At 44.9% G+C, this 143,425-nt stretch overlaps 6 protein-coding genes across 17 annotated transcripts; 2 read left to right on the forward strand and 4 right to left on the reverse strand.

Annotated features, from left to right (window-relative positions):
* Window positions 1-305: 305 nt before the first annotated feature.
* On the reverse strand, window positions 306-11,092 carry LOC146196025 (RUS family member 1-like). 8 transcript variants are annotated; one of them, XM_084598030.1, is made up of 8 exons: window positions 10,482-10,618; window positions 9,805-9,882; window positions 9,583-9,697; window positions 8,748-8,793; window positions 8,632-8,664; window positions 8,295-8,400; window positions 4,575-4,747; window positions 306-3,015 (listed from the first exon to the last, which is right to left on the reverse strand). In XM_084598030.1, exons 1-8 carry the CDS (start codon window positions 10,512-10,514, stop codon window positions 2,304-2,306), a joined length of 1,296 nt encoding a protein of 431 aa, XP_084454156.1. In that variant the 5' UTR covers window positions 10,515-10,618; the 3' UTR covers window positions 306-2,303. The 8 variants fall into 8 exon arrangements, with proteins under 8 accessions (XP_084454156.1, XP_084454154.1, XP_084454155.1 ...); XM_084598028.1 differs by having other exon boundaries at window positions 10,471-10,612; XM_084598029.1 differs by having other exon boundaries at window positions 10,369-10,508.
* Window positions 11,093-29,112: 18,020 nt separating this feature from the next.
* LOC146196026 (uncharacterized) lies at window positions 29,113-32,432 on the forward strand. 2 transcript variants are annotated; one of them, XM_084598038.1, is made up of 8 exons: window positions 29,113-29,539; window positions 29,684-29,818; window positions 29,896-29,997; window positions 30,145-30,409; window positions 30,894-30,935; window positions 31,082-31,223; window positions 31,354-31,425; window positions 31,954-32,432. In XM_084598038.1, exons 1-7 carry the CDS (start codon window positions 29,302-29,304, stop codon window positions 31,405-31,407), a joined length of 978 nt encoding a protein of 325 aa, XP_084454164.1. In that variant the 5' UTR covers window positions 29,113-29,301; the 3' UTR covers window positions 31,408-31,425; window positions 31,954-32,432. The 2 variants fall into 2 exon arrangements, with proteins under 2 accessions (XP_084454164.1, XP_084454165.1); XM_084598039.1 differs by lacking the exon at window positions 30,894-30,935.
* Window positions 32,433-39,012: 6,580 nt separating this feature from the next.
* LOC146196027 (RUS family member 1-like) lies at window positions 39,013-49,840 on the reverse strand. Of its 4 annotated transcripts, none has more exons than XM_084598040.1 (8): window positions 49,378-49,840; window positions 48,545-48,622; window positions 48,335-48,449; window positions 47,510-47,555; window positions 47,394-47,426; window positions 47,054-47,159; window positions 43,333-43,505; window positions 39,013-41,758 (listed from the first exon to the last, which is right to left on the reverse strand). In XM_084598040.1, exons 1-8 carry the CDS (start codon window positions 49,513-49,515, stop codon window positions 41,047-41,049), a joined length of 1,401 nt encoding a protein of 466 aa, XP_084454166.1. In that variant the 5' UTR covers window positions 49,516-49,840; the 3' UTR covers window positions 39,013-41,046. The 4 variants fall into 4 exon arrangements, with proteins under 4 accessions (XP_084454166.1, XP_084454169.1, XP_084454168.1 ...); XM_084598043.1 differs by lacking the exon at window positions 49,378-49,840 and adding an exon at window positions 49,235-49,373; XM_084598042.1 differs by lacking the exon at window positions 49,378-49,840 and adding an exon at window positions 49,122-49,227.
* Window positions 49,841-53,200: 3,360 nt separating this feature from the next.
* On the reverse strand, window positions 53,201-77,328 carry CCT6 (chaperonin containing TCP1 subunit 6). The gene is made up of 10 exons (XM_084598045.1): window positions 76,962-77,328; window positions 75,904-75,967; window positions 73,113-73,247; window positions 71,356-71,747; window positions 67,311-67,470; window positions 67,059-67,141; window positions 63,832-64,076; window positions 61,218-61,454; window positions 57,567-57,639; window positions 53,201-53,356 (listed from the first exon to the last, which is right to left on the reverse strand). The coding sequence occupies exons 1-10, from the start codon at window positions 77,096-77,098 to the stop codon at window positions 53,287-53,289; spliced, it is 1,596 nt and encodes a 531-aa protein (XP_084454171.1). The 5' UTR covers window positions 77,099-77,328; the 3' UTR covers window positions 53,201-53,286.
* Window positions 77,329-77,461: 133 nt separating this feature from the next.
* LOC146196029 (voltage-gated hydrogen channel 1-like) lies at window positions 77,462-86,161 on the forward strand. The gene is made up of 5 exons (XM_084598046.1): window positions 77,462-77,719; window positions 78,009-78,183; window positions 78,422-78,529; window positions 82,477-82,708; window positions 84,334-86,161. Exons 1-5 carry the CDS (start codon window positions 77,706-77,708, stop codon window positions 84,576-84,578), a joined length of 774 nt encoding a protein of 257 aa, XP_084454172.1. The 5' UTR covers window positions 77,462-77,705; the 3' UTR covers window positions 84,579-86,161.
* A 322-nt stretch (window positions 86,162-86,483) lies between these two features.
* On the reverse strand, window positions 86,484-121,013 carry LOC146196030 (ribosomal protein S6 kinase-like 1). Its single transcript, XM_084598044.1, has 15 exons — window positions 120,612-121,013; window positions 120,443-120,478; window positions 120,237-120,354; window positions 119,312-119,427; window positions 117,398-117,501; window positions 115,038-115,266; window positions 113,393-113,579; window positions 109,170-109,394; window positions 108,321-108,628; window positions 106,169-106,448; window positions 99,754-100,488; window positions 98,608-98,697; window positions 95,777-95,859; window positions 93,901-93,996; window positions 86,484-92,114 (listed from the first exon to the last, which is right to left on the reverse strand). Exons 1-15 carry the CDS (start codon window positions 120,726-120,728, stop codon window positions 91,998-92,000), a joined length of 2,841 nt encoding a protein of 946 aa, XP_084454170.1. The 5' UTR covers window positions 120,729-121,013; the 3' UTR covers window positions 86,484-91,997.
* Between the last annotated feature and the right edge of the window lie 22,412 nt (window positions 121,014-143,425).

Consider the following 143,425-nt stretch of genomic DNA (forward strand, 5'->3'; position numbering starts at 1 on the left):
CCAGAAGTAGTGTCTCTCTCTGGATTCTGAAGGATTCTATTCTCATCTCAAAAAAGAAGCCAGAATTGGCAGCTCCTATCACACATTCCGCCACGTCACAAACCTGTCGCTCAATTAGCGCTCATCTGCGTCGCCTGCGAACTACCACTTGCAAGTGGCATGCTCATAATTTTCCCCTCGTTGCACCAAAATGGGGGATTTTCTGGAGAATGAGGCTTTTAAATGCTATCATGTTCAAAATATCAAGGCTGAGTGAGTGTTGCCCACTACAGTTAAGAGAAATTAAGACCACACATTTTTGCAGAGGTATGTTTTATTGTCGCAATGCTTTGACATGATCAGGGTAATGTGGGCATTTTGAAAAATCGCAGGAAAATTTAAGTATGGCTACCAAAGTACAGTCCTTGTCAAAAGTTTAAAGGCCAGGAGGTTTGCTTCTGAGCTACATTGTATGGCTCGTAATGTTCGCCATCGTATCGCGGATGCTCTGCCACAAGAGCACCGAAGCAGTGGCCTTGTGGTGGAGTATCCACCTCGCATTTGGGAGGTACCAGGTTTGATCCCTTGTGCCAATGTATACCCAGCGGTTTTTCCCAATGGGTACAAGATTTTCCCTGGCCTGATGCTCGGATTTTCTGAGGGTTATATGACTGGGAAGGGGTCGTTAACCAAAATGCTGGTTTAATGTGTCAGTGATTTGTTCCGCCATCAGACAACCTTAAGTCTTGCGGCAGAAGCCTGTATGTGGCCCTTTCGGTTTTTTGGACAGACTAAAAGCAGTGTATTTTATTAATTTGCAGACGCTGCTAATGTCTAGAACTCTGCCTGCGGTCGCACAGTTGTAAACCGGGAGGAGTGGAAGTTTCCGCTGATGCTCGACGGCAGCACAAACTTCAGTTTGCAGTCGTGGAACTGCTTGACAAGAGGCCTGCGGCATTTGGCAGCAGGGATATCTCCTCAACATGGATAATTTGAACTGAAGAAGTCTGCGCACTGCGTCAAGCAACCATGCCACGACAGCATTGTGTGACAGCAGCTGGCGTGGTCATGTCAATGTCTCGGTACTGCAGGTATATGCGGGTGCCACTGGAGGAGTTCTAATGCAGCCACATGCCAAAGTTCTTCACCTGAATTGGAGTCGTCACTGATCCTGGCATGAGCATGGCATGGAATGAGCATTCCTTACCCAATGGGTAAGGAATCCTTGAATCACCTGAAGTCCATTGCGTTAGAATGTCAAGCTGTACATTTATGTTTTCATTCCGTAGTCGGCAATGGCTCCAGCATCTTCACTGACAAAGAGGCACATACGATATATCTCTGACACAATACCGTCACTCAAAAACACCCCAGTGCAGTAAAAAGTCACTGTGCAACACTTTTTGACAAAAATATACTTACATTAACTAGCTGTTAACAGTCGGTTATATGGCTTATAAGCAGACCCCCTGGGCTCTTATGACACTGCATTTTCAATGCAATGCGCAGCAAGAAGTTTTGTGGTCTGTCCTTAACAACCTCACAATTTCAAGCAGCGGGCTGCTTTCACTCACCTCAGTGTTAACGTGCACACTATCATATGCTGCAACTTTCACGGGACATGCCACCTAAGCAAACTTTACAGTGAGGACTTGCAGACATGGGTAACCACAATACAGAGCTCACGTGTCCATGCTGACAAGGCAAATACACGTGGCACCAACCCTTTGCCAGCACGCAATAAAAAAGAATGGTGACAGCCATACATGAGCCATCTGCGGACAAAAACATTAAATCAGTGTTTGGGCTATGCATTAATTTGGGCCAGAACAAGAGCTAGGCAAGAATTTCAGCAGAATTTAAAGTTGCACATCAATGGCATTGTGACAGGTTTTCTTTGCAGTAAGCACCTTCGTCACTGACATGGCATGTTGCAAACAAACTCGCATTCCACCTCTCGACAAAAACAACATTTCCAAACTGGACAGAAGCTGTAAGGGACGAGCACTCTAAACTGTGCCTCTTGGTCCTGCAGTTAGGCAAGCTAGAGAATGAGGATGCTTGCTGAGGAGATGGGCAAAAGGTGAATACAGCAGTTGTCACTAATCTTCGCTCCAGTGAAGAGTGAAAAGTCCGCTGGACAATTTTCACTACTCAAATAGTGGAGTTTGTAAATAGTGCTTGCCATTTATAATGGCTGTCAGAATATAAAAAAGCACATGGTCTGCACGCCACCTTCGGCATCTTGATAATCGCAGTAAAAAAATAAAGTAAAAGTGCAAGGCATGTGTTCCGCCACTAGTGCACAAAAAAGTCTAAGTCACTTACACATCCTTGGAAGCTAATGTATCACCTGCTGAAACAGCTTCACCTTCGTAGTCCAACCAAGTGACTCTCCATTCTGTGGCCCCGAACAGAACATAGTCAGTTTTCCACTCTGAGTCCTCAAGAGCTTTCCACAGAAGTGGAAAGCACTTCTTCACCATAGCCCTTGAAGACTGGACTAATCGATGGTCATCACTGGAAAGATCCTCTGCAGCATTTTCCACATTAGAGATGTCCGCTGCCCAAGGGTGGTCAGCATCGACTTTCAGTTTCAGCAGAACGGTCTCGAGCAGGAATGCGTGAAACATGGCCTCCATTTGGTCCTTGGCCGTGCTTTCGCTTGAAAGCACAATGTTGATGTCATAATGCCGCGACGAGTCACGCACGACTGCAAGCAGGTATGCCGGTGTGGCTTTCTTTCCCCCTGGAATGTTCTCCATCCGGCACAGCAGTTCCTCAGATGTTGGTGCTATTGCTGACAGTGGCACCCCGAAATTGATGCTGACAAACGGTCGGCCACACTGAACCCACACTGACTCATGAGCGTTGACCCACCCAACAGGCGCAGTGCCACCCCCCTTTTGCAAGAAGTGCCTCACCACAACAGAGTATTGAGATCGGTTGAAGGTTTCCATGACGACGCATGACACAGCACAGTAGTTTGCAAAGATGTGCAGCAGGGTGAAAAGAATGAAGATGGTGCCGACAAGCCTGCGAAACAGAACCGAGCAAAATAGAAAGGTCAAAATAAAGTCTGGTTTCACAGCAGGCTGTACTTGCAACACTCAAACAGGTGAAGAAATAACATTTCATAAGCAATATGGTTATTGCATTGCGCAAAATTTATCAAACGGTATATTTTAATGCCAAATCAGTAATGATACTGCTCATCAGCAGATGCACCATTTCCCTCGTAGAAATGCACTCGCACAAGAAAATTAAGATATAAGTAAAACCTCGTTACAAGGGACACTCAATGGACCCGAAAGAGATGTCTGTTGTAACCAAGGTCTCTTGTAACCAAAATTTTTTAACAATTCGTATGTGCGGCAATTCAGATTCCTTTATCTAAATTCTGTTCCATATCAGTTTCCTGTTTTGTTGCAATATGTCAGGAGCCAAGAAGCAGTTCCTTCTTTTGACTGGGAAGTTAAAATGTCCCTTTGTTTCAGCCACTGGCATCACATTCAAATTTTGTGTGTATTTGAAAGAGTGTACAAACAGCTGCATTTTAGAAGTGGAGACCCAAGCAGACAAATTTTTTTCAGTACTTTTTATAGTCACCAATTTTATTCTATGGTCCCGGAAGAGTTAACAAAAATGAAGCTTACACATATGCCAGGCATATTTTCAAAAGTAAGTAAACAGAAACTGTACGACCTTTTTTGAGTATTCTGAAATTTTTATTACAGCTCTTGTTTTTATATTCATGCTTTTCAACATTTTGTAGATTGTTTTTAAGAAAGTTCGCACTAAAAATGATTTTTGTGCTATTTATAGGACTGAAGCAGATATTATTTGCGTGAATGGAAGAGCACGTAAATAGTTACATTTTACTAGATGTTAAACTACGGCTGTTTAAATATTGCATTCATAAAAGTTTTCTTTCAAGATCCCTTGAAATGCCCGTTTTTTTCAGAGAGCTAATTCCTATGGAAGCTTTGTGCCCATACCAGTACGTTGCTGTAACCTTTTTTGTTTGTGGAGTACTAGATTAAACAAGAACTAGTGATGAGGCCAGCATTGAAGAATGAAAGCAAAACCTTCTTGTCATGGTTTTCGCACTTCGTCTTCACAAGAATAGAGTAGTTTGCTGCACTGCACAGCAGGACCGAAAGCCTAAATAACTGCAAAGGTGAATGTTAACTACTGCACACTCTTACTACAAGCATGCCTAAACAAATCCTTTATGAATGTTACTAATACAAGAGGCTGACCAGTTAGTGCATGAATGCAGAAGACATGCAAGGATGTGACACTTTTTCACACACTTTCTCAATAAAAAATTTTGGCTAAGACTGTCCGCCTCCTTGTGAAATCTTCCTTGTAGCACTCAAAAGCTCCTCTGCAATTTTATAGCTGGTCAGATGTAGCTTCTTGTTTTCACTGATTATTGCAATGCCATAACTACCTGAGCAAAAAAGTTGTACACCAGGACAAAGTTTGTGTCATACTCAAAGCGAACACAGACCCATTTTGTGGCACAAGGCAACAGTAATAAAAATAAAAACTCTGGGTAGAGCAGGCCCTTGCTCAAAAGCAGTACCCACCATGTGTTGCCAGCCACTAGCTGGAGCAGCAACAAGCTGAAGAGGAATGCAGCCAAGCTGACAAGGGTCTCTTGGCTTCCATCCTTGGCACTCACGTCAGCCATGTTGTTACTGCGGGCCTGATGCTGAGTCAGAGCAGCCCTTGTTGCTCCCCCAGCAACGCCTACAATGGACTGGGGCGCAAAGAAATCTTTTGACATGCTTTCAAGTTCCCCCCTCTGCACTAGTACTCTATATATATTTGACAAAGCACTTAAAGGAGCCCTGAAATGCTTCTTTAATACGAGTATTGTATATCAAAACCAACATATACGCTAGAGCAAGTGCTTGCACAAATAGAGTTACTCTAAGCACATATTAGCCAAACTACAGTAGAATCTCATTGATATGTTCCTGGTTCCAACGTCTCAAAGAATTACAATGCTTTCATTTGATCATACATTCCTGGATAACACGATTTCCCAGCCACTATGTTCAAAACTGAAATAAATCGTGGTGTGTAATACGTTCAATCATAAATTGCACATGTGCTTACATACGAGCGGGCTGCACCACGGAGGCACATGGCGTGAAGAGCTAGAGAACAGTAGCACCCAATGCACCTAGGCGCAATAGGGTGAAAGAAGAAAAACAAAAATATCAGCCAATATAAAGAGGGCTATCCCTATGTATAATTGACATTAATAGGAAAAATGCAGTGCCTAGGGCCACGAGACGCCTCTTTGCACGAAGAGCAAGAATGCAACAGTTGGTTGTCACAATGGCTTCTCCACAGCACAATGGTGTAATAATTGCAAAGCATTCCAAAACAGTGAGCAAACAACACCTGTTTGCCATTGCCATCAATGGATTGAATGTGTTATAAAACCTCTTTGTGCTAATGACAACACAAGCCCGAGCACAATTCTGCGGGCACTAAATGAGGAGCTGCTCGAAGCTCGTGCCAAGAAATGCTAATCAACATTTTTATGAAGTGAAAGTATCAGCAAATGCCTCTGTACCCCACATATCAGTGACACTGTCCATATTTAGATGGTCTGGATCATACGTTTTTCCTGAATATGCTTTTGTCCATATTTTAAAAACGTATCAGTGAGGTTTTATCGCAACAGGGAACATGCTTGGGCATTCTCACTATTCTCACATGCCGCATAAAGGAACTGGGATGTTCATTCTGCCCATACACAAGTGCATCAACAGCCTTCAACACAATATATGAATTAACAGGAAAGCGACACCAATTTCTTCTCAATGTATTTATGCTGTGGAATTAAACATAAGGCATTAGTGTACATACAGATCACTAGATGAAATTCAGCTTCACTTGGCAAATAACTTATGGCTGAACTCGTTTTATTATGCAGTTTCGGTTCCAGAAGACAAAAAATGGTTGTGATGTCAGTATCAGATCATATGAGGCACATATAAGTAGCTCTTTGTTTAGTTGCTGTTGTTTTGTCTCCTGGAGTAGCTGAGCCTTGTATAACTTAAAATGACAAAGCAGTAATAAAAGGAATTTTTTCAATGCTCCATGTGATTTCATGCTAACTTGTAATGCAGGGACCTTTGTTTGACAACCAGAAACCAAAACAAACTGCAGATTAAAAAACATCCAATTACAAATCATTTGTTGGGCACCGATGAATTACATGCAGTGATTTGTTTGTCACATGCATTATTCCAAATCAAGAACACATTTCATAAAGTTTAATGTCTCTGCCCCTTCAATGTCACCTAATTTTGGCTAGAACAGGAGAGGGGAGCTTAAATCTCCAACTTGTGCCTTGTACTGTCAAGGTTACAACTGTAAAACAGCCAGATATTAAATCTTTCTGATCACTGCCACCACACACTAGCTGGTTCCCTTAAGTATCACAAACAGCAAGTGCCGATGGCAAGGGCAACAGTGAGAGAAGTGTTATTTGAGTGCAGCATGAGGGTTATTTTGTGAACCTACTTAGAGCACTGTTCAATTAGCCCTTTTTATTTTTTACTGTAGGGGAGACCTACAGTAAACTCTCATTAATTTAACCTTTCTTAATTTGAGTTCAACTAATCTGAACGAACGGCATGGTCCCAGCCAATGCCCATGTAAGTATATGGTGTCAGACGCTCCACACACATCAGGCACACACATCAGGCACACACATCAGGCATGTGTGCTATGGCAGGCACAATGGCCACTATGAAGTCTTTCTTGAAAGAGTACAGCCCAGCATCATAGTTTCAGTTTTGCTTCTCCTAAATTTATGCCATCCTGCCACTGCCACTGGGCAAGTGCGCCAGTCATTCCATTTAGGACACTAGTTTTGAGCACCATTGGTTTTTTAGTTTTATACTGGGAAAGTGCCAAGCAGTTCCAACACCTACGCATATTACTTTTATCCACGCAATACTAATTATGCTGTTCGAGTACGCTGGACAGTCACATTTTACAGGTGTTTCACAGCATAGTCATTGCATTAAAGAACCCTCGAAATGCTATTGAGCCGTTCGTGAAGAGGCATCACTGCTACTGTGTCGCATTAATAGAACAGCCACAAAGGCAGTTGTGATACTACAGCAATTTTTCAAGTCTCCTGACGGAATTTCATGAAACCGCGAAAAATCTTCACAGTCACTTTTCATCTCAGGTGTACAGACAACCATAATTCCAGACAAAACTGCTGTGAATCAATCGGTTTTCGGGAGTTTTTTAGGACTATTCGATAATTCAGACATTCAGATAATTCAAACATTTTTTCCTGGTCCCACAAACTTCAAGTAACATTTTACAGAATGTACATGCTACTATGCTGGCATAATAAAAAGGCCAATTGCAACCAAGTTCCGTCAACGAGTGCTTTGTAGTAGCATGACATGAGAAAGTACTACAATCAAAATATTGCATTCGCAACTGAAGCAAGTGTTCCAGAAATCACTCGCAAAAACCACTGTTTTATTTTTAACCAAAACTGGAAGAAGGGCAGCCATTACTGAAAGCCGGAAATCACTCGGAAAGGGGTATAATCGGACACTCAGGCGCGGTAGCTGTGACATTTCGGCCAGCTAGCTGCTAGCTGTAGAAAGTTCAGCTAGTGGCCATGCATTATATTCGGGTATCCTGCAGGGGGCAAATGCCGATAGCATGAATTTACAGCACTGCGACCAAACTTCAACCACCAACATGTAGTACAGTTTCTTTTGCCCAATGTTTTCCATACTTCTGAGATATTTTACGTGTATGTTAGTGCTTTTGATGATACACTGTTTCTGCACGACAACCGCGGCAGAAATTATAAAATTTTCACCACTGCAACAAACCTAGGGCTTCCATAACATTTCAGCATACAACCTTTTACTGCCATGCCGCCTGTAGTCCATTCACCCACAATGAACCCTGCTTGGGATAGTTCTCGTATGCCCGTTCCTACACCATATCTCCTAGGCTGCCCAACTCTGTAACACGCTTCCAGGTGCACGTCGTCTGCTACACAGGTTTTAAAACACTTGTAACTGCACAACCACTTTCCTAGCAAGCATGAAACTTTGCTAGGATTAGGTTTAGGGACCCGTTGCTCACATTAACAGGAATTGTAGCCAAAAATAAAATTTTATTGCAGCTAGCTTTTAACAGTGCTGAGAAACGAGACAAAACAAAAACAAGTGCTTGTTCTATGTGGTCTTTGGTGAGTCACTTTGTAGTACGAGTCTGTGCCACTGCTAACTGTTTGGACATACCTTTGCAACACTGGAAATGCAGAGGATAGGGGTCACATATCCTTTAAAATACTGGCATATAAGTTCCAGGAATATGGCTGCATCATTCAGTATGTCAGCAAAAAGCCTACAAACAGGAAGAAATGACAGAACTTCAGTTTCTAATGCACCCTGCACAATTCACGAGAAAAAAAGAATAGTAGTCAGAGCTTAATTTCAGCTGTGGAAGAAGTTTATAGTGGTCTCAAGTATAACTCTTTATCAAGGTTTTAAAAGAACATGCACATGAGAAAAATTTGTCAGAAATACCAGAAAAAGGTTAGTCTCATAACCACATGAACAGCGCGAGGAAACTTACCTCCACTTTTTGGAGTCGTAATCAAGATTTGATCTGGAGCAAAAATGTGCACAGCACCAATTAGAGGCTCCTAAAAAGTGCTCATCAAATGCTCAATTTAATTTACACCAACTTACCCCTGAAACCAGGCAAATAGGATGCGCCCTGTCATGCCTGCACCATCTAAGAATAAGGTAGACAGACATGTCTGTGAATTACACATGTCACTGGATGCAGTTAGACATGAACATGACAAACCCAAGCTGTTTTGAGATGACAAGAACTTTCCTTTGTCTAGCACAAAAATGACGTGATTTAACTTTCTCATCTTCATGAACACAGCAATAACATGACCACAGGAGATACCCACATCAACAGCCAACTTGAAAAACTGAGCCTTAATTCAAACTTCATTACTAGCATGTTCTGAATGATTATAAAATACCGTCAAAGCCTAGTCTAGCCAGTCTTCATAAATCAGTATTGTTAACAAGGTATAAGCAAATTTCACATAGTTGAACAGCACATGTAGCCAGAATATTTGGTATTGAGAGCTATGCAGCCACTGGAACAAGGAAGAGTCCATAACTGTCTAAGCATTGACAATCACTTACATGCAACATTAATCTTCCGTCCAGGCAAGACTACTGACAATTCACCATGCTGGCCATAATAATAATAATAATAATAAAAAAAAAGGAAGTTAGGGCTTTGTTTTAATCTGTACCACATGGAATAACACTGGTACAGACATATATTTGCAGTTACTTCACTTCGGACTAAAATCATTTCAAGCCAGAAATACTACACCAACATCCCCCGAGTCGCATATATGACTGCACGAGTTCTGCAGTATCTGGTAAAGTGACTAGCATTTATCTCAATGCACTACGAAAGAAACCACCTTTTATAACTGCGAAATCTATTCACTTAAACTGACAGCAAAGCTGCATTGAACAGGTGTGTTCGCACCTCTGAGAATCCAGGTCGTCGTCGCAGCCAACACAGAGGCACCCTGATCTCCAACTCCAACGCCTGTAAGTACTGACTGGGTGGCCAATGTTCCCGTGATGCTGCTGGCAAATGCCTGTACGCCAAAGGCAATGTCACCCATTAAACATGCAAGGCCGTGAAAAGTCCCTAATACTGACAGTGAAATGTTCCGATCGAGATTTCTACAAACACAGAACCTACCTGAATGCTGTCCCATATCTGGTACTCTGTGTAATCACTGCTGACACTGCCTGGGTAGCCGACAGGCAAGAATATCTCCTGCAATCGATATATATAAACTCAGAGTTGTTGCTCGGTCTAGCATGTACTGCTGTCATCGCTGTCAATGATGAGCTGTCATCAACGCTAGTGGTAGTACAGAATTCTATCGTTTGTAGATCTTCACCGTAACATTATGAATAACCTGCAGAACATTCCCACAGACTACCTTCAAGGGAGAAAATAGTACAATAGGTTCAGTATTCATGCCCATGCATGTGACCCTTAGCCATTGCCTACAAGAAAATACCATTTGAGCACCAGTTCGAGCAAGTGCCAACCGAGTTTACGCCATTTACCCCGCCGAAAATAAAAGTTTTCATCATACATATTCATAAAAGCACTTGCCAAAAACCTCTCGTCACCAATCATGATCGGACACGGCATTAATAAAAGCGATAGGCACTTATAGCACCTCATCAACCATGATGAACTGAGCCCCCATTCCGAGCAGCCCAATATAAATTTTGCACGAAATTTACTTACTAATGCACGTACAAGTTTAGCTGATATAATTCTACAGATTGTTATGCAGCTGGTGCGTATCATTTGAAGTTATTAAAAAAATTAACGAGATAATCTATGCACCGATAACTTGCCGATAACGTGAGCTGCATTTGGTTTCCGTCCATCAACGCCGACTTGTAATTCGTTCAACCAACGCCAAACCGCTTCGGCCACGCACATACAAACTTCGCAAGATTATATGACAAACAGGCGCTCAAGAACAAGCCACTCACGCTGAAAAATGTTCTCAGTGTCGATCACCTGCGGGGCCATCTCCTCACGACGAACAGCTTATCGCTGTTTTCGAATCTGACATAAGATTGCTGAACTTCTGATCCACATGTCTCGCGTGCTATCACTGTCCCAGTCATCGCGAAAGAAGAGCCGGTGACAGTGCACTTCACCTACTCAAACACACACAACGCCACGTTAGCGGCGGCGGGAACCGCTTTGTTTTCAACAGCTGTCACGCGCTGCTATCAAACCAATCGAACTGCAAGAGATTGTTCTCTCAAGTCTCGCACAGCTCATGCGCACAGGCAGCACTGCAGTCTTTAACGTTAATTTTGTTTCAGTTGAAGTTGCCACTGAAGAAAGCGAAACCATGAGACACAAAATATTAGATAAAACATGAGATAAAATAACACAGAGATTCAGAAACAAAAAGATTAGTGCGCCACCAACGCGCTTTAGAAATGATGACTGTGTTGAGTACATGCCGCTTTGGGGCAGCACCTGCACAAAAACTGAGAACATGAGACGCTGGATTGCACTCTGACAGGACTGCAAAAGAATGCGCTTTGCTCCGACCTTCCTCCAGCAACAGATTAGATAGATAGATAGATAGATAGATAGATAGATAGATAGATAGATAGATAGATAGATAGATAGATAGATAGATAGATAGATAGATAGATAGATAGATAGATAGATAGATAGATAGATAGATAGATAGATAGATAGATAGATAGATAGATAGATAGATAGATAGATAGATAGATAGATAGATAGATAGATAGATAGATAGATAGATAGATAGATAGATAGATAGATAGATAGATAGATAGATAGATAGATAGATAGATAGATAGATTAGATAGATAGATAGATAGATAGATAGATAGATAGATAGATAGATAGATAGATAGATAGATAGATAGATAGATAGATAGATAGATAGATAGATAGATAGATAGATAGATAGATAGATAGATAGATAGATAGATAGATAGATAGATAGATAGATAGATTGCTGATCCGCTGTATCCACTGCGTGCAAAATATTAAATTGACGTGCAATTAAAACTTGTCGACGAGTGTTTTTCTTTTCTTTTTTACGCATTTCCACGTTTAGTTTTGATGACTGCATAACCTGTTAGCACCATTAGTACGCAGTTTGAGCAGGTTTGTTACTGCAGCCTCGGCCAACGGGACCCTGGACTGGTGGTCCCAAAGTTGTTTTGTCCTCCTTCAGCGTCAGCTGTTAAAGAACCCCAGGTGGTCGAAATTTCCGGAGTCCTCCACTACGGCGTCTCTTATAGCCCGAGTTGCTTTGGGACGTTAAACCCCACAAACAAAAACAAACCAACCATCCTCCTTCAGCTTTGCTTTTCTTTTTTTAGGGCACTTGGTAAATTCCGATTTCCGGCAGAAGTTCAAGGGAGCAGCTAGCCTTTACGGATTCCTAGACTGCCTGAACAGCAAATTTTACGCCTTCCTCCGTTCCCTTCGACACGGTTTCAAATCTCAGTAATCATGACCTGGTTAATAAACGATGTCCAAAAGCAATTTAGACTACGAGGAACGCCGCATAATTTTGACCATTGTAGTTCAAATAAAGACATATCCTGCTCTTTAAAACGCACATACACTGCACATCACACGAGTGCCTAGTCTCGCAGCAGTTTAAATGTGACCGCCACTATCGAGGGAGAATTCAGATCGCCCGGCTCAATAATCTGCACCCTCCTCCAGATTAATTTAAATTTCGACCACCTGAAGTTTAATGCCAGTTACGTGCCACAGCTCGAATGATTATGCGAAATGCGGCCAGTCACTGGTGTGACGTACAAAACAGAATATGCTCTTCGTACCTCAACTATAGGTAGTTTCAGGTACAACAAGCAATCAATTTGCTTCTCATTTGGGTGTAAAAGACTTCTAGTGGTAGAGCAATGACTCTCTCTGGGGTGCACTTGGTTGCGTCTCTTGGTCACTTCCGGCTTCGTGTTCTCTTGGTCTTTTGGAGCAATGCTTTTCTCCTTGGATTAAAGAAACTCCCTTATTCATTTTGAGCTGCAGCATATCGAGCATTTCCTTCTTTGGAATCGTGCTTTGCACACATAACCTCTTTTTGTATTCAATCCAACTATTGCAGCAGGTCATATCAAGAAACTGCGCGAACACGCGGACCGTCCACTTTTTTTGTTCGCATAGATATCCGATAGTAAGAAATGAAGTGGTCAATCGAGTCCACTCCGCCCATGAATTGATTGCATTTTGCTACTGCATCCGGTTGTTTCAATTTTTTTCTCATCCCTGGACCATCTTTAACAACTTCCCGCGCGCGGTGACAAAATGCAGTGTATAAAACTAGGACGGATTTGTTGTCCTTCCACAATTGACTAGGCGCATTTTACTGTCGCTGCGTACCTCGCAGGCTGCCATCTTGATGCATATCCCGGTCCTGCAGCATTGTAGCCGCAACTCCTCCAGTCCGATTCCCCATCGCCATTCTAGTGAGAAACACATTTTGGTCTACTAGATGCTCGGCAATCTTGAGGCCTGTAAAATACCGACCTGTGAAGACGAAAGTGTCTTGATTCCGCTGTAACGTTTCAGACGAAAGTGGCTTGATTCCGCTTTAACGTTTCGACAAGTTTCTTGATAACGCTGCCACCAAGACCGAATGCCAGCATGTCTTCATCACAGACTGTGCCCTTTCCAACGTAAATAGTAAAGTTCGAAATAGGCCATCTGGTGATGCCATCACAACGCTCTTAAGGCCAACAGAATTGACTTCAACGGAACACATTTCCGCACAGGGCACCTTCCTGAAACCGGAATAATTTGTTCATCAGTAGATACCTCACGAGCTCGAGGTAGCTCCAAGCAGGCATTTCTGATTGAAGTGATGATTGGCTTCACTAGGAACAGCCCGTTTTCCTCTTGCTCTTTCGTGGTTATTGGCAGCTTGTAAACGAAGTGCACGTAGCCCCTGAGCTCAAAAAATCAGTTTCAGGTTATTGTCTGTGCAATTAGCTCGACTCTGAACATATTCTAGACCACTAAAGCATCACCCTTGGAAGCTTCAGGATTCCCGTGGCAATGTGGATGCCCGAAAAATTTTGAGTTTCTTACGTTGGAATCTGTGTGAATATTCACCAAAATCTTGAGTTTCTTAGAATTCGTTTGAACAGACTTTCCTCTATAGCCTGGAAGGAGTACAGATTTGTCTGGAACGCGCATCCTTCCCAGAACTCTTCAGTGTAGTATTTGCAAAAATATTTCAGTGGCGTGTCAATTGTGTCAATGTCTTGACACCCCTGACTCCTCAGCACTTCCTCTTCCACTATGGTTAAAGCACGAATTCTGGTTGAAAAGAAAACAAAGATCAACATTTAGCTCCACACCTGTAATTTCAATCAACTTCAAATTGCTCTTTAATCTACATATTGCGAGTTAGGAGCTCGAAAATACGTACGTTCCGCTGCTCAATTTGAGTGCAGCCTGTGCTGTTTGCCGCTGGTCGTTCATATCGCCCAGGCTGTCTTCGAGTTCTGATTCTGTGTCGCCATCTTCGCCCGGATCATTAGCACAATGTCGATGTCCTCTGAATCTGACAGATCAGCGTCTTTCTTGCAGGAGGGCCTGGATCTCATCGTCGGTCGAGTACCTCGCTGAAAGTCATACAGGCATATATAGTTGAGGCCCACAGTCCTCGTTCGGGGTACGATGCCTTGGTGCCTTCGCCCCGTAACGACAAACTACAGGGAAATACGCACACAAAACTTGACTCGAACTGTGCGCATACCTTTAAAAAGAGTTGACACTCTCAAATTAAAGGTGTCAGTGAACATTACGTGACTTAAAAAAGTACTCCCGTCGAGGAGGGCAGCGCGCGTTCTTCCCGGGAAATGCCATCTTGAAAGGCGCTTTTGCCCCGCCGGGGTGGTGAAGTGGTAAGACGCCCGACTACTGTCCGGAGTTCCCGGGTTCAAACCCGACCACGGCGGCTGCGTTTCGATGGAGGCGAAACGAAGTGGCGTCCGTGTGCTGTGCGATGTCAGCGCACGTTAAAGATCCCCAGGTAGTCGAAATTACTCCGTAGCACTCCACTACAGCTCCCCTTTCTCTCTTTCCACTTTTACTCCCATCTTCATCCCTTCCCTTACGGCGCGGTTCAGGTGTCCACATACGTAGCAAGTGTGACAGATACTGCGCCTTTCCCTTCCTGTGAACTAATTATTATTATTATTATTATTATTATTATTAAAGGCGTTTTTTGTTACGACTTTTCTCCCGCCAACTTAAGCCGGACTGAGAGTGCCTTCTTCCGGACGATCGAGAAAGTAGGACTTCCCGAAGCGGGAAACTTGAATTTCGAATTGAAACGCGTTCGGGGGATGACTACACACACTCAAGAAAGTGTCCCCGACCAAGGAGGTTATTCCCGCACTTATGGCGCATTCGGTTGTGGGGACGAGAGCAGAGGCGCCGAGCAGTACAGAGCAGTACAGGAGCACGCCGAGCGAGGGTGTAACTGTCTCCCCACGGGAACGCTCTCTGCGTGTCGACAACAGAGCGCCACGACCATGTGACCGCATAATCTCCTTGTCCCCGACCAGGGACCTGGGTATATCAGCTAACCAGACAGGCAGGCAAGACAAGACAAGGCAAGACAGACAGACAGACAGACGGGCAGGCAGACAGACAGGGCAGGGCAGGGCAGGGATCCTGCTATAGCGTGGGTGATAGCGACCTCTTCCTCCATGTTCGTATGAGTTGTGGCACGGCCGCTCAATGGAGGCGCACTTGGGTGCGGCCCGTCGCTTCGCCCAGAAGAGCCGTATTGCGCCTAGTTCTCATCGCCACCGCTGCGGCGCCACCGCTCCGGGACGAGTCCGGGCGGAGAGCTGCGCGCAGCGGCCGTGGCTGTGCTTTCGTTTCGGCGTCCGCGTGGTCGGCGCTTGCTCAATTTAGGATTATGAGCGGCATTTCACACAGTATGTGATGCTATGTGCATGTTTGCTATTGATAAGGTGATAGCGGCAAGTCATCATCACTAGGCTTTTCCAAGTCATTCGTGGTCTTCCGTTTACAACGAGAACGAGGCAGTCGTGTGCTTCGCTGAGTGCGCACCCATTTAGTTGCGTTTCAACCACTGTAGTAACTATTATATATTGCAATCTTGAAATCGAGACATGGTTTGGGGCCATTTATTCAGCGTGCACTTTTCTGGAAACTTACAATTCAGGACGTAGCGTTCAACATTATTGTTCAGCCTGTTCCTCCGTTTTCACTGGAAATAATATTCAAGTGGGTACCACCCCCAAAACATACCAGCTAACACAAACTGTTGCAAAAGAAACAACACAAGACAGCCAGTTCAACGACACGCTCGCAGGCTCAGGCAATTTTTTTCTCGTTTGATTATGAAGCCGCGTGATGCACAGAAGACACGCAAGCTTGTTTTACAAGCGAATACCTTTTCTCGAAAAAGGTTTATGTGCAAGCGTGATTTTTTACACTGTCTGATTGATGTTGCCTGTCCAGTTGGTCAGCAGTGGTCGCATTAGTTTGGTCAGGTCCTTAGTGTGGCGGCGGTCTTCTCTCTCGCAAATCAACTCCGGAAATTGCACAAAATAGGGAAGAAGGGATGAAATTAACATTTTGCATAGCTTGCTGCTTCTTATGACCTGCGGGCACTTCATCACCTTGCTAACAAAGGTGCATGGTGATTTTCAGATACCTTAGGCGTCCATCATCAAGAATTTTGATAAGTCCAGGGTTTTGCGGGAATCACAAGGCACAAAGTTAATAAATGGATGGGGACTAATAAAATAGAACTATTGACACTCTAAAGTAAGCTCTAGAAGTTATTTAAACTTTGGTAATATATAAATAATGAAAACATGGGCAGGCACTGAAAACAGAATAAATAAAAATGTTTCATGAGATTTTGTAAAACTATTCATACTCTCTCTTCAAATGGACGTGCAAGGTAACCAGCCAAGAATGCAACCGGTGCTAACTCTATCCCAGCTGCTGGTTCACACCACACATGAATGAATCCAAGGTGACTCGAAAACTCTCTCGCAGTAGACGTGATATGGCTGTTGGCAAGGTACGACTTTCATAATCACAAATTCCAAGTTTTATAGCTGCCTATTGTTGATAGGTGCATTTGCAGACCGATGCTTGCAAGATGCCAACCTGCACAAAGCATGGCAAAATGTGTATAACAGCAGTCGATATATATATTTTTTTCGCTAGTGGTACCTTCAATATTTTCTCCGAGGTGAAAACTGCAGCCCTTGCGTCAACTTTGTCGTTCCCGCCTTTGAATTGCCTTAGGCTGCTGAAAAGCGATACTATATACCCGCTTTCAGAGCCTGCTTTAGGGCCTATCGGAAGCTGAAAATAAGATTCGGTTAAATGCAATGCACTATAGTAAGACACACGGAAGACATTGTTGTAAGATACTTGATGTGATCAAGGAGGTCCTTAATTTGCGCCACTGTGGATCTGGTTGTCATGATTGTTGATTGCTTCGTACGCCTGCTTGGTTAGCCTTTGCTTCGACGTGCCTCCTTGGACCTGAATGTCTTCGATATGGCAAAGTCCAACTCTAACCAAGAGAGTCGCTCGTCATCTGACAAATAGAGCGGCTCCTCTTGGTGTCTCCATGGCTTCACTTATGCGATGTTGGGCAAGGCATACCATTTTGATATCGTTGTCATAAAAGTGATCGTGGCGCAGCTATCTTGAAACACACATGCTTCAGAATGACACGGGGGGGGGGGGGGGGGTTGTCCAGGAGGAAATGAAGTGTAGCTATAACAAGTGGGGAAAATAAAGCTATTGACCTGCGCACATTAATTTTTCCAAGGTTGTTTGGCTCAACATGAGCCCGCGTGAGTAACTTAACTTGCAATGTGGGCAGTTCGGGAACACGGAGGGGACAGCTGAAGGAAGCAGGATCTTCAGTTTTATGTTTTTCCTGTAATCGTCATCTGTGAAGTGTAGTGAGTATACCAGTGACTTGTCACTCGGCTCCCACCGGCTTCCTTTTCCGTCCTAGCCCTCCCGAGATATGTTTTTCAGCTATGCTGCTCGACGTTGTGAATCGCACGGGAACTCATGGTAACCGATCTTTTCTTGCTTTCGTGGTGCACAGCGGCACACAGCAGTTGCCTGGCATGGTGCTGCATACGCTTAGGACGCTGTTATGCTGAGTAGTCAAAACGATAACACGCGCCAACCCAGCCAGCGCGCTCCTTCCGCGTCGTCTGCTCGTTCGTGCCGGCGGCGCCTTGTCCTGGAGTGGTAGCGCCCCCGCGGAGAATGACGGCGGAAACTGTAACTTCTCCAAATACGCGCTTCCCCAGCCATTGAGGCGCGACGCGACGGGCCGCACCAAGTGCGCCTCCATTGAGCGGCCGTGGTTGTGGAAACCAGCAGGTTACCCTGTTCGTCAGTAGCGGCTGCTACCATTGTGTCTTCGTCATAGTCTGCTGCGTCAACGAACAACACCGATTTGTCATTATGAAAACATTTTTGGCTCTATCTGCTCTACGTTCCGTATGGCGTTCGCGATGCATGTTCTTCGGAATGAGTGGAATAATTAGCTTGCAGCGGATCTCATTTGGCAGATCCACTCTGGTTCCACCCTGACCCCCATAGCTGACGTTTAGATTGGAAGGAATGAATCGGACAGCTGGTGCGACAGAGAGGCGTTCATATTGCGAGATTGTAACTGTCTCTATGATATCTCCTAACGTATTGTATACGCCTAAACCTACAAGTCGCTCATTTGACGTGCGAACAGGCAGCCATATTGCTTGTTTAATGAACTTTTTGATGATGATGTCGATTTTATCTTTATAAGCTGCCTTGAGTCGGAGATATGGACAAATGTAGGCTATGCGGCTAATCGCGAAAGCCTGCACTAACCCGAGGAGATTTGCTTCTCTCATACCGGAGTGTCTGTTACTAATTATTCGAATGAGTCTCATCACTTTCTGGGCTGTACCTTGAAGAGTGTTAATTTTGTCTCCATTGAAAACATTTTCTTGGAGTATTGGACCTAAAATCCGGATTTTTGGGGGCCTGAGCTACGGACACTCCTCCGACAGACAGCGTTATGTTGTGCTCAGCCTGATTTCTTGACCGTGTTTGCCGGTAGATAAGAAATTCTGACTTTTTCGGCGAGAATCTTAGTCGTTGAGGGCGATGTATGCTTCAATTGCGTCTATGGCTCCTTGTAGTCTCTCCTCTATCTGCGCATCACTTCTTACTTTGGTCATAGAGTGATGTCGTCTGCATACAAACTAAAGTTTATGCCTCTATAATGCGTCCGAGGTTCTGTGGTAGCCGAGCCACATTAGAGAGAAATTGAGAGAGAATTGAGCCTTGTGGCGTGCCCCTCCTTCCTAGTCGGATTTCTTCAAAATCACGCTCTCCAATGCGAGGTTTATTTATCCTACCAGTAAGAAAGTCCCCAATGTAGCCGTATATTCGCATTCCGACCCCGAGATGTTGAAAGTTTGCTAAAATAGCCTCCAATTCAAGTCCAATCTTACGATCATTCGCGTGTCCTGTGTTATCGTGTCAAGTAATTGGTGTTTAATTTGTAACATATATGATAGCTTCAAATAGAATAAATTCGCTATTTCTTGCCAATTCATGGGAAAACGCAAGACTTTAATCATCAACACTGACATCAAGCAGACAACTTTATAAGCACTAGGATGTCTTTGTATATTGCATACGAAAAAAATCAACTAAATTCAGCTAATAATAAATCGAATTTCCAACGCCTACTCTTTAAGGAGAAGGCCTTAACAATTCTATATTGATATTTATCTTTATATTTTGGTCTACATAAAAGCAATAACTGATAATTAGTGAGAACTGAGGATTGTTTTTAGGATATTCAACTGAGAATAGAAAATGCTGGTGTTTTTTAAGCTCGAACCAAAGTTGTATGCGCCTCTTATCGGACATTGTGTAAGGGGAAAAAAGCAGAAGTTCTAAGTTTTTAATACTTTTCTTTATACAGAATAAAAAAAACCTTGGCACACAAGAGGTGCCAACGATGAAAACGAAACTAGTTGCCGTGGATGCCGATGTTGCGTTTACTGTTAGAATTCATTTAATAAATTCTAACAGCAAACGCAACATCTTCATACTCGCTGCTGCTAAGTGTGTCGATATCATTAATCGAATTGACTAGGCGGCGACACAATATATGCAACGTTTTCGAGCTGGCAATTCTTGTTTTTCGGCACCACCTCGGTAGTGCAGTAGTTAGGGCCGAATCCTATAGCCACGACGGTCGCTTTTCAAAGGAAGCGAAAAACAAGGCGTCTGTGTGCTGTGCGTTGTCAGTACACGTTAAAGAATCCCAGGTGGTCGAAATTTCCGGAGCCCTCCACTACAGCGTCTCTCATAGCCTGAATCGCTTTGGGACGCTAAACCACATAAACCAAACTTATTCTTGTTTTCGACTTATGGCCGGAGAAGGAGCAAGAGGAAACTTTCTTGAGAAGAAATTAGAGTATTCTTCCTGAGAGGACGCTTCTCCTCAAGTCGCCTCAGGGGGTCGTAGCCCGATGGCGCTCGACGACCTTCTTTGCCCAGGCCGTGATAGCGTGTTGCCGGCCTGGATCAGAGCTAAGCAATGAGGCCTCCCACTGTTCAGAATTGGTAATCTGCATGCCCTGCGGTGGTTGCATGGTTTCACATTTTAACATGATGTGTTCTAGATCTGCCCTCTGATCACCGCAAAGGGAGCATGAATGGCTGTATTCGCCTGGATACCATTGTGCTCATTTATGTGGATTAAAGCACGTATCTATCTGAAGTTTTTTGAGTAGTGTTTGTTGTGGTTTGCTGAGTGTAGGCTAGCGTTCTGGATATTTCAGTCTGTTTTATTGCGGAAGCAATACTACTCTAGGTTTCGAGCCTTCAGCGTAGCGCGGCCGCACCTACGTGACGCTGTGACGTCACACCTCAAGTGGCACTAGGGTGAGAGCTGGGCTACCAACTAAAGCGGTCGGCGTAGCGCAGTCGCAGCCACGGCGCAGCGCGTGACGTCACACCCTACGTGACATAAAAGCGGTCGGCGTGGCGCGCTAGAGGCGCAGCTGGTGCTCACGTAATACGTGACGTCAGGCACGTTCATACGGCTTGGTTAAAGCGGGGCTTTATATTGTCACAATGGGCTGGCAGGAGCTGCCAACTTGGGTCTTTCGTTTCACATGGGACGGTTATGTCAGAATCAACGTGCTAGGACCTTGGCACGTTCGTACGGGTTGATTAAAGCAAGGCTTTATATGTGGGCTGAGAAAGAAGAAAAAGGGAAGAAGAACGCTCGGTCACCCGCAGCTAATGCTTTCGCTCAATATTTGGTTCAGCAGCGTTGAACCCTGTGGGATTCGGGCTTGCTGCGGCTGCCCTCTGCGCGGCCGCCGCCCGCTTCCCAGTTGTTCTCCCCGTTCCCTTTCTCCCGCCTGAGGCGGCGGAGAGGGGCTCGGACGACTTGTCACTGTCGTTCGGGCCACAGCTCCGCCCTGGCGTCCCAGTGGCTGTTCTCATTGGCGCCTTTTGGCGGGAACACGGCACCGCTTCGACAGCCGCGCTCGCGCGACTGTCCGAGCGGAGCCCAGAGAGAGACCCCTCCGAGACATCGCAAGGTGCGTACGCAACTGTTCTTGTCTGCCGGCCTTTGCCCGCGCAGACCATTGTGTACTCGAGTTCGTCTGCTCCGGGTCTTACCTGAGAGTGAAGCTCGAGCCTGTCGATCGTGATCCAACGATCCGCGACAGGCGTACCTTGCGGTGGTTGCCCACCCTCTCTCAAAGGAACCCTCTGGTCACTGCGAGATAAAACCCCTTGATGTTTTGAAAGTAGCGACACTCTCCTCCTTCGCGGCGCATTCCTCCTCGTTTCTCCTCGCCCGCCAGCCGCCCGCGCTGCACACGGCACTCTTTTTCACCCAAGCGCCCGCCGGCCAGCCGCGCCTTTGAACGCTGGCGTGCTTTTTAAGCACCGTTTACAGCTTCGGTAGTGAAAGTAATTCTCATAAACGGTTACCCAAACGATTAGAATGCTGAGAAAAAATTCTGTGGATTTTTTTTTCTTTTTTTAAGGCACTTAATTTCTAAATACTTCCCAGAAGAAAACATTCTTCTGCGGGTGTCATTTACGAAAACCGTCTCTGAAAGGAGATGTGATGTTTTGCGGCGTGTAATCAACTAAGTAGTGCTCCAGGCATAAGTTAATGCGTATTAAGCTTATCAGTGCAAGACATCTAACGGTTTGCTAGTGTTTATGGCGGCGTACAATAAATTAGTTGTAAGTGCTGTGCAAGACGATGTGTTTAGTTTCCTGATGTGAACGCAGGTGCATGCAGTGAGATGTGCGGCGCAGAAGTGATGGACTTAAAAAAACTTACAAAACTGACAGTTCAAAACACAACACAAAAAGCAAGCACAATTGTACAAAAGCAATATCACGCTATGAATGAATCGGTTTAGTGCGGCTGAAAAATGACCAACACGGTACCAAGCATGAACTGCTTACGATTTCCAGACATGTAATGAAGCCGATGCTACGTGGTGCAAGGGCCAGCGCATTATTTGGAGCCGAAACTCTCCAGTAAAAGGAAGTTCAACGCACGGAACGCAGTTTTCTTTAACGTTTATTGTCTCTCCTTCACCCTTTGTGGACGTTCTGAAGTTTTTTTTTTCTTGGTGCACTTTACCATTGAGCCCCTTCAGTTTTATGTTGCAGTAAATTGAAAGCGGATTGAAATAAAAAGTCTTTTCTGTTGTGAACAAAATTTATTTCGACATGAAAAGCGAAATCCTCACGTTAGATATTAAATACACAGTGGCTGTAAAATTTTAAAATTTATCCCAGGCAGTGGCTTGCTGCTTATGAAAGATATTTGTTTTAAAAGTATCACATAAAGGTCCTTTGCATCGCAAGCAATGCAGCGTCTACACATCATTTAACGCTTGAAACAGCAACGCGCATGCCAATGCTTTTACTAGCACATTTGGAACTCTCAATAGAAGATCTTTTAGCCGCTTCACTTTTCACTAAAATTTCCATGCGCAGTTTGCCGAATATTTTAACAATGTCTTCAAATAAGTTATGGCAAGAAGGAAAGCATGTCTGCGAAGTTACGCTTTGGGTAATGGCTTCACCTCCGACTCATGTACAGAATTACGGATTAGCTCTTCCTTATCGATGGAGTGGTCAAAGACTGCTGGTGCTTTGAAAAGTTTTTGAGCTCTATCAGCGTCGTAGAGCTGTCTCGTTCAATCAGAGAATTATAGCAATTCTCACACTGTACTCGCTTCACAAGTTTTGAAGCAACGTAGCCTGCTAGGTATGTTAATGACTGCTCTTTTTCGGGGCTCAGGTCAAGAATATCATCGGGCGCTTGAATAGCATCTGTGTCGCTTCTTGCTTCACTTGTGTCGCGTAAATGTAATAGTAAATAATCTTCCTCCTCGGAGTAGCTTCCTGATTTGCTAGGCTTCAAAAATTGACCTAGTGTTGCGTTCCTTAAGCTACATTTAAACTCATATAGTCTCGGGATGGGGTTTTTGGCGCGTAATGTAGAGAAAAAGTTTTCAAGCCCATCCTGGCCTAACCTGCTCAGGAACACATAATGAAAGTTGTACGTTGTGAGAAGGACGTCTTGTACTTCTAGTGCTGTTATTGTCGCTAGTATAATTCCCGATTGTACAGGCTTGCAGACAGCATTTTTTTCACGTCCAATTTGAATTTTAGAGAAGAGCTCGATTATCATTTCCAAAAATGCTACACTGGAGTCATACTCCTCTTGAACTGCGTGGCTAAAAGCTAGCTTTGTTGTCCGTGACGTGATCAGGCGAAACCACCTGAACACGGTTTCGATAAACCATGCAGTAGTAAGAGCGTTTCTCGGAATTTTTCCTCTGTCTTGAAGCAAGCGCAAGCCTGAAGCTGTGTCATTATGGAAAATGGAAAAGGCTGGGCCTACCTTCATTTTATCGTAGTGGCTTGGATCAAGACAGGAAGCATTTAGGTGCGGGGCAAGTTTTATATCATCCGTTTCATCGTGCCTTACAAGTGCTTTAATGAACTCAAAATTCACGACATTAGTTGCCAAGTTATGTTTTTGCACAACTTCTTCGGGAAGGTAGATGAGGTGCCCTTTAGTCAAATGATTTCTAAGATTTTTTAACAAGTGAGGTACATCGCAAAGAAAAACAACGTGCGCAAGGTCTCCTTTGCTTGAGTGGGTGAAAAATGGCGCGCGAAGAACGAAAAACCATGGCGACCCCGGGGACAGCCAGAGTGACCAATTAGCGCGAAGCGGAACGCGCCGCGCGTCTGCGCGCGGCGTCGCGCAGAGGTGCCCGTCGCGCGGAGATCTGAATCCGAGTAGGTGGCGAGGAGGTGAGGAGAGGAGGTGATGCGGCGGCGGCAAAGTACAAAGCGTGGCGGTACTTTCTCTTCATCGTGGGACTTTACTGCGAGAGAGATCACAGCACGCCCTTGCGTGCTTGCGGCGCGCACTCTGTGTCACTTGTGCGCGCAGGGGAGCCTTGCTCCTCGCGCGCTCCCTTGACACGGTGACTGCGTATGTGTGTGTATGTGCGTTTTATATATATGTGTATGTGTGTGTGTATGTGCGTTTGTAAATATGTGTGTGTGCGTGTGTGTGTGTGTGTGCCGCTGGAGGATGGCGTTTCAATAAACGTCTCCTTTGTGAACTTGGAGGTTTGTGTCCTTGCAGCGAAGTCGCTTGACCTCAAGAATGTGGCTATTGGCAGACAGAAGTGGACGAAAGGGACAGAGAGAAAACAGCGTTCGTCACCCCCGACGGCCTTTATGATTTTAAAGTGCTTCCTTTCGGTCTCTGTTCTGCGCCAGCAACCTTCCAACGAATGATGGACACCGTTCTCTTTGGACTGAAGTGGCAAGCGTGCCTATAGTGTACCTAGACGACGCCGTCATTTTCGCGGCTAGTTTTGAGGAGCACCTCGACCGGCTGCGAATGGTACTACAGGCGCTGCGTTCAGCCCAACTGACGATAAAACCACAGAAATGGCATTTCGGATTCCAGGAGCTCCGCTTTCTTGGCCATGTTATTAGTGCTGAGGGCGTGAAACAGGACAGTCCTCTACTAAGGCACCTACGACATTTCTTTGTTCTTAAACTTTACTGACATCCTTAGTCGTAGTTCTATTGCATTTTTCCCTTCTATTCGGATACCTTGATCTGTAACAATTAATAGACCTCTGCTCTAGGCTAGTCTTATTCCTAAGGGAATTCAGATGTTGCCACAATTTCTTGGCTGCATTTTTATCCTTTTAGTTTACTTCTAACAACCACTGGGACCCATGTCTTCTAATTTTCTTATTGATTAAGTATAGATGCCTCCCTTCTACATTTTATGTATTTATCCCAATTTTTCTTAACGTCTGCTTCCGGTTTTCCTCTACACTTAGAATATCTGTGTTCCCTGGAGGCTTCCTGACGTTTCCCTAGCATGGGCAGGAAAACACACATGGGATGCCGCCGGCTCAGCTCGCTGCTTTCGCGTCGTGTGCCGCGCGCTTTCTCTCGCACGAGAACACGCGCCCTGACGCGCCCCAGCAGGCGCATCGCGACATGCCGTATTGATGATTAGGCAACCTGCCACGTATTTTCATGGAGGAAACTTAATTATAGGCGAGAAACGTTTTAATCCGTATAAGCTAGCACAATGGTATCCAGGCGAATACAGCCCCTCATGTTCACTTTGCGGTGACCAAAGGGCAGATCTCGAACACATCATGTTTAAATGTGAAAGCATGCATCCGCCGGAGGGCCTGCAGATTACCAATTCGGAACAGTGGTAGGCCGCATTGCTTCCCTAGCATGGGCAGAGCCATTTGTGGCAGGAAGACACACATTGGGATCCCCCAGGTGGTCGAAATTACTCCGTAGCCCTCCACTACGGCTCGCCTTTCTTTCTTTCCACTTTCACTCCCACCTGCATCCCTTCCCTTACGGCGCGGTTCAGGTGTCCACATAGCAAGTGTGACAGATACTGCGCCTTTCCCTTCCTGTGAACCAACTACGCCGCCGGCTCAGCTCGCTTCTTTCGCGTCGTGTGCCGCGCGCTTTCTCTCTCACGAGCACACGCGCCCTGACGCGCCCCCACAGGCGCATCGCGACATGCCGTCTTGATGATTGGGCAACCTGCCACGTATTTCCATGGAGGAAACTTATAGGCGAGAAACGTTTTAGTCACGTCTGCACTGTAGAGCACTGACCACAGATGGCGATGGGTAAATATATATTGATTGTGAATGCGTTTCCTACGTTAGCGAAAACGTAGGAAGTGCATCTCGAAGTAAGTCAACTATATAATTATATTTTCGTATATAATGTGTTTATGAACAGCTAAATCATTATAAGCACTGTGAAATAAAGCGGCTCGCTCATTGACCATCGTTTTGGCCTATAGCATGGGATCTATATACGGCTCTGTTTTTATAATTACGACGTTACTAAAGCAAATCTTGCAGTAGAAAAATGAGTATATAGTCCGAAGGAGGTGTTTCTTCGAAGGCACGGACGCTAGCAGTCTCAAAAGCACATGCGTGCTCTGTGCGCTGTACGCCACATAATTAACCGGCTCGCTTCCTCAGAAGACATGTGAAATCCAAGCTTGTACTACAATCGTGTTTTATTTCGGTTCTTATCAAATTGCTGCGCTTCATTTATGATATTTTGTCACTCACGTAACCTAGCTGTGATGTGAATGGGGTGCTCCGTGTGGGTAGCGCCAATCGAGCATAGCTAGAATCGCTTTTGTATTGCATTTCCGACTTATACTTTTGTTACTAATAATAATAGTATTGGTTTATTTATTGGCCAATTTGCGGAAATCTCTAAAAGAGTCTCAGCAAGGGCAACATGTATTGCCGAAACGCTTCCAAAGGAATCTGCAAAGTTTCAGACGAGAGCCTCGTCTTTTGGCGCTTCGCCTACTGTTGTGGCTGCCCATGACACAATACTACTTACTACCGCTTAGTGCCTCCGTTTCGCATCGCATCAGCGGAATCGTTTTTGTATCACCAAATAACCGCCAAGCGCGACTCGGTCGCCGCACGTACGTCTGCGGAGCGTCTGCTCCGGCGGCGCATGGCCTCCGAGATCACAAGGGAGATCTCGGCTCTCGGAGGCCATGGGCGGCGTCCGATTAGTCCGATCGTTTAACATTTCGCCACCGGCGGGTTCCCCCTTGAGGGTTCCCCCCTCCTGAAAGCGCTTACAGAGCGGTGGAGCCTCGAAGTTCGATACCAACGGTCATTTAGGTACACTTTCAACATAGAGTTAATACTACTAAGACTAGAGCAACGTTCTTAGAAAGTACGTTGAACTAGAGCGACAGCGATGGCGGCATTCCCATGTAAACTAACTAGCGCGCGAAGCGAAGAAAAGCGCGCCCTCGCTCGAGACGGTCCTCGCATACTACAGTTGCGTACAGCTAGCGCCCTCAAGCTGTAGGTACAGCAGACTATTGTATACCTAGATAATGTATTATATTCTAGAATATAGAATATACTCGAATATAGTACATCCTAGACACTATACAGCAGACGACACAATACGAAACTATTGCAAGTAAGCTTTTTTATCAACATTCATATCTCTTACAATTTACAGTAAAAAAAATATAACATGAAAACATTTTTATGAACGTTATTATTTTATAAATATGCTTTTTAGAGTCTTTTGTGCGCGTAGAGCTAAAAAAAAGTTATTAGCAGTACCATCATGGCGCTACACAAGTCTAGCGCAACTACACCTAGCCACGCTTTACCCCCCCTCCCCCCCCTCCTGACTTTCACAATTTTGATAAATGCGCTAATACCTGAAGAATAAATTCACTTGAAGTAATTCAATAGATCATCATCATCATCGTCACCCGACCAACGTTAGTAAAGAAACTCGTTTGTTCTAGTAACGTTGCACCGGACAAATGCGATCTAAAACCGGCCATTTCTTAATGCAGAGTTTCCACACTAGTGCGATTAAAGGAGAAAAGAAAGCTCCGATTGCTAGCGTGATTTCGATTTCTGTTTTTGTCGTGCTCTTGAGGCGATACCACATTTCTGATGTTTCTGCTTTGCATTCTTTTCAAGAGGAAAAAAAAAAAACAAGCGCGAAATGTCAAGCGTATGAAACATGAAAAGCATTATGCAAATCTCTAAGTAAAACACAACAAGTCACCTGGCGGCAGCTTCAAACAGACACTTTCTTTAATCCGTACATGTACTCCATATGGTTCCCAGAGCAGTTCAGCCCTGTCTGTTCTCTCTGTGGACATCAAAAGGCAGACACACCACACATCCTATACTCATGTAATCAAGACAAGCCATCACAGAGTCTGCAGCTCTCTACCCAATCTCAGTGGGAGGCCGCGCTGCTCAGCTCCGACCCGGAGGTTCAACTCAACTCCGAGACACGGAGCGGGCCGAAGAGGTCGCCGAACGACATCGTCGGTCGGCCACCTGGCGTCCGGCCTAGAACAGGAGCCCACCGCGGTGACGGGAACGTCAACCCACCCCGCGCCTACGACCTCTTCTTTAAATAAAGTTTATCCTCCTCCTTAGTGATGTAAGCAGAGATAAATGATTTAATTGATCAATTATAGGGTGCCTCGATGTCAGCGCCGCTGACACCGAGGTACCCTAATCAATTAGGTCTTGTGGCGCCGCATGGGGATGGGAAAAAAGTTGCTGGGTAGTACCAGTGCTTATGGTGGTGTGCAACCTACTGGTGCGACCAATCGTCGCGTTGTGCAGTGCTCTGAGCTCATGCTGCGGTGCTAGCTGGAGGGTGGTTTGTGTATCACGCAGCAGTTTCTTTTTGTCAACTTGACCTATCATCACCGGACAAAGAACCTATCGCATAAATGAAATATCTCGCTATGAGCCATCCCCGACCCACTTAATCCACCTTACGTGAAATTATGCCGAAAGCGAGAGGAAGCGATGCCGATGCAAAGCCTGCAAAGCAGCGCACGGCGCCCAAACGCCGTAACCGACGTTATTGCTGCGTTGTTGGCTGCCACGAGCAAGAAGGCCTCGATCCAAATATCCGTTTTTACCAGTTTCCAGCTAAATCATACGAAACGGAGCGACGCAAGCTCTGGATACAAGCAGTTCGTCGAGTAAAGTAAATAGTGCCTGCTGTTCTCGGTTTGTTTGTTTGCTGCCCTAATGTGTAATCACTTCTCCGCTTTTTGTACGTGCAGTCCTGACGGCACACCGTGGCTGCCGACACCTAACAGCAGAATATGCAGTCGCCACTTCGTGGGCAACCGAAAAAGCACCATCCAGTATCACCCTGCTTATCTGCCCACTATATTTCCTTCCTGTTACAATCGGCCCCCACCGCGTGACTATGTGGGCAACTTGGAACGTCTTCTCAGGTACGTGAAATGTACGCGGGGCAAATGATAGCTAGCACCATGGAGGGGCTTGCACGAATGCCAGCGGTGCTATGCATTCTGGGTAGTCCGCCATCTTGTCGCCCTTGGCAGCAGTCGACGCAGACACCGCTAGCAACAGCATGTGTAACGCAGCCGCATTTATATAGCCTATAGTGCGCGCAAACGGTGCTTACGCGATGGTATACTGTGCTGTGGTGGGCTGTAAGAGCCGAACCCAAAGCAAGGCACAGAAACTGAAGACCGGAAAGGCCGACTGCGGGTTCTTCAGGATTCCAAGAATACGTCTGCACGAATGCGAGAAGGCAAAGGAGCTCTCTGAGCGACGCCAACGCGAATGGCTCACGCGAATCAACAGACGCAAGGTCGACGCCAATCCGGAGAAGTACCAAATCTGTTCACGCCACTTCGTGTCAGGTGGGTAAAACGACCCTTCGCGAGGCAGGGCCCCGGCGACGGATCTGCGTAGCTTTTTTCAACACTTGCTCCTCGAATGTGTTTTAAAGCAAAGAATTGCTGCCGAAACTAACCATTCTTTATTTACGCGTGTATATTTTGCAGGTCGGCCGTCGAAACTTTTCGATCATCGCAACCCCGACTGGACCCCATCTCTACACATGTGTTCTGCCGTGAAATCTCCAAATCAGTCGCGCTATCGTCGCACCAAACCACGATCCCATCGCCCATTTAGTTCTAGTAAGAAAGCTCGCATTGTTTATCCGCACTATGATATTATTTTGTGGCGTCATTCTGAATTTTGATTTTTTCTGTAGTTGCGAGTAGATCTCCAGCTCGCGCCGAGCCTACACCGAGCGAAGACATGCACAAGCAAATGTTCGCTGAAGAAACAAAACCGACAGACCACTCTCGAGCTGGTAAGCACATGTAAAAGAAGGTAGACACAAATAATGAGGGAGCGTTTTCTGAAGGCTTTTTCCCTTGCTATTATAGCATGAGAATGTTTATGTAAAGCCAATTTTTTAAATATTCCCATGGTCTTTTTGAAACCTTGTACCAAACAGATGCAGTCTGCCAAACAGACTTGAGTGCTGCAGACATCAAGGGCCTGGAGGACGAAATCTCTAGCCTGAAACAACAACTTGTAACATCTAAGGAGGCATCATGTGCAGCAAGTTTTACCGAAGAGGCTTTGCAAGGCAGCAATGACAGAGTGATTTTCTACACTGGACTGTGCTCGACCGTTCTTGATGTGGGCGCAAACCACACTCCACATAAAATAGCAGAGCAGCAACGTCCAAGCAGGCCTCGCCATTGTCAGCCATGCAGGTACAGTGTTACTTGACGGCCCACACATCCACAGGTAGCCTGTTCAGGCTCTGCAAGTGGTTCACCTGTGTTTTGAGAATCACGGTGTCTGCTGTGATCATTTCGACATGTGCCTCACATACCCATCCACTTCTGAGAAAGTTGTGCCCTTCGAAATCTTTCCTGGCCTTAAGATTGTGCGCGCCACACTGGTTTTCCGTTTATTCATAGCACGTCTGATATTTCGGGCAAAATGTGGATGCGTATACGTTCAGAGGAATCTGCTGACGTCTTGAATGAGTGACTGCATGTTTGCTAGGTGGTACGTTGAAAATGAAAATGCACTCGGTCAATTCACTGAGGCCTGGCTGCGCTACACCAATTACTGCCAAGGACAGCAGAATGGCGGATTACCCATGGTGCATAGCATCACTGGTGTTCGTGCAAGTTCCCTACGTGACTTATCACAAAAGTAATGCATATCTTCCTACCCTTTTTCCTTTAGTTGTACGCCCCTCAGCGCCTTTCGACGAAATGCGAGTTGCAGGTACGAGTTGATTGGCTTATCTGCTACTCAGTGGGTGGAAGTAGTGGCTGCCATTGCACAATTATTACAGCTTTGCATGGCGCTTATTTCTATTCTGTATCATTATTAACCAATTATTATTTTGCACGGGGTTTCTCTACTTGCAGACCACAGAAAATAGCTGCGGAAGCACCATCTCCTGATGTGCAGAAAGGCAGCGAGTACCCAGGTGCCTGCAGCCCACTGCTGACATCTCCAGAATTTTTCTATGCTATATGTGAGCAAAGCATGGAAGTGAAAGATGAAAACGTAAGTTATATGTCTTTCTTAATGTAAATTTTATGCCTAGAAGCATGAGCTGTCATGGGTTTTAAGCTTTGAAATGCTGTATCAAACTGCGAATTTGGTGTAAGCCTAAGTTTCCTTTAATATTTTTTAGGTTACAACTTTGGGAAGCCCGAGCGGTGACAGTCAAGATCAAGGCAGTTCCTGAGCTCTCTGAAAGCCTTATGTAGGTACCAATGTCCTGCAAGTGCCAACTCGGAACAATATTTTGAGCATGAGCGGTTATCGTGTGACCCGGGCGCTTTTTTCTTCTTGGTAGTTGCAAAAGTATACACTAGGGCAGTGTGTTTACTCGCCTTCAATTATGGAACCAGTTTTCAGCCAAAGGAGGAAACAGGCGTGACACCCGAGAATAAATCACTTTTTAAAAATGAAGCTTGCAATACCATACGAAATATGAGGATACATCCACAGATATGTGATAGGTATCTTTCAATAAAGTAGAAAGTTGGGCTAGTTGGTAACAATTCATCTAAAAATCAAAGCACATAAAACACGATAAAACAAAGAACAGCACAGACAAATGTGCTCAGTCCTGTTCTGTATTCTTGTGTTTTATGTAAGCCGCTTTTAGGTGGATAGGTATCTTAACACAAGGACATCTGCAACTTAGATGAAATAAGCTCGAGATTGCCACGTTCCATCTGTTATCTTTGTCACCAGAGTGTGCGATAAAATATTGTCTATTCTGCAGAATTCCTATCCAGTATGAGAGCAACGAAGACAGCACCTGTGTTGGTCCTTGAGGCTTGTTCGGGGAAGTGATGCTGTGCGGTAGCCAATGCTCCCGTTTCATCACGGACTGTGCTATCCTTTGACTGTGTCATCTGATATCAGTGTTGTATGGACTTTCATGCACCGCCCACTCCCAGGAACACACAACTGCAGCTCACGATAATGTGGCTCAGTGGACATCACATTGTTTCATCAAGACATCTACCGACTGCAAAATCCTGAACTATAGTTTGGACTTTCCAACCAAGTAAAATCCACAGCAAACATGTTGGCTGCTCTGGCCCTGATGTTAGTTTCCTTACTGCCACCTGTGGAGCCTTCAACCTTTCTTGTGTTCCATAATGAAGACCTTGGAGACTGGATTAGCTGCTGTGATTTAATCGCAAAATATAATAAACGACATGGCCAAGAGAAGTTTCAGAATTGCTTTTGCCTTCAGAGATGCTACTTGATTTTTGTTTGAGAAGCTGGAGACTTGATTTGGATGTTGCATAACAGAACAGTGCAATTGTGACAGTGCACGCGCCCTAGGCGATGCATGTCATTTTGCTTCAGGCAGCATTACGGCACTACCACTCATTCAGCATAAGCTTTTCTTGAAGCATTGAGCTAGTACTGCTTCACAGGCAGCACCACATTGTGTTTTGTCTACGTCACAGTGTCCAGTGTACTATTAGCCTGACCAATTATCTTCCAAACTGAGACAACAAAAACAGAGCCTATGTTAGATGATGTTATTGGTTGATCCATGCAAGTGGCGATATTGAGCTCTCTGTTGCGTTTTCGTCTTTGTAATAATGCCACAGACACAGTGTAAAATAGATGAACATGCAACATTTACCCCCAGCCACAAAATATGCTATAATCGAATTTTTCTTTTTTGCCTGTTTGGTATCAACAGCCAAGTGATGGCTGTGACGTTCCGAGGTTAAGTATAGGTCAGGTGAGACATGAAAATAATTACTAGTGTCATTTTAGTTGACTAACAATAATAATAATAATAATTGGTTCACAAGAAAGGAAAGGCGCAGTATCTGTCAGGCTTCTTCTGTGGTCGCATCGACCATTCTGTAAGGGAAGGGAGGAAGGCGGGAGTGAAAATGGAAAAAGAAGCCATAGTGGAGGCCTGAGGTGTAATTTCAACCACCAGGGGATCTTTAACACGCACTGACATCGCAAAGCACTCTGACGCCTCTCATTTCACCTTCATCGCCAGCATTCAGGAGCCCTGCCGCGGTGGTGCAGTGGTCGTGCCTTTCCTTTCCTGTGAACCAATTATTATTATAGTGATCAAACCTGGGTGCTCAGGCACAGTAACCAGGCATTGTAACCACTGTACCATCGCGGCCAGGCGTTGACTAGAACGCTAAAGCCAGCCTGTGTCAAGAACTGCGATCACAGCACTTAAATAACTGCAGCTTTCTTATGCCTTCGGTGATCTGTATTTATTGACCTTTGACATCAGCCTCGCCAAGGTGGTGCAGTAGTTAAGGTGCTCGACTACTGCGCCCAAAGATGCGGGATCAAACCCCGGCCGCCAGGGCTGCTTTTTGGTGGAAGCGAAAAGCAAAGTGCCCATGTGCTATGCGGTGTCAGTGCGTGTTTGAACCCCAGGTGGTTGACATTTCTGGAGCGCTCCACTATGACATCTCTCATAACCCGAGTTGCTTTGGGACGTTAAAACTCCATAGACGAAACCAAACCTTTGGTGTTATAGCCATTGCTGGGCTGTTGAAACCAGAACTAAAACAGCTAGAAGTTAATCATAAGGTATTTAGCAATTGTAGGCAAATACTACATACATCATGATCCATATACTGTAGTAGTTTGCACATCATTAACAAGAAGAAATGTGCAACTAAAATTTGGTATCTATACTTCTTTGATAACAGCCGCAACCAAAGCCCTATCAGTAATAGCATCATCCTTTGACCATGCAACGGTATACGTTTAGTGCGATCAAATATTAAGGCTTCTGCCATTTCCTTTGTTTGGCAAAGACACAGTTCCTTTAGCTAAGGAATTTGCCGTTAAGAAAAAATTGAAAAGTTTGTGTCATTTTGGTTGAATCTGAGATATCAAGCCCAGAGTCATGGAACCACACACCATGATCAGGCCTACCACACACTACGCACCACTTACCTTTACATCATCGCATGGCTTTTTTAATGCTTGGCATTGCTTATTTCGCTACTGCAAAGAAACCGCTCTAAACCACAGGGTATCTTATTTCATCATGCGTGGGCCTGTTACAAATGTGTTAATGTTCATAAGAATGCGATCAGTTACCTCACTCATATAAGCTGTCAATCCCGCCCATCCATCATCCCTCGAGTATTTTTTGAAAATGCACATTTCTGTTCATGAGATGCAGCTGGTTCTCATCTTAATGTCACCATTCATAGTACGGAAAAAGGAAAGAATGCCATGTCGACATAAGTGCTCAATGTTTGCACTGCTTTGTTTTTAACAAAACGCAACTTTCTGCAAACCGTAGATAATATCCGTGAAGAATAATTTATTGATCTAGACTATTTAAAAAGGTCTATTTAAAAAGCAGCTAATAGTGTAGTTTCAAGTGCATGATGCTCAGATACAAATTGATGAAGCCTGTTGGTAAACGCAGTATTATCGGCAAAAAAATCTTGTTTCTCATAGTGGTGAGGAAGTGTGGAAAAGCAAAGCCTGGTGATGGCATCATGGACAGCGAAATTTCAAATTCCTGTTGCCTTCGCTGACATCCTGCAGTGCATCACTGGATTCATTATTAATATAAACAGCGTGAACACGAAGACAAGGAACAAGAAAGCCACAGTATTGAATTTCGCAGATGAAGAGATACCTCTAGATATTGATAAGATGCTGAGGCTGGGTCCTAAGCATGCTTTTGAGCCTAGAGTTGATGAGGCTGAACAGGTGACCACGTCACGCTGTATTGCAAATAGATTTGAAGATTCTGATGGGTCGCGGTGCATCCATGAGTGCTTGGAAGTGCTAGAGCACACAAAAGAAGGAATTAACGGGAAACAGTGCCCTATTAACTATATTGCAAAATGGATGGCCTCAAGAGACCTCAGAGTTATACTATCAGACAAAGAAGGGTATTTTACTATTTTTTTCTGAGAATCAGTTTCAAGAAAAAGCCGAGGCTGCTGTTGAGAAGCCTCGGCTGATAAAAGACCATGATAAAAGAGAGGGCTATGGCTCTACTAGATGATCCTGGGCTTGAACGGATACGTGAACAGGTAAAACAATGCAAGCAATTACATTTGCAAGTATTCTTTTCGGCAAAAACCCATAAACGAGATGTTCCGTTCAGAGCCATCGTATCTGAGAAGAGCACGTGGCAGCACCTGGTGTCCAAATATTTGCAGAAACACCTTTCCTCGTTGACTTTATCAGACCCTCTAAGGCTACCTAACTCTGAAGCCCTTGTTGTATTCCTCAAAGAACACAACCCAAGAAAATGGGTCGGCTTCAGCATGGATGTCAAGGATTTGTATTATAGCTTCCTCCATGACTGCCTCCTTAAGCGTGTACAAATGTGCATTACAGAAGACAATAATGAATGTGACTTCATTGACGCCTCAGGTGTAAGTGTTGAAAGTTTCCTTGAACTTTTGAGGTTCTACCTGGAATCCACCTTCATAGGCTGGAAGAACAAGCTGTATACGCAGAAGGCTGGAGTATGCATTGGGTCGAGTGTTGCACCGGTCTTGGGTGACATCTTCTTAATGTACGTGGATAGACACCTGAAGGATAACTTGGAGGGCTTACATTATTCCACCTTCAGGTATGTGGACGACTTTTTAGTATTCACAGACTGTGAAGGATTCAATCAACGAATGAAGGACATTATGGATGTTTTTACTGAGTGTGGATCCGGGCTGGAATTTACTGTTGAAAAACCAGTGGACGATCGGTTACAGTATTTAGATATATTGATTCAATTCGGTGATCATCATGTTTGTTGGGAATACAACCCGAGATCGATGAAGCCGTTGCTAGGCTCCAATTCGGGACATTCCAAATTAGTGAAGAATGGGATGATAAACACATGCTTATTAAATGCGTTGAAGAAATCTTATTACCACGGCATGGGCAAGAGTTTTGAAAGACAAGTGACGAGAATTGCAAAGGCCGGTTATCGGGAGTCAGTTATTATTGAGGCCAGTTGCCGGGTGCTGAAGAGCCTTAAAAGAACGCACAGACTGAAATCCCTGCCCAGCATTGGTGAGAGGAAAAGGAAGATTGCAGTGGTACCGTATGTGCACAGAATTTCGCATGGCCTCAAAAATGTAGGCAAGAGGTATAATGTTGACGTCGCATTGACCGCCCCGCTCAAGATGAAGAGGATCTGCCCGGCTATTCAAAGGGAAAGAGAAGCGAAGAAGCAAGAATGTGGGGTGAACATAGAAACCCATATGTTGGATGCAAGACAGGTGTTGTGTATAGGCTTCCACTCCCTTGTGGAGCCAGTTATATAGGACAAACAGGACGGTGTATTAATAAGAGACTACAGGAACACTGGAACAACTTGGAAAGTGGAAATGACAAAACTTTTCTGGTATCACATTGCCAGTCATGTGAAATAATGAAGAAGAAGAAGTGTACTCCTAAGTTTGACAGTGTTAAAATTTATATCGCAACAAAGAGAAGATAACGAGAGATATAGTTGAATCGTATTTTATTTCAACGGACAATAAGTGTGTCAGCAAGACTTCTCTTGCTCTTTCAAGCAAAGAGGTGTCTTTTTTAAGTGATTTTTTAAAGTAATTTTTTATGCAGCAGGTGAACCTAGGGGTTGTTTCATGTGACTGTTTCGTTTTCTTCATGTTTGTTTTTTCTGGGCCTTGGAGCAAAGGGCTTAGGCTTAGTTGTGAGTCAGCGCTTGTACACAGGCTTTCTTGTTCCTTGTCCCTTGTCTTTGTGTTTGCGCTGTTTCTATTAATAATGAATAAGTACCAACTCACCCAACAAAGTATCTTGGCATCACTGGATGCCACCCAAATGCTATGTGGGCTGCTTCTGTGGTAGAATTGGTTTACTTCTATCAAATCAAATATTTTTGCATTCGAAATGTACCACCGCCTTATGTGACATATGTATCTTTGCACAGTGCTGTGAAGAAGCCTGAAAATCATCGCAGTTTTAAATGGTGATTGTCACCATTTTAAATAGTAGCCTAAAGAGACTACTGCATGCTTCACGTGCGAGTTTCAGTCATGCACCCCTTTAAACTCTATGAATTACAAAAAATCATAAATTGCCCTATAAGCAGCAGCTATCATTAGCTAGGTGCTCAAGAATGCAGGATCGAATCTCGGCCTCGGCCCCTGCTTTTCGATGAAGGTGAAAAGCAAGCCGCCCGTGTGCTGTGCGATGTCGGTACATGTTGAAGAACCCCAGGTAGTCGAAATTTACGGAGTTCTCCTTTACGGCGTCTCTCAAACCCCAAGTTGCATGTTTAGCCCCACAAACCAAACCAAGCCATTAGCTACTTCAGCATGCAAGTGACTCATTACCTTAGCATCCCAATCTCATCCATGTATATAAATCAGCAGTGGGTTTCATGACAAGCCAACATGAAAACTAACATGAGACAGGGAAGATGGAAAAGAGAAACTCACTGACAACACATTTTCAATATTACACCAAGGGCATGTCATGAAAAACAAGTCTCACTTCTGGCTTCCTTCCAGGAGTTGAATTTTTTCCTTTCAGTTCCACATAAGTTATCTCAAGTGAAGCAAATTCCCTTGCATTTCTTAAAGATGGTACCTAGAAGCTACGAGAGAAGCATGGTTTTCAGCAATGTTTCTGGCTGCGTGTGTGGGTGCGGTTCCAAGTATTATTTGCAATGCGATAGACAATGCAAGGGTTGTACTGTGTCGCTATAACCAGTTTACTGCCATGTTAGTCCATTACACCACAGCACTGATGCATAGGGTTCATTCTAATCAATGTGTTGTCCATTGCCAGTAAGTGCCTTATTGTCGCTGGGTGGCACTGCTTAGCAGGCTATCATTAGCCAGAAAATGATAAACTAACCTTGGACTCTTTTAGACAGTTGCAGATAACCTATTTTAAAGGAAACCTTTTTTTGACAAGGGAACCACTTCTCTTCCGAGGCTAATGCTAGTTATTTTACGATATGCTACGCAGATAAGTGTTGCTGCACGCAAGATTGAAATGCAGTACATGCTCACCCAATGCAAAGCATTCCCCTTCCCCCCAGTGCATAGCGCTGTGGAGTTTAAAAATTAATTTAAAAACCGAGGCTCTTGCTGTAAATTATTGCTACTAGAATATAAATAAGGTACATTTGATTGTTTAATTTGCGGCGCACTTTCGAGAAGAATGGTATGGCATCAAGCCACAACATATGGATTCAACTGTCCTGCCCAGTGTGTGATTTCCCCGATGATTGCCATTTTAAGCACTGCTTAACTTTGAACACAACAGCACACATACTTTTAAATATGGAAACCAGGAAAATAGAAGGGTTGGTGGAGGGGAAGGAGGGGAGGCACATAAAGATTTACCTTTGAGGGCATGCACTCCGCTACGCACTCAATCATTAATGCCTTAATTTGTACCTCTATTATCTCACACATGCTTATTAGCATATAGTCAGAAGCTAGCACATTATCTTATCTGGCAAAGATTCCACATCTATGCCAAATCTTTATGCCTGCTGTAACCAAGCTGTACGAACTGTCTGCTTGGCCCAGAAGTAGTGTCTCTCTCTGGATTCTAAGGTTCTGAAGGATTCTATTCTCATCTCAAAAAAAGAAGCCAGAATTGGCAGCTCCTATCACACATTCCGCCACGTCACAAACCTGTCGCTCAATTAGTGCTCATCTGCGTCGCCTGCGAACGCCACTTGCAAGTGGCATGCTCATAATTTTTCCCTCGCTGCACCAAAATGGGGGATTTTCTGGAGAATGAGGCTTTTAAATGCTATCATGTTCAAAATATCAAGGCTGAGTGAGTGTTGCCCACTACAGTTAAGAGAAATTAAGACCACACATTTCTGCAAAGGTATGTTTTATTGTCGCAATGCTTTGAGATGATCAGGGTAATGTGGGAATTTTGAAAAATCGCAGGAAAATTTAAGTATGGCTACCAAAGTACGGTCCTTGTTAAAAGTTTAAACAGGGGGTTTGCTTCTGAACTACATCGTATGGCTCGTAATGTTCGCCATCGTATGGCGCATGCTCTGCCACAAGGGCACCGAAGCAGTGGCCTTGTGGTGGGGTATCCACCTCACATTTGGGAGGTACCAGGTTTGATCCCTTGTGCCACCGTATACCCAGCGGTTTTTCCCAATGGGTACAAGATTTTCCGTGGCCTGATGCTCGGATTTTCTGAGGGTTATATGTCTGGAAAAGGGTCGTTAACCAAAACGCTGGTTTGATGTGTCAGTGATTCATTCCACCATCAGACAACCTTAAGTATGCCTCTTGCGGCAGAAGCCTGTATGTGGCCCTTTCGTTTTTTGGACAGACTAAAAGCAGTGTATTTTATTAATTTGCAGACGCTGCCAATGTCTAGAACTCTCCCTGCAGTCGCACAGTTGTAAACCGGGAAGAGTGGAAGCTTACGCTGATGCTCGATGGCAGCACGAACTTCAGTTTGCTGTCGTGGAACTGCTTGACAAGAGGCCTGCGGCATTTGGCCGCAGGGATATCTCTGCAATGTGGATAATTTGAACTGAAGAAGTCTGCGCACTGTGTCGAGCAACCATGCCACAATAGCATTGTGTGACAGCAGCTGGAATGGTCATGTCAATGTCTCGGTACTCAATGTCAATGTCTCGGTACTGCCGGTATATGCGGGTGCCACTGGAAGAGTTCTAGTGCAGCCACATGCAAAATTCTTCACCTGAGTTGGAGTCGTCACTGATCCTGGCATGAGCATTACTTACCCAATGGGTAAGGAATCCTTGAATCACCTGAAGTCCATTGCATTAGAATGTCAAGCTGGACATTTATGTTTTCATTCTGTAGTCGGCAATGGCTCCGGCATCTTCACTGACAAAGAGGCACATACGATATATCTCTGACACAATACCGTCACTCAAAGACACCCCAGTGCAGTAAAAAGTCAACTGTGCAACACTTTTTGACAAAAATATACTTACATTAACTAGCCGTTAACAGTCGTTTATACGGCTTATAAGCAGACCCCCTGGGCTCTTATGACACTGTATTTTCAATGCAATGCGCAGCAAGAAGTCCTGTGGTCTGTCCATAACAACCTCACAATTTCAAGCAGCGGGCTGCTTTCACTCACCTCAGTGTTAACGTGCACACTATCATATGCTGCAACTTTCACGGGACATGCCACCTAAGCAAACTTTACAGTGAGGACTTGCAGACATGGGTAACCACAATACAGAGCTCCCGTGTCCATGCTGACAAGGCAAACACACGTGGCGCCAACCCTTTGCCAGCACGCAATAAAAAAGAATGGTGACAGCCATACATGAGCCATCTGCGGACAAAAACATTAAATCAGTGTTTGGGCTGTGCATTAATTTGGGCCAGAACAAGAGCTAGGCAAGAATTTCAGCAGAATTTAAAGTTGCACATCGATGGCATTTTGACAGGTTTTCTTTGCAGTAAGCACCTTTGTCACTGACATGGCATGTTGCAAGCAAACTGGCATTCCACCTCTCGACAAAAACAACATTTCCCAACTGGACAGAAGCTGTAAGAGACGAGCACTTTAAACTGTGCCACTCTTGGTCCTGCAGTTAGGCAAGCTAGAGAATGAGGATGCTTGCTGAGGAGATGGGCAAAAGGTGAATACAGCAGTTGTCACTAATCTTCTCTCATGTCCAGTGAAGAGTGAAAAGTCCGCTGGACAATTTTCACTACTTAAATAGTGGAGTTTGTAAACAGTGCTTGCCATTTATAATGGCTGTCAGAATATAAAAAAGCACACGGTCTGCACGCCACCTTCGGCATCTTGTTAATCACAGTAAAAAAGAAAGTAAAAGTGCAAGGCATGTGTTTCGTCACTAGTGCACAAAAAAGTCTGTCACTTACACATCCTTGGAACCTAAGGTATCACCTGCTGAAACAGCTTCACCTTCGTAGTCCAACCAAGTGACTCTCCATTCTGTGGCCCCGAAGAGAACATAGTCAGTTTTCCACTCTGAGTCCTCGAGAGCTTTCCACAGAAGTGGAAAGCACTTTTTCACCATAGCCCTTGAAGACTGGACTAATCGATGGTCATCACTGGAAAGATCCTCTGCAGCATTTTCCACATTAGAGATGTCCGCTGCCCAAGGGTGGTCAGCATCGACTTTCAGTTTCAGCAGAATGGCCTCGAGCAGGAATGCGTGAAACATGGCCTCCATTTGGTCCTTGGCCGTGCTCTCGCTTGAAAGCACAATGTTGATGTCATAATGCCGCGACGAATCACGCACGACTGCAAGCAGGTATGCCGGTGTGGCTTTCTTTCCCCCAGGAATGTTCTCCATCCGGCACAGCAGTTCCTCAGAAGTTGGTGCTATTGCTGACAGTGGCACCCCGAGGTTGATGCTGACAAACGGTCGGCCACACTGAACCCATACTGACTCACGAGCGTTGACCCACCCAACAGGCGCAATGCCACCCCCCTTTTGCAAGAAGTGCCTCACCACAACAGAGTACCGAGATCGGTTGAAGGTTTCCATGACAACGCATGACACAGCACGGTAGTTTGCAAAGATGTGCAGCAGGGTGAAAAGAATGAAGATGGTGCTGACAAGCCTGCAAAACAGAACCGAGCAAAATAAAAAGGTCAAAATAAAGTCTGGTTTCACTGGTTTCACAGCAGGCTGTACTTGCAACACTCAAACAGGTGAAGAAATAACATTTCATAAGCAATATGGTTATTGCATTGCGCAAAATTTATTAAACGGTATATTTTAATGCCAAATCAGTAATGATACTGCTCATCAGCAGATGCACCATTTCCCTCGTAGAAATGCACTCGCACAAGAAAATTAAGATATACAGTAAAACCTCGTTACAAGGGACACTCAATGGACCCGAAAGAGATGTCTGTTGTAACCAAGGTCTCTTGTAACCAAAATTTCTTACCAATTCGTATGTGCCGCAAAGCAGATTCCTTTACCTAAATTCTGTTCCATATCAGTTTCCTGTTTTGTTGCAATATGTCAGGAGCCAAGAAGCAGTTCCTCCTTTTGACTGGGAAGTTAAAATGTCCCTTTGTTTCAGCCACTGGCATCACATTCAAATTTTGTGTGTATTTGAAAGAGTGTACAAACAGCTGCATTTTAGAATATCTTAGAGGAGACCCAAGCAGACAAATTTTTTTCAGTACTTTTTATAGTCACCAATTTTATTCTATGGTCCCGGAAGAGCTAACAAAAATGAAGCTTACACATATGCCAGGCATATTTTCAAAAGTAAGTAAAGAGAAACTTTACCACCTTTTTTGAGTATTTTGAAATTTTTATTACAGCTCCTTGTTTTTATATTCATGCTTTTCAACATTTTGTAGATTGCTTTTAGGAAAGTTCGCACTAAAAATGATTTTTGTGCTATCTATAAGACTCAAGCAAATATTATTTGCATGAATGGAAGAGCACATGAATAGTTACAGTTACATCTACATTACGGTTGTTTAAATATTACACTCATAAAAGTTTTTTTTTAAGATCCCTTGAAATGCCTGTTTTTTTCAAAGTTAATTCCTATAAAAGTTTTGTGCCCATACCTGTATGTTGCTGCAACCTCTTTTGTTTGTGGAGTACTAGATTAAACAAGAACTTGTGATGAGGCCAGCATTGAAGAATAAAGCAAAACCTCCTTGTCCTGGTTTTTGCACTTAGTCTTCACAAGCATAGAGTAGTTTGCTGCACTGTACAGCTGTACCAAAAGCCCAAATAACTGCAAAGGTGAATGTTAACTACTGCACACTTTTACTGCAAGTATGACTAACCAAATCCTTTATGAATGTTGCTAATACAAGTGGCTGATCAGTTAGTGCATGAATGCAGAAGACATGCAAGGATGTGACACTTTTTCAAACACTTTCTCAATAAAAAAAATTTGGCCAAGACTGTCCACCTCCTTGTGAAATCTTTAGTCCTTGTAGCACTCAAGAGTTCCTCTGCAATTTTATAGCTGGCCAAATGTGGCTGCTTGTTTTCATTGATTATTATAATGCCATAACTAACTGAGCAAAAAAGTTGTGGACCAGGACAAAGTTCCTGTCATACTGAAAGCGGACACAGACCCCTCTTGTGCCACAAGGCAACAGTCTTAAAAATAAAAACTCAGGGTAGAGCAGTCCCTTGCCCAAAAGCAGTACCCACCATGTGTTGCCAGCCACTAGCTGGAGCAGCAACAAGCTGAAGAGGAATGCAGCCAAGTTGACAAGGGTCTCTTGGCTTCCATCCTTGGCACTCACGTCGGCCATGTTATTACTGCGGGCCTGGTGCTGAGTCAGAGCAGCCCTTGTCGCTCCCCCAGCAACGCCTACAACGGACTGGGGCACAAGGAAATCTTTTGGCATGCTTGCAAATTCCCTCCTCTGCACTAGTACTCTACATACATCTGACAAAGCACTTAAAGGGGCCCTGAAATGCTTCTTTAATATTATTGTACATCAAAACCAACGTATACGCTAGAGTAAGTGCTTGCACAAATAGAGTTACTCTAAGCACAACCTTAGCCGAACTACAGTAGAATCTCATTGATATTGGTTCAAACGCCCCATAGAATTACACTGTTTTCGTTTGATCATACGTTCCTGAATAACACAATTTCTCGGCCACTACGTTCAAAATTTAAATAAATTGTGGTTGTGCAATACGTTTAGTCATAAACCTTACATGTGTTTACATGCGAGCGGGCTGCACCAAGGAGGCACATGATATGAAGAGCTATAGAGCAGCAGCACCCAATGCACCTAGGCGCTATGGGGCGAAGGAAACAAAAATAAAATAAAAATTATCACCCAATATAAAGAGGGCTGTCCCTATGGATAATTGACATGAATAGGAAAAATGCAGTGCCTAAGGCCATGAGACGCCTCTTTGCATGAAGAACAAGAATGAAACAGTTAGTTGTTGCAATGGCTTCTCCACAGCACAATGGTGTAATAATAGCAAAGCATCCCTAAACACTGAGCAAACAACACCTGCTTGCCATTGCTGTCAATGAACTGAATGTGTTGTGAAATCTCTTCCGTGCTAATTTGCTAATTACAACACAAGCCCGGGCACAATTCTGCGAGCACTAAATAAGGAGCTACTCAAAGCTCGTGTCAAGAAATGCTAATCAATATTTTTATGAATAAAGTGTCAGTAAATGCCACTGTATCCCGCATAACAGATACACTGTCCATAATTAGATGGTTTGGATCATACATTTTTCCTGAATATGCTTCTGTCCATTTTTTAAAAACGTATCCGTGAGGTTTTATTGCAACAGGGAACATGCTTGGGCATTCTCACTATTCTTGCATGCTGCATAAAGGAACTGAGATGTTCATTCTGCTCATACACAAGTGCATCAGCAGGCTCCAACACAATATATGAATTAACAGGAAAGCGACACCAATTTCTTCTCAATGTATTTATACTATGGAATTAAACATAAGGCATTAGTGTATTACAGATCACTAGATGAAATTCAGCTTCACTCGGCAAATAACTTATGACTGAACTTGTTTTCCTATGCAGTTTCGGTTCCAGGAGACAAAAAAATGGTTGTGATGTCAGCATAAGATCACATGAGGCACATATACATAGATCTTTGTTTAGTTGCTGTCGTTTTGTCTCCTGGAGTAGTTGAGCACAACGCCTTGTATAACTTAAAATGACAAAACAGTAATAAAAGGAATTTTTTCATTGCTCCATGTGATTTGATGCTAACTTGTGAGGCAGGGACGTTTGTTTGACAACCAGAAACCAAAACAAACTGCAGATAAAAAAATATTCAATTACAAATCATTTATTGGGTACCGATGAATTCCATGCAGTAATTTATTTGTCATATGCATTATTCCAAATCAAGAACACATTTCATAACGTTTAGTGTCTCCACCCCTTCAATGTCACCTAATTTTTGCTAGAACAGGAGAGGGGAGCTTGAATCTCCAACTTGTGCCTTGTACTGTCAAGGTTACAACTGTAAAACAGCCAGATATTAAACCTCTCTGATCATTGCCACCACACACTAGCTGGTTCCCTTAAGTATCACAAACAGCAAGTGCCGATGAAAAGGGCAACAGTGAGAGAGTTGTTATTTGAGTGCAGCATCAGGGTCATTTTGTGAACCTAATTAGAGCGTTGTTCAATTAGCCCTTTTTGTTTTTAACTGTAGGGGGTACCTACAGCAAACTCTTATTAATTTAAACTTTCTTAATTTGAGTTCAACTAATCTGAACTAACAGCATAGTCCCAGCCAATGCCCATGTAAGTACATGGTGTCAGACACTCCACACACATCAGGCACACACATCAGGCATGTGTGCTATGGCAGGCACAATGACCATATGAAGTCTTTCTTGAAAGAGTACAGCCCAGCATCATAGTTTCAGTTTTGCTTCTCTTAAATTTATGCCATCCTGCCACTGCCACTGGGCAAGTGCGCCAGTCATGCCATTTAGGACACTGCTTTTGAGCACCATTGGTTTTTTAGTTTTATACTGGGAAAGCGTCAAGCAGTTCCAGCACCTATGCATATTACTTTTATCCACACAGTACTAATTATGCTGTTCGAGTACGCTGGACAGTCACATTTTACAGGTGTTTCACAGCATAGTCATTGCATTAAAGAAACCTCGAAATGCTACCGAGCCGTTCGTGAAGAGGCATCACTGCTACTGTGTCGCATTACTAGAACAGCCACGAAGGCATTTGCGATGCTACAGCAATTTTTCGACCCTCCTGACGGAACTTGATGAAACCGCGAAAAATCTTCACAGTCACTTACTTTTCATCTCAGATGTACAGACAACCATAATTTCAGACAAAACTGCTGTGAATCAATCGGTTTTCGGGAGTTTTTTAGGACTATTCGATAATTCAGACTTTAAGATAATTCAAACATTTTCCCTGGTCCCATACAGTTCATAACATTTTGCTGAACGTACATGCTCCTATGCTGGCACAACAGAAAGGCCAATTGCAACCAGGTTCCATCAACGAGTGCTTTGTAGTAGCATGACATGAGAAAGTACTAAAATCAAAATATTGCATTAGCAACTGAAGCAAATGTTCCAGGAATCGCTCGCAAAAACCACCGTTTTATTTTTAACCAAAACTGGAAGAAGGGCAGCCATTACTGAAAGCTGGAAATCACTCGGAAAGGGGTACAATCGGACACTCAGGCGCTGTAGCTGTGACATTTCGGCCAGCTAGCTGCTAGCTGTAGAAACTTCGGCTAGTGGGCATGCATTATATTCGGGTATCGTGCAGGGTGCAAATGCCTATAGCATGAATTTACAGCACTGCGACCAAACTTCAACCACCAACATGGAGTACAGTTTCTTTTGCCCAATGTTTTCCATACTTCTGAGATATTTGACATGTATGTTCGTGCTTTTGATAATACACTGTTTCTGCACGGCAACCGCGGCAGAAATTATAAAATTTTCACCACTGCAACAAACCTAGGACTTCCATAACATTCAGCATACAACCTTTTACTGCCATGCCACCTGTAGTCCATTCACCCACAATGAACCCTGCTTGGGACAGTTCTCGTGTGTCCGTTCCTACACCATATCTCCTATGCTGCCCAACTCTGTAACATGCTTCCAGGTGCATGTCGTCTGCTACATAGGTTTTAAAACACTTGTAACTGCACAACCACTCTTCTAGCAAGCATGAAACTTTGCTAGGATTAGTTTTAGGGACCCGTTGCTCACATTAACAAGAATTGTAGCCAAAAATAAAATTTTATTGCAGTTAGCTTTTAACAGTGCTGAGAAACGAGACAAAACAAAAACAAGTGCTTGTTCTGTGTAGTCTTTGGTGAGTCACTTTGTAGTAAGAGTCTGTGCCACTGCTAACAGTTTGGACATACCTTTGCAACACTGGAAATGCAGAGGATAGGGGTCACATATCCTTTAAAATACTGGCACATAAGTTCCAGGAATATGGCTGCATCATTCAGTATGTCAGCAAAGAGCCTACAAACAGGAAGAAATGACAGAACTTCAGTTTCTAATGCACCCTGCACAATTCACATGAGAAAAAAAGAATAGTAGTCAGACCTTAATTTCAGCTGTAGAACAAGTTTATAGTGGTTTCAAGTATAACTCTTTATGAAGGTTTTAAAGGAACATGCACACAAAAAAAATTTGTCAGAAATACCAGAAAAAGGTTTAATCTCAGAACCACATGAACAGCGAGAGGAAACTTACCTCCACTTTTTGGAGTCGTAATCAAGATTTGATCTGGAGCAAAAATGTGCACAGCACCAATTAGAAGCTCCTAAAAAGTGCTCATCACATGCTCAATTTAATTTACACCAACTTACCCCTGAAACCAGGCAAATAGGATGCGCCCTGTCATGCCTGCACCATCTAAGAATAAGGTAGACAGACATGCCTGTGAATTACACGTCACTGGATGCAGTTAGACATGAACATGACAAACCCAAGCTGTTTTGAGATGACAAGAACTTTCCTTTGTCTAGCACAAAAATGACATGATTTAACTTTCTCATCTTCATGAACACAGCAATAACATGACCACAGGAGATAAGCACATCAACAGCCAACTTGAAAAACTGAGCCTTAATTCAAACTTCATTACTAGCATGTTCTGAATGATTAGAAAGTGCCGTCAAAGCCTAGTCTAGCCTCTGTCTTCATAAATCAGTATTGCTAACAAGGTATAAGCAAATTCCACATAGTTGAACAGCACATGTAGCCAGAATATTTGGTATTGAGAGCTATGCAGCCACTGGAACAAGGAAGAGTCCATAACTGTCTAAGCATTGACAATCACTTACATGCAACATTAATCTTCCGTCCAGGCAAGACTACTGACAATTCACCATTCTGGCCATAATAATAATAATAATAAAGATGCTAGGGCTTTGTTTTAATCTGTACTACATGGAATAACACTGGCACAGACATATATTTGCAGTTACTTCACTTCGGAATAAAATCATTTCAAGCCAGAAATACTACACCAACATCCCCCGAGTCGCATATATGACTGCATGAGTTCTGCAGTATCTGGTAAAGTGACTAGCATTTATCTCAATGCACTACGAAAGAAACCACCTTTTATAACTGCGAAATCTATTCACTTAAACTGACAGCAAAGCTGCATTGAACAAGTGTGTTCGCACCTCTGAGAATCCAGGTCGTCGTCGCAGCCAACACAGATGCACCCTGATCTCCAACTCCAACGCCTGTAAGTACTGACTGGGTGGCCAATGTTCCCGTGATGCTGCTGGCAAATGCCTGTACGCCAAAGGCAGTGTCACCCATTAAACATGCAAGGCCGTGAAAAGTCCCTAAGTGAAATGTTCCGAGATTTCTACAAACACAGAACCTACCTGAATGCTGTCCCATATCTGGTACTCTGTGTAATCACTGCTGACACTTCCAGGATAGCCGACAGGCAAGAATATCTCCTGCAATCGATATATATAAACTCAGAGTTGTTGCTCGGTCTAGCATGTACAGCTGTCATCGCTGTCAATGATGAGCTGTCATCAACACTAGTGGTAGTACAGAATTCTATCGTTTATAGATCTTCACCGTAACATTATGAATAACCTGCAGAACATTTCCCACAGACTACCTTCAAGGGAGAAACTAGTACAATAGATTCAGTAATCATGCCCATGCATGTGACCCTTAGCCATTGCCTACAAGAAAATACCATTTGAGCACCAGTTCGAGCAAGTACCAACCGAGTTTACTACTCCATTTACCCCGCGGAAAATGAAAGTTTTCATCATCCATATTCATAAAAGCACTTGCCAAAAACCTCTCGTCACCAATCATGATCGGACACGGCGTTAATAAAAGCGATAGGCACTTATAGCACCTCATGAACCATGATCGAATATGCCAACTGAGCTCCTATTCCGAGCAGCCCAGTATAAATTTTGCACGAAGTTCACTAACTGATGCACGTACAAGTTTAGCTGATATAATTCTACAGATTGTTATGCAGCTGGTGCGTATCATTTGAAGTTATTAAAAAAATTAACGAGATAATCTATGCACCGATAACTTGCCGATAACGTGAGCTGCATTTGGTTTCCGTCCATCAACGCCGACTTGTAATTCGTTCAACCGACGCCAAAACCGCTTCGGCCACGCACATACAAACTTCGCAAGATTATATGACAAACAGGCGCTCAAGAACAAGCCAACTCACGCTGAAAAATCTTCTCAGTGTCGACCACCTGCGGGGCCATCTCCTCACGACGTACAGCTTATCGCTGTTTTCGAATCTGACATAAGATTGCTGAACTTCTGATCCACATGTCTCGCGTGCTATCACTGTCCCAGTCATCGCGAAATAAGTGCCGGTGACAGTGCACTTCACCTACTCAAACACACACAACGCCACGTTAGCGGCGGCGGGAACCGCTTTGTTTTCAACAGCTGTCACGCGCTGCTATCAAACCAATCGAACTGCAAGAGATGGTTCTCTCAAGTCTCGCAGAGCTCATGCGCACAGGCAGCACTGCAGTCTTTAACCTTGTGTTTCAGTTGAAGCTGCCACTGCAGAGAGCGAAACCACGAGACACAAAATATTAGATAAAACATGAGATAAAATAACACAGAGATTCAGAAACAAAAAGATTAGTGCGCCACCAACGCGCTTTAGAAATGACTGTGTTGAGTACATGCCGCTTTGGGGCAGCACCTGCACAAAAAAAAACTGAGAACATGAGACGCTGGATTGCTGATCCGCTGTATCCACTGCGTGCAAAATATTAAATTGACGTGCAATTAAAACTTGTCGACGAGTTTTTTTTTTTTTAACGCATTTCCACGTTTAGTTTTGATACTGACTGCATAACCTGGTAGCACCATTGCCATTAGTACGCAGTTAGAGCAGGTTTGTTACTGCAGCTATGGGCCTGGTGCGCTGCAGCTTTGGCCGAACATGTGGCGCCGTCTGGGAGGCGCCGCTGTAAAACGCGGCTGTCTGGATCCGCAGCCGTGGGTAGCACCGACGCTGTGTTCCGATTTCTTTTTGGGTCCCCGTAAGAATAAAAAAATAAACACCGACTGAAACAAGGTCCTGTACTTAGTCTTTTCGAATCTCATATCGCACCCATTGCTTTTCGTTAGGGCTGCGCATTTCCCACGTTTTTTTTTTTTTTTTTGTACAGTACTTCACGCTAGGTTTTTTCAAGCACGCACGAGCGATCGCTTGTTTGTATAGAGCGCGCAGCACGCGAAAAACACGAAATAAACGGGTCTTTTTTTTTTTACTTCTGGACCAAACTTGAGCTCTAAAAGTTGTGACAACTACTAAAAGTTGTTGTAACCAGAGCTGGCAGGCCTTCGGACACGGCCTGTGTTGTAGAGAGCGCGGAGCCTTCCTGCCCAACGGGAACTTATTTTTTTCTTTCTAACGACTTCCTAATGATAGTTTCCAGCTGTTCTCGGCGCTCGCTTTTGGGAAGCCTAGCCTGACGTAGAAGACGTAGAAGCACGACATGGAGAGCGAAGCACATTGCAGGAGTGCGCGCTTTCTGACTTGCCACACGTTCATGGTTCCCCGCAAAGAGAAAACGTCCTTTTAAACTAACAGCTCGATCTGCTCTTGTGTTTATGGGTGTCATAATAGTTATAAAAAAAAAAACCATCGGGAAGCAATCGAAAATCAAGTTTTTTTGCGGTTTCCTTGGAAATCATACGAGAGCAATGTGTCGCATCGTTAACAGTGGCACCCGGCCTTGCAGACGCAACTGGCATCCGTGATATTGCGTGGGTTCGCCAACAACTACATAAAAAAAAAAATGAATTACATATGTGGTGAAGAGATGCCGACAGGTCCGAATAAAACTTACCTCCAAGCTGACGTCGTAGAAGGCGGTTTTCATTTCGGCAGCGCATTTTGTGAAGATATCCGAGGGCCCTCTGCACTGTGTAGTTCCCCGCGCACTCCATGCACGTCCTGGCTTCGTACAGTTTCTTACCGCGCACCAAGCAATTATTCTTAAATTAAGTCTCGACATTCGCGATCGCCCGAAATCCCCCGAACAGCACGCGCTGTGGAGCTTGCTCAGCCATGGCTGTTTTTCCGCGCACTGAACCGCCACCACTCGTTTCGACGCATCGAGTAGAAAATAAAAACTACGGTAGAAATGCCGAGCGCCGAAAAAGCACGTGCACGCAAGGCCCGACGCCTTAGGGTACATCTCCATATACAGCCTGCTCGTCCCGTCTTGGAATTTTTTTTTTTTTTTTTTTTTTTTTTTTTTTTTTTTTTTTTTTTTTTTTTAAGGGAGCCTTTCTATTAACCAACGGAGCCCAGCTCTCGGCTGTCGCTTCTGGGTGGTCTAGCATGCCGTTTTTACATACACTGCCACCGAAGCGAAAAGCCAGTGCTGCGCATTGCACACTGGCTAGTTTTTGTTTTATTTATGTCTTTACTTTCAAAGTACCATATTGTTCGGGTTCCGAATTCCTACTTCAAAGAAGAAAAAAACCCGTAGAGCCGCCAGCAGAAGCGCTCGCGCGCCGACGATGCGCTGCGCCCAAAGCGCCGGCGGCTTTCTACCAGACCGCATGAATGGGTAGCGGCTTTCTTCGCTTTGCTTTTGGTTTATTTTTCAACACACACACATGGTACATGTGTCTGTTATGTACGCGTGTGGCAGGAGGCAGGAAATGACCGACAAACGTTTTCTTCTTACAAGGTTTCTGCCGAGAAGAGTAGACTTCGCGTTCACTCCGCCGCCTCTCTCCGATGAGCAGACATACCACATATGGGTGCGCCGGCGGGAGGTGGCGCTACTTGTTCCGGAGCACGCCTTGAGCACTGGTGGCGAGGACGTCTGGACAATATATTTTTTGTGAACAACGCACTAGCGTTGTATGGAACGTTTGTTATAGGCCTGATCCAGAACCGACTGCGATCACCCGTTGAAAAGGGTTTGGGCCACATCATCATCATCATCATCAGTGGCGCCTCCATACCAGCGCACTAGGCCCATACTGCAGCCTCGGCTTGCGGGACCCTGGTCTGGTGGTCCCAAAGATGTTTAGTCCTCCTTCAGCGTCAGTGCACGTTAAAGAGCCCCAGGTGGTCGAAATTTCCGGAGTCCTCCACTACGGCGTCTCTTATAGCCCGAGTCGCTTTGGGACGTTAAACCCCACAAACAAAAACAAACCAACCATCCTCCTTCAGCTTTACTTTTTTTTTTTTTTAATTTTTTTAGGACACTACTTGGTAGATTGATTTCCGGCAGAAGTTCAAGGGTGCAGCTAGCCTTAACGGATTCCCAGACTGCCTGAACCATAGAGTTAATATGGCCTGAACAGCAAATTTTACGCCTTCCTCCATTCCCTTCGAAACGGTTTCAAACCTCCGTAATTATGATCTGGTTAACAAACGATGTCCAAAAGCAATTCAGACTACGAGGAACGCCGCATAATTTTGACCAGTGGAGTTCAAATAGACATCGTGCTCTTTAAAACGCACGAACACTGCACACGAGTGCCTAGTCTCGCAGTAGTTTAAATGTGACCGCCACTATCAGGGGAGAATTCAGACCGCCCGGCTCAATAATCTCAATACCCTCCTCCAGATTACTTTAAATTTCGACCACCTGAAGTTTAATGCGAGTTACGTGCCACAGCTCGAATGATTATGCGAAATGCGGCCAGTCACTGGTGTGACGGAACAGAATATGCTCTTCGTACCTGAACTAGGTAGTTTCAGGTACAACAAGCAATCAATTTGCTTCTGCACTGCAGTGCAAAAGCTAGTCAGTTTGAATCGCGCATGAAATGGCCTGGGTTCTTTCCAGACATGCAGTAGTAGTGATGAACCATTAATTTCTACCAGTTCCTAAATGTTTATTTTAGTACACAACTGCTTTTGCAGTTCACCTCCACTGAAGCACAGCTCCCGTATCCGGGCTCAATCCTGCAACTGTTACTTGAGCTGAAGAGCACAACACTCAGTGGCATTGCAGGGTCGCACTGGTACTGAACTACCGAAGGAAAACCACAACTACAAACAATAATTTATTCTCAGACAAGGTGCGCAACAGGACAGCAGCAGTAGCAGCAGGAGTGCCTGGTGCCAACGTTGTATTGTTCACTTCGGTCCCTTCACTCCACCAAACATGATTTCGTCCACCAAGAGTAAATTGCTTGCGATGACAGTGCTGCAAAGAAGACAGAGGCAGTAGTGAAGTACATTACACAGTACTGATGAATAAATCAGCCAAAATGTGAAAAATTTCAATTTGGATGACAAGCCCAAAAAAGGAGCAGAGAAGGGGAGTATTAATTACGTCTAGCAAAGCATAGCCATCTGCTAATAGTCAAATTACAACGCACACATTTCTAATGTGCCAGCAATTTCCAGTAACTCCAGGTTGTTAATTATGATGGAAATGCTAGAGGCTTAAGGAATAATAATAGTAAGAAAGTCAGCTGCCTTTAAAGGGCCCCTGAAAAGCACACTACGAAAACTACAAAATGGGCACGAGCGGTAGGTAACCCATCACCTATCAATCGTCACCACAATGCAAAAATTTTTAAGCTACCTTTACTGGCCCTAAAGATATGGGCAACTGAAAATGGTGCTACACCTCTCCCCCTCAACCACTCAGTCCATGTCGGCGTGAAAGAAAAAAAGAAGCAAACAAGTTGCGACAGTGCCCCAACCACACCCCGTTCCGCCCGCCCAATGAGAGAGAGTGCCCAGCAAGCCCATGCGAAGTCGCATGGGAGGCAAGTAGTACTTCGGGGCCCTTTAATATGAGCATGACGCAGCTGCAAAATCTCCCCAGCTCATCAAATGTACTGTTAAACAAAAGTGCCCAAAATGTATGGCTATATAGCAGTGTACAGGCCTTGCTGGAAACTTATGCAAGAAATTATTTACATAATCGTATGTAATGGCAACGCTGCACATAAGTTACGAGAGATGCTGCACTATGGATCGATTTTCACATGGGCCTCTTCAATTTGCCCACAGACTGCACAGAACATAGCCACATTTCCACTTATTTAAGACCCGCCTTTAAGAGTATGATGTGACAGCATTAATGGCTCCGTCTGCACCCTTTCTTGCAGATCTGATTCACAAATCCCTTCATTCGTGCATCTATTACTGCACATATATTCATTCACGCCTCTCAAACTGCCCAAAGACCCCTCGACATATTGTTACGACGAAGAGGCCCCACTTTAGCCAGACCATATGGACGTGTCTGCATGGTCCAGGACAACTGTTTTACTCATTGCTCAAGGGTCCTAAAAAGTTTCCATCACATCTTGGCATTTCAAATGAGAAGTCAGAGTTGGCAGCTCCTGCCATATTATGAAGTCTAGTGAGGTCACACAACTCACTGAACAGTCAATACCAAGCCCTGCCAACTACCAGCATGGCCAGAGCCATGCCCGTGAATTTTTGCCCACGATGGCAACAGTGCTGAAATTTCTACGCAACTGGGCTTTCTATCACGTTAAAGCCTTTTAAACTATCCCCCAAAGCACCTTCAGAATACAGTCCAGCCATTCTGCAACAGCAACAACAACTCTGCACAAAACTCATTCACAAAACTCATTCACAAAACAAAGAAAAAACTAGTACTATGCTTAAATAGTAGGCTATGCCAGTTTATTATGCGTGCAAAGTTGCACCCAGACTCCCTCAACAAGGTGGAAAAACACACATATATATGGATTTGTGCTCTCCATGGGTATGACCGCATTGCCAGCGACATCTAGTCCACACACCATTAAAAAAATGCCTCTCCCGATCAAGAAAAGCATCAAGCATGCAGGCTTCGCTGCTGGAAAGGTTGCAATGGTCACCTCAACAGAGTTGGAGCGGCTAGAAGAGACTGCATTTGTGTTAGTGCGTGTCAGGAGCTGCGCGGCGTTGACTAGAGACTGCCAGAACTGAATGGCTTTGTTATAGTATTGTCCATCAGGAATTAAAAAATGACGCCACAGTCTCAAATAAGTGCAACATGACTGAAAAATGATGACGAGGACATCAACAAGCAGTCCAAGAAAAAGGAGGCAAGCCTGCAGTATGTGCTTGATGCACTGGCCTTGTCCAACTGCTCCTTGGCACTTAACAACGATGTGGTCACAAAAAGCCTGCTCAGCTGAAAGATCAGAAATGTGAAGCTGCTGCAAAGCCAGAACCAGGAGACGACATTTTCAAATAAAGTAACATTTCTGCAAGGGCAGGTTAGCACTTATTAATCTGTACAGTTCCATTTTTGTACTAAAGGAAATGAAAAATTTAGTCATTCCTGGTAATTTCATTATTTTGGAGCTTAGCTGTAATTTAAGGGGAGATGCTACTCGAAGACACTTTTTCTTTAATATTTGACTTAGAGCTATGAAACTCTGGTTAATAATTCAGTTTTTTATGCTGATTTCAAATCTCCAATTAGGTTTATTGTAAGTTGCATAGTTTTTGTTCTGTTTAGTGACAGTGTGTAAAATATACACTCTTTTGCCCCCCTTCTTTGTCATACTAAACTACCATAAACATACATCGTTGATGGCTCATTTTGATCCATATAAACTGTAGAGTGCCAAAAACTAATAATAAAGTACATATTAAGTATGCTAATGACATGAAAAATTTGAACCTGGCAAGTCTACATTGTCAAGACACCACCATGTGGTAATTATTTTTTTTTTGTAAATATTTGATCAGTATTTATTTTTGAAAGAGATAATGGCACTCCTCATGCCTCAGAGAAAATGTGTGCAAAATTTCATTCAGATATGAGCATCAGAAGTACCAAAAACATGAAGGGCAAATACTGAAAATTGCCCAAAACTGCATTTTGAGAAAAATGCATTTGAAGTTAAAATTGCATGTTTATTTAAAAAAGAGAGCTTCAATTCCGATCAAACTTTGGAACAAAAGAAGAAAATTGTCCATAGAGCAGCCACTGGCACTAGAAACTTCCTGCAGCATATGTCGCTCCCTTGTGACCCTAGCGAGTGGACTCCGACATGCGCTTTTTTTCTTCAGTGTGCGGCGATTTGCGTTCGCTTCCGCAGTCAGCTTCAAGGACATTTGTTTCTGCATTGTTATTTCTCTGGATGTGCCAAGCTATGATGCATTGGCTTGTGGAGTCCAATAATTGAGGAAAATCGCACTAGCTGCTCATATCCAATTCCTATAAAACAGGCCGCCACGGCAGCTTTGACGTTGACGGCGAAGCTTTCATCCGAGCTCCCGCTGTCAATCTCTGCTCGCATCCCTGCACGCCATAACTCGCCGCAATCAGTATGTTGTGGAAAGTACACATTGCGGGCAGGCAGAGTTCTCACAGAGTAGTTCAAGAAACGAAGCGAGTCTGCGCTTTGCGGCCGGTTCCCGAATAATGGAAGTCCTGAACGCTGGCTTGGGCAAATCGCGCCACCCACAAGAACGTTCACCGCTGCCAAGTCAGTAACTACAGATGACGCCTCATCGCAGGCTATTTCCTCACCTTAGAAATGCCCAATCTTTTTTTCCGAGGCACTCACACAATCTAACGCCGCTTCAAATTCCTCGGAGGCATCTGAAACGCTGGAGGGATCGGCATCGGTTCCACTAGGCCTAACTGCCACAGGTCGAGTTGTCACTGGACGAGCCTTCTCTTTCGATTTTCGCCAACGTCCTCTATATTTGTGAACAGAACGGTATTTCACTCCTCGGTGACTGCGCTGGTTCAATTGTGCTTCATCCATGACGAAGATAAAGTTGCCGAACGATCGTCACTCGGAAACGCACCTCGACGTAGCATGGAGCCAGCAAGTGGGCTTCGCCGCATGCGCGCGCGCGGCGGCCAATGGCGAGGCTCGATTCGTACCACGTGATTTAAAAACCAGTCGCAGCGCTTGAAAAACGCGACGTAGGCATGCTTTTTTTTATTATTGCTTGCGTTTTAGACGCCGGGCAACTGTGGTGATTGGGAGAATGCGGCTTGGCTGATCTCCTCACGTGATCCGCAACGGCGATCAACTGCGCTATGCCGACCGCGGGACGCTCGAAGATAGCATACTTTCGGTCATTTAACTGCCACCGTGCGCTCTTTAAACGTAATTTCAGCCCATTTCCTGTTTAAACTCAGCTTTGATTTTTATTTTCATGAAAGTAGAGATACTAAACTTGACAAAACAAGTAAAAGCAAAAAATCAGTCATTTTCGAAAAAACCCGCGTTTTTCGACCCGCATCTCCCCTTAAATATTTTTTTATGGTCCACCAAAGTTCAAATTAACGAGCCTTTACTGTAGATGCTTCCACCAAGCACTGCAATGCTACCTGTGAAGAATGAATGCACAGAAAGCATTTCTGGAACCAAGCAAGGCAACAAAGTAAAAATGCTAAAAATCTCTACTGCACCCACCAGGAATTGAGGAGCTGTCTCTTGACACAGTAATTGTCGAATATGCCCTCGATGGCTGGAATCAAAGCTTCACCTGGGGAAAAAAAAAAGCTCAATATAATGTTAACACACACACAAAGCCATAATGTGACAAAACTTCACAACTGCTTTGCTAACAGGTAAATGAAGATGCACGCTGATGCATCACGAGAGTGCAGAGGCTAATTTAGGACAGACAAGCCACATCACGTTGGATGAAAGGAAAGGATATACAGCAATACCTCGATAATTCGAACTCTTAATTCGAAATCCCGGATAATTCGAAGGTTTTCTGCGGTCCCGTATTTTCCAATGTAAATTTGGCCGGATAATTCGAACAGGCAGCCTGCGCCAGCCCGGTTAATTCGAAAATTTGGACTGCTATGCGGCAATGCCTGATCCATGTTTCGCCGCAAACCCGGCGAAACGATGGCCCTACGGAGCCGCGAGGCAAAGCCACATAGTAATGGTGATGATTTATAGGCGAAGCGCCCCAGCCAGAGCACTCTCTGCACAAAAATCGGTCCACAGTGCGCCTCGCGCACCGCCGAAACACGCGCCTGCAGAGGAGAAGACGTGCTTCACTGCAACACGGCGGGCATACCGGTTTTTATCACGTGACCTCGCCCTCACTCCATCCCTTGGTGTGCTTCGCTCACTCTTCCCCCGTGCCTCCGACGCTGCAAGTACGCCACCACCACCGCCGCGCCGGTCTCTCCTGCGCCATTTCTTTGTGTTGTGCGCTGTGGTTAGGGGTCGGCTACTGTGCCGTTTTTTTTTGGGCGGGACTGCGCAGAAGTGCTAGCTTTGTGATCGTAGCAGTGCAGAAATGCCAAAGTATAAGACTTTAACGCTGCAGCAGAAGTTCTGCTTGATCCAGGAAGCAGGCAAGAGCGCTTGTTCGAAGACCGAGTAGGCCAAAGGGCATGGCGTGCCCCTCTTGACGTTGTCCACAATATTGAGCAACAAGTCAAAAATACTAGAGGCTTACGGCAAGACCTATTCTTCGAAGCGGTCACAAGTGCGGGCTCCCACGTATCAAGATGTGGAAGCTGCTCTGCTTCGCTGGCTGCAGAAAGCAAACGCTGCCCACCTTCCCGTCAATGGAACGCTACTGCGGGAGAAGGCCAACGACCTAGCTCTACAACTTGGGCACGAGGAATTTAAGTGCAGCAATGGATGGTTTTGCTGTTTTAAAGAACGCAATAATTTAACCTTTCTCACCGTCTGTGGTGAGAGCGGCAGCACTAACGAGAGCGTTGTCGAGGATAGGAGAAACCACACATTGGCGCCGCTGCTTAGCGAGTACGGTGCAGACGACGTTTACAACCTTGACGAGGCTGCACTTTTTTATAAGATGCTGCCAACAAAAACATTCGCAGTGAAGAACACCGCCATCAAGGGTAGGAAACAGGCCAAGGACAGGATTACTGTGCTGTTCGGCGCAAACATGTGCGGTAAACACAAGCTGCCGCTACTGGTCGTCGGGAAGACGGGGAAGCCTCGCTGCTTCAAAAATGCGTGGCTGCCGCCAAAGGATGAACTCGTCTACAGGCACAATAAGAAAGCCTGGATGACAGGTGCAATATTTGAAGAGTACGTGCGGCAACTTGACCGCAAGTTCGCGGCCACGGGCAGGAATGTCCTATTTGTCGTCGACAACTGCCCGGCACATGGCAACATTCCACATCTCCAGGCCATCAGGATGGTATTTTTACCTCCGAACACCACTTCGATCTCACAGCCAATGGACCAAGGCGTCATTCACTACACTAGGAAGATTTATCGGTACCACCTGCTCAAGCGCATGCTCCTTTGCTACGACAATGGCAAGGAGTACTCCATCGACCTCCTCGGAGCCATATGCCTCATGGTGTACGCTTGGAAACAAGTGGAGCCCACATTGATCAGGCGGTGTTTTGAACACGCTGGTTTTTCCAGTGAAAGCACTGTTGATGCCGATGCAGACCACCCATGTACTACTATTCTTGACGAAGAAGGAGCAGAGTATTGCGACCGCATCAATGCGCTCTGCGCAGAGGATGAGTCCAACGCAGTCGGCTTCGCCGAGTATATCAACATTGAGAGCGAAGAGCACACTGGCTACTCTGACTTGGAGAGTGAGATCACTGCTGGTACGAACATGCGCGATGACAGCGACGATAGCGACGAGCCTCCCCGAGCACCTGCTCTTGGTGAAGTTATCGGATCGCTGAACGTTATCCGCAGTTTTGTTCAGTGCCGCGGTGGAAGTTCAGAGATGTTTCGTCTATTTGACCAACTCGAGAGCATGACCTTAGGAGCCGCAAACTACCGGACGCGGCAAACCAGCATCTCTGATTACTTTCAGTAGTAATTCAAAATATGCCAAATAAAGGTAACACGTTCCTGCAACGTGTTACCTTTTTTTTGCCTAAGTCTTATTTCTTGGTATGTTCGGTTAATTCGAAAACCCGCTTAATTCGAAGATTTCCCGCGGTCCCGATGACTTCGAATTAACGAGGTTGTACTGTAACATATGAAACGCTTTGGATGGACGCAAGAGGAAAAGCATCTATGATTCTCATAGGTTGCGACATCCACGGGATATTCAAAGGTTGCCAAAAGTCACAGCAAAAAAGGTATTGCAAAGTATAATTGCTTATCTGACCTCCTAACGTGGCAATGCAGGAAATTTGGAGCACCAGCTTGTTTAGGGTGCACACTGTTTCACAGGGCATTTGAGGAATTAGTGACCGGTGCACTCAGCAGGCGTGACTGACGAATATGTGGCAGTACAGGAGAAGATCTTTCTGCTGAAATCTCCAAATTTACAACCACCCATAGAGGAAACAAATGCAAAGTTCGAGTGGGACTGAAACCTGGGCATTTGCTACTCACGTGCAGGTGTCTTTTTTTTTTTTTGCTTCTGTGCCACGAAAATGCTTCTTTAAGTGTCCAAGCTTCATTATGACCTCTAATATATGCAAGGTTGGTTGAGCCATGCTCACATGGCAGAGTTATTCAGCTGCTATAAAATTCAAAGAAGCTGTGCTGCTGCCACATCGGAAACTTGATCGTTGCCTAAAGATTTCAACATCTCACACCAAGGTTCTTCTGTATCGGTGCCAATGATGGCATCACACTTGCTGCAGTGTTTGAACCCTTATCTGCCCCTTTTCAGAAAAAATAGTTCTACATTCTGAAGTCCCATAGCTGTTCAGCAATCATACTGCCCCGATTTTATTCCCTAGTGCGTTGCTATGAGTGCTCAGGGTCACCACATGAAGGCCTTCAACATCTCAACAGAGGGCCAATGAAACCACCTGTGTAGCGGAGCTCAAACTCCTTTGAGGCGATAGACTATCGCACTGAGGGCTTTTCAAAATGCCCGTGTGACTGAGGTATTAGCATCTAATCTCAAATTGCACGTCAAGGTTTTATGTCCTTTTTATTGGCAAGACCTTTACCACCGGGGCTGCCCGTACTGTCAATGGCATCAGGCAAGAAAGCGAGGAATTGCAAGATGGTACGGAAGAGTGCTGTTTCTCATGCCTTACCAGGACATAAGCACTTGGGGGAGGCAGGACACCAAGTTTACCCACACCGAAGGCTAACCAAGAACTCTGCCTTGTGAATGTGAGCAGTGCCCACCTGTGCGCAGGTTGAGGCCGATGGGCTGCTGTGCCTTCTGTTGCTCCCGCTGCAGCCGCACAAGCACATCCTGAGGGTCCAGGCCACTGTTGGATGCCAGGATCTTGACGATGACAAGCAGAGCGTCGGCATACGCCTGCACCCCCAGCTGCGCCTTGCCCTCCACCGAGGGGCGCAGCGCTGTCAGGGCCGCGTGTGCAGCCAGCTCAAAGGCACCCGCGCCCGGAACCACGCACCCTGTGCACAGAAACGACGCGAAACCGGTTCAGCAACCGCAAAGCATGAGACAACAAAAACATGCTAGATTATTGCAATGCTATGAGCCTCGGGGCACTGCAGATGAAGTTATGTGATGCTAGGAAGATAGTGTAAGACAACTCATACCAGACCCCTACTACAGTCAAGCTCCCCTACAGAGAGACTAATTCATGGCTTGTGTGAAAAAAAATTCAGATTTGACCAATCAGTTGTAGGATTATACAACACAACCTCAACAATACGAATCTCAAAGGGCCGTGAAAAATATTCTTATGACCCTAAATTCACATTACTCAAAACGAACAACACCCAAATGCAAAAGCATCGGATATGCATTCACATGTAGGTCAGTTTATGGACAACTGGATTACGGTTCACTCTAGTGCAATATCCCAGGTGGCACTTTTCATAGTGCTGAAGAACCGGTTGGCTGTGTAACAACCATTCTTGCTTACTAGTTTGGAAAACCAAACTACTGGTAAAGAAATATCTCCGCAATATTGCTGGTGCCCCCCAGTTTTAGAATAAAAAAATCACCAGAGTCCAAAATGTCGGCTGTGAATGTGCACACTCCTAGGTGTCTGGCCGCTCCTCAACAAACCCTTGAAACAAAGTTCAAGTCTGAATTATATAGTAAGAGGGCAAAAAATCAGCTGGCTACTCCTGGCGATCATGCGCCATCCCTCACTGTTCGCAGTACGTAATGTGGCACTTAGTATATTGGAGTCCATACACAAATCACTACACCTGTAATGCGTGGGCAACTTTTGGTGCTGGAGCGTGTAGTTGTGACGTGCATTCTATATCATCCCAAATTCTGTGCGTTGTAGACAACGCGCTCCGACCTGCAAACTTTGCAAATTCGTAGCAACTTAGATTACATGCGTTACATTACATGCTGGCAGGGAACTGGGAAACACTCACTGCAGCCAATGTTTTCCTGCAAAGTCACTTGTTATCGTTCAGTTTGATTGTGCAACTTTTTCAGTGTGGCCAGTCTGGCATCAAATTACAGATGTTAACCATCTCCTGCCAACCATACTGAGTAACACTGAGAAGAAGGAACAGTTATTATAATTCCCTTCCACTTAGGAACAGGCTCTGGACAGGACCTGTGGAGAATGCACAAGTGCCATGCTGTTCCCAACAAGAGTAACGTTTTAAGAAAGACTGGGGAAGTGAAGTGGCCTGGCTTATGGAGGCGAACTCAAGGGGCAAAGCTACAGGTCATGTGCACTGCCGTGGTTGCTTCGCATCAGTTGCCCAGATTGTTCTCAATTTCCATAGGATCCTAAAAACTACGCATCTTTAAGCCGCAGCGGACAAAATAAAAACACACAAGAGTAGTGTCTAGCTCTCAAATCCAGACAGCCCAGCTCCACCGCATATAGTGGAACATGCACTGTGGTTTTGTTTTCACGCCTTCGCAGTTTGAGACTATGTTTTGGTGGTTGTTGAGGCCCATCAAGGGGCTTGCTACCCTGCAAAACAAATACAGCAGAACCTCGTCGGTATGTTCCTGGTTCATACAATTTCCTGTTTCGTAACCTCAAAATCACAGGCAGTAAAACACCTCCCACAGTTACATTATTTTCCAACCAGGCGTTCCCACATAACCCACATAACATTATTTCCAAGTCGCTATGGTCGAAATTTCATCAAATTGAGGTAGTATAATAGGTTTTGTGATCAGCCGGACATGTGCTTACGAGCGGTCACGACACGCAAAAATGATCAGTGATGCTCACCCACCACAGCTGCTTTCCTGCAGTGCCTAGGTGGAAAAAGGTGAAGCATCAAAGAAAGCTAACATACGAGACGCCCGTTTACGTGGAACCATGACTTCACGAGAAGGAACGCGGTGACTTCTTTGTGGTGCCTTAGGGGCATAGGAGGGAACCATTTGATAACTGCAACTATTTGCTTGCATTCGAGAGCGCCAAGTGTGGGGGGACGTGGCATGAGTAAACAATCAGCGCTTTGTCTTCAGGCACCGGGAGGCAACATGAAAGGGATCCCTCTGCCCACAAAATGCTGCTGTCCCAAACAGTTCACACGGTGAAACTGCAGTGCGGATAAAATAGCAAATACATTCAAAAACTACTCTAAATTATGAATATTCCCACCTTCTTTACCTCCTGGAAACGTACCGCTAAGGTGAGTGTACACGCATATTTACTTCCGATTTAAATTGAGAGGCGGCAAGAAAGAAGTCCCATTTGTAAATCAATTTTTTTAGCAAGACATGTACCTTTCACGGAAAAAAAAAAGAAGAAGAAAGCCAGAACGAGCCATAAACTAAACTTTCGCTGAAACGAAAATTGGACGCAGTCGTCCTGCACAACTCCATCTTTACCGTCCTCAATAACGTTCTTGACAGCACGCAGTCCATCGTAGACGGCATCCTTGATCTGGGTCAAGGTGTGCTTGTTGGGTCCCTTGATGAGCACGGTGACAGAGCGGGGGTCCTTGAGCTCCTCCACAAAGGTGAACTTGTTCTCGCCCAACACGTGCTCGTACACGTGGCCCGCAAACCCGAGCACCTCGGGGGTCAGGTCATCCAGAGAGTTCATGGCAGTGCAGCCACACGCCAGCGCTAGCCTGAGATTTAACACAGGAAAAGACATTGGACCACCTCAGCTCGCAGCAAACCAAGTGGCACTTGGCACGACTAGTCTTGTGAATTACCGCGAGAATATGGACTCTTCCCAAGAATAATACTAGTAAACTCTTACAGACATGAAACTGCACACCTCAAAGTATCGATCAAAAAGATTTTCAGACCACACAAAATACTAGCCCAGACAGTGCATATGTCCTGCTTGAATAAAAGCATTCTTGTATCAAAAATTTATCTAAAAAATTGAGCAAGCAAATAAAAAAAAAAAAAAAAAAAAACTGTGCATCAAATATTTGAAATTTCGAATACAAAGAGAATATGTTTGTTATTAAAAAAAATAATATGTATTGGGAATTTTCTGAATATCCACAAAATTAAAGAATACGTAAAATATCCCACTTTACTGTAGTTTAACCGCAATGCTCGACTGCATAGATTGGGCAGTGAAGCATCCTCAAAATGCTGCTGGGACATTTTATGAAGACGAACAATCTCAACAGTGTGCGCAAAGCAAATCACCTGATGAAACCGGGAAGAAACACCGTTCTCAACTTCGATTTCATCTCAAATGCAGAGAACCATCATGTAGGTGTCTGTTAAATAAAGTTATTGCGATGCAAAAGGTACTGGTGTTCTTTTTTTCAGGCCCATTAAAAAATTAAGGCCGAATTAACAAGCGCTTACTGCAATTAGCATCGATACGACAGCCCCACCCGAATTCAGTCAGGTCCTTCCTAAATGAAAATCCAATGTACGGAATCCTGTATAATATATATGAGCGGGATTCCTCACTAGGGTATATGTTTCTAGTTTAATTTTGTTTGCAATACTATTACGTGAATTCCGAAATAAACAAGACAGTGTTTGCTCACTTTTAATTTTCCATTTTTTTTCTTCAGTGACCAGATATTCATTATCAAAGGCATTTTTTTTTTTCGAGATTCGTAATAGAAAATTTCAATATGTGTTCATTGAAACCGACAAACGAACAGCAAGCAAGTTTTGTTGCGCTTTACTTATAAACGCCGCCAATATAGCTCCTATCAAATTGTAGCGCTTGCATGCCAAGGATGATACATTTTTTAAAATCCTGCACATACATTATCGTACATGTCAAAGGAAGAAACAGCAGCAAAGAAATGATAGCTGGAGCTTGACAACTCAGTTTTCATGTGGTACTGAGTCAAAAAGTGGCATCAGCTATGAGGTAGGCCGTAGTGAAGTGCTCCAGAAATTTAACGAATACAGTAGAACCCCATTGTTACGCTCCTCACTGCTGCGTTTTCCCGGCTGTTACGTTGCTTTCATCCGGTCCCGGCATTACTCCCGGCATTATTCCCGGCATTATTCCCGTGGGATCCAATGTATTAGGATCCTCGTTGTTACGTTGTAGCTGTGAAAACGTTCCCGCATGATACGTCGCAACTGGTCACTGCGAACCTGCCTGAGGCAACGCGCGCCGACCACCATTTTGACTTTTGAAGAGTCTTGGCTAGGCTTGGCTATGGAACTAACTTCAAGAAGCAATCAAGAGCTCACTGAGGCGATGGATGCGCTGGGTGCCACGAGACTCACATACGACGACTATGTCACAGTGGATGCTGCCGCCAGAGTATCGGTGATATTGTTGCGAAATCGGTCGCGAGTGAAGCCGCAGATTGTGATGACGAGCTCGAGCCACATGATTCCGAGGATTTGTCAGATCCGAGCTTTGGAGAAGCGGTCGCGGCTCTGGACCTCCTCCGTAGGTATGTCGCACCTCAAAGCGACGCGGACAGCAATGCGGGTTTCCAGGCTATTGAGAAGCGCCTGGTGTTTTCTAGCGAGCGAAAGGAATGGCAGTCCATTACTCTTGATTTTTTTAAGTCCTAACTTAACTTTGCGGAAATAAATTGTTTGAAGTGTAATCTGCACCATTCTCGTTCCTTTTCGGAGCCTTCCTCACTGTTGCGTTTTCCCGGCTGTTATGTTTATTTTTTTCTCGGACCGGTGAAAAACGTATGAACGGGGTTCTACTGTACCTGGGATTCTTTGACGTACGCTGACAATCGCACACTACACAAGCACCTTCAGCTTCGCCTTCATCGAAGAGCAGCCATAGCTTCCGTGATCAAACCCATGTCTTCCAGCTAGCAGTCAAGAGCCCTATCCGCAGGGGCACCGCTGAAGGGCACAACACCGTTTCTCTATTTCCTTTAAGTTTTGAACAAATATTAACACAGTAGCAGCTGAATACCAGTATATTTTATTTCGATGCTTTTGGTGTGTGTGAATGATCTGTTTAGACGTTCGGGCCAAGTCATAGCTAGCATGCAATGAAATTCTGTTTGTTGGGTCTCAGGCAGAAACAACAAAGCTACTACGTTCAACCGTTTTGCATGTCAACTTCTCTCTGAAATAAGGAAATAACAATTTGGATTGCTTTTAGTTGCGAGTGCAGAAAGACCGAGAGAGAGAAGGGGGGGGGGGCAACGTAAGTTTCTGCCTTTTTATTTTGCACTGTCTGCACTCATGGATTATCAAATCGCCCAAGCATCTGTTACCATCGGACTTACACTATCGTCAAGGAACGCCAAACGAAAGCCAAAGGCGAACCACTGATGGCCGAAAACACACGTTTTCGCTTTCTTTGACTGTCTTGGCCGCCATGCGATTTAGTGTTGACCTATATTAGGGGTAAAATTCTTTCTGAAGAAGTTTCAATTTCTAAGGAGGTTTCGAGAATTAGAGGTTGACTTATAATCAGTAATAAACGGTACGTAAGAGTGGTGCAGCTGGACAGAGATGCTGTGTTGCCGCAGTGGTGCGGTCACGTCGATATATTTGGGCTCAACATTCTTTTAGGCCAGTGAGGGCTGCGAGCTAGGGGGGGGGGGGGGGGGGGGGGGGCGATTTATATTACAATATGCGGTAGCTCCCGGCACAGCTTCTGCTCTAGAGAGTAATGCGAGCAAGAAACGCACCGCTCCATGTTCCTCCGCTTGGCACGCCTCAAGGCCACAATTCCTTCCTTGGCCAGAAGGTCCAGGGACATTGGGTCGATGCCCTGGAAAGCACAGTCAAGAAAGTTAATATTGTACAAATTCATGCTATTTGTCTTATGAGCCTCCCACCACATTGGCAAATAAATGCTTTGGCTATGGCCTGGCCTAAGTGCAATGCAGACAGCACATCTTGCATGACATCACAAGTGTTGAGAAAGGGCAAGCCCTGACCTGTTGATTGATGACGACGAAGTTCTTGTCTGGGGTGTCGCACACCTTGCGTTTGAGCTCAATGATCTTGTGCACTCTGTTCTCAATGAACTGGCGCTCTGCCTTGACCAGCTTTTCACGCTCGTCCGCGGACTTGTAGAAGAAACCAGCGTTCACTTCCCTGCAGACAAATGAAGAAGGCGGCAACAACCCTATGAATTCTTTGTGAACAGAGCAGAAGAAATAAGACTGCACATGCCTTTAAGCTGCTCCATTTGGTGCAGTAATGTTGAAAATGATGAAGCACAGCTAGACGTTGAAGCTAGGTAATGGCTTCACGTGTTTTTGTCTATTACACGCAAGTCCTTTACATATCTGGACTTCATTCCATGATGCATGAGCCTAATCACCAATGATATAAGCAGAAAACATGCAGCTGGCAACATAATGCAGGAAATGCTGTGAACACACAATTACAAGCACAGCAATTGTTAACATTACTCTATTTACACCTTGTAAATACTCACCACGGTAAAAACCCGCATAAAATACGAACCCACAATTATAGGAGGCGTAACTTCAGGATAGCAAAAACGTGAAAAGAAGTTTTCATCCACGCAAATGTGAGCGAGGCAAAGATCAACAGATGTATTTATTTGCACTACATTTTGCGGACCCCCGTGTGTTTGCGTCCAATGCCACCTTGCATCAAATATCGAATCGTGCTGCGAACCTTCATGTGTAGGTGCTGGTTCGCTCCCCTTCTCCCGCCGGCACACACTCATGCGCACCATAAGGAGCAGAGCAGCTCATTCAGTTGCACAAAACACAATAACTCCTTATAAAATTTGGAAACAGCTTCTTGATTAACTGGAGCCGATTCAATTAAATGCGAACCACAGTAGTGACAAAATGTAGCTCTCGCACCAGCATGACCACGACTAGGCCTACTCACTACGCTCGGCAATGCACAGCAAACACACAGAGGAACAAGCAGTCGAAGTCACGAAAAAAAAAAAAGCACTCCGGCGGCAAGCAGCAACGGCAATGACATTGTCCCGGAAACGGAAGCTGCTAGGCAAATAATACAGCCTCGATCCAGTGTCAGTTTAGCTGAGGAGCGGCACGCAAGGCCGGCACCGATTTCAAGGCTATCGAAGGAAAAATTAAACAAACAAGATGGCGGCAACACCACACAAAATGTGTGGCAGTTGGCCCGGCTGACACTTGAAATGTCCAAAAAATCAAATAGCCCTCCTCAGGTGTCCGAAATTTTGAGCAGCGTAATACATTCACCTTATAAGGTATGTCCTGGGGCCAAGAAAAAGTTAGAATAAATAAACAATAAATAGATAAAAAGGCACAGTCTGGGAAGTAACCGCAGAAAGGAACATGATCACAGACTCCCCAATAAACATAGTCTGCAGTCCCAGATAAAATATTGAAAACTACAGTGGACTCCCTTTAATCAAAACTCGACGGGGACAAGGAAATCTGTTTCGTTTATTGGCAGTTTTGTTTTGAAGAGTCGTGACCCTTCAAAGCTTGTTAAAAAGCGCCATTTCCTCCACGTTGAAGACGCAGCTCGGCTTGTAATTTGCAAGGACATCTTGAAGCTTCTGCTGCTGCCAGCCAGAGCAAACATCATTATCTACCATCGCACTTTCACCTGCTACTGTGCGAAAAACAAGGCCGTGGCGCTTTTTGAAACGAACCAGCCATCGCTGAATTTAAAATCTTCAATTTTGATCTGTAGTGCAATGTCTCTCGCCTTCTCCTCTAAAATAGGCCCGGTCACTGGAAGATTGGAACTTCGAGCATGCTTGAACCACAGGAAAAGTGCTTTCTCAAGGTCCTCATGTTCGGCCAGATGCATCCTTTTCCTATCATGGGCGAAAGCGCAGCTGTTATATGCTTTTTAAATCTTGTCACGATCCTTCAGAATCCCTGAAAGCGTGCACTTTAGGATGCCATGCCTTTTCGCGATAGCCGTTTCCGACTCCTTGGCACATCATCAAAAACTTTCATCTTGGCTTTTAAGGGGAGACACCTCTCTTAGAACATCTTTTTTTTTTTATTTATGGACTGATTTGGATTAAACTTGCATCACTTATGTATTTTGACATGCTGATTTTAAATATATAATTGTCTCTTTTGTAGAGTGCATAGTTTTAAGAATTTTGCCTAATTAATGTTCTTTAGCTGTGTAAATGTTGCCTCATCATAATTGCATATATTTCAGTCTTATTGGACTCTTCAAGAAATGATACCAATAGCACAAATAGTTCAAGAGATATCGCTCCTCCAAAACTGCAGCAGCCCTCAAAAATGCTGTTTCGAGAAAACAAGGAAAAGCATGCCAGAACATGTAGATTTAAATTATGGCAAGTTTTGACATATCAATGTGATCAGAAATGGTTGGAAAGTAGATTAAAGTAAAAGTTAATGTTCTATACCAATTTGAGCCAAAGTTACACCATAAAAGAAAAAAATGGACTCAAAGGAAAGGCCTATTTTGGTGCCAAGACTACCTTTTCAGTACATTTTCCGGTATGGTCATTACAGTTACCTTGGTGTCAAAAGATACACGAGGTTAGGTTTAAAGAAAATAACTAGCAAGAGCAGGGCCAGAAATATTGATCTGGTGACTGTCCAAAATTCAATTTCGAGAAATCGGCAAAAAACGTTTTGGGCATATGTTTGAATTACCAAGGCTAACAGTAACTCAATAAAATTAGTCATGACTGGTTTTTGGTGTGGATGCACCGTTTCCCATGGAGATAATTGTCCCTGCAATTCAAAAGCAAATTTATTTCGAGAAAGTTCGCGATTCTGCATGCCGCGCGCGACGCCGTTTCGCGATCGCCGCTGCGCCACTAACTTTTCTGAGTGCTCGATCTGTCGCGCCCATGAAAACTGCTTAGGTATCACTTTTTCAACTGCATCATCACAATTGCGATGCTTGCAAGCAGCAGGAATCGCCTCGAGGAAATCGTTTGCTCTCCTATCTGTCGCGCCGAGCACCACCGACTATGCGCTTATCAGCCCATCGCGGAGCGTCGGCGCTTCGTCGCTGATAACAGCATGCGGCGTTGCCGCGTCACCAGCGCGCCTGATCTCTACCTTTCTTCGATTTCTCGGCCAGAATGAAGCTCGAACCTAAATTTTCCCCGTTTTACGCCGCAGTCGTGACGGCGAGACGTTGCTAAGCCAGCTAGGCCTATGCGACCTTTTCAAAATGGCGCCAGGCCGCAAGCAGTCGATGCGGGCAGCCAACCAAAAGTGGTCATTTGTGTCACATGCTTTTGGAGCCCAATAGCAGCGCGTGTTTTGCGCAAACTTGTCCCTTTGTTTTCTGCTTCGGATGTTTGCTCACGGACGCCGATTGTGACATAGGAATAGCCTGAATCACCATCTTTCGAATGAGACCAAAATGATGCTGTGGAGCGCGTATTTCTCGATCTGCGCTCGATCAAACCTCAGCGTGATTTGACCTTAATTTAAAGGGTCAAACGTTCAGATTCGCATTTTTGGAACGCTGTAACATGCGAATTAGGAGGCATTTTTCAACCAAAATTTGCAGGTAGTTGCGGAAACATCTCAGGACTGCAAAAATGAAATAAAAAATCCGATTTTTAGACAGATTTTCGGCCGCGAAGAGCCGTGTCCCCCCTTAAAGATAATGCATTATGGGGACGCTTTCTAGCAGCTTCTTCCATACTGCACGCCGGTAAGAAGTCACGAAACACAGCCACGGAACAGAGCAAAATGGCACCCGCACAACAAAAAACAAGCCGTGCAAGGTACTGGATAAGATTGGATTCTGGATATCAATACCAACAAAGACGACTCATGCACAGTTTCGGTTTCGTTTATCCAAGTTGCAATCAAAATGGGGTTTCGATTTTTGAGCGCGACTCTACACTGATTGTATATGAAACCAATGACTTTTTTTGAAATTGTTTCATTTAAAAGGAGTTTTCGTTTATGCGGGTTTCGTTTAGCGCGCGTGTCTAAAGTGTCTAACAGTGTCTAAAGTGGGAGTGCATCCCCTGCAAGCACGTACGTTTTCTCATATTCCAGTGATACGTTGCAGGCCAGCACAAAGGCGTTCTTGACCAGCTTCTTCATGTCAGGGTGGCGGGCGCCATGGTCGAGCACCAGGCCCCGGACCAGCTGGGTGTCCATGTCAGTCTTGTGCTGCATCTCCATGATCTCCACCATGTGCAGGTTGAGTGCTTCCTCCGGCCGCTGGATGGCCAGCACGGCATCCACACACACCTCGGTCAGGTGCTGGGCCAGCTCGGGGCTCACCTTGGTGGCCAGTGCAGTGTGGGCCACCCGCACCAGAAGGTCTCGGTCCACCTCGCTCGGGGTGATCTTGAGCGACTCCAGCACCTCCAGGGACTTCTCCAAGGCCTTCTCAAAGCCATCTGCAAGGATCCGTGGGTGCAGACCCTGCACGGGGAGAAGAGAGCACAAGGGTCTTCACATGCCCTGGTCACCCAACTTAGTGAGCATTAGTGGTGTCATGAATCACCACTAGGTGGCAGAACGTAACTTGCTTTAAATTCTTCGCTCCTGTGCTAATATGCAATACAATGTGGCAAACTGACTACCTTTTTTGGATACTGTGCCACCCTCTATTGATACACCTCACACAGGACAGTCGTCTTGCACACACCAGCAGCATGCATACTGCAGAAAAATTCTGTCTCGTTGCCAAGGGCAGTAAGTGTGTTTGGGGCAGCCTAGCATCATTCCACACTGCAAAAGAAAACTTGACGGGAACAAAAGTCTAAAAGCTCTTTATTAAAGATGCAACTAGACTGAAATTTTGAGGAAATATGCGTTCTGATGCAGATTCTAAATTAGTCTTAATTTTACACAAGAAATTCCTCAAACTCCGTTTTGTGATGAGCTTTTTATATACTTTGCTGCAAACAACTTGCTGAAATGCATGCCATTGGTTTCTCTTGAATTCAAGAAATGAATTAACACTGAAATGGTCATCCTGCTTATCAAAGTTGAGTCTTGAGGTTTTGAAGTTGCCACTTCAAAAATCGAAAAAAAAGTTTGCATGACTGTTCCCGAAGTGGCAGCTTCAACACCACACCACTCAACTGCTGTGACAGGCAAGGTGGTAATTTTGCTCTTATGGCATTCCTTGATGTCAGGAGAAACCAAAAACCAAAAACACTGATATTCCCAATTTCCCTGAAGAAAAAGCATCTTGAGAGCTCGCCAAAAACCTCTCATAGCGTATTGCATAAGTGCTCAAGGTATTGCTTGACATGAAATTAGACAAATTTAGAATCTGCACACAAAAATACACGTCTCTTAAAGATTTCATAATGCCGACAGGTTAATAAAAATTTTGAAGATCCACGTCCTCCTTAACCTCACTATGTCAGCCATAACCATTAAATGTTTTTCACACCTGCCACCATTGCACCGACTGACTGCTTTAATGTCGTTTCCATGTTCAGATCATTTATTCACAAACATTAATGCAATAGTAGTACTATAAGGCCTTTATTCGGACACTAACAATAGCTCCATAACAAATATTCCAGTCTCATAGAGGAAAACAATTAAAACTAATTATATACCGCTATCAAAACTGGTGAAATGATGTCTCTAATCCGATTGCTTCATACTCAGTATCACGTTGCCAGCTGCGTGCGTACATAACCCCTCAGCCATGAATGCAGCAGTGTTTAAAACTAAGCACAGTCCTTAAGGTAACGTCAACTAAATGAATGCAATGTAGAAGTAATAAAATATGTCGAGACACGATGAGCTACAATGAGAGCAACGAACCTCAGAAACGTATAGGTCGGCCTGCTTGAGCAGTTCTCCAATGATGAGCACGGTGGACGTCGTCCCATCACCGGTGATGTCGTTCTGTGCTGTTGAGGCTCGTGCAATGAGGTTTGCTGTGGGAAGTTGAATTTGCTGCAAGAAAATGCAGACATTTTAGAGCATGCAGCTGTCAGCCAACATCTGGGAGATGCACAGTGCCTGACCTGACACCTTCAAATCCCAACACTTTAAACTGTACATGTGCAAAGATACAAATATGAATGCTGCAATAAACTGTGCATTGCACGAAAATAGGAAAAGGAACAGCTTCTCACACACACACAAATGAAGTTGCTTTCCTTTTCCATCACCAGCCACTCCCTTATAGCATTTTTTGACAGAACTGTGCCGGGCGAGGCAGAATAGCATCATGCCGAAGACTGCTCAGGATGCAGCATGTAAGCAGGACAAACGAGCCAGAATCGTGCTTGGCCTGGAGCCCAAGACGAAGTGTGTTAAACCACGCAGGACAAGGATGTGACAACCTGCAATTCAGCTGTTCATCAAGACCTCCGAGATGTGGCCTCCGGAAATGGTGCATCAATGTAAAGTTCGCCAGCACTTCAGCCCCCCCCCCCCCCCCCCCCCCAAAAAAAAAATGCAATGACACGAGGCACACAACAAGCCTGCATCAACGTTCACCGAATCAGGGCATGAGCATCGATTGATCTTTTTCTTCTATAGCTACCTTTCTTTCTTTTTGCACTCAGGAAAGAGAAGTGATCACTAAATCCTAAATAAAACTCCAGTTTTCATAGCTAAGCAGCAAGTAACTGCACTACGGCATGTTTCCCTCACAATGAAGCTTTTAACAAAGCTGGAGCTCAGCCAGTGGCTAAACCAAACTGTTTTTATCAGCCAAAACACAACATACAGCAGCATGAAATTAGCAAAATCGGGATCCGAAAAAGTGCACATCTTCCCATTTGGATCATTGTTTCAACATTCTATTTAGGATCCCTTTCAGTAAAAATCTGCTGTGCTATCAAAAGCATAGCCGATTTTTCTTTTTTAGTGTGAAAGCACCACAAGTGGACATCCAAACGTTAAAGAGACAATTTTGGTAGGCTCTATCCAGGGTTTAATATGGTCAGACAAATGATGCCATGTGAAAGCACCATTTGAATGATCCGCAACTGACACGTTGACTGTGACTTCACAATCTGGGGGTGGGGAATCAGTAGTATATAGTTCAGGGTTTGACGGAATACCGCCTGGCAAGGAGCGAACTTTGCAGAAAAAAAGATATACTCGGCAAAATATTTTTGAAAAAAAAAAAAAAGAATGCGATGTTTCAGGGTCCGTACGGGTCCCTTCATCACATAGAGCGCTACATGAAATGATGGCTGCTTAAATATGGTTAAAATTGCATAGTGTCAGATTGTAGATCTCTGGAAGATTTCCCCGCGTCCTGTTAAGCGCATGCTTCATGCTATGAATATCAAAGACTCTAAAAGAAGCCGCGATGATCAGTTTTTTTCTGTGGTAATGACTGATGCTTCGTCCCAATCGATGGTGTGTCCCGTTGATACACTGTGTTCTGCCAAAGCATTAGATGTGAAGCAGCCGTTCGTGACGTCATTCTGATGATCTCTGAGCCTGCGTCTGAAGTTTTCGGTTTCGCCTATGTAGGCAGCGTCACAGATTCCACACGGTATCTTGTACACCATGCCCGGGTATCTTGAGATATCTAGACGGTCTTTTCTCCGGACCAGCTGTTGCTTCTACTTGCTGGTAGGCACATGAGAGATTTGAACATCATATCCTTTGAGTATGTGTGACAGTGCTTCGCTCATACCGGAAGCATACAGAATGCTCGCTCGCTCGGTTTACGCATTTTTTATTGTTAGCCAGGTCGGGAGGTATGTATACATGTGGAAATCTTCCAGAGATCTACAATCGGACACTATGCAATTTTAACTGTATGTAAACAGCCGTCGCTCCATGCAGCACTCTATGTGATCAAGGGACCCGTACGGGCCCAAAACGTTTCTTCCTTTTTTTTTTCTTTCACAACATTTTGGTGAGTGCATGTTTGTTTCTGCGAATCAGTAGTCACAAGTGAGGCACAAAAAGCCTTGGAAGCTCAGCATGCAGGTAGCTGAACTATGCCGAATGTACAGTTGGTCACTTTTTTTAAATTACTGCGTGAGCATCGACTGACTGGTGCTCCTGGATCAGATGAAGGTGAGGAGAAATCAGGCGGGGGCTGGAGTGAGAACAGCTTGCTATGCAGTTCAGATTAGTGCGAGTCAACCTCTGCCCATACTCAGCTATTATGCATTAGTCCAAAAAGCCTGTGGCCAAGCTTTGTTACAGAAAACTACCTGGTAGAGGACACTTTATATTGCTGCATTATTTTATAGTAAAAGAAATGCCCTCCAGATGCTACCCGCAAATATGATTGGGGCTTAGCGTTGAGAATGGAACATTACGCACTTACTAACAGAAGTAAAAATTACAAAGCAGATTGAATGTGAAGCAAACATTCCAACGACTCAGCCATCGAACTTGTTTTCAGGGTCAGCTTGCACAAAGCTGAACAGTCAAGAAGAAAATACTGACTCCAGCATCGTGATCAGAGAGCACGCTCATTCTTTTTCCCAATCTCCACTCTGCTTCACCTTGGCACCGCTATACTGGGAAGTCTACGCCTGTGTGATAGCTTTAAAAGAAAGTAGCAGACTAAATGTGTGGCAATCATAATAGTGGTAGCTAAATGCAGATAATTTACAGGTGTAGGACATACCATTTCATGCAGCAAGACATTGCCATCCTTTGTGATCTTGATGTCACCAGCACCTGACACAAGCCTGAAAAAAAAAAAAATGCACAGAACACAATGAATCACAAGGCAACAGCCAAGTCTTTTGTAGCGGCCCTTTGGTTACAGAGTCCACATGAGGATGCTCCGGTACTCGGCTATATTCCCCTGACGCAGATGCCATTACAACCATAATGTTGCGATCCCTGCTTTCAGCACATATAGAAAAAGAAAGCCCTTGGTTTATTAGTGCTTTCTTATGCATCTAATCTTTGTTCTTGTGCCTCAATATTTGCCAAAGCTATGGAAGTTTCAAATGCATTTCAAAAGTATCTTTCCAAAATGACTGCCCCGGAGCTCACAGAAAATGATATAGGTAATTGTTTTTTTCACGGCAAGCATTAAGTTTTTACATAATGGACAGTTTGTCTTTTACAGTGGCTGTTGACTATCCTACAGTGCTTAGGCGTTCGTCAGACGCACAGCACAAGGCTTGCGCTTTCGAGGATGTCACAATACAAATCATGCGTTCATAGAAATCGCGTGAAAACGGAATTCGGTACACGAACATTCAAACCGACTAACTTCAGTTTTGAAATGAGCGGTCCGAGCTACGTTCACTGAAAGCTCCTTCCCTGCCATACGTGCATCGCTCTTTGCCATATATGGAATCAATGGGCTTGTGTCAAACATGGGCATAAAAACGCACACAAATATAACAAGAGATAAGATTTATTTTTTTATAGTTAATGAAGGACCATTTGCCAAGAAACATTGCGGGCTATAACCAAGTGAGACGGCCGACGCGATCTTTCTAGATGCGCTCAGCGAGCCGGTGTTCGGCGTCGAGACACCTGATCGAAACACCACTAGTTTAACACCACAGTTTAGCAGCTAAAGCACCCGATCTGAATCAGGAGTGTCACAATGAGAGAAATTTATGAAATGCGAGATTTTATTAACCCAGCGCTCCGAAACAACGCTAGCAGAATAAAAATTTCTTCGGCAACGCTTAGGCTTAGAATGGCACAATGCCTACTCACATTTTCATTGTGCCAGTGGGGCCCAAATTCGAGCGCAGCACATTTTGCAGGCCTTTGGCTGCGTTGATGTTGACTGCGAGCGCCTGGGCGTGCCGGGCGACTTCAGCTTTGGGGTTTAACGTTAACACTGCAGCCATTTCAACAAACTCTGCTCTTCACGTGCTCACACACCAACCTGACTGCAACGCCGCCCGAATGAAACTTGCTGCTGCTGCTGACGATGATGATGATGTGGCCCAAACCCTTTTCAACGGGTGATCGCAGTCGGTTCTGGATCAGGCCTATAACAAACGTTCCATACAACGCTAGTGCGTTGTTCACAAAAAATATATTGTCCAGACGTCCTCGCCACCAGTGCTCAAGGCGTCGTTTCGTTGTTGTTTCCACTGCCTTGTTTTTGCTGCTTGTGTGCACTTGAGCACTTGAGCACTTGTGTGCACTTGAGCGCACACTTGGTTGCCCACAGCGACCGCGCGCCTGCTAAACCGAGAGTGTGCGAATGCGAGCGCTGGTTGGAAACTGCGAGAGTGGGACAATGTTTTGTTGTTTTTTCGCACGGTCTGAAGTTGGTCACTTTGTCGGGCCGGGGGGGGGCGTAGTGCGAAAGTTCGTTGATCGCACCCCCGTGATAATGATGAAAAATGTCACCGAGACTGTGGTGCTTGGGAAATGTTTGCGCATGATTAGCATTTGAAAACTTCGGCATCCAACTTGGGACGTCCTGCTCGAGCAAGGTATCGCAACATGGAGCAAGCGGAGTAAGTAAAACATCTCGAGCCTTTGCAACGTAAAATAATGTTCTGTGACATCGTTATGCATGAATCAAGACATCAGATGTCGCACCCTACTTATAATTGTTTGTTTCAAGTGCCAAAAAGGGTGTGGAAGTACGGATTATACATATCTTTCTGTGGAAGTCTGTAGTTCCGCGTACGACCGTATACTGTGCGCGAAACTTTTTGACATTTTTATTGGTGTTGTATTGTTACATATGTTGGCTTCGTTCCCATATGTTACCCCTGTTTTCGTGCGTCTTTGTTGCCGCAGGGAGAAACATCTTGATCGCTTTCCTCAAAAGGACACGCAGTGTGTACAAACTCGAGACAAACCGAGCGCCAGTTTTGTCTCGATCGACGTTGACATGGAATCTGACGTCGACATCAGACCTCTTGTCACATTCCGCGAGAAACTGTCGGCACTGCTGCATTCTACTAGGTTTCAGGTAAACGCGCCAGCGTTCTTCATTTTGTGAAAAATTGCATGCACCGTGATCCCATCTCGGGTACAAATCCTACTGGCCAAACTGGTTTAAAGAACAATTTCCAGTTGACACCATTTGACATCCAATTGAGTTCCAGTTGGAGTAAACTGGAAATCTAACAGGGAATTGCTCCTTGAACCCTGCAGTTTGTCCGGTTAATATTTGACATACTCATCAAAACAATATTTTGCACTTGCAGATTGCCATTGTGGTTCTGGTAGTTCTCGACTGCCTTCTAGTCATCACGGAACTGCTTGTGGAGCTGGAGGTCCTAAAACTTCATGAGCACAGCTCCATTGCACCAAAGGCAAGCATATATAGCTGCTACTAAAATAGTAAGCAGGACTACATGTGGGACAGCCTTCAAGAACAATAGACTTCAGATGACGTGCATGCGGTTAATAAGGGACTGAGCTGCTTAAGCGCCTATTTCTTTCCAGGTTAACTACTATATTTATTGTTAGATTCCTGTGTATTATAGTCACAGTGTACGAAATACTGCTGTACGGTTCTTTTAACAAACAATCCCAATCTCACATTTACACCTTTGCTAAGAGAGGAGTATGCATAACTATCACATATTGACAGTATCAAGACCATCTAATTGTTGGGGTGTGGATTGACCATATTGGGAAGGTATGTGTGCGAAAAAGACGATCATGAGAGAAGAGGATACAGGACGGGGGAAACAGGACAGGATTGTGCTCGTCCCGTCCTATCTCTTCTTCTCTCGTGATCGTGTTTTTTGCGCACATACCTTCCCATCTTCATCAACCAACTCGCCCAACAATGTATCCTGTTGACCATATTGGCAAAGCAATTGCTTTTCACCATGTTTTCCAGTTCATTGCAGTAGTCTCATTTTACTGGGAGTGAAATCCAAGGGCTCTCATGCACTGTGTGTATAAAAATTTGACACGTAACACAGTGGAGCCCACTTATAGTGTACTTGACGGCCACATAGATTCTGTTCATTGTTTCTTAGCATCGTAAAATTGTAACTTGAATCTTAATAAGTGAACTCGCCCTGGTAAGGTAAACAGACATGCAAAGTTAAAAAAAAATGGCATTGATTTCTTTAAAAAGTCACTTAATGGATGTCCGTTTCTATAAAGCAAACACTGTAAAGCCACTTTCTTATCTCTCCAGCATAATCTTATACCCCTGACCGAGATATCTTTTGGGGACCAGCCGCTTTACGGCGATCGAAGCGTTCAAAACATATGGTAGTAGGCTATCATCCACTTCTTCAATTCTCGACAAGGAAACAGTGGTGAAGCTGTCACAGCACATGTGTGTGCAGGATATGTACAGCATGTCATGTTTGCTGTCTGTGCTCCACCTCCAAACAGCAGCAGCACAAGAGGGAGAGATTTGACCTCTGCTGGTGGTGTATGCCCCAGTGGGCCAGCAAGGCATACCTCATGACTAGTATTCAGCGCTCAGATTGGTGATGATGGTTAATCACTGGCTGTGCGCAGCAGTTTCCCTCTCAACACTGCCCCTTGCTTACGCTTACAACAATTTTCCTTCCACATTAGACACTCTGCTCAAATGGTGCGTGTGCAGGCACTGCTTGACATTGTAGTGTATTTTATGGGAGGGTTGATACTACTTCCCTGAGAGGGAGGGGTGGAGGAAGGGGGAAGGGAATGGGAGATGCCCTTTGGTCTCTGCAGTGGTCATTTTAAATCAACCCAGCCCAGCCTCGTCTTGTTTGCTTCTCTTCTCTGCGTTGTGTTTTTTGGCTGGTTTAATATGAATGTTTAACAACTTGCCCAGTCGTCAGCCTTGTTGAATCTACATTGGTGGCCGGAAGTGTGCGTCTTTCACGTGTTTCAACTGTGGCTGCGAGTTTCTGGGTCTCCCCGTTCGCTATAACAGAGTGGTGCAGTCACAGTTTGTTTTATTTTAGATTCTGTGCCGTAGTCCTAATGTACATTTTTAATGGCAGCTCCACTCTTGTTCGTAATAAGCGAGCATTTGCTATAACTGTGGCTGTTATTAGTGGGCTCTACTACATGCGTTAATTCAATTTTTCGTTCGTTTAATTCTGACTCGGGTGTAGCCTCATGCTTGAAATTACACACTAGAGAAGCAAATAAGTGATAATGACATCGGCTCTTATGCAGCGCATGGTTCAAAAGCACAGAAGACAGTTTGTGACGATGTGCAAAATCTGTTCTGGGCTGACCTGTGCTGAGTGAAAAAAAAAGAGAGCGAGAGAGAAAAAGGTTATAGAAGAACAGAGTAGCCAGCCTGTGGGTAAAAAATTCTTAGTTCACTATTGTGTCGCAGGGGAGGAGAAGTGGGTTGCAACGTGCAGAATGGTGAGGCGCTTGGTTACACAGCAGAAGACCAGCAGGCCTGGTCACTGCTGAAGGTCAGGACTGACACTATGTAAGAGAAGGAAGTAGAGTGTAGACATGCTTGACAACTGTCTAAGCCCTTGGCCAAGTGCCGGGCAGCGAGTGAAATTTGCAAAATGAGCACCAACTGACTGAATAAATGTTGACCAATGAGGGTGGCTGGAAGTCTGTTGAGGAAAAAGGCGGTATTAAGATGAGAAACTATAGATGAGAAGCTTCAGGAATGTTTCATGTTGCAGCCAGAAATGCTCTTAATCAGACACAAAATTTCTTATTTTAGGCCCTTTTTCCCTGCAGCAGTTTGAAAACTCTGCATTTGAGAAAAGTGAGAATTTCAGAGCGTAAATTCTCTGAAACTACACTTTTCTTCAAAACCTTTTCCCCTAATATTGTTGTTGTTTTTTTTTTTACGAAAAAGGCGAATTATCCAAACGTTTCACATGGGGAGTATATATGATAAGTGAAAATATGAAACCTACTTAGTGCCCATCCAGCAACCTGCACCACTAAGTTTGAATTCCCTAAAAGCTAAACCTCAAGAGAGGTGAGCAGTATCAGGCCGGGTGCATTTTTAGGAGTACCAAAATCGGGATGACGCAAAGTAAGACAAAAAAGGATGTGTATTTCTAGTGCTCTGTTGCACGTAACGCAACACTTGAGCATTGTGCGAGGCATTGCTGTGCAAACCCTTCAGTGGTGCTCTGCTGTATCACCCATTTCGTGCTAAGCTGCAGCAACTTGTTCGTGTGGCATATAGACACACTAAGAAGCAGGCAGCTCATATTTGTGCCATAGGAGAAAGTCTTGCCTGTTGCTAATCCGAAAACAAGTGCTTTGAAAGGCTTAGTTTTCTTCCTGTTCATAATGTGGTCTTGTCTCTTGCTCAAGATGTCTGTAGCTGATACTTGCACTGATGTGACGAACAATGTCTCTGGATGTGTGCAGAATAACTTGCCCAGCTAATTATCTTTAGAACTGTACACCACCTAGCAACACATCTGTCTAAAATTTGAATTGTACAAGAGACAGAGTATGCTGTCTGAAATTTATTTTGTACAAGGGACAGAGTAAGGCTTTAAAATGCCAATAATCAACTAGCGAGTTTTCTAACCATGCAGTTTGCTGGCATGAGTTCGTTTATATTGCTACATGTGCAGTTTTTGAGAACCGAACGAGAATGGCTGGCTTTCGATGCTCAGCAATTTTAAACTTTGTGTAAAAGCATAGGAATGAAGTAAGGCCCGCCACTGCACCTACCAGTGCAACTGTCAATTCAGTGATATCACATGACCTTACATTACACCTGTAGTCGGTTGATCAGCTAATCACATCACAGGTGCCATTGGATGCTTCCAAGATTTCTCTCCAGTGAGGCTTTTAATGCCGCCATATTAATACAAATAAAACCTAGCCAATCGGTTCGCTCTACGTTCAGTAGCCAAGCATGGAAAGTGAAGAAAGCCATTGCTAGAGGGGAGGCGCTTATTTTTCATAGAGAGAACCTGCAACTGAGGAGTTACCACTTAGCTTCAAATGTTTCTCGCAGCCGTTTGTTCTCTGCGCTCTAAGTAGACATTTTGCTGAGATTATTTGTGGACCTTCTCTGTCATATACATTATGTGATCCGCAACATATGTGAAAATTAGGCCCTTATGCCTTACAGAAGTTAACTTGTGCACGGTATTCTACAGCATTGAGTATGTGACGGTATATTGAGCTGATGAGTTCCCTGAAGGGATTATGCAAACACATCTTTGGTCTGAAGCTTAAGCTGAATGTCAAGAAAAAAAAAAAAAGAAAAAAAAAACAAGCCTCACTTGGCCAAAGTTAATCTGGACTTTAGGATTACTTTAGAATGCAATAGGATTCATTTTTCTGTTTGCAGATTATCCATTCAATGAGCATCTTTATCCTGAGCCTCTTCCTGGTGGAAATTGTTGTCAAGCTGTATGCATACCGGCTCCGCTTCTTCCACCACAAGCTGGAGGTGTTTGATGCTGTGGTGGTGATCATTTCCTTCTCCCTGGACGTTGCGTTCAGGGACCCCGAGTCTGCCGCCAACGGTGCTGGCCTCATCATTGTCCTCCGACTTTGGCGAGTGGCACGCCTGCTCAATGGTACAAGACCTTGCGTTTGCTTCCTGACGCAACTGTAGACTCTGGCTACGGTTTGAAGCAATAAGCAGATGCAAACGCTAGCACAGAACACAGGGAGAAAATGCCAAATACTGACAACTTTTACAGATATGACAGCACAGCTTTTATGTGCACAGAGTGTGAAGTTGGGCTAGTTGGTTTTCTATGCCTTACAGAAGTTAGCAGAAAAAAAAAAAAATTCATTATGGATCAGTGCAATTCGCATGATAGTTTGTGTTATATTAGGGTCCCCTCCTCACCAACTGATGCTACATCTGTTGACACTGACAGGTTCAGACCATGTGAGCAAGTGGTGTGATCCATTTCATCATTGTTGCATGGCATACTGCACTCCTTTCTCCATTCTCTGCACCCCTCGACTCTGATTGGCGACCGTGGTGTGTTGCTTGCCACCAATTGCCTCCCGCTTTCCCCTAGGTGTGGAGAGCCATCACACTAAAATGTGACGTACAGAAGCACCTGTGTTCCGTTTTCTGTATGTCCGGTATTTTGCACTAACTCCTGTAAGGTTTTATGTGCATACACCAAAGGCAAACAAAAAGATGGTAAACCTGTAAACCCTCGCACATCTGCCTGCCCCTTTAAGTTGCGCAGTACCAATCTGCTGGAAGAGAAAAGCAAATGTATGGCAGGACAGAGCCTTGAGCAAGGTTGTTGTAATTTTAAAACTAGTAGATGCTGTACAACTTTTGACAGGAGAGGCAGGCAAGCAGGAGTTGTGATGCTCATTAAAGGCTGCTCAGTCTTTTGGGAAGATTGAATTCTGGTAAGACCGGCAGAACTCCTTAGAAGTAGCACCAGCACTGGTGATTAGTGTGTGCTACAGAGATAGCGGGTCTATTCTTTTGCCATGCTGCAAAGAATATGTTGGGAAAACAAGCAGGTGCCTAAACGGGAGAGGTTGAGGGAGCATCATAGCAGCACGAGTCATATTGCTATGGCGCTATCTGAATGCTTACTCGAGAAACTGCCACTATCCTTGCAACACTGGGCAAAACTGTTATTTCGGAGCAACACTCAGCTAACACACGAAATTGTTGAAATGCACAAAATGCAAAATCTGAAAAAGAGTTCAAATTTTATGAAGTACCTCCCCCCCCCCCCCTGCTCCCCTCTCAAAAGCTAAAAGTTTCACGTTTATTAGGAATATGTGTAGATTTGTGTCATATCATATCGGCGGTTTTGTGCCTTACATTAGACATGTAGTTTGACTAAGCTATTACATTTTTAGGACCTTAATTCCTTCATTTCTGTAGCTAGCTTGACATTTTGGCCTGACTTAAGCGTCTCAATGTGGCACAAGTCTCTTAAAATGAAAACAAGACAGCATCTGCGTTTGTCTCTTCCTTGCTCGATTGCCTGTTTCATATTTATTCGGCATGGGCAGGCGTCTTGAAGTTTAGATGGGATGAGCATGTCAATGCGCAATTTCGCTGTTTCATGTAAACACGGGTAGTGTGTAATAACACTCATTTCCACACTTGAGACTCCGAGTGCAACATTTACGAGCCAGTTAGAGAGCTGCTGTCATTTCAGATGCTTGTGAAGTTCTGCCTGAGAGTTTCTCTGCTCCTTCCTTCCTGCAGGCATCGTGCTCACAGTCAAGACTCAGGCAGAGCGACAACTTATGCGAGAGAGCAAGCTGCGCGAGAAGCTCATGCAAGACCTGCTAAACAACCGCGACTACTGTAATGCTCTGGAGCAGGAAATAGCGTCCCTCAGGGACCTCTTGGAGAGCCACGGCATCACCGAGCTTCCGCCTACGGTCGTTGTCCAGGAACCACCCACAAATTCTGATGAAAACAGGCCACAGCAAAGCGCAAGTGAATGAGGTTCCTCAACTGGTTTGTGCACAGCTGAGCACTTCCTCCATGAAGTGTTGCACATGAAACCAGTTATGAGCCTGCGTCGAAGCCTGTGTACAGCACAGGCCAGCAAGGCAACGCCTGTTTACAGCTTTCTGTTTGTGATTTCTGTTAAGTGTTGAGTGACAGTATTTATTGCTCTCCTTTCATGTGGCTATGGTGTCTTAACCTGTTTTTGCCCTGCCATAGCCTTGACGTTTTTATAAAATTTTATCTGGGAATTTATTAGCTACCTGTGCTGCAACGTTAAACTTTGCAGAGCAACGAGTCATATCTAACATGTACACACATGCGGTGGACTTCGTCTAGTTTTTGTGCTTATAGTATTGTAATTGTTTAGGCTCTTTTTTCTTCCTCCTATTGCTGTAATCCCTCAAATCGTAAAGCGCTTCTACACGCTTGTATTCATATAACTGTCTTTAATAACTATGTTCAGTGCATGAATGTTGTGTAAATGTGATGTCTATTTGAATTACCAGTGAAGCCACAGAGAGAGCAACGTTAACGTGCCAAATTTCCAAAACAGCACAGCGGTTAGCAAGAGGTGTACTGCGAAGTGAACTAAGGTGGCCAATTTGGCTACAGCGTAACGTTACCTAGGCTGTTAGAAGGCAACATTGCACTATGCTTGATCCCTTTGTGCAAGTACTAGCAAGACAAAAGAAGGCACACGTGTAACCCATCTGCTTTAGCTCTTCATGGTGCCATAGTGCGTGAAGGAGCAAAGACACACAGTATTGCGAAGAAATCACAAGACACCTCATGGCTACTCAGTCAACAGCATCTGTATGCAGCAGTTTGATCTTTAGCTGCCACCAAAGTGTTTGGCGGGATGCAATTCAACAGTAGGAAAAATGTTTTGAATATTGACTTGCATCGCCTATGAATAGACGTGACGAGGCAGATGCAACAATGCATGACAAGGAATAAGAATAGGCGCAGTTTGCTTTTGTGATCAGAGTAATTGTGGTTCTTCCAACCATTTTCAACACTATGGCTACACTTGCAATCATGTTTGAAAATTTCTTGATTTTCCCTAGTCTTCTGGTGCTGGCATGAACATTCAGTGTGGTGACAGTTATTATATTCCTGGTGCCTAATGTGCAATCTGCCTCTTTAGAACCGATTTTTGCAAGTGCCTTTCACGGAACTCTGACACACGACAGTTATGGCTTGTAGATGAGATTGTGTCTGAGGTCCCACCATGATGGTCGCAGCTTGGGATACAACAGGATACAAATGGAATCGAGTATTGAAAAACTTTTGCTGACCATTCATGGTGTACATAATATGCAAACATCTTGTGATACATATTTTGGGTGGTTATTAGCCACAGATGAATTTTAATTTTGAAAAGCCTTCATGTGCCTTGATCAGGCAAGAAAGTTCATATCTCATACAGAGGGCATGAACAGTATGCAATACTCAGCCGAACAGTTGCGGTTATATTGTTATTGTTTTTTGTGCTGTTTTATATCGTTGCAATGCATGTGTTATTTCCAGTACATGGATGTTTTATATTGTCACAATATATACATTATTTCTAGTAGGTGGTGTTGCCTCTTATTTTCTTCAGCGCGATAGCTCTACTCAACTCTAAAGTCACTCCCCAGGATGTTTGCTTTAACCTCAATTTAACCTTGAGAAGCACAGCATAGCAACAGAGTGGCTTTAAGTTACACTAAGGTGCAGTCTTGTGTAATAGCTTGTACACACCGGCCACATTGGAACCAATCATCAGCATGACCACATGCACACTGTCTGTTGGTGGGCTTCTGGTAATCCAATAACGCTTACTGCAACACGGTACACAGTATGTTAAAGGTACCTAATAACATTGAGAGTCTACGCACGAAGGAAGAGGCAGTGCTCCCAAAGAAATAGCTACTAAATATGCAGAGAAAAATGTTTTATGAAAGTAGCCATAAAATGAAAAGTTTGATTATAGGAGTCAGAAGCAACCTCATAGGTTTATTTGAAACAGCAACAAAGTGTTCACATGAAGCTACTAAACTCAGTTTTGTGCAAAAGGTTCATTTAAGAAAAAGTACAATAGTGCCATCGTAACTTTGCTCAGTAAGTTAAGCTACAGTGTGAAACTTTTGGCACAATGTCTGAATAAGAGTACACAAGACCATCATAACAGAAAATTCACAGCAGGAATCAAGCAATGATGAAGGATTTTTTGTGATAAGTGAGGCAAGAATTATTTCACTGGCTTTGAAGCTTTTTCTTACTATATTTCATTAAAGGTCAATGTGCACACAGTTGTCTTCAAAACTAGCACATAATACAAAATGCAATGTCTCACGTTTGTAACATATCAAATGCACATCTGTGCACTATATTATACATTTTATAATTGAGTGGTGGAGGGAGCTGCAACTTCAAATTCTGCTCAGCAAAACACAAGCCAAAGTCACCATGGTCTTAAACAGTACAAAAAAAAAAAAAAAAAAGGCAAATATGAAGGTGTGATAAAGTATCACAGAGTGGAATTCTTCACATAAGATACGTACAACAGTAAATGACGGTACCTACATTGGGGAAATTATACAACAAAAGTAAAACAGCACATGAATATCTGATCATTACAAAGATTGTCAAAGCTTGAGCATAAAGTTTCCATTCGTCACAACTGTAGACAAAAAAAAAAAGTTTGGAGCATCCAACTATAGTCTGCCAGTGTAGCAGGCTTAATAACTTCAATGAAAGATCATTCCACGCGAAAGGTTTACAAGCTGAAATGCCTCATTTTCAAATGTGTGCTTTTTACCAATAAAAACTGGAATTCTCCTTGACACATACTAGTGAAGCCTGATATTAAAAGTGGCAGATATTCCAACAGTATTCACAAAAAAAATATTGGTCCAAAGGAAAGTTTGTTAGCTAAATGTGGCACACCAGTTCACGTCAAGAAATACTCACCAACAGTAATATGCAGCCCGCAAAACTTTGTAAGGTTTGCAAACACAAGTACCTCCTTGGTTTTTCATAATATCAGCCCCTATAGCCAAGATAACGCAAGTCAAAACCTTCAGATTTCTTTAACCACTCATGATTGACAGAACTAGATTGGTTTTGAGCAAAAAAATATTGATGTGTCATGATAACCATAACCAAAGCCATGACAGTGAAAGGAGCAATGCCTATCAGGCTAACTACTGAACAAGAAAACCGATGCATGTACGTAATATGCAACATGCCATTTTCGTACAGTCATTCCAGTGACTCAAACTTGAAATGAATTAGTTGTGCACAGTATATAAATCACTGCTACCCAGTATCGCAAAGCTGTCATAAACCTCTGTCATTTGCAGGCTTACATTGTGTCTATGATATACCATTTGAGATGCTTGGTTTGGTTTGTGGGGTTTAACGTCCCAAAGCGAATCAAGCTATGAGAGATGCAGTAGTGGAGGATTCCGGGAATTTTGACTACCTGGGGTTCTTCAACGTGCACTGGCATCGCACAGCACACGGACGCCTTGTTTTTCGCCTCCATTGAAAAGCGGTCGCAGAGGCCGAGATTCGATCCTGCGTCCTTGGGAACAGTAGCCGAGCGCCGTAACCACTGCGTCACCCTGGCGGGGCATTCTTTTTTTTTTTTTTTCTTTTTTACATGCTTTATATCCATTCAATTCGCCCCTGCTGCTGCTACAACTGAATACTGGCATGCTTGAAAGCCTGCACTGCTCACCACATGTGCACTATATGTGGTAAAATGAAATGGTGACCTGCGACAGTATCCTCATTTTTGTGGCAAGGCAGAACAAAATCTGCTCCAGGTTAGAAAAAAGAAGCATTTAATTGCTTTGCAAATAAGAATCGGGTCAGCAGATAACATATGATAAGAAATGCATACCGAAGGAGGCACAAGCAGAGAGAAGCTTATTTTCAAGTGGTGTAGTAGTAGTATGTGGTTACTTTATATATTCAAAAGGAAGGAAAAGGTGTTTGCCAGCCCAGGTATCTGCTATATCTGGTATCTGAAGCACCTGAACTGGGGTGGCAGAAATGAAGGGATAATGAGGAAGCGGTAGACGAAATCAAAGAGGTGAGCGATAGGACGAAAGGGGTAGGACTAGTGGCGTGCGAATATTGAAATTTTTCAATGCGAATTGAATACTAATAGGAAAAAAAAAAATGCCTTTGGATATCGAATTGAATATTGAATATCTTATCAGTGAAAAAAATAATAAAGTTAGCAAGCATTGTTCACTTTGTTTATTTCAGCATTCATATGATATCATTAATTAAAATCAAACTAGAATTGCACACAGATGTATAACCTACTGAAAAATCTAGTATAAATGTGATGCAAGATTTCGTAGTTTTTTTTTTTTTTTTTGTACAGGAAGGATCCACATTTAACCAGGTGGAGATGTTACATTGCTGCTGAGTGCAATGAACTCTCAGTAATTCGGCCTTCAAATGACCAGAAAAAGTGTCTGAGTTAACTGAAAGCTCGAATTATTGAATGGGCCTGAACAAACTGCTGAAATCCTTTGCATCACAGTAGTTTTATACGATGAACTACAGCACGATGGTTGTCTGCATTTTAGATCAAACGGAGATAATAGTGTCGTTTTTTTTTCGCCATTTCATCAGCCCACCGCGGTGGTGCAGTGGTAAGACGCCAGACTCCTGTGCCGGAGTACGCGGGCTCGATCCCAACTGCGGCAGCTGCGTTTCGATGGAGTCAAAACGAAGAGGCGCCCGTGTGCTGTGTGATGTCAGTACATGTTAAAGATCCCCAGGTGGTCGAAATTCTTCCGTAGCCCTCGACTAGGGTTCCTCTTTCTCTTTCCACTTTCACTCCCACCTCCCTTCCCATACGGTGCGGTTCAGGTGTCCACAGAAACAAGCGTGACAGATACTGACAGTGTGACAGATACATCTTTCTTCATAGTCCATGTGTTGCTTTTGGATGTTAACGTCACAATATTCCACAGTTCCCTATGGCTGATTGGTTGCACATATCTGTGCAGTGGCAGATATCCTTTCTGAAAGCTCACTAGTTCCTTGGCCGGTTAATGTAAAACATCATATATCATATATATAGAAGGTGGTCATGAGAAAAAATAACAGATCACCAGAAAAAGCACAAGGTCAAGAAGAGTGGCTGATTTTTCAATTGCCAACTGCATACAGCGTGTGCATTTATTAAAATTTCCAGCTAAAAGTGTGCAACATCACACAATGGCATCCCCTTCTAGTATATTGTGGCTGTATGGCACTGCCAGCCACAGTCAGAAGAAAAAAAAGGAAGGGAGTTCAGCACAAGGAGTACATGCCTTGTGACATAACCCATGTACATGCTGTACCATGAGTGTCATAGAGAAAAATGTATGGCAACTGAAGCTAAAAAAGCAGTGGAATACAATTACATTGTGTATGGATGCCATGATTTTGCAGAACGTTTCTGCGCCTGCTACAGGACAGCAACTAAGTTCATGTTCCCGAGGCCATGTCCAGATTACCTATATAACCCCTTTGACAAAGCTTTATAGTGTGCCCATTCCATGCAGTGCACAAGAGTTTAATTCCATGAAACAATATCATGTTGTAAACAAAACTTGAAGGAAAAGTGTTCTAATACTATTTCTCTCCTCCAAGCAGCTTCAAACAGAAAGGACCTCATCTTTATCGAATGAATGAATATAAATACACAACCATAAATAGCCAGATCTCTGTCAATTAGGTATCACATATATTATACAAACATGCAATAGCTGCACCCCAATGTTGTCACCAGCTTTCATATGCAAGAAGTGGACAATGCTGACCAAACACTGCCTTGTTTTGATGTGTCTGAGGATGTGAAATTAGACGTAAAAGAGTAGGCCCCCATCATCCCATAAAGAGCATTGAAAGATGGAGATGTTTAGCATTACAGCATATGAGGGAAGAGTTCAGCCACATATTGTTCCTAAAAGAAACTGCCTACCTGCAAACTAGCTTTCCGAACTTGTCACTGTCCAACTGCATAGAAAGTGGGGGCCTGTCAAATTAGCTCGTGTTGGTCTCTCTTCCATGTAAAAGTTCCTTCTTACTTTAGACAGCTCTCGAAAACATGGGACAATATGTGCACCTGAAAAGGCTTGTGATAAATTTGGTAATGATGCCCTAAGGTATGATTTCGATATGCTGCAGCAGCTAATATTCCTGTAAACCGATTATCCAAGTTTAGGCATTGCAAGATGAATGCTCATTAGATGACACCTGTTACCTACTACTAACTGGCACCATCTGGATGGCTAAAGAGGAAATTTCATGTGGATGTCTCACTGAGTTTTGCAAGCATTCAGCGTTTCTTTTCTTTCTTTTTTTTCCCAAAACAATAAAGAGAGCCTTCAAGGTTACACATATGAGCATTCGAATTACACATCGAGGAAGACAATCCAATCTGAGATAGGACTGTGTGAATGAGTCGCAAGGAGAGTAAGACTAAAACTTGATAGCACCCACTTGATCCTGACAATGCAATTAACGGAGCTGTTTCATTTTCTAAGGCAGATGTGGTAACCTTCTTGAACAAATGATAAGCTAAAGAAGAAAGAAAAATATCCAAATCTTTTACTGTGCAAAAATCACACCCCAACTTTTTACACAAAGCCTAAAAGAATAAACTTTAAAAAGTGTAAAAAGTGTAGTATACAGAATGCATTTCTCTCACAAAGCATGTGCAAGAAACTAACAAGCTCAGATTATCCTCATGCATCATCAAGTTAAAGAAAGAACAATTTCAAAATTTATTTCCCAAATTACCTCTAAATTATCATAAAACAACAACAGGTTGTGCAATATTATTCAAAGGTTCCAGTGCCTATAACAAGTTAAATACAATATTTAGTGGAATATACTGCAGGCCTCAGGTGGGTCCACCATCGTTCACAATGAGCAAAAATATCTGAGCATGACAGAAAAAAAAACAATAAAGCTGAGATATCACATAAAGACACACAATACTGGAGTTCCACAATGGAGTTAATGTCAAATACTAACATAATATATACAGCAGAGGCCTGTTCCCACACAGACCCACACAAATTCAGTAAAAAATTTGTGTCCCTTGAACGGATTGGATGTGATCACTCATGCAACATAGAACATCCTCGCTGGCATTCCTCCAAGCATTAAAGAAATATTTAAAAATGTTCCTCACAAATATACTGGCGCAAAAATAATGATCCCCATAGAAAACATTGAACAACAGAATGCTACATATAAAATGTTTTGGCAGGCTTCGTAAGGTGACAATGATTGCAGATCTTCTGTACACTCTACGGTCTCAATAAAAGCACCTACTAGTGTGGCCCGGAAGGCATGACGAGGGACATGAAAATCACCGGTACTACTATACTATCTACAAACTACATGCTTCACCTAGGTAGACTCATCTTTGTCCAATCAATTGTGGCGAAGAATGGATGGCACTTGACATCTTCGGTACCCGTGGGGCCATAACCGAGGCGCTGATGGGCGTAATAGGCTAGGAGCTGTGGGGGAAAAAAAAAAAAAACTAGATGAAGACCAATTGGGTAATTACAGAACGTTAGCAAGCAGGCCTTATTGCTTTCCTTTGTTTAAAATTAAGAGAGAGGTGGTCTCAGACAGAAGCCTCAGACAAACTAATCAGTGTGGCACTGCACTGAAGCTTCACTACAGTCGAACCCGGTTATATCGAACCCGGATATATCAAATTTTGGTTATATCGAACTCGCAAAATATCCCCTTGAAAATCCCATGTAAAGGTATAGGAAAGCCGCGTCATATATCGAACTCAATTTCACCGGTCGTTCGATATATCAAACTCCGCACCACGCACTGGAAAGTGTGCCTTCCCGAAAGACGATCGCATCACCCTTGGTCGTTTGCCGCGTGAAGTTTTCAAGCCACGCGCGGAAGGAATGAGAGGGGACAGTTCGGCGACAGCTGGTCTGGGCAGCGCCGCGCCCATTCCCCAAAAGCGCGCGCATCTGCAGTTGTCGTTTCCCGCGTGCCAACACATGACCTTTGCAAGCCATGTGCGTGGGTGTGTCCATTTGTTTGCCGAGCTATCTCTCTCCTTCAGCACACCCAACGCATTCGCCAAGCCAGCTCAGCCCGTTTTCAGATAGACGTCGGACGCTTTCTCCAGCGTGTGTTGCAAACCCTCTGCGTGCGGCGGCGCGGCGGCGGTCGTGGCTATGGCGCCTGCGGATGTTAAGAAGCGACAGCTCTCTCTCTCTCTCTGTTCTTCTTTTTTTTTTTTTTGCGAGAGTCATTCTTTCTTATCGTTGCGCTGTACGCGCGGCGTAGCTTAAGATATGGCGGCTGCGGACATTAAGAAGCGGCAGTTTTTTTTTTTTTTTCGGGGATGTTTATTTTATTTCTTTTTTTTATCGTTTATACTTGCATGTATGAATCAGCGAAAGTATGCGGTTAGCTGCTGCGATTATGACGCCCGCCCCAAGCGCGGCATGATAAATTGAACCAGGCTAGTGCAATCAAGCCATCATGGGCACTCTGCCAAGTTCGCTCCCCGCCACCGCAGGAGCTATCAAAAGATAAACGCGCCCTGACGTTATCGCTGCGCAGCATCTTGGCACGCTGCCAATGAGCTGTGGATGAGACAACTGAAACGGACTGACGCGTGCCATCGACATGCAAGCGAAAATGCTGGCGATTTGTGTCGCCGCGGCGACACAGAAACCTTGTTTTGAGCTGCTGCGGTGGCTCGAGCAGCGAGAGGGACGCAGTTCCAATAAGTTTGAAACTTTTCGCTCTGTCACTGCCGCTCGTCGCTGAGATCGCTCAGTCGCTTGCCTGTGAGTGAGCTGGCCTTAACGCATTTTCTTTTTTTTCAAATTCTCGGGTGCAAAAGTGGAGGGTGGGTTCATAATGCGAGTGGGTTGATTACGCGACAAATACGGTATCATTTTTTTGCATCGTAAGTGCCGTCACAAGCCGATTTCTATATATCGAATTATCGATATATCGAACTATTTCGCGATCCCCTTCGAGTTCGATATATCCGGGTTCGACTGTATAAACGAACAAGCGCATAAGATTAGGTGCCATGCAGAGTGAGCACTCCATTGGCAGCTTTACAAACAAAAAAGCAAACAAACACACACACACCACGCATGCACGCGGAGCTGAGCAAGAAACACAATGATTTGGCATGGCAGGTCAGGTTCAAAGAAAGCATGTCAGAAATCACACCGCAGAATTTTATAGACTTTTGAGCTCGCCATCAGTGGACTTGCTTAGAGTCACAAAAGAGTGAAGTAGACTTGTCACCTTATCGAGCAGGTCTGCTGCCTCAGCTGAAACATGGGCAGGAATGTGGAGGCGAGTGGTCGGTGTGACTCCTCCAGGATGGCACAAAATGAGGGGCTGAAATGAGAAAATAAAGGAAGAAGAAAGTTAGCATCAGCATGATGCAGTGCATGCAGCCACACGTTACGCCCAATATATACCCCAGAAATGACTAGATGTGTGCAACTACTGAATGATACCATGAGGATGTGAAATTATTAAAGTTCCTTTCATCGATGCAACATCATGCATGATGCATCCTTCGTGCAATTTCAATCATCACATTAATACTAATGCAATTACTACCCTTTGTATGTAAGCTATTTTCATGATGTGAAGGCGAGACTTCCACCCTTGACACCAAACCTGTAGTTGGAATGCTGTTGAAACGAAAGGACACGCCGTCCCCCTTTTTCATTTAGTGCACATCCAAGAAAAAAAGAGGCTGCAACAAACAGATGATCCACTGAACAAAGTATTAATTTCTGATACTCAATTCTTAATTTGTGCAAATGGCATGGCCTGTGGAGGCAACAAAGGAAGCTATGTTCAGCTCAGATTTCTTGCCACCTTCATGGCAACAGCTAAGGCACGTCCTCTATTTCCCTGACAGGAATGCCATTGTTAAATTGCGTCACAACTGTTCCGTTTTCAGCAGTGATGTCAGGCACATCACTGAACCTGCCACTCCAAGTGGTTCATCCAAACATACCGACATCATGCACATTGTACCGGAGAATGAGATAAATAATAAATAAATAAACAATATTTGCTACCACAAACACTATCACTGAATTTCGCGTCATGCAGTGGCAACTGCCCCATGATTTTTCCGCTGATGCCTTTTCTGTCTTTTGTCATTTTACAAAAATCAACACCACAAGTAAGGCTGGCAGTTTACTAGCACCTCCAAATGCCTGCTACCAGCAAAGGGCTCATGGCTCAGATGGCAGCGCAACACTCTTGAAAATGACCGCACAGTTGATCTATGATACAGGTTATTCATGAGTGGTTGTTTTACTGTAGGGTGCTGAGTACTTTCTGCGAATCACTGACATAAACAAAAAACAAAGTGGCTTTCATTTCTGCACAAATAAATCCTCCCTTCAGATTTTCTAGGCTTTCCTAGCACAAAAAGAACTAAAATCTATGCAAAGGATCAGTTGCATAAAAATCACAGCATGATTAATCCATAATACAGTACAATGCCACAAGCCTCCATTCAGCATGGCTTCGGATATGGGCAAGCTAATGCTCTCATTCCGATGAAAAGGTAATGACGGAGGTGCAATGAATGTTAGACCTTGCCTCACTTCATTACTTGACAGTCTGCAAAGCCCTACAGAAACCAAAACCACTGCAGGCAAAAGTCAAAAGCCCCATGCACATGTAGTGCCTGCACATTTAGGAGTTTACATAGTCACCACTGAACCAAGGACGTCAGAGTAGTTACAATGTCATAGTTGCTACGCAAGAGAAATTTAGAAAAACAGTTCCGAGGTGTATACTCTGCTCGTGAGATATTCCTTTTTCTGCTCACTTAGCCAGGATAATTTGTTCTTCAAGTTTTCTGCACTCTTCCAAATTCCATGCTTTTTATCTAATGTCACTTCTTGCGAAAATTGGTGCTGAATGTGCATATGGAAATTTAGATCTGCGATAGACTTTTTACATTACAGGTGCCACTCAGAATGGGAGCAACAAAAGTAAAACACAATGCAGGAAGCACATCGCTCTGATTAGGTTTGTAGTTTAATGAAGCACAAGTGTTATGAAAACTGCATGCACACAATGGAATTCAGTCCCACAACAGCCTGATTAACAAAGACCTGATAGGAACCAAGATGTCTGCACTTACGGCTTCTGCAAACAGCTCATAGAGGAGTGCTCCAAGACTCCACCAGTCGCATGCTGGAGTCACTGGACCCAAGTTGTTGATCTCTGCAGAATTTCCAAATGAAATTATTACAATGGAACCTCGGTGATACGAATCTCATGAAGTCGCGAAAAAATTCGTATCGTCAAAACAAATGATAATAAGTATGCAGAAGCACAGGAAAGGCAGTCGCGCATCTCTGTTTATGTCTGAGAAGGTTTATTATGATCACGCGGTCACAGCTTGCCACTCGCGGTGCACACAGCGCGGCAGGCGATTAGGACGTCGGCAACGCGCGGGCCGCGTGCCTCCGCGGACTTCTCGCGGCGTGTACAGCACGACAAGAGATGGTGACGTGCCAGCCGCGTGGCATCACAGACTGCTCGCAATGCGTACAGTGAGACTAGCGGTCGCAAAGCCTACGATGTGCAACCTGTGCACTCCCGCCGCCGTGTGCGCCGCCGGCTACTACTCACGCCGCGCACTGCTGCAAACCTTTCGCGGCATGAAAAACGATTGCAATGCCTGCGATGTGTGGTCCACCCACCTGCGTATACTTCTCGCAGTGCGTACAGCATGACTGGAGATAGCGGCATGCGGGCCGCGCGGCGTCACAAACTGCTCGCGAAGCCAGCGATGTCTAGTCCGTGTGAACCCACCGTATACGCTGCCGCCAGCTGCGGTGGTTGCGGCGTCTGCGGTTTGCGGGTCATGTGCTGCTGAAAGCGTTTCACGGCGTAAGCCTGACAGAAAATCGCGACGTCGACGAGGTGCGGGCCATGGGTCATCGAAAACTGCCCGTGATACGTACATACAGCATGGCTGGCGATTGCGGAGTCAATGATATGCAGGCAGTGCATAGTGCTCAAGGTTGCGGTCGCAGTTCGCACGTTCTATCATCCGTGGTGGAATGGGGGAGTGTTAGGACCATCCGAAATTTTGCACATTGCACACAATTCAATCTGGACAAAGAATTTTGCGAATTCGTATCATCTCGAAATTCGTATTAACTCGATTCGTATCACCGAGATTTTACTGTATACGAGCAACAGAATTAAATGAACAACCCTGTGACTGCACTAAAAAAAAATGGCAAGATGCAAATGGGAGAAGCATGAACTACAAGATATTAGGATTCACAAGTGCTAACACTGCTCTAACAATTCTAGTTGCTTTTTATGCAGAAAGCCGTACCTTGTTAAAAGCAAAGCTGCATGTATGAAAATTAAAACGCAGGATAAAGGTATAAAGTTTTCTTAGCTGATTGAGAAAGAGCCACAGAACACAACAAAAAGGATACAGAATTTACATAACTACTTTTTTTTTTCAAGGAACTCTATTGACAAAACAAAATAAAATGTACAAACACTGTTTGGACCAATAGCTCAGTAGGCTAGTGGCCGGTCCAAATACAAATATTACTCTCAGGTTCAGCCATAGAGAATCAAGGATTGAAAGGAACAATAATGATATAAACTGCAAGTAAAATAAAATACTCACATAATTATGAGTACCAAAACGATGTAACAAATACCTATGAATTTACTGTGAAAAAACTTACCAGAAGCAAAACTTCTACACCTGGAAGATATTTTAACACTATAACATAGTGGTGTCCAAATGCTAAATTTTTCAAATATGAATCGAATACAAATATGTAGGAATGTGCAAATATTTGAAATTTTGAATGTGAATCAAACATGTCTTTGGTTCAATTCGTGTTAAAAAAACTGATATTCGAACGTTATCGAATACAACGAAAATTTTCGAATTCACTGCAGTCCCCCCACCCCCACACTGCACGCTTCAGCAATTCTAGTTTAATTTTATTTGCAAATACCACGTGAATTCAGAAATGAACAAGGTGAACAGTGATTGCTATCTTTTATTTTTCCATTCTTTTTCACTGATCAAATATTCAATTTAACGTTCAAAGGGATTTCTTCACCATACTCATATTTGATTCATAATTGACAATTTCAATATTTCCACACCCCTACAAACTTGGTGGGAAAAAGAATGCCTTCGAATATCAAACTGAATGCAAAGTATCAGATAAGTAAAAAATTGAAAAAAAAAAAAAAAACAAACATTGCTTGTCTTATTTAATTCAAGATTCACAATATTTGCAAGAAGAATTAAACTAGAATCACACAGAAGTAACACGCTATTGGAAAATCCAGCATACATTTTATACAGTACAGTATTCCATAAAACCAGTTTTATACAGGAAGGACCTGCATGAAACCAGTGCAGATGTCATACTGCTGTTGAATACAGTAATTTGGTCTCCAGGGGACCATAAAATATTGTCTGAAACAACTGAAAGCTCAAATTATGTAATAGGACTGCAAAAAGTGCCCAAAACTGTTTCCATCGCAGTAATTTTATCTGATGAACACCTGCACGATAGTTGTCTGCATTTGATGCAAAACCAAAGTAGGAATGATGTTTTCCCCGTTTCGTCAAGTGCTCCACTTTGTGCACACCGTCGAGAAGGCCCTCTTCCCAAAAGGGAAGGTCTCCTTTGCAAAAGAGCCCAGTTTCATTTTGAAGATGCTTCACTGCACAGCTCATGCGGTCAAGCATTGTGGTGAAGCGTGGATGATGGTGAAACTGCGGCGAAGTAAACAATTTTCGGTGAATTCGGTAATTCTTGAATATTGCAAAAATTCCGAATATCAGTTCTTCGAATAAGAACACAAACTGAATAACAAACATAATAGATTTACACATCCCTAATACGATAACAACAAAAGGGTCTACAAACGTCAACTTAAACTTTATACAGATATGTCCGACAAAAGGCTTACCTGGAGCACAATATTGATTCTCGCGTGCAAACTGACTAGGCGAATGGTCGACAGAGTTGAAAGCACAGCAGTATGTGAGCACCACGTGCCCTGTTCAAGAAAAGAAGGGGAAGGGCAAAGGGAAGGAAGAAAGGATTTAATGTCAGTTTGATGAATTTCAGCATTTCCTTAATTTAACCGGATTCTCAATCCGCATGCAGAAATTTTCAGCAGGGGCAAGATATCTAAGGCAGCACACCAAATCCTGACTTGCATAAGTGAGCCAACAAAACTATACACTCAAGCACTAGTGGGGATTCTGGGGAACGCAGGGATCACGGGGAATTTGTATGCAGACAGGGTAGCCCGAGGACATACAATGTACCGTGCGCTCAACAGTCTCGCAGCAGAGGACCCGGCACCGCTTGACCCCGACTACACCATAATACTACAGCACTACAGAGGCTTGCGGAAAGTATATCTGGAGCCACATAAAAAACTCAGAAACGAGGAGGCCGTAGATCTGAGGCGGCTGCAGATGAGCACCTTCATTAATTTACATATATTACACGCGATGCATCCCACTACATTCAGAGACGAATGCCCATGATGCGGGAGGGCCCCTACCCTGTACCACATAACGTCGGAATGCAGTGCACATCAATAAGAAACAATTCCAAATCCGAATGAAAGGCAGTGGGAGGCTTTGCTGGCCAGCTATGACCCGGAGTCTTAGCTCTACCTGGCCACAAGAGCTCGCAAGCTGGCGAAAGCCAGTGGTACCTTGGACTGGGGCGCCAACCGCTCGTCAGCCTCGGCTGAAGAGACTAAGATAAAAGATCCCAAGCATTTAATAATGTTTACTCACTCACTCACTGGAGAGGTGAACTAAACACTGTTCACCAGTGCCAAGGCAAATGCCAGCCAACTGCCTAACTCATTACAATTTACAGCAAAGCAAGCAGAAATGAGTCTGTCTAATGTGTATTCTTATTTTACTTTTTTTTTATATCAATTTGATTTAATTCCTCTTTTTCATTTCAAAGGCGTTGTAGAGAAGAGTGATGGAATATGTACTTCTCATGTACATTGTCTATATTTAGTAAATAGCCTTACATGAGCCTTTTAAGTTCAAAGCTACTCATACTGAACACATAAGATACACACCTCCTTCTCCTAGAAGGATGTCATGTGGACAGAGGTCCTGCCGAACAATACCCAGGCGATGCAAGTGACCGAGGGCCATTACAATTTCCGCAGCCCAAAGACGGATGCAAGCTTCAGGTAGGTGGCACGGCTTGGCTAACTGCTTGGACATGCTGTCGAGCTCACGGAATGCCTCGGCCGCCTGAGAAGACAGTGCCCGTTTCACAGGCTTCCTTGGGCTCACCACACTGTTGCAGCTATTCTTCTTGGGTGCTTCTCTTGAGCATTCTCCCGAGTAGCTGTGACTTTCCGCTTTGGAGGCTGGTAAGTTAAGAGCATTATTCCTGGCCAGAACGTCCTCCAAAGAACGGCCCGCCACTTGGCTTCTACTCCTGGTGGACGGCCGCAAACCCGACTTTTCACTCACTTCATCGATGGTCACAATGCCCATGGATTCTGTGGTCTGCTCCAGGCCTGGTGTGCTACACTCAGCTTTACAAAGCTGAGGACTTTCTTGTGAGGGCAATGTACTTGAGATGGAGGGCAACTGTAAGGAATTTTCTGTAGAGCTTATTTGTACTTGGGCTGTGCTGCCTGCGCTTAGCAATGGCTGATCACTTGGAGGAGAACAGCTGCCTTTTGGTGGCAGAGTCGTGTCTAAGGCAGACGTAACTGATGTGGCAGGCAGCGTTGTCTGAGATTCATTGCAAGCGATGGCAAAATCACATTCTGAAGGAGGCACAGGTACAGGTTCTCCTAAGCAAAAAGAAAAGAAATAATAAAACTGTGTTAGTACAGAGAGGAATGTGTACTGTTTGCACCTAGAACACCAATGCAATGTGCGGCACGAATTCTGCCAACAATTCTACAAAGTGTCTTTCCTTCATTGTTATCAGCACCCACATGCAAACAACCAATAATTAAATGTTTGTCTTTCCAAATAAGTAGTGCATCTGAACATATGGCAGCTTCAGCCACAATTATGCACAATCACGGCAAGGAAACATATTCGTAATGTGCTCGCAATAAACACATCTCGAGAGAATGTATAATAAGTCGAACCCGGATATATCGAACTCGAAGGGGATCGCGAAATAGTTCGATATATCGATAATTCGATATACAGAAATCGGCTTGGGACAGCACTTATGATGCGAAAAAACGATACCGCATTTGTGGCGTAATCAACTCACTCGCATAATGAACCCACCCTTCACTTTTCCACTAGAGAATTTGGAAAAAAAAAAAGCGTTAAGGCCAGCTCACTCACATGCAAGCGATTAAGCGATCTCAGCGAGGAGCCGCAGGCAGCGACAGAGCAAAAAATTTCCAATTTGTTGGAACTGCGTCCCTCTGCGGTTTGAGCCACCGCGGCAGCTCGAAACAAGGTTTCTGCGTCGCCGCGGCAGAAATTGCAAGCGTTTCGGTCGTCTCATCCACAGCTCATTTCTTGGCAGCGTGCCAAGATGCTGCGCTGTGATAACGTCGTGGCGTGTTTATCTTTTGATAGCTTCTGCGGTGGCGGGGAGCGAACTTGGCAGACTGCCCGTGATGGCTTGATTGCACAAGCCTGGTTCGATTTATCACGCCGCGCTTGGGAGGCGGGTGTAGTCCACTGTCATAAAATATTAGAAAGCGTGATACAGTAGCTGCAAATGCTGTTTGAAGCGAAAAATGCTAAGAGCCGGTGTCATGATCGCAGCTGACCGCGTGCTTTCGTTAATTCATACATGCAAGAATAAACGACTCCCGCAAAAACGAAAAAAAAAGCCGCTTCGTAACGCCATATCTTACGCTACGCCGCGCGTACAGCACAACGATAAAAATAGATTACTCTCGGGGAAAAAAAAAAAAAAAAAAAAAAAAGATCTGCCGCTCGTTAACTTCCGCAGGCGCCATAGCCACGTCAGCCGCTGCGCGCAGAGGGTTCGCAACACATGCTGGGGAAAGCGTCCGATGTTCTCTCTGAAAACGGGCTGAGCTGGCTTGGCGCATGCGTAGCGCGTGCTGCTGTGAACGAAGGCAGGGAAAGAGAAAGGAGAGAGATAGTTCAGCAAAAGAATGGGCACACCCTTGCGCTTCGCTCTGTCGCGTTTTTCCCCACTCGTTCATACCGGTTCTCTTTTGGTTCATTCACGCACATGGCTTGCAAACGTCACGTTCTGGCGCGCGGGAAACGATAACCGCAGATGCGCGCGCCTTTGGGGAATGGGCACGGCACTGCCCTAGCCGAACTGTCCCCTCCCATTACTTACGCGCGCGGCTTGAAAACGTCACGCGGCAAACGGCCGAGGGTGATGCGATTGTCTTTGGGAAAGGCACACTTTCCAGTGCGTGGTGCGGAGTTCGATATATCGAACGACCGGTGAAATTGAGTTCGATATATGACGCGGCTTTCTTATACTTTTACATGGGATTTTCAAGGGGATATTCCGTGAGTTCGATATAGCCGAAATTCGATATATCCGGGTTCAATACATCCAGTTTGACTGTAAGCAGCACCCTCAGATCTTGTGACTATGTTTGAATTGATACAAAATTTAAAGAATTAACCATAAGAAAGGGAGCTTGCAGTGCAGCCACAACTATCAGTCGAGTAGAGAGAGTTCTCATCATTTTCTGCAAATGCATCAACTTCTTTTCTTTTTTCCCTACTTGTATTTTTACTTTCTTTGCAAAAGCCATCAGCTAATGCAGAGCTAATGCAAAGCCAACACTAGGTAATTCATGGCCACTAAAAGTAGCTGACTAGATTCCAAGGGGTGGAAAGTGTAGCAAGGGTTAGCAGCAAGCTAGGTTGGCGGATGAGATTAGATAGTCTTCGGAAATTAATCAAGTTGGTGCAGTTGGCACAGGACCGAGTTAATTTAATCTATAGGGGAGAGGCTTTGGTTCAGCAGTGGGCAGTCAAGCTGATAATGATGATGAATGCAAAGTTCCCTTAAAAAAACAAAAATCATTTGAAGTGCTGCCTCGTAAAAGCAGGCAGCTGTTTCTATCTAAAGCTTTCTTTTCTCTCTTTGCGTGGAATGCTGATCCTTGCCATAAGGTGCAAAAGGAATGATTGCTGCAAGTAAAAACACGATCTGCTGAATAAATGATGAATGATACATGTGCCCTAATGCCCTGAATGATGTGCCTTGATAGCCATGCTGCAGCTATTTTTCTTAATTTGTTTTCAGCATATGTCCTGGCCCCTCCACAGACTCTCATGTAAGCTGGCCATCAGTGGAGTTTCAATGCCGCCTGCACAACAGTAGACACAAAAATATTGGAGTAGGACAGAAAGGAACGATGGAAAGAGACAACCAGAGAATTTCAGGACCCTCTTAAATGATATGCACAGCCTTGCTATGACTTCATGACTACTGATATGCAGCCTGACTGGCTGAAACTGCCCAGACACTTCTATCAGATAACAAGTGACCACTGTACCAGTGGTGCCTCATTAACCTGGCTCAGCTGACACACAACAAACAAACCCTTAGGAATTTCCCATTCAGAAAATAAGAGATGGACTGTACAGTTAGGCAATGTTACAGCAAATGCCAAAAGTTGTATAGTAGTCTGGTGCAGACAGTTCATAACCATAACCAACTTGAAACTTAAAATATTAGTTGAACAAATTTTGCCATTTTGGTTCATTTCACATTGCACTTTTGCAGTATAAACTATTCGAATCCCCTAAACGTAAAAAATTCTGGATCTGTAGTTCATCTAAACTGGCAGCGAATCGTTACGATGCACCTGAATGGCAGTATCTTGCATTTGTCAGGTGAGTTAACTTCCTTTTTTTTAATAGAATTGACTGTCAGTATGTGGCGAGAACCTGTGCACAGTAATGCACTGACTGCATTCGAGAGTGCACCCACGGATCAGGCAACGAAGAGAAGCATGTAGTCAACAGCTTCCTATGAACCAATCGGCAGCGTACCTCTCGTTTTAGATCCCTACGATAAGATATGGCCCCTATAAAAAGTGGCGAGGATAGAGCATGCATGCTGCTGCTGTGGCCACTTTGCGGCGATTGCTCTCAGTTTGTGCCAGCTGGAATCTAGCAAATGCATATCTCTTGGATGACAATGAACAAAAAAACGAAAGAGCGCACAACTGAAACATGGGCCTATAAAAAACCTGCACAACTGCAAAGCATTCAGCGTGGTGTGCGTACTGGGGCATCTAATGGTACAATTTCCATTTCGCGCCTTCAGTTTATGGCAGTGTTTGCGCCCGTCAGAGGGCCTCCAATCCAGCGAAAACATCACGTGAGAGCCAGACACGTATCCAAGGGAGGCCCTAAGCTTCCCACAACACAGCCAATACAGTTGAATCCCGCTATAACGAAATTCACGGTGCACGAAAAAAAATTCGTTCTCGCGGAACTTCGTTATCGCAAAAATTTGACGTGAAACGCAGAAAGAATTGCCCAAGCAGCAGCAAAGGCGTTTAATGCCAAAAATCTGTAAGCTTGGTTTGCTTACGCTTCACGGCGAGCAACGCCGTCACGCGATTTTCGCACTCGGTCAGCAAACCCATTGCAACATCGTCGTCTCGGACAGCAACGAAATTCCTGATGACATCAAAAGCGTCCATCACCTGTACGGCGGTTGCCGCAGCCGGCGCTTCCTGTACGTCGTCGTCTTCTTCATCGGAAGAGTCCTTATCATTCCGGGCAGCTTTTATGATCTGCTCACCACTCACATCTTCGTGAACAACAACACAAGCGTCAGCGCCGATGTATTCGTCGAGCTCGAGATTAGGCGGCACGGTTCCTATTTATTTCTCCCAGCGTTTTCCAAGCGGCCGCGATCCCCAGAGCCGGTGACGCCTCTTCGTCGTCGTCTGTAACGCCTGGTGTTAGGCCAGCAGAGTGTACGGGTCGACCTTCGGCAAATCCGGCGTGCCTGAAACAGTTCACAATTACTGAGCGCCCCAGTGTGCTCCAGGCAGCAGACATAATCTGCAGTGCCACGTACAAGTCCACCTTCGTGTCTCGGCCGGTTTCAGTGTTAAAAAGCAGCCGCTGAATTAACCTCCCGCGGTAAGCGCGCTTCAGGCTAAGAATCACGCCCTGATCGAGAGGCTGTAAGACAGACGTGCAATTGGGAGGGAAAAACCTCAGCTCCGTGTTAGTGAGCTTGACTTCGTCGGAGTGATGCGCTGAACAATTGTCCAAAAGCAAGCAAACTTTACGGCCCTGCCGCTTCATGTCGCGGTCGAATGCCATCATCCACTCGGTGAAAATAGCGCGGGTCATCCATGACTTGTTGTTCGCCTTGTACTGCACAGGTAGGCTACGAGTTCCCTTAAAACAGCGCGGCTTGGCACTTTTGCCTATGACTAACGGCGGACGCTTGTCCGAGCCATCCATGTTTGTGCAAAGCAGCACTGTGATGCGTTTTTTGCTGTGTTTGCCGCCGTGACAGCGCTGCCCCTTGAAGTCGAGCGTCCTAGCCGGCAACATCTCGTAGAATAGCCCGGTCTCGTCGGCGTTGTAAATGTCTGCAGGCGCTAAGTTGCTTAAAATTCCGGCCATGTTACTCGCCTTCCAAGCAGCTGCTCCGTCCACGTCTGCTGACATTGACTCGCCGCACAACACTTTTCCAACGATGTTATGGCGGGCCTTGAAACGGTTTAGCCAGCCAATGCTGGCTTTAAAATTATCAATGCCAAGTAGGCATGCATAGTTCAAGGCTTTCTGCTGGACGATGCTTCCGGACAGGGGGACGTTGCTGGCTCGTGCTTCCACAAACCACGCATGCACTGCTTTGTCCAACTCTTCATGGAGGGGCCGCGTCACCTTTTTGTGCTTCGAGGATGTGCCTGAAGCAAGTGCCATTCTCACGCTGTCCTTATTGCCTAGAATCGTTGACAGCGAACTTGCAGGAATTCCGAAGTCTTCAGCAATTGCCGCTTTCTTCCTTCCGCTTTCTGCTTGGGCGATTATTTGAGCTTTTTGCTCAAGGGAAAGAGTTTTGCGTTTTTTCACTTGCGTTGCCATCGTGTCCTGCGGATGAAAACTCGTCGTTGTCGAAGAGAAAGGCAGCGAGTGAACAACGCGACCACGACACAAAGCCAAAATGGCGGAACTGCAATCACGTGATTTCATGCTTAATGTGGCTTTGGATTTGACTTGGACTTCTCGCCAATAAAACTAGCTTCGGTTTCGATTTTGAACGCGAAAATTTCGTTGAAGCGGAAACGCTCTGCAAAAATGGTTCGTTGTGCAGAGAAATTTAGGCCATTAATTCTTATAGGATACTCGCGGGGAATAAAAAATTATTCGTTGTCGCGGAAATTTCGTTGTGGCGGTATTCGTTGTGGCGGGATTCAACTGTAATTCGTTATGCGCGCATCTGCAATATCGAGGTTCGATTGTACATGCCATTTGCTGTTCATACACTATTGCTACACCATGCAAGCAAAGGCAGCTCACCACTTGGAGAGCAAGGAGATGCCGCTGAACCATTCAGGGGAGACAGAGATGGGGATCCCGCACAGGGCGCTTGGCAGGCATGTGGCGGTGGCAGGACAGTCCTCCGGTTCAGGTAATGCACCAGGCAGTCCCACAGGCGGCCACCTGGAGCATATTCCAGCACCAGATAGTACGAGCAGTCGGTCTCGTACAGGCACAGCAGCTGGGCCATGTGGGGTACTCCCTGAGGGACAACGCTCGGACGGCCAGGGGAGGAACCACCGGGACTCTTGTGCAGCACCTGAGATTGGGTAAGAAATGGCAAGACAGCATCCAGAAAAACTCAATCATTAACAGCACTGCACTCAACTCTAGGCGATTTTAGCTCTGAGGGTGCTGAAAAGTTTGAAATATGGGCAGCTAGAATCAGGAGAGGCTTTATTTAATACACCCGTGGCTGAATGGATCAAAGCAGGTCAGTTTGAATGAACCAGGATGTTTCAACTAAGCAAGTCTGAACTAACAGCAAGAGTGCACTGCACTGAGCCCAAAATGTCCACAGGCAGTATTTCGGCAGGGATGGGTAGAATGCCCCAATAAATCTCAAGGCCTTGGGGGGTGACAAGGTTGCATAATTACACAGTTCCGACAGACATCCAATTAGCAGCATGTAGTGTTAGAAACACATTGGACGTTATATGAATAACCACGGCTACGGAGAGTTTGGAAAAGGTACAATAAAGGTCCAGGTAGGTCACACCTGAGCGTTTCTTCATAGGTACTAGCAAGCACTAAGCTACCCAAAACAACAGAATTCCACGCTTACGCTCATTATCAGTCATAGGGCCAGCTCGCAATTAACTAAACAGTCAAACTAGATGAAACAACTACAAAAAAATAAAATGCCATAGTTGCTATCTTTAGATATACTTCGCTATTAACCATCATATGCGATGCAGGTTTCACTTATTTTTCCTAAAACCGCATTGGGAAACATTTTCAGCACGATTTGTTTTTCTTTATATGCGTGATAATATTAGAGGCCTTATGACTGAACAAAACTCACGGTTGCATAACTACCATTACTCGTTGTCATTGCGATAGAATTAGATATTTCAGCTATGTTAATGCACACAAAAAAAAAAATTTAGGTTAAAAAATCTCAGCCATTTGCAACATCTGCTACACAGCTGCGTAAGATGACGCTTTCAATTTCCTTTCTTACTGTCAGTAAAGTGGCCACGCATTCCAATGTCGGCTTACACATGCAGTACCCAGGCATTCTAACTTTTGAACTGACTAACGCTGATGGAAGTTGATGAAAATAATGGCATACAAAGAAAAGCATGAGCGACTGGCAGGCTATCATATAGAATGCTAGGCAATGACAATGACGCAGAGGTCTTATGAAGCAACCAGTGAATGCTTATCTGTTCGTACTGTTGCGGGTTCAAATCTCATTTTCAGCCTTAAACTAAATATATTTAGCTTATTAATAGTTTTATGTGTTTTCAGCAGCGAAAGCTAACCTGTACATCTGTTTATAAAAGCTGGTTAGCATGTCTTCCACATTTCTCTGCTTTCTATAACCTCATGCTTCCATGGCAGCCACCCACATGGTGTGTAACGTGACAGCATGATGACATTGGTAAAAACAATATTTCTCTTCCAAAGAAGCTTCTATGCTGTCGTATAAAAAGCTGCTCACTGCCTCAGGCTTCCCAGGAATGATGAAAGAAATAGAAACAAAACACGATAAACATGCAGACAACAAAAGTGCAGCTCACTAGCACACATGCCACTAGCCACCATACCAGATGTCGTGGGATACCTTCACATGGAGACAGCAATGGTTGTCATGGGAATAGCACAAGGAATCGAGTAGAACAGTGCAGTTGGTGGAGCTGTGCCACCACTACTGCACATGTGCGGGCCACATGCCACTTACTTATACGAAAGGCAACAAAGAGTAAAGAAACCAAATTATGTAAGAAAGCACATGTGGCTATAAATACAGTGGCAATGAGCTATGCTCGTGCACTGCCATCGTATCAACCCATCAATTATGTGTGATATTTTTTTCGTTTTGAGATGCTTCCTTTCTCCCCATTTCAGGACACTCTATCCCAACTACAATGATGGCAGCACATTGAGACAACAATGGCAAGCTTGCCTTGATGACAACAGTCTGGCTCTGTCGCATGTCCAACACGAGGAGCACAGTGCCAACGACACCGATGACCTTGTAATGAGCCAAATCCTTGATGGGACCTCTCAGGCTGGGTCCCCGGGGCAACACAGAAGAGCCCTTCCCAGAGGCAGCAACACCAGACTCCAAGACCTCGGGACCTTTGCTGAGGGACCACCGCCGTTCCCCTTCCATGCGTCTGGCCAACTGGTGCTCGTATATCTGCTCTGCACGAGCCAGATACTGTGCAGTCTTCCGCCGCACAGCATCTCTCCGTGTGGCGCTGCTGTCCTCTGCGTAAAATTACGTTGTGGTATAACTAACTTGGCAAAGTACAGAACCAGTAGAGTCTTGTACAAAGGTGGTAATTTATTACCAATGACCTTGGCCAAGCAGGTGGCAAAATTACAAACTTTGCAAAGGCTCACAGAACTTTTTTAAGGCTGTACTCTCTGCAGAGAGACACAAGAGAGCAGGAGGAGAAAGCAATGTTTAATGATGCATTAGCAAGAAGAGTAGGAAGAATTAGTTTGATAAACATAAAATTTCATTAACGACAATGTCCACTTTTATGACAGCAGCATTTGCTTGGAACTGTGCTGAAAGACACGCACACCATACAAATGACACCGTTAATGCAAGCACATGCTCATCATGACTCTGATGAGGCAATCAATGCTAAGCCAGCCATGATGAAGAGAGGTCGACCGCCGTGACACTGAAATATGAACTTCTCACATTCCTGCAGACTCGTTCAGCAAACATAGAGTACAAAGCATTGCACACCAAGCCATGCGTTTTGCGTCAGCCTTCCTTTACAGGTGTCATACTCACTTTGCACTCCTTCAAGCAGGCTGCTGACTGCCCTCTTGTACAGGGAGAAGGCTCCTACAAAGTCGCCATGGGCTTCGCAGGCATGTGCCTTAGCTGCGTAGCTAGTTGCTTCGTGGAGATAACCAATGCCTTCTGCATCCAGTGGTGACACCGGTGTGCCCAGTGAAAAACTCGTGGCCGACTCATGCCTTGACCGCTCTGTGTCTCCTCTTCCATTAGTGTCATCTGCATCAAAGTTGAAGTACATCACTGATTTCTGTATATGGAGTAACGCAAGCATCAACTAAGCCATTAATTTCTTAGCCTCACATTGTGGCACAAAATATGTCTGAAGGATGGTGAGGCATTTGGCTGACTAGTTCAACAGCTACATACACAAATGACCACAATGTATGAGACCGGAGCTCAAAGAAAGAATATATGCACTCTTTCTATATGCTGCCCTTTGTCCTTGAAGGTGTTTCATCGATAGAATATCCCAGCAGGGAGAATGAACCACGCCTTGAGATAGCTATCTGATGCCTGCCATTCCTCTTATCCTGACTGCATAAAATAACAGCCAAGTAGTTAAATCTCGATATTACGAATCATTGGCTACACTGACCTACAGGCGGACTCCTTTATAGTAAAGTCACTAGGACCGGCAAAATCATTACCACATCAGTTGTTGGTGATGACAAGGTCCTGAAGATAATGTCTGGTAATTACATGGCTACTTACTAAATATATCTTGTTGCTTTATGAAAAATGCAACATGAATGAGAAATAGATGAGAAATGCGTGTGACAGCCAAGTACTGCAAAACCAGACAGGCTGTGCCCATCAATTCTTGCCACTGCTGTCTCGTGGTTCGTGCTACACAGTGCTGTGAATGTTCAGTCAATTCTTCCTTTTCCATTTTCTCACTGCACATTTACTCTCTTTTACTTTCTGAATGGACCACGCCACCTTCTTTTATGTTTGTAGCCAGCTTTACTATTTTTTCCCTAAGCACTGCATACTTTTTCTCATGACTCAGACGCTTATGTAGAGTTGGCTTCTCCTCAGTTCTGTTGAGCCAGATGGTAAAGCCATTAAAGAAAAACACGGTTATTTTATACATAAATATATATTTTTTAAAGAAAAATTTGCTGTGTGATCTTGGGCAGCGCATGGGTGGCAATGCCATTCCATGGAATGTTGTCATCGCATCTAAACACACTTTACTATAACCAATTTTTACCAAAAATGTCTTCATTATAAAGGGGGAAAGTGTACAGTTGTCTATGGAAAATGAACTGAGACTTCAGTTCAAATTTACTATATCCAAGTTTACTATAGCAGGGTTGTACTGTATTTTTAAAGTATTATAAAAAATATGTGCAATGTTTGCTCTTTCTATATATTGAACACGGTTCGTCATGAAATAGATATATATTGAGCTCCTAGCTCTATGCGGTGCTCGTTCCTATTGCAGGCAACAGCTTTTCCGCAGTACACAGGTGAGTGGTGGTGGTGCGGCAAGCGTTTCCGCGAGAGTTTGCATGTTATAGTGTTCATATATCGCATTCGGCAACAGCACTGCAAAATATTAGCGGCATGTATGGTTGTCAGCAAGAGTCCAAGCCTTTCGAATCCCTCTACAGCATCACGAAAGCAGTGGCGACGACGGCTGCAGCCTAATTGTAGCCATAATGCCTTCATGTTGGATGTCACGAAGGTAGTGGCAACGACGATAGGCTTCGCTTTAAGAAAGTTTTCTACGCTACACAGCTGTGATGCAGGAAAGCCACCCTAGCTGGCGCTTGGCCCATCTTCCGACTGCATCGTTGCAGGTAAGCAGTTTTGCGTAGTGAGGCCAATATGGCGCTCGGTTTTTGAGGTCAAATTTTCGTGAGCATCTTTGCAAAATTTCATTGATAAAACTTGAGGAAAGCTCTTTTTCTAGCAACAATTGCCTGAGCTTCTACAGCTTCACAGACTAAATCGCACTGCTTCTGCATGGGTTTCTTACGAAAATTTGCATCACAAATCCTGGCTATATCCAACTGTTTTATGATATTTTACTTGTTCATCATAATGAGGTTTGACTGTAATTGCAAATGCTGCCCAAGTTCTGATGTAACTTTTTGGGAACCATTCACACAAATAAAACCATAAGAACAAATATTTCTTTAATTTCTTTAAGTACAAGCTTCTGAGAAAGCTTTATGGCTTTCCTCTGTTGCCATATGGTAGTACATAGGTGGATGTTGATGAGTAATTACTCCCCGATTGCAAATTTTCTCCACCTCAGGGAAATTCCCTGAAAATTGGACCAAGTATAGGTGATATTAACAGACTAGGTCCATGGGGCAAGTCCAAAGAGGATTGTCTGAACATAATTCTGTTGAATCACGATGAATCTTTATCATGCTTAAAACCCTTAGTTTTTCGTGACTCCACGAAAAATCGAGAATTTAAGAAATTTTCATGAAATTTTAGGCTAGCAGCCACACTCTTTACTTTCTGCTGCTACTTTTAACAGACATTAGTAAAAATAAAAGTATGATAGAAAAATGAGTTTTGTCTTATTTGAAAAAATATAACACGAGGGCAGTACGGTTTCAGAACTCCGGAGAATTTTAAAGGAACTACCATCAATGCCGGAAATATCAAACCCAGATATAATGAATTACTTCTTGTATCGAATTCTCAAAGTATCCCCCTGAAAATTACATGCAAAAGTATAGCAACCTTGTTTGCGTTTATTGATGGAACTCTCGCTCAGCAGACATACGATACATCAAACTGAATGTCATGGCCCTGAGTTTCTCCTAACAGCGCTCCAACGATTCCTTTTCGTGCATAGAGTAGGGCCGGCTGCACGGCTCTTTAGACTTGCTGGCTAATAAAACGGTGTGACATGGTGAATGTCAGGTCCACTTGGATATGCCGCGTGGTCACGTCGACGGAGCGGCATGTGAAGGTACACCCAGTGTGTTCTCCTTTTCAACGCCTGGCTGGAGGCGACGCTCACGCGCTCATACGCCTCGCTGGTCACCATGTCTGCAGCAAGCAATGTGTCACCAGTATACTGGTGGGCAGAAGGTCACTGCAGGAAGCGCGCAGCTAGTGTGGGTACACCGTATTCACACTTCCGGGTTACAGAGAGGCTCATCTGTTGGCATGTTTTATGCAATGAACTACTGACGTATTAAACTACAGCATATATCAAACTACAGTAGTCCTGTCTCCTCTTCTCTCGTGATCGTCTTTTTTGCACACATACCTTCCCATCAACTCCATTACAGTGTCTTTTCTTTCCCAATGACTGACACCACCTCCTTTTTATATCCAGGGCCACTTTTCTTGCACATGCATACTGCACGTTTAACTCAACGCCATTAAAAAGGCTGCCTTCCTACAAGCTATCAGGCAGTGTAAAAAAATTCGTTTCAGAAAAAGAAATTCTACATATATATTCATAATCTGCACCGAAGTACAATGCAAGGTTAATTCTAAAGTATTATTTGACATCTCTGGTGGAGTTCTGCATATTCTTTTTTGTTTTCAGTTTGGAGAACAAAGCATTCTCCACGCAGAAGGTTAGGCGCTTAGAACACACAGTCATACAGGGGGCCTAGTTATAAGCAAAGTTCATACACCGTGTTTGAAAGAAAACATTAGTATGAAACTTTGGTAATTTATGATGGGCAAAAAATTCATTATGCACAACACATCGAGACTGTCCATTTTCCTCGGTAAGGAAGGAGTTCATGGTGTCAATTAGGTGCACAATATATTTTCAGCCATTATAGCAAAGGTCACTAGCATCTACATGGATGAGAGACACCTTTCTAAGCAGCCCAGGAGCATACAGGGTAGACAAATTAGAAAGAGAAGACAAGAACTGGTGAGAATGGGCGGCAAGAGCGCATGTACAGTAAGCACGGTCAGCTCTACCTGTCGCACATGTGTCTGCCACTAATGTGTTGCCAAACAATACTTTAAAGAGTCACCATTACGGAGGGAAAAAAAAAGAAGAAGCATGCGTTCGTGCATTTTTAATATGCTTATCACCTGCAATTTCTTCATATGTAGATTTGACTTTCCCCTGTTCTCACCCTAAAGGTTTAGGAGTTCAATATAAAAAACTTCCACTATAACAGAAGCGTAGTCAGTAAGCACTGCGCTCGCATTATGTGAGATCCTGCTCTACACTCCTCTCAGAAGCAAAACCCCATAGTTGTCAGGCACTGTACCACTCGGTTCAAAGGCAGTCCAATCATCAGCCTCTTCCTCCAACGCTTCATTGACTGGACTCGGAAAGGCAAACGCAGAGCCACCAGGAGTGGGTGTTGTTGACTCATCCCCCAGGCAAGCACAGGCGTCAGCAGCTGACAGGATCCAGGCATTGCTCAGCGAGGAGAGCTCATTACTGTCCTCCCTCTGCAACGTAACACATCACTCACTTTATGGAGACAGCAACGAGATTATAAAACATTATTCGTTCACTACTGTGAAATTATCACAACATCAAACAAAGCAACAAGAAGCCAGCACAAAACTGGATGCAAAGCCAGGATATCCTTTCTGTGTGGTTCTGATAACTATGTGCGGAATAGGGTTTCAACATACTCAGAGCAACTTGAGCTATGAGGCTAGTGGATGGCCTCAGATTAATTTTAACCCTACCTGAACACCGACCAACTCGCCCAACTTCTCAAATTAATGTAATTTAAAGTACCTAGTTTTTTTTAAGCGCACTGACATTGTAGGAACCACACAGCGTAGGAACCTCCTTCATTTTAAAGCCCTTTCAAGCACTGTCTCTCCTCAAGGTCACCTCGCGTGAGATCGGTGTTTAACTATTAGCAGTTTTCAAGCTACCAAATTTGCCATTTCTCTTATCTCGCATGCCATTTGGTCATATAGCACCACTGACGAATAACATCCTATTGTGAGACGCAGAAAACAGTACAAGCAGCAGAAAAACCAGAAGAATGTTCTGCAAGGCTGAAGGCTGACTGCAATAGAAAGTGTATTAAACACGCAGTCCAACCGAAACGTTGCACTGCTTTTGCACGACCGTTAGGTTAAACTTGCTTCAATTTGCATAATTTTCTGTTTTGCACCTCATTAAAATATGGCAGCCACAGCTGGAATGGATTATTGACCTTAGGATTAGCCTATGAAAACCAAAACCATTGCGCAATTGTGGCGGGTGTTAAAATTTCAGCTGCAGACGATAAGTGGAGTTGCTTCGTTCAGACAACGAAACACCAAGCTCAGACCCTGTGTGAAGTTCCCCAAGTGCAATGTGTTGAGGCAAGAAGAAAATTACTGATTTATGCGGTTATTCTATCCCACCAAATAAAGATATTCTACAAGTATGAAAAAAAGAAAAAGAAGAAGAAGGGCTAAAAAACTTCTCGAGCTTTCCAACTTCAACACACCCAAGCAAATGACAAAGCCAAGGTACTGACACAATGTTGTATGCATCTGACTTACTCTTGACTTCATGTTTACCTTAAACTTCAGTAAGCCAACATTCAATCCAAGAATAACTATGTAATGCTTCATCATTTAGTTAGGCTCCTGTCAGGCATTTTTATTTTCGTTCTTTTTCTGTTCCAAATCAAGAAGCTGGATCATTTACTCAGGATATGCATATTACATTACAGAAGATGCAAAAACATAGCAACAATAGGTCAGGAAAAAGAATGCACTTGGTGATTAAGATTGGCTCTAAACCAAAGCAGTGAACGATGTAAGGGCAAAAGATGTTTCAATGAAAGAAAATAGTATGAAATAAATGATATGGTCAGAAATTTCGTCTGTCTTGCATGCAAGACGTGGACCATAATTGCTGTAAATGCACTTATGACACTTTGGACTTAATCGAACCTGCAGGATGGGGTCAAACTCTGCTATCTCGGGACGGAGAAACCCTGCTGGTGACGTCTGCCGCGAGGTTGAAAGTTGGTCATCATCCTCGCCCTCGGTGGCTGTTGAACGGGCCGAGAGGTCCGCCTCTTCCTCTGTTGTCCGCGAGTCAAGGCTGAGTGCATCAGCCGCTGAAGGTGGTCGCCAAGAAATGTCAGACGAACAATCGCCTGCTGCAAGGTCAGCAGCGCTACCCACAAAAGAGGAAAGAGAAAAAAACAAATTAAGGTTTATCAAAAAGCGAAATTCCATACAATGAATACTACAGTGGAAGGGGCCAAGCTAAAATTAGGATATTTTATTCTGGGACAAAAGAGGGAACACAGTACAAATACAACTCACACAGCATTTTTTCTTTTGTCCTATTTGTGGTGCTACAGCAGGGATATGAAGTGATAGCATTAAAGGCCCCGTTCCCAAGAAAATCCGTCGGCGGCGCTGTCGTCTCCTTAAGTGAAAATTTACGGGCATGGCTTTGACAGGTAGTAGCTGACCAGTGACATGACCGTGCATTGACTCTTCGTCAAGTTGTGTGGCATCCCGAGACCACACGACATGGCCGACTTGGCAGGCGCTCCCAGTTCGGGCTTCGCCTCTGAGATGGGAGGGTGAGACGAGAATCAAACCCACCTAAATCCTTGGATCCCAAGACTAACTTGATCCTAGGCCCCGCAGGCATATACTCCAACTTGGTTAAAGCGGGGCTTTAAGGGCTTTATAGGTAAATAGTATGTCGGGTGGTCTTTCATATAACTGGATAGCTTATGGCTGTATGTTCCTGAATAATACTCGCTTAATCGCTGATCCCTTAACTTATGCATAATAGAGGCATAAGTTAAGGGATCAGCGATTAAGCGAGTAGCAAAGTTCATGTACGAGAAAGAGGACCCTCAAGATGATCCACACAAGTGAGCCATTAAGGCTATCGTGTTGTACACTTAAAGGTGGAGCTTAAGTGTCCCCTTTACTTTCTTACACATTATGCAATACAAGATACCATTGAGGGCTGCACCACAACAACATCAGAAACTAGGATGCAAACAATACCAAGCAGAACATTAGGTTGATGAGCTAGACATCATTCGGACAAGATGACGAGTGTACAAGTTTAAGCTTCAAGAAATGGTGTCTGTGCTACGAAAAGCTAAGCCCCATGTTGTAGAAATGATTAATTGTACTGCATTGAAATAAAAAAATGTAGCCTGCATGGTGACGACACACAATGGTATTTTCAAACTGCCCATTTAAATATAGCAATAGCAAAATGAAAATTCAATAACTTGGGGTCATGAAGGAAGCCTGTAGTTGTTAAATCGATATTATGTGAAGAGTGCACAGCTCGTTCACTCCAAATGTGTCGCCGCAACCTAGAATCGAGAAAAACGTGTCTGAGAAAATATGTATGTGATTTTGTATCAAAATTATGATGTGACCATTTTTTAATCAGCATTAAGGGGGGTGTCATACTATTTCGCTTAACATTTTGCACCCATCTGCTAGTCAAGCCGGAGGCTGGTTTATAATAGGGATTCAAACCGATGACATTGCAAAGCCAACTACATGCCGTTCACAGCAACTTCATTAAAGACGCGACGCCTTTTCCCACCTCTCCAGCTCGACCGAGCACAAGCCACCCGCTCTGCAGACACACTCAATTCTTAGTGACCCCAGGCTATCACTAATTACTAACAGGGAATACGACCCCGCATGTCCAAATTGCAACAACGGAGAACCCGCCACTCAGGCGCACATCCTCTGGGGATGCGAAAATAACCCGCCCCCAAGGACCCTCCTGCCAGCTTCCTCTACGTAAAGCTGGCACCAACTCCTCACCAAGCCAGACAAGAACACACAACTTTCACTTATTTCGTGGGCCCAGGAAGTTGCCCCCACCTGGGGGCCACACAGGATCCACCTGCCCAAATTCACGACATCTGGGGCAAATAAAGTTGTTTCTCCCTCTCTCATTGTAACTGTTTATTTATTTATTGTACCTCAAAGGCCCCTGTTATGGGGCATTACATGTGTCCTCCGGAAATCAAGACAGACACTACGCTTTCCTTTTCTCAAAAACCAAACCACTTGAAAATTTTTAACACTTTGTCAGACTCTGTGCTAGTCTAGACTCTCAATGCCAAAAAATTGCGACATGAAAAGGTGGCATTAAAGTTTCGTTCAAATCTGCTCTTACGGTGAAGCTGAAGCGTCCTAATTTTTCAAGCAAGGCATGAATGTGTGTAGCATGACCCTTTTTCGCTAGTGAACAACATACAGCGAAGGGCCCCAAAAAGAGTTCTTGGCCCTCAGAGTGCAATCCTTACCAGGAATAGGATGAGGATCCATTGGACTTGGACGGTGCAGCGAGCAGAGGTGGCTTTAAACCTGAAAGTTCCTCTTCGACATTATCATGGCACTCTTGGCTATGCTGTTCAGAGGGAAAACAACATAAGCACACTCTGAATATGACTTCTTTGCACCTTTTAACGATATTGAACAGAAATTACACTGGAGTGTAGAGCATATCAAGTGTCTTGCACCTACCTACCAAATTATATCACACATCAGCTACATAACAATCCACAAAATACTTGATACAAGAAATGCTTCCAAAGGTAAAGTGGTACTCTGCTAACAGCAAAACTAATGTTCGGATTACTGGCCCTTGCAATCATTTAAAATATTTTACTGTTTCTGAACTGTACATAGTGTTCAAAAGAGCTCAAGTTGATTAGCAAAGCAAAGTTTTGCAAAAGCACAATAATTTCCCATAGATTGTAGCAAAGCTGGCATACTGCTTAAATTTAAACCTCAGTGTATAGTTTAAAAACTCTGCACACCACAATGCAGAACTGGCATGATGATAAATGTAAAGGACTTTCTACCTTGAATAAAATGATTATTCCCATAGAATATTATCTGCATGTCAGCCAGATAATATATTTTAATAAAAGTACACATATTCTGACACAGAGCATGGAACAAGGATTGCACTTGATTATGCTGAACAAAAAAAACGAGGCTCACTATGGGCTGTCTCAAAAACAAAGCTCAGAACAGTAAGCCCATTAGTTGCACATAAAGCTGAAATCGTATTATTGCTGCTGCTTCTTCATCTCAACAAAAAGGTACGTTACAATAAGAGAATTCTAGAACGAGGTGAGAAAAATACGCTAGTGGGACTGAAAAATATGCAACTAAATTTTTTTGTATGAAGCTAATAACAGGATTTTTAACGTCATTATATATTTTACTACACTTGCTATGGCAGGTTAAACAGAGCAAATATACTTGACAGAAACAATCAGTATGTCAACATTTACCTAGAGGTAGAGAAGAAGTGCAAAATGTGCAAAGAGGGGTAGAGAAAGGTATTAATCACAGCACAGTCAAAAGGAAAAAAAAAAAAGAAAAAAAAGATAGCGAACACAAATGGGCGGGAAGTATTAGAGCAGTCATTTTCAAATTTCTGACATATACGGTGCCTATTGTTTACATAAAAATAGCCTTTCGGTAGAGTTTCTTTTAGCACTGGCAAACGCCTTACATGCCCTTCTTCTGTCCTCATCCAATTTTTGCACTGATTTCTTTACATCGTAATTTTATCTATTTCCTACGAGTGAAGGTATGCTTTACAGCGTTCCCTAATATAACATGCTTTAGGAATAACTACTTTCTTAATAATCGTATCCAAAATTAATTGCGAATAAAATATAGCCTGTTGATGTGGTTTAAACTTCACATGATTTCAATATGATCCTTGGTATAACTAAGTCATCAGGAGGTCAAAAAGTCATGTATAAAAGTCATTTTCACTTTCAATGAAAGTGAAAATGGTCTAACAATAGCTCAAACATACAGACGCGGATAAAAAGATACCGTATGAGACAGTAATTCAAATAGACTGACTTCAATAGAAACTTGCTCTAACAGGAGGTTCTCACCTAATTTTCGTGCCCACCTCAGAGCTAACATTTTCATCTATGCTGACTGATATAGTAGGCTAAGCAACAAAAATGTTAGACAAGACAAGTGGACGAAATGCAGCTATCATCAACACATCGTAACACGAGTGCAGCTATATCAGACAATGCAATGTGTCACACTGATATGAGTTATTACAGGAACTGCACTACCTAGAGAAGTGTGGTTTGCGGCAGTGACACAGTTTCCACCCTGGCAGCAAAGTTTAAGGCACGCTTATAAAGGGCAGAACATGAGGTACCCTGCTGACCTACCTCAAAAAATTTTACAAACACCTGGCTGTTGAACAGGACGGGATACTGGGCAGCAAACTCCAAGAGGGAAAGGGCAGACTTGCGCCGTTCTTCCACTGTTTCCTCCTCAAAACGGCCTTGGAATAAAAGCATTGAGCAAGACAGTTAAGATGGATGAGGTAGAAAGTCAACAAGGGCTGGCGTTGCTTTTTCCCGCACAACAATTTTGTTCTCACATTGAAAAAACGAGCTCATGCTGTGAAAGCACTCGCAAAAGCTTTAAAAGTTACCACCACAGCATGAACTCAAGGCGCTCGCTCAAAAATACACACATTAATTACGCAAGAAGACTTTTTAAAAGGTCAAGAGTTAGAGGAGTGTCAACAGAGGCACGCTCATGACAAATTGCAGCAACACAGGTTTGATAACACATTTGCTCCATATGCAACATGGCGCTTACAAATCATCTACAATATGAGGAAAAATTATAATGCTGATCCCGGAAGCACCTAAACCCATGTCTTCTATGCACACGTAACTGCCTATCACTCTGAATACAAACATCTGAAGCAGGCCGGAAACTGATGCACCTGCCTCGGCAAATGGCTTCAATGAATCTGACCCAGAAACGTGCAGTATTTTTTTGTCTCGTCCTTCTAGGCTATAAAGTATTAAAACATTCAGCAGACTCTGAAGCCTGCAAAGTGCCGTAAGAAGTGGATACAACATCGCGTTGTTTTAGCGGCACAACGACGCGTAAAAATGAATGAAGCATAAGGCTCAAGTTAGAAATAAGATGTCAAGCTGAGTGACATACTGATGACTTGTAAGTAGCCTTCGTCCACAAGCAGTGCAAACGCTATCGTAATCCATTCTCTATATCGCCTTATATTATTGAAAGGGGAACTGTCATAACAGGTTAAGAAAGCACGACTAAAGCGCTCACCAAAGTAGCTGGCCTTAGGAAACTTGGGAAACGTTCCCTTCAGGTGAAGGCCTTGATAAAGGTGAAAGAGGGCCTTGTACAGCTTGCGAAAGTCGCTGTACCTCTTCCATACGACAACCTGTGAGCAAAACAAAGTATTAACCATTACACGCATGCTGACCGGAGGACGAAAAAAAAAAAAAAAAAAACTGCCGCTCACACATTACCTGGGACGCGGCTTCCACCGAGTTCTTCGGAAATATCTGCAAATAATGCATATGCAGTAATTACAGTGTCAAACAGCAAAGCTTCTCGACAATAACAATAAAAACATAGCTGAAAGTATATAATGTCTGAATCAGCTCGACGGTCGCAGCGAAAGTAGGTACGGTTTACCTTTGAGACAACCTTGTAGATCGTGTAGCCCTTCTTATGCAGTGTCGGATTCGAAACGTAGAAGCTCCTGACCCAATCGTTATGATCTGGAAGCTTTGACATGGTCACCACAATCATGAAAACAGTGGACGATGCACCTCAAGCACCACGGAGCCAACCACGACTGAAGTCATGACTTATGACCGGAGAACTTGGTTCGCGTCACGTCGCTCACGGCACAGACGCTGCAGGTTTTGAGGCGAAAGTCATATTGTGCACTGTCGTTTATCCAATTACGTAATCATTCGGATGAGAGGCGCGAGAGCAAACTTCCACGGCAGCCCACCTGCGCCAACAGTACACACCGGATGGAGAGAGCATGAACTCACGAACTGCACAAATCCGCAAACAAATCTCAAGTGCTTGACCTGGCTCGCCTTGGCTTGATAAGTACTAAAAGCTCGCTCTTTTTTATTTTGTTTTTACATTATGAGGACTATAATAAGCAATTTCTGCGTAAAAAAAACTAAAAATTTGTTTTATTTGTTTTATCAGTAATAAAAATAGCCGTTATGTGTTAAGATTAATTTTGAACCATGGTTTCGCATTTCAAGGCGCGCTTTTCAGTTCAAACATGGCTCACAAGGCGAAGTATAAGATATACCTGTGGAACTGTCGCGGATTTCAAAGGAAACGGCCGGTTCTGCAGCAGTTCCTCACTATGGTTACAGTGAACACTGTACTACGGTAGAACAAGTGCCTCTCGCAATAGCATTTTGGGAAACCAAGGGCCCGGCAAACTGTCGAGATACCAAGCTTTCCAGAGCGATGAAGGTGGGAGGGTGGTGGGGGCCATTTTAGCCAAGAGAAATATGGCAACCGTGGAACACGACCTCGTATCGCGAGAGATACAAAATGTTTCTATGAGACTATTTAGGGAACTAGTCCTAGGCTAGTCTCTTCTCATTTACAGCTGACTCAAGAAGCGTAAGGTCAGATTTAGCACCCTGCTAAAAGCCAGCACCCTTAGAAATTATGAAAAATTTTAATGAAAGGCACCCTCATGGGCGTACTCTACGAATTGCTCGAAAGGGAGGCAGTTGTGGGAGGATATATAAGACGTAGGCTGTATTATACATACAGGTCCTACCTGTCCGACAAGAATTGGAAACAGTGTAAGTGTCAACACATCCACCGACCCACGCCCTCAGCCCACAGTGGAGCAACACGTACCTTAACTTCGGCAGCAATTATTGCATAATCACGCTAAAGAGCCCATGAAAAGCTATTTACTGGAATTATAAAACGCGCACTCGCAATAGGTATCCTATCAATCCTCTTTGCAACGCAAAAATCTTAAATCCAGCTTCATTATAGCACCAAGCATATTGTTACGGTATTCACTGGTCATGCTCCGGAGGACGATGAAATGCGACAGGGTAGATAGATCTCTGCTGCCATCTTTTTTGCGATGTAATTATACATCTCAAAACCTGGCATCTCTGCACCACAATTCTTGGCCGATCCCCCTGTGTGGGTATGTGCCATCAAACTAGAGGAGAACAACAACGCTAGTGGTACGGACGGTTATCGCTTGTGGATCTTCCCCGTAACATCTCTTGGTGGAGGTGAATCCATTCGGTCCCCTGTGACAAGCTGGTTCTCCGCAGTGGCCGCCACGTCAGTACCACCACAATGTCTACAGACGCCACTCCTCAACGTCGGCTGCACCTGTTGTCGTCATGGCCAACCCCCGTAACCTTCTGCGGGACCGACGACGTTGATGTAGACGACTGGCTGGCCCTATACGAACGCGTCAGCAAGCGCAACAGGTGGGATCTCACACTGCGAATATCATCTGCCTGACTGGGACCACGCGGGCATAGTTTGAAACTCATGAAGATGACCTGACATCACGGAATGTCTGCAATAAGAAACTCCACGATCTGTTCGGAAAGCCTAGTGACCGCCAACTCGCCGCCAAGAAAGAGCTCGCTTCCCGCGCCCAGACATCCACAGAGTCGTATCTCACTTACATCCAGGACGTCCCGTCTCTGTGCCGCAAGGTCAACTAAACCATGTCTGAGGCGGATAAAGTCGGCCATATACTAGAAGGCATTCCCGACGATGCTTTCAACCTGCTGTTGCGCAAGGATTGCTCCGCCATGGAGTGCTGCAGGTGTGTCGACGTTTCGAGCAAGCGAAACAGAGGCGCATTTCTCACCATTTCGATCGGCTTCCGAGCACGGCTGCTAGCTTTAACATGAGCTAGCTCCTCCTGAGTGGATCTTCCGACTCCTCGACCGCCTATCAACGACAGCACTTTGACCCGAATCGTTCGCCAAGAATCCGAGACAATGACTCCCGCAGCCACCCTATATCGCATACGCCGGGCACCACCCTGGCTACTATATCACTCATTCTGGTTGTTCGCCAGGAGGTTGCGATATGGGCATACATTCCGGCCGCGTCGCCGACATCATAGATTCCGGACCTGACCCTCCAGTGATTGCTGTTGCCTCCTCCAACACCGGTTTCTCACTCGCATATCGGCACCGAAATCCGAATGAATGGCGTACCCCCAATAATCGCCTCATATGCTTTACTTGGCCCGTCACTGGCCCGTCACTGCCACAGCCGTTGGTATTCGCCATCTCATCAGTTCACCTACTTCGACCACCACGGAGAATATGCCCCATCGTTATTACTCACCTCGCCCCGACCAGTCCCGTTTAACTCCGGTGCAACTGTTCGTGTTACCAACCGTTCAACAACTCCGCAAGCCTGACACTCGCGTTCTATTCTTCCTCTGCAGTTCTTCACAGTCCTTTCCCGCCCACTTACCAAAAAAATAGCTAATGCAGCTCCAGGAGGTGACGCTGCATTTTGTGATCTGGACCGAAAAATCACTGCTGACCTCTGCACTACACAATCATCGCATCGGTGTCCTTGTGGATGAAGTTCCAGTTTCAGTTTTTATTGATAGCGGCGCCTAACTGTCCGTTCTCAGCTCCTCATTTTGCCGTCGCCTCAAGAAAGTCCTTACGCCAGCCGTCTCGTCCACAGTTCGCGTCGCCACAGTTCGCGTCGCGTTGCCAATGGCAGCCCTGCTGCTGTGGTTGACATATGTACGGCGAGAGTTACCACTGCTGGCCGCCATGCCCCAGTGTTGTTCACCATCCTACAGGAATGTCTATTAGTGGTCTGTTAAAAAGTCAGTTGACTTTTTAATAGACCACTCTGCCCTCATTGATTGCTATACCGGCCTACTTGGCTTGGACCTTCCGCTCTGCTGTGAAGACTGCACCTGTTCACCCCGCCTTCGCTCAGCATTGCCGCCTTCCTTCTGAAGCTGTCGTTTACATCCCTATGTCGCCATTCTCACCTGTCCCAGATAGCAACTATTTCGCGTGTCCCGTTACTCATGTCATCCTGCAGCGGCACGTCACCCTTTCTCACCTAATTGTTCAAATCTCCCAGAACCGCACCACTCTCCCTGTCTCTAACTTCGGCTTGCCAACTCAAGTTCTGCCCGAAGTAATTTCACTTGCTGCGCTGTCCTGGCTGACCGATCGTGCCATTACAGCTCCGAGAACAAATCGTCCAGCTGCCGTCCCTGCAGCCCATCCCTCGTCCTTCACATCTCGTCCTGGTCCTGTTAACAGCAAGATTGCACCTGATATCCAACCTCAATTCGCCGCGGAGTTACACAAGCTTTTGCGCACCTATAGTGACCTTTTTGACTTCGGTACCCGCCCAATAGGTCAAACTACAGTTATCACCCACCCCATTGACACCGGTGACGCCAGTCCTATTCACAGGCGGCCCGATTATGTTTCGCTTGCCGAGCGATACGTCATTGAAACGGAGGTCGAGAAGATGATGGCGAATGACATAATTGAGCCTTCCAGTAGCCCTTGAGCATCCTCTGTCGTTTTGGTCAAGAAGAAAGATAACAGTTGGAGATTCTGCGTTGACTACCGCCATTTGAGTAAGATAACCAAAAAGGTGTCTATCCTATTCCGCGTATCGACGACGCGCTTGATAGTTTGCATGGAGCCAGCTACTTTTCATCCATCGACTTTTGTTCCGGCTCTCTGCAGACGAAAGAGACCGTGAAAAAACAGCGTTCATCGCCCTTGACGGCCTCTACCAATTTAAAGTCATGCCTTTTGGCCTTTACAATGCCCCAGTAACCTTCGAACGCATGATGGACTCTCTGCTCCGAGGCTTCAAGTGGACCAGTTGTTTGTGTTATCCTGACGATGTAATTGTTTCTCATCTACATTTGGCAGTCCATCGCCTTTCTACAATTCTTGCGCTTTTTAGTAGAGCCGGATTTCAACTAAACTCCAAGAAGACTGAGAAATCAAAGTCCTTGGTCACTTGGTTAATATGCTGCTGGCGTTCCGCCTGAACCCTGACAAGATTCGCGCTGCCAGATATTTTCCAATTCGGCGTTCATCCAGCGATGTTCGAAGTTTTATTGGAATATGTTCCTATTTCCGACGATTCGTCCCGAACTTCGCAGCCCTTGCGCGTCCTATTACTCACCTCCTGAAGAAAGAAGTTTTGTTCTCTTGGGGGCCGGAACAAGTTGCACTTTTCTCGGAGCTTATTGCTGCTCTCACTACTTCACCCGTCATGGCCCATTTCTACCCATCCGCCCCACTGAACTCCACAACGACGCAAGTGGCCATGGCATTGGAGCTGTACTCGTTTAGCGACAGCAAGGCCGCACAAGGGTGATCGCGTATGCCAGCCGTCTTTTATCTACGCCTGAACAAAATTATTCTATCTCAGAGCGAGAGTGTCTGGAGCTTGTTGGAGCTATTACAAAATTCTGCCCCTATTTGTTTGGCCACCCCTTTACTGCTATAACAGACCATCATGCCTTATGTTGGCTTTCCACCCTCAATGATTCTACTGGCCGTTTGGGACGCTGAGCACTACGATTGCAAAAATATACCTTTTCCGTCAGCTACAAGTCCGGCCGGCTTCATCAAGATGCAGACTGCTTTCCCCGTCATCCCGTCGACTCCTCTAGCCCTTCCGACTCCGACGATGACGCCTGTGTCTTATCTGACTCAGCCTTTTCTAATATTGCCGACGAACAGCGCTTGGATCCATCGCTTCATTCCCTTATCCTCTGTCTTACCTCCGACTGCCCTGATCCATCCCTCGCCTCATTTGTACTCCGTAGGAACTCCCTATACCGACGTAATATTCGGCTTGATGGCGCAGACTATTTGCTCGTCGTTCCCAAACATTTCCGGTCCACTATTCTTAAAAAGTTCCATGATGTTTCTACGGCTGGTCACCTAGGTGTCCCCCGCAAACGACAGCCTGCGCCGACGTTTCTACTGATCGGGGCTCTACCGCTCCGTCCAGCACATACGTGGCCGCATGTGAACTGTGTCAGCGTCGGAATAAAAATTTTGCCTTCAGCTAGATCACTTGCAACCGATCCCCATCCCGACTGACCCGTTTTCCTGTGTTGGTGTTGACGTTTTTGGGCCATTCCCAGTTTCCACCTCGGGGAACAAATTGATAGCCGTCGCAAACTTCCTTCTAGAAAATGTGATTCTTCATCGTGGCGCCTCCCGTGAATTGGTCGTGGCCGCTGTTTCCTCTCACGAGTAGTTGACGAAACTCTCCGTTCGCAATCCATCCGCCACAAATTCTTACCGCCTATCACTCCCAGACGAACGGCCTTCCGGAACGTCTAAATCGTACACTCACAGACATGCATTCCAAGTATGTGTTTGATGACCACCGGGATTGGGACGTTCATATACCTTTTATGACGTTCGCCTACAACTAGTTCCATTCTACCACTGAATACCTTCCATTTTACCTGATATTTGGCCGACACCCGTTAGTGTCCTTTGACAGCTCACTACCCTCGGCAGACGACACCAGTATAGTTACACCGTCGCCCGCGCTCATGATGCCCTCCGAATTGGTAGTGCCAGGCTCTCTGCACCCCAAGACACTCAAAAATGCCTGTACAACAGTCGCCATCGTGATGTGCACTACGCTCCTGGATATCTCGTCTTGCTGTGGCCCCTAGCTGTGCCGTCGAGTGGGGTTGTGCACCCCGTGACCGGCGTCATATACGAAGTTGAACCTGTGCATCCGAAGTGCTCGTCCGCAGTGCTATCCTTCGAAATTGTGCATGTGTCCCGCGTCAAGTCCTATAATACACGTTCTGTTTCACTAAAGTAGAAAGCACCGGGACTGTGCTTTTCCCGAGGGGATGTAGTGTTACTGGCAGTATTCACTGGTCGTGCTCCGGAGGACGATGAAGTACGAGAGACTGCCAAAAGACGATGACGCTGAGGGTAGACAAATCTCAGCTGCCATCAACGCTAGTGGTACGGACTGTTATCACTTGCGCATCTTCCCCGTAACAATACGGTTGATCGAAACTGAAGCTCTAGCTGCCCTCTCAACTCAATCCCCGCCGGCGCTCAATAAAAAAAAGAAACCAATAAGTTACGCCGGCGTCCCACCACGCCCCGTCCCGCTCGCCTAGCTTGTGAGCGTCCAATGAGCGGGCGCGCCCGGCTGCCCCATTGACGTCAGTGGGGAGGCATGCGCGCGGCTTGCGTCGCTCAAATCGGCTGCGAGCAGCCGCCAAGTCCATGTTTTAAAATAATAAAAAAAAAAAATATTTGAAAATTATCAGCTCCGTATAAAGCTTGCAGATCTGACTCGAATACTCACAAAGACTTCCTCCATGTACTGATTGTGCTAGAAATTTGTCCCGAGTAGCATTTCAGGAGCCCTTTAAACTCGTGGGTGGTCCTGGCTCTGAGCGTCGTGCAAAGCCGACGATAGTGGAATGGGATAACTTCCGGGATAACAGGACAGGTTAAAATAAAGGCAAAATAATCGACCTCGACACGTGGGCTTCACGACTAAAGTCCGACGTCTGGGTATAAGACTCAATATCTCGATGAGGCTAACAATCCAGAGTTAGTGGATAGTCTTCTCCGCATATTGGAAGCAAAGGAACGAATGGAACGGAGACTTAAGGGGTAGCGGTGGCATCGTAACCTAAGACGTAAGATAACTCGACATAATAATGCCATTGAAGATTAAGGTTTCAAATTATTCGGGCAAAACTGGGGGGATCGATGCGAACACGTGGAGAGCAATATGAGCCTGCCCAAGACTGCATAAGGACTTACCCGTCAGCTTTTGAACCCCGGGAGCCCGAGAGCTCAAGCGGGCACTAACCTTTTAGACACTCCTTTCCAGCCCTACTGAAAAAACTGTAGGGGGCAATAACCTCACATTTTCTCACACAATCTCACTCAATTCACATAAGAAATTACGTATAAGTCGCATATAATTGCATAGGTTCTCATAGTTTCTTGTACATTATCATAAATTATGTACGATATTTTATGATAATGATGTGCACCGTATGAGACTTTATGCGATTAAATGAGATTTTATGAGGTTATTGCCCCGTAGAACTTTTGGTTTTTCAGTAGGGAGGAGATGACTAGAACTTCTTTCGACAATTAAAAGACATACGCTGGTAATACAAGAAGTAGGCCCCTTTCAGATTACTTAGGGGACCTAAGCGCTTACCTCGATACCGCTATGTGTGGGGCAGAAGTGAGCCAGGATACTCCGGCTTAGAACCAACACAGTGCCAGGCCCAGACGGCGTCAATACCAAAAACCTAGACGACGAATCTGTAGCCGCACTGATGCGGGATCGTGCTGGGAGAAAGGGGAAATACCACAGAATTGGAAAACGGCTAACATTACTCTCATACCCAAACCTGGTAATCCGCCTCAGATAACTTACGGCCAATATTTCTAATATCATGTTTAGGAAAGCTACTGAAGCACTTCATCTTAAACAGATTCACCAAGTACATCTACACAGGCACAGCCTTTTCTCGAAAGAAATGGTAAGTTTTCGCTTCCATCTCTCAACGCAGGGTCTCATGGTCCAATTGGAGCACGATATTCTCCGGTACAAGAGTAAAGACGCTAAGGACATTCTTGGGTTCGATCTAAAGAAGGAATTTGATAATATCTCGCACCATCCGAGTCATGGACGGCCTTTTGGCATTGAATGTATGCGAAGAACTTATTGGGTGGACGCAGTGCCCGCTTTAAATACCGCGATAGCACAAAATCACCCTACCATATCTGGGAAGGGGGACCCCCCAGGGTTTCAGTACTCTCGCCATTTTTCTTCAACGTAGAAATGGCGAGGTTACCACAACTACGACATTACCCTTATTTAAAATTTAATATTTATGCTGAAGTCATTATACTATGGGTGAGCCGGGACAGCGATGCCGAAATTGAATACACGCTCCAAGAGGCGATGGGCATGGTCCAGAATTTGTTTCGGCGGTTGAAAAGCGAAAAAGCCAACAAAGTTTCAGGTGAACGCGGTGAGTACGAAAGCTGGCGACAACAGAGCTGAGGTCCTTGAGAATTTCGCAGTAACAAGCGATGGTACTGTGATCGAGCCGGTCTGCAAGACGATGAAGATGGTAGCAGTGGATCTCGACATGCAGATTGATACGGGTTCGCCAGTCTGCATATTTCCCGAAGAAACGTACCATTTCCATGCCAAGCAGTGGCCAGTCCTGAAGACCACAAACAAGGCGCTTCATTGCTACTCGGGAAAGTTAATTGTTAGTGGGATGCTTCAGCACCAAGACTACAAAGTTACCACTGAAGTGATTGTTGTGCAGTGCCTAGGACCATCACTGTATGGTAGAGACATGATCTAAAAGCTTCATTTGCTGCCTGACCAGGAGGTAGGCTCAATACTGCTCCAAACAGGGAAATCTCATTTTTCACAGAGCAGCTGAAAAAAGAGTTCAAAGACATCTTCAAGCCAGGAGGAGGACTGATGAAGAACCCTCCTGCCAGCATTGCTGTGAAGAAAGATGTGCTTTCAGGATTCACTAAAACCCATTCACTACCCTATGCACTAAGCGAAAAAGTGGGACTGGGAATGTACAGAATGTGTCAGCAAAAAAAAAATTCCCGACGATTACTTCACTTCCTAATGCGAAATTTGAGCGCAGCGCATCAGCTGTTTCAGCTTTTCCATAGGTTGAGTTATGTGTTTCGGCTGGGGCGGTGCACATATAGAGGTCCGCCGCCACCGATCCGGCGCTCTGATTGCTGCCGCACAGGGGTGGCATTTTAGGAAGAGCGAGTAGAGTAAGTTTTTGGGAGGTCACCGGAGGCAGGTGTAATAAACGTTGCGCGGCGAAGAGATAGAAGCGACTGACTGATGCCGTTGGCGCCGCTAGCGAGTCAAGTCAACGTGGTTCTGCGTTTCGGCTTGGTATGCACGCACCGTGATCAGCTGGTGGCAAGCCGGCGCTTCGGCAACAAGCCGGCGCTTCGGCAACCGGAGAACACCTTCGCCGCCACGCAGGAAGAGTGAGGAAGGCACACGCAGCGGCGAGCGGCAGGAGCGCGCGCAACAATCGGAGAGCAAGCGCGGTCGCCGCCATGGAGGAAGAGGGAGGGGGAGGGTACACGCAGCGGCGAACGGCGGCGACAGGAAGTGCGCGCAGCAATTGGAGAACACGAGGGGGGGGGGGGGGGGTTACTCAGCGGCGAATGGTGGTGGCAGGGGTGTGCGCTGTCCCGGCTGCGGAGCTGGTTACAAGGGACAACGGCGACGGCGACGACGACGCGAAACGCAGGAACGGGCGCCAAAGAGCTGCGCTCTAAAAGGATCCTGTCTCCAGTCAGTCACAGTTATTGGGCAACTGTGATTCTACCAGTGGTAAAAGCAGACGGAACCTTGAGAATCTTTGGGGAATTCAAGGTCACAATAAACCCCGATTATGATGTCGACCAGTGCCCGCTCCCAAAAACGGAATACATTTTTGCCTCTCTAAGGGGCTACTGATTATCAGAGTTGGACCTACATGAAGCGTACTGCTACAAGCAAAGCAAATTGTTGTACCGAACACCCACAAAGGCCTATTTTCTTACTATATGCTGCCTTTCGGCCATGCATCAGCCCCTGCCATATTCCAAAGGAAGATGGAAGAGCTGCTGAAAAATGTGCCAGGCACCGAAGTCTTCTCAGATCATGTCCTGATCGCAGAGGCAAATAAAACCTATGGGAAGACGTTCTGGAGATCTTCTGAGAAAATGGTATCCACTTGCGGAAAGACAAAGTGTGTATATAGAGGAATAATGAATGGAATCCATTAGCCGGCGCCCGTTCTGTGTTTTTTTATTTGCATATTTCGAGGGTTTTCTTTAGAACGCGGAAAAAAGGACCACGTGAGATATATCATGTTGGAAACAATTTAATGAGCTCAAGATTTCTGAAGGCGCTGCACAACTCTGCGTATCATACTTGGGGTCTGCAGCCAATGCCTAAGAAATTCCGAACTAAACATAATCAATTAGCTAAGCAAAAAATAAAATGTAGCCTGAGTAACTGTAGGGTTACAATTATGCATCCTGTTGCGTTTACGCCTGAAAGGCCTTTCATTTTTGAAACATTAGCTCAAATTACGTGGGACGACCTACATATAAGTGTCGACTATATTCTGCGAAGTATTGTGTCACCTGATTAGTGGTGTGAATAAGGTGGACTCTAGTGTACCATTTCCCGCTTGCTTCTTTGGTTGATTGTAATCTAATGTTGCTCTTACTGTATTAACCGTAAACGTAGTACGCGCCTTGTAGGTCAAGTTCAGTAAGCTGATTCACTTCATTGATTAAGCCCAATGTTAGCATTATTACACTATTGCCGCGTACCACTCCCATGGGAGACGAGGACGATATGCGGTGTGGTGTGGAGCCGCACTGACGGCTTTAAGTGTCTTCTGCCGTGTGCTTTGGTGCATTGACGAGTGCTCATTACCGCCGCCTTGTGTTCGTTACATCTTCCGGTGAAGGTGCTCGGTGATCTTACTATTTTTTAGTGTCCACCCCCCCAAGGGCAGGCGCCTATCAACACGAATTTGACCCCGGCCAACTGCAGTGCGACCCACCGTCTTCTAGACCAGTCGCCGGAATTCGGGCCTTTGTCCTGGACTTCAGAGCTGTGACTAATACGCTGAAGTCGCACGTGGTCCTCATGGCTAGCGGAATGAGCTCACCCGCTCAGTTCGTTGTCCTCCAGCGTGAACGTCACCATCCTTCCATGGCGAGCTGTTCGAAGACGGTAAAGTTTGGCTGGACCAGTTCGAACGTGTCGCGAAGAACAATGGCTGTCATGAGAAATGGAATCTCCATAACGTCTACTTCCCTCTCGAAGATTCGGCGCGGACGTGATCACGAAGCGGCGCTATTTTCATGTTTCGTCGCCAGCTGTTAGCGGCTTACGCCGCCACTGATCGAAAACGGGCAGAGTCGACACTGCAATCTCGGAACCAAAACACGAGACTTTCGCAATGTATTGCGAATACATGGTTCTCCTTTTCGAGCGAGCTGGATCAAATATACCTGAGGAGAAGAAAGTGCCACCTGATGCTTGGTGTCACAGAAGAACTCTTCGCCAGGCTCGCGCGCACTCCACTTGGCACTAATTCGGAATTTCTAGTGGAGGACACTACGAGAACAAACACTTCAACACCAAACTCGGTACTAACTCCGAGACGTTTCGGCCACTAACCGACAGCCTTTTATTCCGGCTTCAACGGTTCCGCGGATGCCTTAAGGGAGTTAGTCCGGTCTGTAGTGAGGTAAGAGCTGAGACAGATTCAGCCAGCATGTATGCCGCCGCCGTCGAGGCTTCTGTCGCTCGCGGCAGTCATTCGTGAAAGTGGTCCCCGAACGATCTGCATCTGTTGTGCAGGCACCGCCACGTAGTGCGCCGATGTACACGTCCGTGCTTCAGCAGCTTAACTTGCACGACTCTCCCAGAGTGAACAACCCTAGGCCTATGCACCATCCAACCCCACGCCATCTTCCTCTTGAAGCAGAGGCATGTCTTCAGAAGACCGACGTCGTCGTGCTCCTAACCATCGGCTTCTTTGCTAATTCTGTGGTGAGGCCAGTCGCATATCTTGCGAATGTGACCATACCGCCGCTCCGGACTTCGTTGCTTTCATCCGCCCGCTCCGTGGCCTTGGGGTGGTGAGCCACCACATGAAATCGAGGAGCACCTGTCGGCGCATGCGGGCTTAATTCACAGACGTCCACGCCACAGGTCTCGAGTGTTTACGCCTTCACGAGATCAATCGCGATAAATCCCCAAGTCCATGTCCCTCTACAGGGAACACTGACCGCTCATCGAGCCCCCGCGCTCTCCGAACCGTCGGGGGAACTAGGGCGAGCGACTTGTCCCGAGGTGAATCCGCTGACGAGCGAAATGCCGAACATCCTTAATCACGCTTCCGACCAGGCAACGTCTGTCACACAGGGCCACGCATAATGCAAATCTGAATAGGAAGCTTCGTACCTACCTGTTGCTATCGGTATTTGTCCATTACCGCGTCATTTGACACGCGAGCGGACTATTCGGATATGAGTAGTGTCCTAACCAAAAAAGTGAAGCAAGTTTTAACCGATTAGATTGGGCCTTAGATTCTCATGGCCGAGGCACATCTATTACTGTTGCTGGCAGGTGCACCGCGAGGGTTGCAATTCATGGATTTGCTAGGGTTGAATACTTTGTTGTTCTTCCCTACCATCCACAAAACGTGGTACTCGGCTTGACTACCTGCAAGCTAACGGAGCGGTTGTCGATTTGCGAGAATCGCGCGTGACGTTTTCGCGAAGCCAAGTCGACGCCGATGGTTCATCATTCCCGCCATGCGTATTACTGCTGCCGACGTGTCGGTTTCGCCGCGCTGCAGCATCGTAGTCTCGGTACACGGTGACTTACTACGCGACCGTGGCGTCATGGTAGAGAGGCACGTGTGTCTACAAGTCGCGGCGCCCGAGTACGAAAGTTGCACGAGCTGGCCCGCTCCAACGTGCAGCGCACACACGTGCAGTACACTGAAACAACAAAATCTCCATTGGAGTAATGCGAAAGCACGACTGCTGCTGATGGTTGCTTCTAGTTGCTTCATTCACTTCTTGTTTGCCCGCTTTAGTCTTTGGTACTTTCAAATTGCGCGCCAATCCCTTACTATGCTCTTTGCGGCTCTACTTGCGGTTGCGTGAAGTCACATCCTCTATGTCACATTACTTCACTTCTTTTTTACCTATCTTAGTCTTTGCTACTTTCAAATTGCGCACCAATCCTTTCCTATGCCCTTTTCGGCTCTACTTCCGGTTGCGTGACGCCACTTCATTGACGTCACATTAATCCACTTCTTGCTTACCCATTTTAGTCTTTGTATACTTTCAAATTGCGCACCAATTCCTTTTTTGGCTCGACTTCAGGTAGCTAACGTCACCTTAATTGACTGACTTAACTATTTTAGTATTTGATACTGTTGTGACCGTGCATGGTCCGCGCTTGCGCGCACTATTGTGCGCCTGTGGGCATGGTATTGATATGTGCTGTTTGTGCAAGGGCTCTGAGTGAGCGTGTTCACATGAATCTTTTTGTGTGAGCATGCTTTGCTTTGTCGTGACCCTACAACTGCCAAGTTGGCCCTGTCAAGGGAACGTCAAGAAAAATACAAAGAAACGTCGCCCTGTGAGAAATAGCCGGAAGTGCTTTTGTTCAACTATTCACCCTTCCCGTCGAGAGGCGCTTTTGTCAAGTGAGGAATGCCTATTGTCCAAAGGAGACGATCGGATTGACACGTCCGCTGACGTACAGGAGAAGAAAGGAGCATGAGGATTACGGCCATTAGAGGATTTCCCGTGAATGCAGGAAAGAGTTGCAATTGCCGGAAAGGGACAATGCTGGGAGCAGTATTCGTGGCGCGCACGTACACTTGGGTTTCTGAGAAGGAAATCCACTTGCCGGAACCAACATAGCGGATCTTTGCAGAAGAATCGAAATTTGCCTCCTCGCCGTTCCCAAGCTCTACCCGACAACAAGTGACCACGCCTGACGAAACAATACTGGACCAGTCAGTGCATCAGATCATCAGTGCAGTGATGTATTCGATTGGTTGCCGATATCTAAGGGGTGTGCCCTGGAACTGATTGGTGAGCATCTTCAGAGAGGGGCTGGACATAGGGGATTTAAGGACGTTGCAGAGCACGAAATGACGCTCTGAGCCCTGGGTAAACGGCTTATCCAGTCGCTTCTCGCTATGAACTCTTAACGCTTGCCATTTTGCTGATATACCCTTTTTTCATGTAAATAAGTTTTCTCAAAGTACCAGTAAACCTGCTTGTATATATATTTTACCAACTTCGAAGATTCAATCCTTCATCAACCCGGAGTCTCTGCACGCTACCAAGTGAAGGCCGGGTGCACTTAGTCCCAGCGTCACGACAACTGGTGGAAGCGGTGCGGTCATTGCCGCGCGAATCCACTGGATTTTTGCCCAGCCGAGTTGGTGTAAGGAAGGTCACTGCGCTCACCTTTGCGAATGGTGCGCGAAGCCTGGGAGGGGCGCGGAGAAGACCCAACAGTAGTAGAATTCATTCTGAACCTCCTGAATCGCTTACTCGTTGAGGCCAGCATGAAGTCAGCCCAGGCTCGTTCCAAAGTGTACTATGATAAGTCAGCCCGTCAAAGCACGTTTTGTATCGGGGACCAGGTGATGTTGCTGAGAGGTTCAAGGCAGAATAAGCTCAAAGTACAGTGGGAAGGACCTGCTGAAGTCGTTGCAAAACTTTCTAACACTAACTACGCAGTGAAAATCCCCGGTAGGCGTAAAGAAGTGCGCATTTATCATTGCAATCTTATGAAGCCTTATGTGTAGAGGGAAGCCATGGTAAATCTAACGTTAAACCTTCCCGAGAGATGGGTGACAACTTGATTTGCCTCAGCGGAGAAGAAAGCAACGCTCAGGAGTTTCTCAAAAAGACGGAGCAGAGAGGAGAACTAAAGAAATCTCAGCTGTCCGATCTGGGCGAGCTAATAACAGAGTTTGAGGCCTGCTTCGTGGACAGGCCAGGCAGGACTGATTTGACTGAGCGCGATATTGAGCTGACTTCAGACGTGCCAGTGCGATCAAGGTGCTACCGATTTTCTCCAAGACAAAGAGAAATTCTGGATAGGCAAGTCACTCGCATGCTGGTATTGGGAGCAATAAAACCCTCGGAAAGCGATTATGCTTCGCCTATGATCTTGGTAGAAGCTCCAGGTAAAGACCCTAGGACTGTGGTAGACTACCGAAAGCTAAAGTCTCTCACCAGGGATCAAGTGTATCCTATTCCGAATATCGAGGAGAGAGTAGAACAGGTCAGTCGAGCGGCCTATGTGATACGCTGGACCTTACTCGAGGATACTGGCAAGTACCGCTCACTGAACGCGCCAGCAGATACGCGGCTTTCGTCACTCCGACGGGCAGCTACCAGCCAACAATGATGAGTTTCGAGCTCAGAAATGCTCCATTTCGTTTTTCCCCACTCATGGATAGGGTTTTAAACGGGTGTGAAACATTCGCGGTGCCCTATTTAGATGACATTGCGGTTTTTTCCGACTCATGGGCGGACCATATGGTACATCTAAGAGCTGTACTGAGCCTTTTGCGTCAAGCTGGGCTAACCGTAAAGGCCGAGAAATGTTGCCTGGCAAGGGCGACCGTGGACTACTTGGGTCACAATGTAGGTCAAGGTTTCAGGAAACCCAGCGAGATTAAGATTTCTGCGGTAGCAGACTACCCGCGGCCGAGCATGAAGACGGAAATTCGGGCATTCTTGGGGCTGACGGGATACTACAATCACTACATCCCTAACTATTCAGCTTTGGCTAGCCCCCTGACCGACGCTCTCCGCAGGACAGAACCGACAAATGTAGTCTGGGACGAACAAAACGAAGCCTCCTTCTTAAACCTGAAGGCTGCGCTGATTAGCCGTCCGGTATTGCGAGCTCCAGACTACGACCGAGAATTCACGGTCCAGTGTGATGAAAGTGATCGGGGGCTAGGTGCTGTTCTCTGCCAGAGGGATGACGACGGTAATGAGCACCCCGTGCTCAACCTGAACAGAAAACTGAGCTCTAGAGAGAGGGATTATTGCGCGTCAGAGAAAGAGTGCGCTTGCATTTTATGGGCCATTCAAAAATTGCAGTGCTATCTTGGAGGGGCCAAATTCACCGTAGAGACGGACCATTGTCCCCTGGCTTGGCTGCAAACTGCGACACCTAAGAACAGTCGCCTTCTGAGGTGGAGCTTGATTTTACAGCAGTACAATTTTGAAATAAGATACAAAAAGGGGAAGTTAAATAGGAATGCGGACGCGCTTAGCCGCTGTTTCTAAGCGGTCCGAGGTGCTCCTCACCATGTACCCAAATTAATACTCAGGTATTTTTTTTCGCGTGCTTGTACATATGTGACTATGTAAAGCAGCACGTTTGGTTTTCTAGGCATACGTGGGTCCTGAGCGTCTTGAGTGTGGGCTTTTCTCGGACAACGATGGCAGTTTTATTTTGACCTGGTCTCTTCAGACGGGAGCCGAGTGCTTGCTTAGACATGTGGTTGAGTTTCAGAGACAGCTCAAGCAATTGCCTACAACAATCAAGACAACGCGACAAGCGACAGCGAGTTTCAAGCGTTCATGTGCAGGCCATTAAGTCGTCTCTTCATGCAGCAGCTGCGACTGCTGCCCTTCGCGACTCTTCTGACGGGGGAGGAGGCTGTTGTGACAGTGCATGGTCCGCGCTTGCGCGCCCTATTGTGCGCCTGTGGGCATGGTATTGATATGTGCTGTTTGTGCAAGGGCTCTAAGTGAGCGTGTTCACATGAATCGTTTTGTGTGAGCATGCTTTGCTTTGCCGTGACCCTACAACTGCCAAGTTGGCCCTGTCAAAGGAACGTCAAGAAAAATACAAAGAAACGTCGCCCTGTGAGAAATAGCCGGAAGTGCTTTTGTTCAACTGTTCACCCTTCCCGTCGAGAGGCGCTATTGTCAAGTGAGGAATGCCTATTGTCCAAAGGAGACGATCGGATTGACACGTCCGCTGACGTACAGGAGAAGAAAGGAGCATGAGGATTACGGCCATTAGAGGATTTCCCGTGAATGCAGGAAAGAGTTGCAATTGCCGGAAAGGGACAATGCTGGGAGCAGTATTCGTGGCGCGCACGTACACTTGAGTTTCTGAGAAGGAAATCCACTTGCCGGAACCAACATAGCGGATCTTTGCAGAAGAATCGAAATTTGCCTCCTCGCCGTTCCCAAGCTCTACCCGACAACAAGTGACCACGCCCGACGATATAATACTGGGCCAGTCAGTGCATCAGACCATCAGTGCAGTGATGTGTTCGATTGGTTGCCGGTCAGCATCTTCAGAGAGAGGCTGGACATAGGGGATTTAAGGACATTGCAGAGCACGAAATGACGCCCTGAGCCCTGGGTAAACGGCTCATCCAGACGCTTCTCGCTATGAACTCTTAACGCTTGCCATTTTGCTGATATACCCTTTTTTCATGTAAATAAGTTTTCTCAAAGTGCCATTAAACCTGCTTGTATATATATTCTGCCAACTTCGAAGATTCAATCCTTCATCAGCCCGGAGTCTCTACACGCTACCAAGTGATGGCCGGGTCGACTTAGTCCCAGCGTCACGACAATACATTTAAATGTGGCCTCAAGCTATTTGCTAATGAGACCATTTTCGCCTTTACATTTTTGCCTCAAATTGTTTACCTAATTAACTTATTGGCATAATTATTTTTTCGGACACAACATTCCGTCACCCTCTATCGACTGACACCACTCATTAACCTCTACCACTTCTCAATTATAACTGCTGCGGACAGCTTTTACATTTTTGCCTGTAACTAATTACCCAATTAACGTAATGGAATATTTATTTTTTCGGACACAACAATCTGTCACTCTCTATCGATGTCACTCATTACACTCTACCACTTCTCAATTACTCACAACTGCTGCGGACACAATTTTGCTGGCGCGGTCTTCGGAAGGAAATCTATGAACAATGCTTTCGCATTAAAAAATACGCAATGTATAAAGTGCCGTCCGGCGGCGTTTTTGTACAATCTCTGAGTAGCACCGGACGGCCCAGCACCAGCCTACTGCATAAGGTGCGGTTTGATACATCGATGCGTACAGAGTCCCACCTTACCAACATCGTTTGCGCTGCTTGTTGTCAGGCCCAGGCCTGCGCAAGCTTGCAGGAGTGGCAGTTCCGCCCCGCGAGCGCGGCGGATGACAGCGCGCTGGCCATCTGCTTTTGCGTAATCGTCGCTAGGCCTTGACTGCTTGCATCAGACACAGCGAATGGCACTTTGTAATTTATCAGTGCTGCGCTATAGTAAATGGGATACTTGATCATGAAACTTCCTTGCTGCTAACCCGTTTCGTTGTAAAACATATTACTTTCGGCGACGCCTTAGAAGCATGAGCTATAGCTTACAAGAACGCTTAATTGGTGTCGCACTGGCCGCAGATGCAATGCGGGTATGAGCAGAAATTCGTAAATGCGAAGGAGGATGCGCTCCTCCGCCTTTGTAAGGCACTTGCGGGGCATAGGATGCATTAAATGGCTGGATTGATAGAATCAAAAATAATTCTTCGATAGTGTACCCGGGATTAGGTTTGGAGTCCGGATCGATGGGAGACGAGGTTGGTGTCCGGAAAGTGAGCGCGCGGGCGGCGGCATGAGCCGTTTCGTTTCCCTCGAGGCCAGTGTGAGCTGGAGTCCAGATATTCGTTCGATGCGCGGGGGCACGTAGATATTCGTTGTTTTGTAAAAATTTACTGGCACAGTACGATATGTATCACTGCTCGTATTGCGGCAGGCACCCCTCGAGTCGGTCATGATGACCCGTGAGTCCTGATCTGCGGCTGCTATTGCGATGACAACCTCTTCTGCGTGTGTTACGTTGTGTGCACGGAAAGCGAGTCCGTTTATTACAGTGTTTTGGTGGACTACTGGGTCCATGTTTGTGTCCATAGTGGCGAGCCAAGGTTTCCACACGCGCGAGACGTCTGCCACTATGCACCACTCCTGTCATGTTGGCCGGAAGAGAGAGGGCGACCCTGCAAGGCATATCTCCACTGTTTTGGGATAAGTACGCGCTCTTCCGAATGTATTGAGTGATAGATGCATATTCTAGAAAGGAGGCGGCGACCGGACAGCGTTTTAGACAGTCTTCAGTCTTCATCAAGTGTGCCTCTCGCAGTTCATTAAAGGTGTTAACCATCCCCAATCCAAGTAGGTGCTGGTTTGAGATGTTGACTGGGAGGTCGAAGGCACGCTTGTAGATTTCACGGAGAATGATTTCTAGTGCATTCTCGTCAAATTTGCACAGGCGGAGTTATGGAACCGAGTATAGGACTCGACTGGTTACAAATGCATGCGCCAGCCGCAAGGCGTCTTTGCATCGTAACCCTTCGCACTGATTCAAAACCCGGCGGACCAAGTGGCCCGTCCCTCAACTTACCCAGTTTGGCCAGTGTTGTGTCAGCTCTGCGATTTTTGCGAAGATTCCCAGTACTCGGATCTCGTCATGTTTGGGTATGGGTCCACAGTTAAGGATGAGAAGGGTCGAATTTGGTGGTACAGTTTCATAAGGGGCCTATGTGCACAAATTACTATTTGGTCGGGGAGTACTGAAGCCGCAACGAAGGGCGTAGTTGTCTATGATGTCCGCCGCTTGCTGCAGGGTGGCCTCCATTTCTCCAACCGAGCTCTGTTTAGGCCAGATGGTGATGTCGTCGGCATACAGTGCGTGCTGGATACCGTCGACCCTCGCCAGCTGAGTGGGAAGTTTCATAGGCCGGCCGTCTAAGGTCAGTAACAAAGGCGACATCGGAGCAACCTTGTGGACAGAGCTTGGGCCAGGGCCGGTCAGGTGTGTATGTCAACGCTGATCCAACAATGGGCTACGGATGATTTTTTTAGTTGTGATAGCATTGCCGGCTCTCAATACAAGGACGTTGAAAGTCCTGCCCATGATCCGAAATTGGCCTTCAGGCTATATTACAAATAAAGTTAGTTCCTTTAATACGTGCATCATTATCAGCCGGACTATACCCACTGTATGGCGAAGGTCTCTGCCATTTTCTTCCAAATAAGCCTATTCTGTGCTAGCTGCATCCACTTGACTCCGGCGAATGTCTTAATCTCATCCCTTCACCTAATTTTTTGCCGTCCCCTGCTACGCTTACCTTCCCTTGGAATCCAATTGGTTACTCTTAGAGACTATCGGTTATCCTCTCTTCGAACTACATGTCCTGCCCATGGCGATTTCTTCTTCCTAATGTCGACTAGAATATCAGTAACTTGAGTTATTTCTCTGACCCACTCTGCACGCTTCCTACCTCTTAACATCTCACCCACCATTTTCCTCCAGTTAACCCGCTCCTGGGCTAGCTGCTTCCACTTGACCCTTGCGAATGTCTTAGTCTCATCCACCAATCCAATTTTCTGTCGCCCCCTGCTACGCTTACGTTCCCTTGGAATCGAATTGTTTAGTCTTAGAGACCAACGGTTATTCTCTCTCCAAATACATGTTTTGACCATGCCCATTTCTTCCTAATTTCGACTAGAGTATCTATCAGTAACTTGAGTTAGTGTTCTAACCCAGTCTGTACGCTTCGTATTTCTTAACGTTACACCTATCGTTTTCAGTTTCATAGCTCTCTATGTTATCCTCAACTTAAGTAGAAGCCTTCTCGTTAACATCCATGTTTCAGCCCCATAGATAGTACAGGTAAGAAGCAACTGTTATACTATCATCTTGAGTGATAGCGGTAAGCTTCTAGCCATAATGTCTGAGTACTTTCCAAATGCGCTCCATCCCAATCATATTCTGCTAGTTATTTTCATTTCGTGGTCAGGATCTGCAGTCACTCCTGTCATGAGTAGACATATTCGCCTACCACATCCAACGATTTGCTATCTATTTTAAACTGCTGTTCCTTTCCCAGGCTGTTCAGCATTACCTTAGTCTTCTGCATATTACTCTTTAGGGTTACCTTTCCGCTTATCCTGTCTAGATCATTTATGATTAGTTGCAGTTGGGCCCCTGAGTTACTTAACAAGGCAATGTCATCAGCGAATCGCAGATTACTGAGATATTCTCCATCGACCCTGATGCCTAACCGCTCCCATTCCATGCCTTGAATACGCTCTCTAAGCAAGCTGTAAATGGCACTAGGGAGATCGTGTCTGCTTTCCTAACACATTTCTTAATTGAAATTTTATCACTTTCTTTATGCACCTACACCCTGGCATCGCAATGCCCGCATGACCGCTGAGGTTCCGACCGAATCAAACGCTTTCTCGTATCGTAGTCAATGAATGTTTTTTTTTTTTTTTTGGGGGGGGGGGGGGGGGGGCTAGTTATATTTCGAGCATTATTCTATCACCTGGTTTATAGTGTGGATATGATCGATGATAGAGCACCCTTTCCAAAACCCTGCATGATCCTTTGGTTGAGTAAAGTCTAAGGTGGTCGTGATCCTATTAGCGATTACCTTGGTAATCGCTAATAGAATCAGGACGATGGAGGAGGATAGAGAGTGCAGGATCAGGACAGGGAGGTGGACAGGGAGTGGGGGAGGACAGTTACCTCGTTCGTAACTGATAGTAAGCTGATTGGTCTTTAATTTCTCAAGCCCTTAGGTCCCCTTTCTTATGAATTAATATAATGGTAGCGCTTTTCCATGATTCCAGTCCCTTTGATTTCGTCAGGCATTGCGCATACAGGGTGGCCAGTTTTTCTAGCACGATACCCTTCCGCGCTTCAACAAATCTGTAGTTACCTGATCCTGCTCAGCTGGTTTCCCCTCTCTTCATAGCTTCTAATGCTTTTTAACCTCGTCCTTCGTTAGTGGCGGAACGTCTGATTGCTCTTCACTACAGCCAATTTCATTCTTGTCCTGACTACTATGGCTACTGTAGAGGTGCGAATAGAACTCCTCGGCTACCTTTATTATCTTGTCCACGTTAGTAATGACATTTCCCGCCTTCTCTTTCAGTTCATGGGTCTGATTTTTGCATATACTAATTTCCTTTTTACCGCTTTCAGGCTACGAAGGTTCTTTAGAGCATGCTCAATTTTCCCCCTGTTATACATTCTTATGTCGGCCACTTGCGCCTATGAATTTGCTTTGAACCTCTGCCAGTTCTATCCGGTCTGTTGCGTTGGAGGCGTTCATACTTTGCCGTTTTTTAATCAAATCTTTCGTCTCCCTTAGACAGTTTACCGGTATCCTCTATAATAATTCTACCGCCTACTTGTACCGCGCACTGAGTAATGATATCTCTGAAATTATTGTTCATTGCTTCTAGGCTAAGATTGGCTTCCTCTGTTAGCACCGAGTATCTATTTTGCAGCGAGAGCCTGAATTCTTCTACTTTTCCTCTTACCGCAAATTCGTTTATGGATTGGCGGTGGTTTGTGGGATTTAACGTCCCAAAGCGACTCAGGCTATGAGAGACGCCGTAGTGGAGGACTCCGGAAACTCGATCACCTGTGGTTCTTTAAGGTGCCCTGAATGTTGATGGATTTCTTCCTCACTAGTCTGTTCCGCTCCCTTTTTAAATCCAGGTTAATTCAAGACCTTACTAGCCTGTGGTCACAGCATCGCACCATTCCAATAACTTCTGCATCCTGGATATTGCCGGGTATGAAAATAGCTTCATTTTTAGTCTCTCCGTTAGAGGTTTTCCATGTCCACTTCCGATTCTTCCGTTTCCTGAAGAAGGTATTCATTATTCGTAAGTTACTGCAGTCAGCTAACTCAGCTAGTAACTCCCCCTTGCTCTTGTCTGAATTTGCACTGTATTTTATGTCATGTTTTATTGGCTTCCAT

This window comes from Amblyomma maculatum, chromosome 3 (assembly GCF_055883805.1).
Source record: "Amblyomma maculatum isolate TAMU_Amacu chromosome 3, ASM5588380v1, whole genome shotgun sequence".
Taxonomy (NCBI): Eukaryota; Metazoa; Arthropoda; class Arachnida; order Ixodida; family Ixodidae; genus Amblyomma; species Amblyomma maculatum.

Excerpts from the sequence above, each read along its gene's own strand:
- LOC146196027 (XM_084598040.1), bottom strand. The coding sequence starts at position 49,515 with ATGACTGGGACAGTGATAGCACGCGAGACATGTGGATCAGAAGTTCAG. Across the intron at positions 47,427-47,509 it reads CTATTTGCCTGGTTTCAGGG|ATCAAATCTTGATTACGACT; the intron begins GTAAGTTGGTGT and ends TTTTTGCTCCAG. Across the intron at positions 43,506-47,053 it reads GCATTTCCAGTGTTGCAAAG|TCCGTTGTAGGCGTTGCTGG; the intron begins GTATGTCCAAAC and ends CTTGTGCCCCAG.
- LOC146196025 (XM_084598028.1), bottom strand. The coding sequence starts at position 10,569 with ATGTGCGTGGCCGAAGCGGTTTGGCGTTGGTTGAACGAATTACAAGTC. Across the intron at positions 8,665-8,747 it reads CTATTTGCCTGGTTTCAGGG|ATCAAATCTTGATTACGACT; the intron begins GTAAGTTGGTGT and ends TTTTTGCTCCAG. Across the intron at positions 4,748-8,294 it reads GCATTTCCAGTGTTGCAAAG|TCCATTGTAGGCGTTGCTGG; the intron begins GTATGTCCAAAC and ends TTTGCGCCCCAG.
- LOC146196030 (XM_084598044.1), bottom strand. The coding sequence starts at position 120,728 with ATGATTGTGGTGACCATGTCAAAGCTTCCAGATCATAACGATTGGGTC. Across the intron at positions 120,479-120,611 it reads TCTACAAGGTTGTCTCAAAG|ATATTTCCGAAGAACTCGGT; the intron begins GTAAACCGTACC and ends CATTATTTGCAG. Across the intron at positions 106,449-108,320 it reads GCCAGACTGTTGTCATCAAG|GTGCTGCACAAGAGTCCCGG; the intron begins GCAAGCTTGCCA and ends ACCCAATCTCAG.
- LOC146196026 (XM_084598038.1), top strand. The coding sequence starts at position 29,302 with ATGGTATACTGTGCTGTGGTGGGCTGTAAGAGCCGAACCCAAAGCAAG. Across the intron at positions 29,540-29,683 it reads TTCACGCCACTTCGTGTCAG|GTCGGCCGTCGAAACTTTTC; the intron begins GTGGGTAAAACG and ends TATATTTTGCAG. Across the intron at positions 31,224-31,353 it reads TGGAAGTGAAAGATGAAAAC|GTTACAACTTTGGGAAGCCC; the intron begins GTAAGTTATATG and ends AATATTTTTTAG.
- CCT6 (XM_084598045.1), bottom strand. The coding sequence starts at position 77,098 with ATGGCTGCAGTGTTAACGTTAAACCCCAAAGCTGAAGTCGCCCGGCAC. Across the intron at positions 71,748-73,112 it reads CCGACCTATACGTTTCTGAG|GGTCTGCACCCACGGATCCT; the intron begins GTTCGTTGCTCT and ends CTCCCCGTGCAG. Across the intron at positions 57,640-61,217 it reads CGGCCTCAACCTGCGCACAG|GTGAAGCTTTGATTCCAGCC; the intron begins GTGGGCACTGCT and ends TTTTTTCCCCAG.
- LOC146196029 (XM_084598046.1), top strand. Across the intron at positions 78,184-78,421 it reads TGCATTCTACTAGGTTTCAG|ATTGCCATTGTGGTTCTGGT; the intron begins GTAAACGCGCCA and ends TTGCACTTGCAG. Across the intron at positions 82,709-84,333 it reads AGTGGCACGCCTGCTCAATG|GCATCGTGCTCACAGTCAAG; the intron begins GTACAAGACCTT and ends TCCTTCCTGCAG.